This window comes from Panthera onca, chromosome D3 (assembly GCF_046562875.1).
Source record: "Panthera onca isolate mPanOnc1 chromosome D3, mPanOnc1 haplotype 2, whole genome shotgun sequence".
NCBI classification, from domain to species: domain Eukaryota; kingdom Metazoa; phylum Chordata; class Mammalia; order Carnivora; family Felidae; genus Panthera; species Panthera onca.
In genome coordinates, this window is record NC_138350.1 from 29,287,114 (window position 1) to 29,424,305 (window position 137,192).

Below are 137,192 nucleotides of genomic sequence, written 5' to 3' on the forward strand. Positions count from 1 at the left end.
ATAGAGTTGTTAAAACTTACCAACCTCATCTCTCAGATTTGGACCAGTTAATCCAGTGTTTGTTGGTGAGGGGCAGGCCAAACATTGGGGGATGAAACTTGCCCAATGGGAACATCCTGAAAGAGAAAAACAAAACCTAACTTTTGACAAAACTGTTAGAACACTAGCTGAAAACCTCCACTGAGCTTGTACAATAGCCTTGCGTAAGCTTGTTGATTGGAATGAAATTCAGGCTTGCTCACAAAAATTTGATGAACCTGTTTGTGACTATTGTAATCAACATTTGTTTGTTTTCAAAGAATATTCTGGTCTTCCTTTAGATGTTGAGAACACTCGGGTCACCTTAATGCCATGTTTATTAAGGGGCTGAACTGGGATCTTTCTCTTTTAGTTAAAACAACCAGGATGCAATGGGAGACTATGTCCCCTCCAGATATAATCAGTTTGACAAACCAGCTTTCACACCCCAGATGAGACACCTAGAAGAAACACTTCTAAAATTCTTAATTTTCAACTCTCACCAGTGGAGGCCCCCGGACAAAACCAAAGGCCTCATGGTCTGTGCTGTTACTGCAGAGACCCAGGACATGGGGGAAAAGATTGTTACAAAGTGAAGTGTTCCAGATGCCTTCAGCCCCCTAGTCAGCTTCTCCAATGTCCTAATTCCCAAGGATAGGGCTCTGCCCAATCCTCCTTCTTAACTGTCTCAGAGAAACAATGCTCCAGATTGGCAATAAATCTCTCTGTTGTTATTTTAATTTTTTAAGGTTATTTATTTTGAGAGAGAGAGGCAGAGAGGGCAGAGAGAGAGGATCCCAAGCATGCTCCACACTGTCAGCACAGAGCCCGATGCAGGGCTCGATCTCATGAACCATAAGGTCATGACCTGAGCCAAAACCAAGAGTTGGACGCTTAACCGACTGGGCCACCCAAGTGCTCCTCTCTGTCATTGTTGACCCTGGAGCTACACTCTTGGTACTCAACCCCACTGCTGTAAAGCAGCCTCTTCCTCAGAGTACTAAAGCAGCTCAAATACTAGGGGGCTCTAATAAATCTCTAAAGGTTCCTGTCTCAAAACCTATCCCCTTTTGCTAAGGTGCTTTGAGAGATACCCACTCTTTTCTTCTTAGTTCCTCTGCTCGTAATCATTTTGGGGGCTGAGATTTCTTTTTTAGGGAATGGAGGGGACAAGATTTATTAGGAAATATCAAAGGGGAGAACTAGTTCTAGAATTTGACAATGGTAATAAAAAAAGCCAACCAGGTCAATTAAATGACACTTTGACATCCTTCATTTTCTCTATCTTGGATGGCATGATAGCAGAGTCTGGGGACACTGAAAATGTGTCCCTATTGAATCACTTACCATCCCCTTTAAGGGCAAAATCTCCACAGTGAACTTCTTTCAACATTCAAATAGATTCCTGAAACCTCTCCCCCAAATTGGCCAATACCCTATAAATAAAGAACCCTTCAAGGCATCAAGCCCATAACAGAAGATTGTAAGGCTCAGGACCTCATTATCCCCTGTTCTAGTCCCTGAAATACACTTATTTTACCTGTGAGGAAGCCCATTGGTGGAGACAGAGGTTTGTCCAGGGCATCTGAGCAATGAATAACATTGTTATCCCTTAGCACTCTGTCTTCCTAACCCCCCACCTGCTAACTGGCATCTGTTTGCCCTGAAAGCCAATTTTTTCACTGTAATTGATCTGTGCAGTGTGTTTTCAGTAATCCAGTTGATAGAAATAGCCAATATCTTTTTGCTTTCACTTGGGAAGAACGGTAATACACCCAGACAGTGATGCCCCAGGGTTTCACAGAGAATCCTTACTTTTCACAAATCTCAAAAGCTGATTTGGATGACAGAATGTTTTCTGCAGGCTCTACTTTGTTGTAACACACAGATGATTTGCTTCTCTGCTCCCTTTCCCAAACCTCTTCACAGGAAAACAATATCTACCTGTTAAAACTTTTGGCCCTAGAGGGCCATAAAGTCCTCAAAGAAAAATTGCAGTTCACTCCAACTCAGATTTGATACTTAGAGCACCTGATCTTGGAACAAGGACTACATTTGGATCTAGGTAGGCTTTGTGGCAGCCTGAAATCTGAAATTCCCCAAACCTAACACTAAGCGCCAGTTATGAGGTTTTCTTGGACTGCCTGTCTACTGTTGAAATTGGACTCGAAACTTCTCTTTTCTGGCTCAACCTCTAAATGCTTTACTAAGAAATGACAAACCTGGCCTTCTTATTTAGAAAAATTGGGACAACATAGTTTGGGAGACAAAAACCCCCATTCTTGGGCACCCTAATTATTGCCTTCCCTTTTTTTCCTTTTATGTGAGAGGGAAGGGAATACCTTTGGAGTACTTGCCTAAAAACATGGAGACAATCATCAGCCCATAAGGTACCCTAGCCAACAACTGGACCCTGTGGCATGGGGATATCCCCCATTGCCCCAGAGCCATTCCTGCCACTGCCCTTTCGGCTAAGACAACTGAAGAGGTAATTGTGAGGTCCCCTTTAATCATCCCTGTGCCCCATGCAGTAGAAGCCCTCCTAAATTCTTGTCAGTCAATACTCTTCAGCCAGCTGCCTCACTTCCTAGGGGATCCTCTTGCAGCCTGCTCCCCCTAGAACTCCTTCTTGCTGCAGTAACCTTAACCTGGCTATTGTTTCTCCTTCATGGACAAGACCCCTTGTAACAGCTTAACATTGACAGATCACCTTTTGACTCCCCATGACAGTTTGTTAGCAATTCCTTTAAATTTTTTTTACGTTTTTATTTTTTTTTTGAGACAGAGAGAGACAGAGCATGAACAGGGGAGGGTCAGAAAGAGGGAGACACAGAATCCAAAACAGGCTCCAGGCTCTGAGCTGTCAGCACAGAGCCCGATGTGGGGCTCGAACTCACGGACTGTGAGATCATGACCTGAGCCGAAGTCGGACGCCCAACCGACTGAGCCACCCAGGCACCCCTGTTAACAATTCCTTTAACCACTGCATATTTTCCAGGGTTTACCGATGGGTTTCATAGAAGTATGAAAGTATTAATTAATTAATTAATTAATATAAATGAATAAAATAAAGTATGAAAATAGTAAATATTGTGCTGGGTATGCTATTGCAACTCCTTCTGAACTTGACACCACACCTTTACCTTTAGCTACTTCCTCAAGAGGCTGAGATTTACCCCCTTACTCAAGCTTGTATCTTACCAATGGTGAACTGCAAATGTTTATACCCATATTTCGTATGCCTTTTGGGTCACTCATGACTTTGGAATGTTATGGAAACAGCAACGTTATGTAAGGTTTCCTTACCTCTAATGGGGATAAAATCTAAAGTGGCTCCTGTGTCAAAAATTTATTAGATGACATACACATGGCTGGTAGTTCTCGTTATTGTTAACGTACCTGGGCATTCCAGACTGGACTCCCTGGAAGCCAAAGGAAATCACCTTGCTGATATTTCTGGCAAAAATGATGCTGTTAAAAAAACAATGACTAAACCTTTCTCATGGTCCAAAGAGATGTTCTCCCAAATGATCATTTGGAAAAATTGACACCCAACAATTGGCCCCAGAAAAGGAAAAACAATATTGGAAATCTAATAGTTGTTGGTTTGGGGGGCCTGGGTGGCTCAATTGGTTAAGTGTCCAGCTCTTGATTTTGGCTCAGGTCATGCTACCAGGATAGTGGGACTGAGCCCTGCATCAGGCTCCACGCTGAGCATGGAGCTTACTTAAGATTCTCTCTCTCTGGGCCCCTGGGTGGCTCAGTCGGTTAAGTGTCTGACTTTGGCTCAGGTCATGATCTCATGGTTCAGGAGTTTGAGCCCCACATCAGGGGTCTCTGCTAGCAGCATAGAGCCTGCCTCAGATCTTCTGTCTCCCACTCTCTCTGCCCTTCCTGCATGCACATGCACGGTCTCTCTCTCTCAAAAATATATAAACATTAAAAAAAAAAAAAGATTCTCTCCCTTTGCCCCTCTACCCCACTCATGTAGTCTCTCCCTCTCTCTAAAATAATTAATTAATTAATTAATTGTTGTTGGTTTGATAAAAAGAGAGAACTCTGATTTATCAGGATGATAAATAACAATTTGGCCTGTTCAGAAATTCTAGATTTCCCACTACCTACCACTGCACATGCATTAAAACATTGGTGCACTGACAAAATTATGGCATTCGTGAACCAATATTGGTGGGGAAATATTAATAAGGCTGCAAAAAATGTCTACCTCACTTGTCCCAACTGTCCAAAGTACAGTTCAGGGAACCTTGTTTAAATTGTTCCCAGACACTTTAAACTGCCCACTGGATCATTTGAAGTTTGGCAAATAGATTTCATACAGCTTCTCTGGTCTCATGCATATAAATGTGTTTTAGTCATGGTTTGTAGGATTTCTCACTAGGCCAAAGTTTCCCATTGTAGACAGACCATTGCTGCTTCTACAGCTAAAATTCTGTTAGAAAAGATTATCCCTACCTGTGGAACCCCTTTAGAATTTTCATAATAATCAGGGAAACCGTTTTGCTGATTGATTTGCTTCAGCAAGTGTGTTTGGCCAATTATACAACACTTCCATTGTACATATCAACCTCAATCCTCAGGATAGTTGAACACACTAATGGCACTATTAAGACACGACTGGCAAAAGTTGTAGAGACCCTACAAATATATGGCTGAAAGCATTGCCATCAGTCCTTCTACATCTCAGATCTACCCTCTTTGGAATTTGGAGACTCTCACCCTTTGAGAGGGTCACAAGACCTCAAATGCACTTGGCCCCTCCCTCCTTTGACCCACAATTGATAAAGGAGATATATTTCAATATTGTAAAGGTTTAGTTGCTTCTATTAAAAATAACCATGCTTCAGTAGAGCAGTCTTTTCACCGTGTACTCCCAGGAGATTAAGACCTTAAGCATCACGCCTTGCAATCTGGAGATATTGTCTATTGGAAAAGATACCTTCAGAAAGACTCCCTTCAACCTTGCTGGAAAGGTCCTTAAAAGGGGCTGCTAACCAACCCTTGTGCTGCCAAACTCCAGGGAACAGACTCTTGGATTCATGTAACACGTGTAAAGAAAGTACCAAAATCTCACTGGACCTGTACAGCATCTGGTGACCTGGAACTGAAGCAGACGACATCTGACAAGACCACTTTCCCAAGATGTCCAGACAAGACCTGTTAGAAGGCTCAAGATTAACAGAAGATTGTGCTTTTCATCTGGACCCTTGAATAACTCTGGATTCTTACCCAAGTTCATGGTTTCTGAATTTATTAGACTGTACCATGGATAATACATTCAGTTCCATTTTGAGATAACAGTGCTGTTTTAAAATGTCTTTAAGGTTTTGCTGTTTTGCAAAAAGTTCATCAGCTATTGCTTCATGTTTAGACCTGCACTACATTGTCCCCAATGCACTTGGTTAATTCTGTAAGTGTGCTTTTGCAGTATTCATTATTCTGTTTTCATGACTGCTTTAAAGTGGGGAATTCCAGGAGGCATACATGACTCCGGGTTTGCCTCCACAAGGAGAACTTTTCTCCCCTAAGTTAGAATAAGTGCCAAGAAATATTTTCAGTTGGCTGTCTTCATACCTAGGGTTCTGAAACCCTAGGATCATCATGCAATTTGGAATTATCATATTATGTTTCATTTTGTACTTGTTGGCTGTCCAACCTTTATAAAAAGGATGTGTCCAAGAAGGAGATGATCTCCAGTGTTTATGATCTTGATAAATACGGACTATAGCTGGGAAGTGCCTGAGAGTTCTTCTGCTCCACCTCCTTGTTACTTGAACATGACCTCAGTAGATTTCCAATTTGGACAACTTCTCTACATTGTGACACATGACACCCAGGAAAGGTCCTGGCACTGAGGAACAAAAGACCACTGAAAACCTGACTCTCAGGGCACCGGGGTGGCTCAGTCAGTTGAACATCTGACTTCAGCTCAGGTCACTATCTCAGGGCTCTTGGGTTCGAGCCCCATGTTGGGCTTTGCTCTGATGGCATGTAGACTGCTTCAGATTCTCTGTCTCCATCTCTCTCTGCCCCTTCCCTGCTCATGCTCTCTCTATCAAAAATAAACATTTTTTAAAAATTAAAAGAAGACACGGCTCTTGATCAGCAATGCTTTCAGAGAAAGATCTTCATCAAAAGATGAAATGTGAAAATTAATAAAGGGCAAACCTCACTGAGTTGGAGTCGGGAAGCCAGAAGAGGGAAACTCTCATGCCATACCAAGACTCAAAAGTTATCTATTACTTTTGAGTAATTCTTCTACAAAAGAAGAATCCTCAATAGGAAAGAATCAATTACAGGCTCACAGGAAAAGAGGAACATTGCATCTCCTACAAAAAATTGACTACCCCAGCAACTCAGGCAGTGAGAAATGGCCATCACCCAGAACTCTTGCCCTTCTCCAATGGACTTTCATTTGTCTTTTTTTAATAGAAGTTTTATTTCTTTAAAAGTTTATTTATTTTGAGAGAGAGAGACTGGGGAGGGTCAGAGAGATAAGGACAGAGAGAGAGAATCCCAAGCAGGCTCTGCACCATCAGCACAGAGCCCAACACGGGGCTCGAACTCATGAACCGTGAGATCATGACCTGAGCCAAAGTCAAGAGTCAGACACTCAACTGACAGAGCCACCAGGTGCCCCTCCAATGGACTTTCATTTAAAATAGTCCCTCCCAACTTCCTCTCTTTCTTTTCAATAATATAATGTTCCTCTGCTTTGTTTGCTGGACCAGCCAATGATGTTTGCTGTAGCTTACTTGTCACAGATTGCAATTCCCTGCTATGAGTAATCCTATCTTTTGCTGGTAAAATAACGGTGGCTGCCTATTTTTAAGGTCAACAAATTAAAGTAGTAAAAACAGGTTTTATTCAGGAACTATTGGAATAGGAGGAAAGAGACCTCAGTATAGAACCAGGCTCATTTCAAATACAGCATGGGCAAGTGGGGATTTGTTGCCAAGGCAAAGGGCAAGGGGCAGTGGATAGAAGATTACTAAGAGGGGACACCATGGTAAGGGGGATTCTGGCTAACCCGACCTAACAGGATTCTTTATTGAAGACAGGCCAGGGTGATCAGACCTTACCCGGGGGATGGCAGAGGAAGAGGAACCCAATCAGAATTGAGGGTGGGGGGATTCTGGTTAGACGGACTTCAGAGAGTTCTTGCTAAAATCAGATAATAGAAGGAAGTGCACAGATGAGCCTAGGAGAAGGTTCAGGAGCCTGACTGCAGTTCCATCCAGCAAAGAGTCTTTGTCAAGATTCACACACCCATTTGATATCCTGTAACTTAGATACTGAAATAGAAGTTACCCACTATTAATACATCTAGTGTTAGATTGTATGGAAATGGGGGGGGGGCTGTTATTATAAATGCATGTAGATGTAGGGGTGCCTGGCTGGCTCATTTGGTGGAGCATGTGACTCCCGATCTCAGGGTTGTGGGTTTAAGCCCCATATTGGGTGTAGAGAGAAATTAAAAATAAAATTCTAGGGGTATCTGGGTGGCTCAGTTGGTTAAGTGTCTTGATTTCGGCTCAGGTCATGATCTCACAGTTGGGAGATTGAGCCCTGAGTCGGGCTCTGCACTGAACGAGGAGTCTGTTTAAGATTATCTCTCTCCCTCTCCTTCATCCCCTTCCCCACTTGCACCCGTGTTGGGTTCTGTGCTAACAGTGTGAAGCCGGCTTGGGATTCTTTCACTCCCTCTCTCTCTGCCCCTCCCTTGCTCGTGCTCTCTTAATTTCAAATTAAATATTAAAAAAATTGTTTTTAATCTTAAAATAGATATTCATGTAGAAACAAGAAAGACATGGCAGTAAGTACTAACCTACTTACTTGGTTAGAGCTGGTGTTTATTGTTCCCACTGCCCATTCTGTATTCCCTTTGCCCTCAGCAAGCACCTCTGCTGGTCAGGGTTACTTGTCCAGTGGGGTAACCCAAATCTCCATTCTTGAGGGTCTAGGACATGAGCACTCCTGCTTGAAGGAGTCGGGAGTAGTTGGCATTAACTGTCATCATGGGATGAAGGTACCCTGAGGTCCTCAGAGTTCCAGACACATTCCTTCCAGCTCCCAATACCTGACAGTCAGACCAATCACCCGTGCCCAATTGTTCACTGATAGGAGATGCCCACAGTGGCCAAGGGGGTGGCCTCTTGTGTGCCTGGAAGAAGTCTGCTTCTCTTGGGAATGAAAACTTCTCAACTAGTAGAGCCCAAAGTTGGGAGGACATTCTTGCTGGTGGTGTCCCAGGCTGGTGAACCTTGGTGAGGGGGGGTAAGCGGCACCTCAAAGTGGTTTTCTGGTTACATGTTTCTGGTTACTAGCATCACTGTGTTGTATTCCAAGAACATAATTTGTACTTCAGCCCTTTGACATCTGCTGATTCTGTTCTTTATAGCCCAGCATGTATGCACTTTTTGTTCTGTGTGCCTTGGAAAGAATGTGTGTTCTGCACTCAGCATGTGCTGCTCCATGGATGACTAGGAGGTTAACTGTCTTGTTCAAGTCTTCTCTAGCCTTTTCCATTCACAGCACACTTGTTCTGTTAGTTCCTGGCAGGGATGTGTAAAAATCTGGTAGCACCCATGCATCCGGTAGGAGTCCCCAAGCTTGGTTTCCTGTGGAGGTGGAGGTTGGATGCCCAGCAGCTACCTCCCCTCTGGCTTCAGACCCGCAGAATGGCTGAAGCAAAGGTGAGAAGGAGATGCTGGATCTGCTCCTGTGGCGAGGCCAGAGGGGAGGCAGCTGCTGGGCATCCCATAGGCTGGTGTGCACTCCACAGGTAGGTGGGGTCCTGTTTCTCTGATCTCTGCCAGGCAGACTCCCAGCACCCCCTGGTGACCTCTTGCTTCATGTCAGATACTTAGCCCTGGAATGCACTGAGGTCTCAGACAAGGAGAACCCACTGCTGCCCTGGACAGTTCTCTGTCTCTATGGATTGGCTGGTCTCTTTGTCTCCCTCCCTGTCACTCTCCTGCTGCAGGTACTATGGGGAAACAGGCTCCTGCCAGCATTCTCCCCTTCAGTGCCTGAGAACACAAGATGCCAAGGACTTCTGTTGTCATCTTGAAACTGATTCCAGGCTCTCCCTGCTTCACTCTTCTATGAACTAGCCTTCCCTTGAAATTCCGGCTGGGCCCTGGCTCCATCATAGTGGGAAGAAACCAAGGACCAGGTGAGATTCAGTCACTGTGAGAGTCTGAGATTTGGCTGTCCTGGTCAGGGGCTAGGCTGTGGAGGGTGAGGGCTCAGTCAAAACCATAGTTAGGGTGCTTGCAAAGTCATTTTTAGGAGGACTGTAAATATGCCAGGTGTTGAGATGATGTGAAAGTGTCATAGTATGACATAAAGGAGAATAGTCACCCTATCTTGGACCCACTCTATCTTCTCATTCTCCACTAGCCAGAGTGCTGGCCCTGACCCTAAACTTGGTCTTCCTCCCTGGTCCAGCTGCACCTGACACCTAGAATACAGCACAGGGCTGGGGAAGGTTGTGTGGGGGAGGGGAGCCTGGCCTTCTCAGAATAGCTAATCCTGGAGAAGGATGCCCCATCTTCAGCCCATGCTCTTTCCATGGGAGGGAGATGGGTGTACCCTTAGGGACCCTTCCTGCCAGAGGAAGGCATGTTCCAGAACATAGGGGTTCAGTGTGGCTGGAGCATGGAGGGCCTGGGTGAGAAGGAGGGTGTCACATCAGGAAGGGCCTACAGGCTGGCCTCAAAACTTAGGTTGACAGAAACCAACAGGGGTGCTTGAGGAAGGTAGTGACCCCATCAGAGAGTAGAATGCTTACTCTGACTGCCAAGGGGAGAAAACCAGGAGGGGAAGTCTGGCCAGTGGTAGGAGGCCAGGGAGGGGGTGGTGCAGCAGGCCAGCAGTGGATGGCAGCAGCCCAAGGTGGGAGCAAATGACAGGAAGAGGTGGCATCAAGAGATATTAAGGGCAAGACTTGGGGGCGGGGGGGTGGTGGAAATCAGTGAATGAGAAGGCACAGCAGGAAGTGGTTTCTAGCTCTTGGCTTGAAATCAGAGTCTGGAGAAAAGAACAGGTGATAGAGGGTGGAAAAGCATTCTTGACATGCAGAACAGGCAGGAGTAAGTCTCTTGTGCACACAGCACTTGCTCCACAGCGCAGTGTGGGACCCGGTGGCAGGCTCCTCCCCTCCAGAGCTGTCAGATAGAAAGGAAGATGGGCAGAGAGGCCCCTGTTGGAGACCTCCAGGATGGGCTATCAGAAAGGAAAGACCTTGGGCTTTATTTATAAGACCAGATAAAACCTCACTAGCCTCCAAGAAGGCAACTAACTCTACCCCCTTTTCACTCCCACCATGAACCCAGGACAGCTCTTCACTTTTGGGGGTGCCTGTGGTCCTGGGAGACCTATCCAGAACCACACAAGGTGCCACTTCCTTTTCTTGAAGATGAGGCAACATGAAGGCTACATAAGGAGCACATTGTTACTTGGCTGCTTGTGACTCCTTCTCTCATTTCTGGTGTGGACCTGGAAGACCTAAGTGAGGTGCAGGGAGCAGAAAGAGTAGTGCATCCAGTTACCTCTGGGGAGGAGAAGAGTTAGCCTGGCTAAGGGTGGTGGCAAAAGGAAGACACTTCACTTGGGGAGCTCTCGTAAGAGCCTTTCACAGGTTTGCAGGTTGTCACCAGGTGCTCTGGACCTCAGAGGGAGGACACCCCCCAGGGGGGAGGCCACAGACACTGGAGGTCTTCAGCATGTGCCCCCCACCAGCATTCAGAGGACTGTGCAATTGTATGGCCTGTACTGCAGGAGGGATGGTCCATGTCCTGACACCCCAATTCCACACTCACCAGGCAACCTTCTGATGCAGTTTCCTGGGCTATTAGATACTGAAGATGGGGTTCTCCATCCGAAAAGGGCTTCTCTTTTCCTACCCCCAGTAAATCTGTGCATCAACATTCTGGCAAATATATATATCCGCCTTGTGTAATGTTGGCAAATGTCAACTTGCCCCTCAAGGGCTGAGCAACTCAGCAACTTGCCCCTCAAAGGCTGAGCAACTCAGCACACTGAGAGTATATGGTTTTCACTTCGGCTGGTAGTGACTAAACCACTCTTCACCTTGGAGAAGTCCTGGCAACAAGTAACCAAGGCTCCAGCATAACATCCGGAATTGTTCTTCCCTATGGCTGCCAGGTAGATGTGACACTAATTCGCCACACCTTTGGTAAGTCATTGGCCTCAGTTTCCCTACCTGCCAAGAGGAGTGGCCAGAGTGACCATATTCTTGATCCTTTGCAATTATGACAGTGCTTTTCTCCCACCATGGAGAGGGGGAAAGGGAAGGTTGACAGGGAACCCACCTGGGACAGACGGGTGATGGGGATGGAGGTTATGAGATCAAATTACCATACAGGTTCACTCAGGGAGCATGGGACGGATCTGTGATGTCTAATTCTCGCTATATCTGGCAATATTTTCTAAAAAGCAAAGCACCTAGGTTATGTTGAAAGAACTCTGGTAGTAAGAACAGAAAATTAAAGAAATCTTTCAAAACACTAATAGTATAAGAATCTTCTACGCCTCCAGTTTGCCATGAAGGTTTGTATTTCTTACTCCTCTGAGCTCCACAAGGCTGTGAGGTGGCCTCATTCCTCCGTGTTACAGCCAAAAACACTGAAGCCACAGGTAGTTAGAGTGGGTTCAGGACAGAGCCTGGCACTGACGAAGACAGGGAGGAGCAGGTGTGCCCAATGGTGGAGCCTCTAGCCTACCCAGAGATGATACTCCACATATGGTTAATAACTCCTAGAGATAAGAGATTAAAAGACATGGCCTTTCTGGGTTAAATATGTTAATATATGTTAAAATATAAATATGAAGATAATTTATACCTTACTCTAAATGATAATGATATGAGAACTTCTTACATAAAAAGAATTATAGAATCAGAAAACAAAATCCAACACTTTGCTGTTTATAAGCTATACAGCAAAGTACATACACAAATTTTAAAAATAAAATGCTGAGCTAAATAAACTCATGCAAATGCAAAGTGAAAAAAGCCAGGGTCTTCAATTATGATATCTGAAAAAGAGAAATTTCAGCTAGAAGCCTTAAGAAAGGCAAGGAGGGTACTAAAAGGCACAATTTTTCAATATATTACTGTTCAATATATATGTTCCAAATATCATGGTACTTACTTAGTGATACCCTGCCTACTTCTCAAAAAGGATTGGAGAGAACTGTACATCTAATATTACAAGGACATACATAAAATAGAAACAAAGTGAAACAGAAATAGGTAGGGTAAGAAACACATCAGACCATGATTTGACCAGGCCAATGAGTGTTCTTAACTATTTTGGGGTCACAGAGCCTTTCCAAAATGTCGTGAATGCTACAGATACCCCACCCCACCCCAGCCCCAAGCAATTCATTCATGGACATAACCACACAGCTTTGTTTGATCCCTCTACACAACCTCCAAAATATATCTGCATGCTCATGGACTCCTAAGCAATCTGCAGACCCCAGGTTAAGAACTTGTAAAGTAAGCAACAGAGAAGGTGTGAATTTGAATACAGTAATTTAAAAACTGAGTTCACAAATAGAAGTGATAGAGTAAAAATACATTTCTTGAGAGTACACAAATGCTTTATAAAAATGGATCATATATTCAGGCCCAGAGAAGTTCTATGGACACTTAGAAATGTTGACACCACAGTACAGTAAGATGACAGCAATGACCTATGCATTCATTACGTGGAAATATAAAAAATAACACTTGGGCCAAAAGGAGATTCCTAATAACAAAAAATAGCACATGTCAAAGTGACAGAGGACAGAAAAAGCTCTGAGAAAAAAGTTGTAGACCAAAGTAACTACTTTTACTAGAAACATTAAAAATACAATTAACTGTATCTAAATAATTAATCTTAGAAATGTGAAGTATTAAGTCAAAAAAGAGAGAGAGAGAGAGATGGAATACATACAGTTGGACAAAACAATTCGATTAGTAAACAAAACCAAGAGTTGGAGCTTTACAACACTCAACGTCTGTCATAAGAAGAAAAAAAGTAAGACAGCCAAACAAAAATGACAACTAAATTCAAGGGCGATTAAAATATTACCAGGATGTTCTATTACACTGTTCAAGAACCTAAATAAAATGAAGGATTTGAAAACACATAAAACAGTGAAGAAATGTGAAAAGAAAGGACTAGGTTCTGCTCACGCTTTGAAAAGTACCTGGTCTTACCATAGTTCTGTGAGGACCCGTCAACTATTCAGAAAGGGGGTCTCATTCCCCACGTTCCATAAATTGTTGAAAGGAGGGAGGAGAGGGTGGGGGGAGGAGGAGGAGAAAGTGCATATTCCAAAATGCAAGAACCGCATAAAACAGTGGAGAGAAACTGGGAGTGGAGAGAGCGTCTGGGCGGGTGGCCAGGAACTCCCTGTGGTTTGTTCAGAAGGGGCAAACCAGGTTGGCTGAAATGGGGGCTTATGTGCAGAAAAGCCCCTGCAGGTTGGTTTTAAGGAGAGTGGTGACATGTGCAAAGAGATGCTTTAAGAAAATCGATTTGGCTGGGGTGTGCAGAGGCACACGGAAAGAGACAGCAAAGGTAGGACCCAGATGATTGCTCAATAAGGAGAGGCCGAGGCCGGGCCCATGCAAGGCCAAATAGGGATGGCCAAGGAGGTAGATCTAGGGGAGGGGTCTGCTGTCCCACCCACACTGAACAGGCGTCTTGATTCTCTCTGCACTCATGGTAAATGACTGAAGACCCTCAGCACAGGCCACCTGCAGGAGACAGCCAGGGGCCACCCAGTCAAGCTAGTGGTACAGCAGGTTCTAGGTGACCTGACCAACTGGCGGTGCTATGTTTCACACACTCCTTCAAGAAGAGCTGGACGGGAGCAACTGCTGTTCTCCAGGCTGGGACTCCCACTGTGATCCCCCAGCTGGAGACCAGTCCTCTGAAAATTCCTAGCCTGCCAAGTCCCACTTACTAACAACTATGACTTGCTCATTTTTATTCATCAAAACTATACATAACTGCCAAGCCAACCCCTTGATTAGCTGAAATAGCCAGCATTACCATGATGGGGTTATGGGATTCCAGCCATCAACTTTTGGAAAACTTCAAAATAGCTCAGACTGCCTCTGAGGAGCCTGGGGGAAAGTAGCACCAAAGAGATCCCAGTGGCCAAATGAAGGCCTGAGCACCTGGGACACTTACCAACTAGCCAGACATAGCACTGCCTGAGCCCATTCCTGGGGGCTGGGAGGCATGGGGACTGAGACAGAACTGCCACCTTCAAGCTCTGCTCACGGCAAGCAGACCTGACATTTGGGTGATGCTAGGGTTGCACGGATGCCCAGCAGAGGGCTCACACCCTGGCCGGAATGCCCTAATCACTTGGGGAGCTTTAAAAACACACCCCTGTCTGAGCCCCTCCTCTGGGGATACCGACTGAGTTGGTCTTAACAGGACACAGGCGATGGTACTTTTGGAACAATACCCAGGGAGAGGACAGCCCAAAGCATGGGACACAGGCCACACAGACCATGCTGCTGCTAGGGGGAGGTTCAGGATGGCATCTGGGAAGGGTCCCTGTCTGGGACAAGGCCCAGGGTGCAGGCTGGAGGGAGTGAAGGAAAGCCTAAGCTCTGGTTTAATGGGAGGGCCTGCTGTGAGAGCGGCCACCTGGAAAACAGACAGGGTTGCCTTTCAGATCTCTGAGTGGGACAAGGGTCACACTGGGTCTCTACCCACCTTCAACTGCCAGTCACCAAAGCACTTTCATGGGTGGTTTCATGGCGAACAGGAGCCTTGGACCCTCAGAGGTACGTGGCCAGGTCCCACCATCCACATCTCACAGATAGGGAAACCGAGCCTTGGAGCCTCCTCAAGGCCACTGGAATAGGAGGGGCAGAACTGGGACCTCTGAATAGCCCTGCTTCCTATGTCCCCCGGCACTGGAAGCCAGACCAGACACGGGCCCTGCTGACAACCAAGGCATACCATGGTCTTGGGGGCCCTGGGTCTTGTAGAGGGGTTATCACTGGAGGGCACTAACTCCTTGTGCCAGGCTGAGTCCGAGGCAGTGTCAAACATCCTCTGGCCCATGGAATGAAACCTCAACCCTCTTGTGAAAGAGCCACCTGCCAAAGACCAACCTCACTCTAATCCAGAACAGAGATTAAAACACCACACCAGGGGCTTGCCACCCTCTCCCTCAACCCCAGAACGAATCCTTCCAGACCCTCCCTTTCTTCTGTAGCCTGTTTCGGTTGTCCCCACCAATGCCCAAGCCAGGTGAAAGATTCCATTTTGCTGCTAATGTATCTACTTTTGGATTCATCTTCCTTCAGCTGATTTGGACTATAAGCAGAGTTCTGTCTTCTAAAAGTGCCAAACTGCAACCTGATGTTAAAAGAGTTCACCTGACATTCTTGTGTGTTTAACTCAACTTTCTCCCTCTGGCGTTCATTCTTCTGAATTTTGGCAAAGGTGAAGAGACGGCAAAATTCAGTCTCCTGGGCTTGGGAGTCAAACATGAACAATTGAAGGCCAGCTCTCTTTTTTGGGCAGGCCTCCATTTTAGCAGCTTTCCTGTTAGTTTACCCTCCCTTCCACTCCGCAAACCTGCTGAGTGTGGGGCACCCAGCTGGCCAAGAGGGGGCCTTGCTGCTAGTGTGGATGGCCAGGAGCACCTAGTTTGACACATTTCTTTTTGGCCCTGGGATCAGGGGGGTGGGTGGGGTCTCAGAGACAAAGCTATGGGGTGTGGGCTCCATCTGGGAAAGGGTTTCGAGCTTTGGTGTGAGCTCTTCTTTCTAGAGCTTCTCCCCAGCATGGATTTTCTGGTGCCGAATAAGGTGTGAGCTTCCCCTGAAGGACTTGCCGCATTTGTTACACTCATAGGGCTTCTCTCTGGTGTGGGTTTTATAATGTTCGATCAGGGCTGACCTGTGCCGGAAGGCCTTGCCGCACTCGTTGCATGTGTAGGGTTTCTTCCCTGTGTGGATTCTCTGGTGCTGAATCAGTGCCGAGCTGTGGCAGAAGGCCTTCCCGCACTGGCCGCACTCATAGGGCTTCTCCCCGGTGTGGATGCGCTGGTGCTCGATGAGGGATGAGCTCTGGCTGAAGGCCTTACCACACTTATGGCATTTGTAGGGTTTCTCGCCAGTGTGCGTCTTCCGATGCTCAATGAGGTTGGAGCTCTGGCTGAAGGCCTTCCCACACTCTTCACATTTGTAAGGTTTCTTCCCCGTGTGAATCCGCTGGTGCCGAATCAGGTGGGACCTGTGACAGAAGGCTTTCCCGCAGAGCTCACACTCGTGAGGCTTCTTCAGGGTGTGGATTTTGCGGTGCTGGCTCAGGCCGGAACTCTGGTTGAAGGATTTCCCGCATTCCTTACACTGATAAGGTTTCTCACCCGTGTGAATGCGCTCGTGTTTTCGGAGACTTGAGCTCCGGCTGAAATCTTTCCCACATTCCCTACACTCGTATGGTCTCTTCCCAGTGTGGGTTTTCTGGTGTTGCGTGAGGGCTGAACTCTGGCGAAAGGCTTTTCCGCATTCCCGGCATTCATAGGGCTTCTCCCCCGTGTGGATTATCTGATGTCTGAGAAGGTGCGAGCTCTGGCTGAAGGCCTTCCCGCACTCACAACACTCGTAGGGTTTCTCCCCGGTGTGAATCACCAGGTGCCGGAGAAGGTGGGAGCTCTGGCTGAAGGCCTTCCCACATTCCCGACACGCGTAGGGTTTTGCTGGCAGCGCAGTTCTGTGAGGTTCATTAGGTCCTGCATGCACCCTGCTCACCTGTTCACAGTCACGTCTACTGGGTTCTTCTCCACTGTGGATTATCTGACACATACTAAGGTCTGATTTCTGGAGGAAGGTTTGGCCGAAAAGGTCATCGTCCTGGGGTCTGTGTACCAGGGGGGTACTCTGATGCTGAACAGGGCTTGAGCACAGACTAAAATTGCCCTCATAATCGTCATGTTCCTCGTCCTTCTCCCCAAGAGGGATCTCCTTATAAATAACAGCCATTTGCTCTAAGCCTCTTTCCTGAAGAAAAGGGTCCCCCAGGTCCTCCTCTGGGAAAAGTTCTTGCTGCATCTCTAATCCGTCCTCAAACACAAAGGTCTCACCAAGCTTGGCTGCTGGGGGAACCTCCATTGGGAATCTAGTATCACCCCCAATGACTGTATTTCTTAAAAGATGGTCTTCTTAAGGACACGCTTACTGTTCTCGTCACCTGGGAAGAAACCAAGGGACACTGTCAAGTCTGCAAATCTGAAAAGAAACCAAGGGACATTGTCAAGTCTGCAAATCAAGTACCTAGTAAGTGCCTCCTTCTTGTGTCATACTCTATCGTGGACATAACAAAATAAGCAGAAGATACAATTTTGCCCTTGAGATGATCCCCACTGAATTAGCAAACAGTTTGATTTATCAGAAACAACTACAGGGGTGCCTGAGTGGCTCAGTTGTTGAGCGTCCAACTTCGGCTCAGATCATGACCTCACAGTTTGTGAGTTAGAGCCCCGCATCGGGCTTGCTGTTGTCAGCATAGAGCCCACTTTGGGTCCTCTGTCCCTGTCTCTCTCTCTCTCTGCCCCTCCCCCACTCACAATCTCTCTCTCTCTCTCTCTCTCTCTCTCAAAAAAAAAATACAAAATTTAAAAAAACTACAAAAAAGACAGAATCAAGTGCCACACTGTAGTGTCTAGAATCAAAAGGCTGAGGTTGTTCTGAAAGGCGGACTAGAATAGGAAGTAGAGCCATTGTGGAAAAGGGGCAAGATTCTAGCTACTGGAGGATGTTGGGGGTAGGGGATTCTGAGGAAGGGCACAGACTTCCCTCCTACACTAGGTTGGCTGCACCCCCTCCAGCTAGGAGCCTAAGCCACAACACTGGGAGTCAGCCTAGACTTCTCTCTCTCTTACCCCATATGTCTAGTCTGTCCATTTCCTGAAGCTTTATTAAGAGGTCTCTGCCTGTCTGTCAGGTCACAGCTCAGGCCTCAATGCAACTCCCCAGGAGTATTTCATTACTGACCACCTACCTCCAGCTTCTACTCCCTCTCTCTGGTAGTTCTCTACACTGACACCAGTGTCAAATCCCCAAACACTGGCCTGATCGTCCGTCTTGGGATCTTATAGCAGGTCAAATCCTTCACAAAGCCCTTCACACCTGGCCCTTCCAGCACCATCTGTAGCCTCTCCTTCCACATACTCCTAGTTGCTGTTTTCTCCTCCTCCTCTTCTTTTTTTTTTAAATGTTTATTTATCTTTGAGAGACACAGAGAGAGAAACAGAGCGTGAGCGGGGAGGAACAGAGAGAGAGGGAGACACAGAATCTGAAACAGGCCCCAGGCTCTGAGCTGTCAGCACAGAGCCTGATGTGGGGCTCGAACTCATGAGCCGCGAGAACATGACCTGAGCCAAAGTCAGACACTCAACCAACTGAGCCACCCAGGCGCCTGCTGCTTCCTCCTCCTAACTGATCCTGCTCCCTTCTCACACTGCCACTGGCTCATCTTCCCAGACTCAGTCCAAATGTCTTTACTCACCCTACAACTCTCACAATCTCAGCACATCCCCTGAGTGGCCCATGGAACTCAGTGCACGTCTCTCACAACACCCATGGCTGTGGATGGCAAACATCTGCCATCAGGACTCTCGCCACCACTGCCTGAGAGCTCCCTGAGGGCAAGGTACTGTGCTCTTTCATTTTGGAATCGCCAGCGCTCCCAGCACAACAGGACAAGCTCCACACACATTTGTTGAATAAATACATGACTGAATGGAGGGAAAGCCATCTGTTTTTGTGCTAGAACTGATGGTCACACTTTTTGGGGGGAAGGGAGCAAAGAATTCTTTATTTAAATAAATTGTATGGGAGATACCAATAAAGAAAGAAAAACAATGATTCCAATCAACAGGGGTTGTTTCCATAGGGACTGCCCATTCGTCCCCCCCCACCATCCCACTATGGTGGCCTCTGAGGGAACCCCTCAGGATCCCCTTCCGAAATTGCTGTGCAAGCTGAAGGGAAACTCCCCAGGTACCAGGATAATGATAACAGCTCATGTTTACTGAGTATCTACTATGTGCTAGGCACCACTAGATCTTCTACAGGCACATTTGCATTTAACCCTCACCAACTCTATACCCAGGTATTATTAACGGTACACTGAAGCATGGAGAATGAGCTGCTCAAAAGACATGCCATGCTAAATTAATCAGCATAGTCACGATGGAACTCATTTCTATTTGGAAACTTTTGTTTTGTTTTGTTTTAAATGAATTTCCAGGGGGTAAAAAAGCCCCGTGTAAAAAGAAGCATAGAACTGAAGGATTCTCAAAAATTCTTTGACCACTTAACTCTCCTCCCCCTCCTCTTCAGGAACCATAATCTCCAATCCTTCAGGCTCTCTAAATCCACCTCATCAGGTCTAACAACCCAACAATTTCACCCAGGTTCTCCTCTTTTAGTCCACCCTTCCCTGTCTAGCTTAGACTTTATCGTGGATCTAACAACTGTGGACTCTGACCAGCATCACGTTTCTCACCTCCTTGCCCTGCTGTAACCAGTTGCCAACTACCAACCTCCTCCGTCAATTCCTCCTAAGATGTTAAATGTTGCCAAAGAAAATCATACCACTGTGTACTGCACTGAGACAGATTTCAAGTTTCCAGTTTCAGCAGGGTCTTCAGCTGTCGCATCCAATGACCTCCTTATGGCCAATCCCTCTCTTCTCAGACTTCACTTTCCCACCCCTTTTGGCAATGCTCACCAATAGCTCCCTTCTCAAAACCCTTCATTTCAGAAGTTGCAAACTGGCAGCCTAGGGATCCTGCCACAGCCGCTTTTGCTTGGCTCGCAAAGAGTTGAACTTTTCCTTTTTGTTTGACTTAGCTGCCAATACTGAAAACTCAGTAAGTTTCAGGCTTTCTCTTGAAAACCTGGGAGATGTGATAATACAGGTCCACCCCTTCATTAAACCCACCTTGCCTACTACCTGAACACCTCAAGGTTTTGAACCACCCACCCACTCCCACCCCCTGCTTTATTCCCTTCGTTTCTGAAAGTTTTCCCCCTAGTTTTAATGCTTTCTGGTTATTTTTTTCTTGGGTATCTGTGATTGCAACTCTTCCTCCACCCACCTGTTAAATCCTGGTGTTTCTAAAGTTCCCTCCTTAGGGGTTTTCCATTCCCATTACGGACCACCTATACGCTGACGTTCCCACTCTGTTTAGAAAGTTGGCAATCCTTTAACTGTCCTCAACAATGTTTTAAATATTTGGGGGCCGAAGATCCAAAGGTCTGGGACCCCATCATCCCACCTCTCCCGGGGTCTTCTTCGGCTCCTCCTGCATCTGTCACCCTATGCTTCAGGGAGCCCCCAGGGCCTGGGCACTGGGGATACCCTCGGACCGGTCAGGGTTTCCTGGATGGAGGCCCTCGAGCGGCCGCGGACACGCACACGCCACGCAAGCGGCGACGCTGGAGCCCCTACATGCTTCCCGCCGATGGGGGACGCCCACACCCGGGGCCACCGGAGGGGCAGGTGGTCACGCTGGCTGACGCCGAGCCACTCACCTAGGTCGGGGCGGGGCCGCTCACCTGGGCCGGGGCGGGGCCGCGGGCGGGCGGGGCGGGGCCGCACCTGAGCTGCTCCAACCCGCGGCCGACCCGGCCTCGCTCCTTGGCGGCTGCTGACGCGTAGCCCGCGGCGGCCCGAGAGCCCGGAGCCCCGCCCCCACCCGCGGGCACTTCCGGGACCGCTCTAGGCCGCGCGGAGGTCCTCGCGTCTCGGTGGTCCCGCCGCGCCGGTAGTCCTCCGCTTAGCCGCTCTGGCTCGGGGCACAAAGTCTGGGAATGGTCCCGGGTCCGTTCTCAAAGCGCTTCCTGGTCGTGGGGGAAACAGCTGGGTAGGCGTTGGCGGGAGTGAAGAAGAGGAAACTGAGACCGGGAGGGGCAGGCCGGCCTAAAGCCACAGGCCGAGGGCTGAGTTCCGGCTGCACTTGCCCTGGGGGTGGGGGCAAGCCAGAGGACACTGGGGCGGCTGGGGTTTTCGGGAGAAGGAAAGGTGTTCCCAAAGCTGTGGAGCCCGTCACCCCGCACAGGCCCAGGGGGCCTGTTTGATTCACCCTCCCTAAGTAGCCTTGGTCTTGATTGCCCAAGCCGGTACCAATAGAGACTGAGATATGGAGAAGTGGCCCAGTGAGGACCCAGGAGGCTGGCAGGGTGGGCGGGACTCTCTCTGTTCCCTGGAGACCCCCAACTCCAGTACATCTGAGGGATGAATGACCTCCAGACATAAGGCGCCTGTTGGGGGAACCAGGATGGAAGAGGAGTATGTGCCTGAACCCCACCCGCCCAACCCATACCCAGACGCTCAGCTCTGCTTCTGGTAAGAATTGCCCCTCTACCCAGTGCTCCCTGTTGGGCTCAGTTGCTCAGGTAAGGCCTTCCCTGCCTGTGGGAGAGCCTGGAGTGGGGAGAGGGGCATAGCCCCTATCACTGGAGACCAGTGGAACACATGTTCCTGACAGGAGAGATGCTGCCCACCTGTGTTCAGTACCTTCTGACCTGGTCCACAGGTGCCTCTGAGTACCCCCCCCCCCCCCCACACACACACACCCCTGCCTCCCTGCCCGGTCAGGCAGTCAGGGAGTAGGCAGGAGCTCCCCTCCGCCCTCCAAGCTAACAGCCTGGGCTCCATGAGAACCCAGTCCAGTCACCCCTTGAGCGTTGGACCACAACCTGCCATGCGGAACTAGGAGCAGCAAGGGCTGGTTCCTTTTTCTCTTTCTCCAGTTCCTCAGGTAACAGGAAGCCCAGGCCACCAGTCTGAGTCCCCTGGGGGCCAGTGGAGGGGCTGGGCCCGCCTCAAGGGTCTCAGGTGCTTCCTCTTCTGTAACAATCCCCTGTATCCCTACCCCCACACTCCCAGTCACTCTTTCAGCAGGGATCTCATGGTTCTCAGAATAGTTAATTGTTCACGTTTAATATTACTAACCCATCTTACAGAGGAGGAAAATCAAGATTCAGAGAAAGTTAGGGGCCTAAGGTCAGGGTGCAGATGTGAGAGGCAGTCAAGAGGCGCTCATCCCACAGTCTACTCCTAGGATATGTAACCCACAGAGCAGTAATAATCTGCATCATCCTCAGGCTGCACAGGGCTGATGGTCAGAATGCAGGCGTTGTGGGCAGCGTCCGTGGCTGCTGAGAAGCGGTCAGGGATGTCAGGGGGCCGGTGGTAGTCCTCCTCTGAGCGGTAGTAGAGGAGGTGTCGGGGGGCACTGCCTGCCCGTTGCTGATACCAAGACACGCCGTACTCCCCAATGATGGCATGGCGGGGGCTGAGAATGCAGGAGAGTTGGGCCACTTGACCTGGGAAGACAAGCAGTGCATCCGGCTGGGCCAAGCCTGGTTGAAAGACAGAGAGAGAGAGACACCCATGGGCCCAGGCCTGACATGGGCTCCTTTTTTTCCTGCCCCAACCTGGTGAAGGCTCCATGGAGACTGACTCCCAAAAGGCCCATAGCCCAGTGCCATGGATTCGAGGTTGGATGGGGCACAGAGTTGGTGACTGTTAAATCCCCCTTGGTGATATGTTCCCAAGGATCTGTGTTCAGTTGAGCGCCTAGAGTTCAGAGGGTGGGACTGGTGGCCTCTGGGTCCTTCTGCTGCCCACCCCCATTCCTTGCCCTGCAGACCCCTACCCCTCAGTCACACTGGCTCTTCCAAACCCTGGCTATGGATTAACCACCACCAGGAAGCCTCCTGGGCTGTCTCACCCATCGACTCAACCTCAGACAACTGGCTGCTGGGAATCTTCTCAAGGATAGGTTGTCCCTGAGGTCCTGTAGGGTAGCTTCCCCTGTGAAAAACTAAAAAGACCCCAAAGACTCCGAATCCAAAGGGATCCTAACAATCTCGTCATTCACAAATGGGGAAACTGAGGCCCATACAGATATGTGACTTGCCCCAGGTCTAGGGCAGAGCCATCTATAGCCAGTTCTCCCCTCCACCTTAATGCCTTTTCTAGAACCCTCCCACTGCCCACATTGATTTGTTTCCTTGCAGGGGCCTTCTGGAGCCAGTTCCACCCCACCCCACCCCAGGTGAGCCAGGCCTAGGGAGAGCTCACCTGACAGGAGGGCCCCAGTCAGAAGAAGGGCCAGATGCCAGCAGGCCATGGCCAGAGGCAAGGAGGCAGACAGGAGTTGTTCTGTTGGGAGTGTTCCAGGTGCTTCAGAGCACAGGCAGGGGAAGCCCCTGGACCATGACAAGGCATGCAAATCAGTCCATTAACTGGGGGTGGGGACTTGGGGGTATAGTAGCTGGAGCCCAACAGCTGGCCCTATCTTCCCAGATGTCTTTGGGGTCCTGGCCCACAGGGACTTCCGAGGAGCCTGGAAATCTACACATACACCCGTATGTGTGTTATAGCAGGTAGATCCTTTTTTATTGAGGTGTAACTCACATGAGGTAAAGTTCACAGATTTTAAGTGTATGGCTTGATGACTATACCATTCTCCTGTTATTAGACATTTGGGTGCTTTCCAGTCTTTAGCTATTACAACTAAAACCGCTGTGAACATCCCTGTCAATGTCTTTGGTGCACCTGTGCTCTCATTTCTTCTGGTAGACACCTGGGGCTGGAGTTGCCTGGTGATAGGGAACATGTACATTTCGCTTTAGTAGATTACATAAGTGTTCCCCACATGGTTGTATCAATCTGCACTGCCACCAGCAGGTAGGGGAGTTCCAGGGACATCCTTGCCAGCACTTGACATGGTCAGTCCCTTTAATTTGCCAGACAGAGGGGAGCTGACTTCCCAAGTTGGTATTCAAACTTGAATCTCAGAACCTCCTCGTCTTCATGAATTCAGGCAAGTTCCTTGCCCTCTCTGTGGCTCAGTTTCCTCATTAGGAAAATGAAGATGAGCATAGTGCGAGCCCAAAGGTTGGGAAGAAGCAGACGGGATTTATTTGCCGAGTGCTGGGGACAGTGCATCTATTAATCATGCCTTGCATTTTCTGTGTTCTGATGCTTTGACATTTGGGGCCTTGCTGACCTTGGAGGGACTCACTGACCCTCTCAGAGCTAGCCAGTTCCTGAAATAATGCAGGCACTTATCAGATGCAAACCAATCCAGAGCCCACACCCGCAACCACCTCCTCTATGGCTCTCATACCGTGGGGCAATATCATCCTGCCTTAGTCACCCAGGGCCAGGTACCTGACATCCAGGGAAAGTCTCTATGCCCGAAGAGCCCTGAAATTATTCAAACTAGCCAATCTGGAGCCTGCTTACCCTTCCTCCTCTGTTCTTAGCCTCAGAAACCACCAGTAAAGACTCCCCCTCTCCCTCTGCCTGCTGACTTACTGGGTGTTTCCCCATGTGTTCCCCTCTGGTGCGGCATGCCCCCTCCTTTAGAGATCTGCAGGGAACAAACTATCTTCTCAATGGCAACCTCCTGGTCTGCTGGCCTTGCCATACCTAAATAATAAAAGTAATTAGAACAGTGCACTCTTATTAACTCAAAGACTAGAGAGTTCCCTTGGGGGAACTTTACCTCCAATGGGTCCCATCCCATTCCTAACAACTCCTCAGGGCATCTCTAAGACACTCAACATCTGATTCCTCCTTGGTCGCACTGAAGATGAACTCTTGGGACAACCATGATGATGGTTGGAGCTGAGGCTCCCGGGCTTGGAGTGGCCATTCTTCTGGAATCTGGTTGCAGCCACTCCTGAGCTGTGTTCTGCAGGACACAAGTCCCAGAGATAGTGCTGTCCCGAGAAGAAAGTGTCCTGTGTTTAAATAGTTTCGGGGGAAACACTACCTGTTTCTACAGTACTGAATGTGTACTTTCTGCATGCTGAGACCAAGGTAATATGTTTTAAAGGGTGCCTGGCTGGCTCAGTTGGTAGAACATGCAACTCTTGACCTCAGGGTTGTGACTTCAAGCCCTGCATTGGGCGTGGAGCCTACTAAATAAACAAAGTGTTACCACATTTAATCCTCACAAGGACTTTGCTGAGTCATGTTCTTAACCCCCTTTCTAGAGGTGGAAGCACTGAGCTGAGTGCTGAAACAGAGGCAGAGTGTGGTGCTGGGGGAGCCGCATGGAGGATCCAGTCCTCCTCTTGCCTCAGTGGCCCAGAGGGCAGGACAAACAGCCTAATCACTGTGAGGGAAGGGGGGAGAAGGCATTTCTAAAACCTTGGGGAAAAGGGAGCTGGCACAGGATGGGAGCCTGCTCCAGACACCTACCTGGCATCCTGGCTGAAGGGGTCTGGTAGAGGCTTATGGAGAAAGGGCATCAGACAGAAACGAAGAGGTAGAGACAGAGGGAAAGGCGCTAGGGGGAAGAAGGAAAGAAGATGACAGAGAAAATGAGAGAAAAAGTTAAAGGATGGGCACGGATTGGTGCAGAAACACAAAAACCTATCTGCACAAAAATGTCTGTACTGGCTTTATTCCTAATGGCAAAAAACTGGAAACAATCCAAACAATAGGTGAGTGGATCAACAAACTGTGGCACATCTAGACAATGGGACCTTTCTCAGCAATAAGAAGGAATGAGCCATTGATACACACAACAACCTGAGTGAATCTCATGCTAAGCGAAAGAAGCCAGACTCAAAAGGCTCCATGCTCTATGATTTGTTGTATACAATTCTGGAAAAGGCAGGGGCAGAACACAGAGCAGTGGCTGCCAGGGGCCGGCATTGACTACAACGGGGCATAAAGGATTTTGGGGGTGAGGGAAATGATCTGCCTCCCCAGTGTGGTGGTGGCTCTATGCGATTTGTCAGATTTTTGTCACTTTAAGTGAATTTTACTGTAAATCGTATCTCAATAAACTTGATGGAACAAGGAGAGAAGGAAAGAGAGAGGAGGCTGAAGGTGTGGAGGAAAGCAGAGAGGGAAAGGAGAGCAAAGACAGCACAGGGAAGAGGGCCTTGAGAAGGTAGGGGAGAGCAAGGTTGGTGAGGATGCCACGCTTTGGCCATGGCCGCAGCTCATAGTTGGGAGTTTTCCCAGGGACAGGGTCCTCTCCCACTTTCAGCCTGCGAGCTCTGTCTGTACTGGTGGGGAGATGTGGTCTTGGGCCATCCCTGGACTACAAGGCTTGAGCCCGCACTCTAGCCCTGCCTTAGGGAGTGCCCATACTCCAGCCCCAGATCCTGTTACCAGGATACTGTGGGGAAGGCATTTGCTGCCTAGACGACTTGGCAGCTCCCACCGCCATGGAGACCAGATTGGAAGCTGGGAGGGCCTCAGTCTGCTTTCCGGCTGCTCTGACCCAGAAAGCTGCTCTGACCCAGCAAGCGGGAGGAAGAGGAGGCCAGGCGTCCTGAACTAGCTGCAGGGACCCCTCTAGGCTGGTGGAGCCCAGCTCCAAGGGTGGCCAAGCAAGAACCTAAGCCTGGATCCACCCACCCATTCCCAAACACGTATGCATGTTTCCTGGCAGGGCCCCACCCAGAATAGATCTCAGCCCCAGATCCTTCCTTAGTCAGGAAGTCGCAGGTTAGGGGATCGAAGCCCACACATCTGTCTACTCTCCCCTGCAGAGGCATGTTTATCACAGTGATGTTTGGAGGTAAGCAGGATCCCCTGTCCCGAGACAGGTAGGGGGAGAGTACATTCAGAGGCTTGCTTTCCTCCGCCCTAGGGGAGGGTGGGGAGGCAGTGTGAGGAAGGGAGGTGCACTTGGGTAAGGGGATGGGGGGTTTAGGGAAACAGCTCTATGAGAAGACAGAGCAAATTCTTGGAGTCCCTTGAGGGGAAACGCCGGTGGCTGGATTGTGGGAAATTCCAGTGGGCTCCTCTAGGAGAACACCCACCACAACACCACAGGGCATGTTGTTAAATTACACAGTCTCTAATTCAGTCAGTTGTCTTCAAGCTTCAGGGCACATTAGGCACCTAAAGCTCTAGCCACAGTTAAAGATTTCCAGACTTCTGGTGGCAGGTGGGGCTGGGGTAGGAGAATGGGGGGGTCTGGTGCTGGAGAGAAGTCCGGTGTAGAGGCGGCGCTGGAGTGGGAGGGGGGCACCCAATGCAGGAGGCATGAGCTATGTGCCCTGGTCACTGACATCTCAGAAGATGGGTGGAGGAGGGTACAGTCTTAATCTTGGAGACCTGTTCCCTCCTCGGGTTACAGAAGAGATGAAAGCAAGACAGATGGTCCCAACTGGGAGAAACAGAGGGTCCCATTCACTCACCTCTGCCCTGTCCCTACAGCTGGCTGCTGGGAGCTGGTGAACACTTGGTGCAGCCTGGTGATACTCACTGCCCACTTGAGGCAGAGGGGGCAGGTGCCCCCAGATGGTGAGGGGGCATGGAGGGGTGCTGGGGAGAAGGGGCCAAGAGTCCCCAGGCAGAGGTACCAGCCCCTGCCTTGCCTTCCTCCCTGCCCTCCCAGCGGCCATTGCCCTCCTGGCTGAGGATGGGCACCTGGTGAGCCTGGATGAAGGGGCTTCCCAGGCCCCTTCCATGGGCAGCCCCCTGCTGCAGGAGCGTGGGACCTATGTCCTTGTGCAGATCATCAGTAAGTGGGGCCCAAGATTTCCCCTTGGAGTTATGTTGGGATGTGAGAGGGGGACAGCAGTCCAAGACCACCCAAGGCCCGGGCCAGCCCCCCACTTTGGCCAGGACCTAGCCTTGACCCTTCCCATCCAATGCCTTGTTGACCCCAGCCAGGGCCAGCAAATAGGTCGAGTGAGAGGTGAAGGTGGGAACCACCAGGCCAGTCAGGAATCAGTCTTACTCCCTCCACAGAGGGGGATGATGGGGCCCCCACCCGCTATGAGTCCCTACTGGAGAACCTGGATGACCAGTGTCCAGAGCTGGCAGGTGAGTCTCACACTACAGCCCCAGGGGGAGGGTGCGCCTTCTCCCCACCTCCCATAGGTAGGGCTTCTTGGGCCTTCCAGAGGAGCTTCGCTGCCTGTCAGGCCTACAACCCACAAGTGATGGCCGGAGGAGGCGCACGAGCGCTCGGCGTGACCACCAGGAGCAAGGCCCCCTTTCAAAGCCACGAAGGAAGGGCTCCCTGCCATCCAGGACCCGTTAGCTGGGGCCAGGAGCCAGGTAAGGAGGAGACACAGACACCTGGAGGAATGCTCACACCCAGAAGTCCCAGCGAACAGACTTATGTGTGCTGAGAGGTAGACTCCAAACCCCCCTCCCCCAGAAAACCCCACACGCAGAAGTACATACAAGCTAGAACACAGTGCACCAAGAGACATTCCCACCACTCCACTGGAATATAAACGCCCAAGGGCAGGAACATCCTCAGTGCCCCCAGAGATATCGAATAGGGCCTGGCACACAGTAGGTGCTCATCACAGAGCTGGTGAACTCAAGGAAGGCAGTAGCACAGAGCACATGATAGTGAGGTCTGCCCTGGGATCTAAGGGCCTGCTTCTCTGTTTCAGCAGTCCCTGTGACCTGGCACATCACAGCCAAGTGGCTGAGCTGGACTCAGATCCAAGGGGGTTGGCCATGACCTCTGCCATGTGTGATCAGGCCCAAACAGATAGCAGCCCAGTGGCATTCTTCTTGCAGAATCTGGAATTACTGAGAAGCTGCCATCAGCAAGAGGGGCAAGGTCACAGACTGGACGTGAGGCCACCAAGGGGGGGTCCCTAAGATGTGGGTGCAGAGAAGGGGATCCAAAGGTGTGGGGGCAAGCAACCCTGACAGGGGGAGACAACAGGCTTATCCAGGGATTCCAGCACCTAGAGTCAGGTGCCCTTGGGGTCCCTGCTAACGACTCATCCCTATTTGGATTGTCAAGGTCATCAAATTACAACAGGGCTCCTCCCCCTCCCGCACCCAGGATGCTGGCTGGCATGAAGTGAAACATTCCACCCCTCAGTTGGACATCCATCCATGCCCCCTGACCCCACCCCAGCAGATAAACTAAATGAGAGGGCACACAGCAGGCTATGGTCTAAAACTCTTTTAATTGCACATTTGCGTCTCCGGTCATCTGGGGGATGAGAAACCCCCTCCTCACTTCCAACCCAGCTACATGGGTACAATCTGACATAGTGGTCTGGCTGTTGGTGAAGGGGTGAAGGTGGGTGCAGGGTTGGCTCATGGATCTGCACCAGTCTACACCAGTCTCTTCAGGGCAGTGAGCTCAGACCTGTGGAGGGAAGGGTGGCACAGGCTCAGGGTTAGCCTGCAGGTTCAGGAAGAGGGACTGCCCCTCCCACTCCTGCCCCAGTCAGGAGCTGCTCACCGTGGTTGTACTTGCACTGCTTCAGGGCCTCACTGAAGCCCTCACACAGGGACAGGTCACTCTGAGTGGTGGAGCAGTCCAGGAACTGCTTGATCTCGTAGGCGCAGGGCCCCATCTGCAGGGGCTGGGGGCTAGTGTGGATGGGGGCCTAGGGTATGGCACAGGAGGCAGCAATGTCAGCTCCAGGTTGGCACCCAGAAGTGGGTTCCAAAGCTGGGGGCTGCCTGCCCCTCCCCACACCCCCAGCCCAGGTGCCCCTGGGATCCCTGGCAGCCTACCCTGTCTACACTCAGCTGTTCCCTCTGTGAAACAGAAGGAGCCCACAGCCCTGTCAAACCCACTCAGCCGATGCTAGTGCTGTTATAGACGGCATTTCCCAATTGCCTCATAATGGGCTCACTGGGCATGTAGGGCCTGAGAGGTGGGAGAAGGCTCTGGAAAAGCATGGCGTTGTGCTTGTACTCTTGGAGTATAAGCCCCACCCGCACAAATACCAGTAGCTTCCAGCCTCAGCCATACTGATCTTCATGACCCCTGACCCTGACACTAAGCCGCATGTGGCTCAGGACTGGTGGGGCACCCAGTAGGGGATAAGCCAGCAGGAAACAGGCCCAGAGTCGCTGGCTACCCCTTGCCCTTGGGATGCAAGGTCTACAGGGCAGAACCTGGGAACAGGGAGAGCAGGGACTCAGAACTTCAACATCCCCCCCCTCCACTAGGTTGGGTTACCTTGGGCCGGTCTCTGAACCGCTAAGGACTTTGGCTTTTCCATTTTTAAAGTGCTGGTGTATCCCTGGGAGTCTAGGGACCTTGGCCTCAGGGAAGGGACTAGGAGAGCCTGCCTGTGAGTGACAGGAGGCCAACAGCAGAGTGAGGAATAAGACCCTTCTTGGGAAAAGTCCTGGGCCTGAGGCAGCTCTGAACACGCCACGGCACTCCTTCATGGACATTCCAGCAGCTCCTTACTATGTGGCCTTGAGAGAAGCGGGCCTCAGTTTCTCCTGAGCCCGCAGCTCACCTGCTGAGTGGCAGGCTGGGCAGGCTCTGAGCTCCCTCCGCTGAAGGCTCCGGTCAGGGCGCTACCCACGACGTGTCCCACAGCCGAGCCCACAGCCACGCCAGCGGCCGTGGACGCCATCTGCGCCATCAGGCCAGGCTGGCCTGACGGGGTGGGGGCCGGTGCAGCAGCAGAGGGCGGCGGGTGCGCTGGTGGGTGAACTGAGGGCGCGGCGGCGCGGCTGCGTGTGAGGGGAGACGTAGGGTCAATCCCAGCCGGACCCCGGAACTGGGACCCCAAGGGCCTTCGACTCCCGGGCACGAACCCTCCCCTCCTCCCCCCAGAGGGTGGGCGACCACAGTCTTAGACACGTGGTTGCAGCACCCCGCCCCTCCCCCCACCAAGATGGCGTAGCAGTCGCCAAGGTCACACTATCACGCCCTGGTGGGGGAGTGCCCCCGCTTTCCTAGCCCTCTCCCCACCCGGCCCCTGTCCTGCTCACACCTGGCTGGCCGGGCGGCCGCGCTGCGGCTTCCCCGGGGCATGGTGATGACGGTGGGACTTGGCCAAGCGCAGTCAGAGACGACAGTGGCAGCGGTTCTGTCTCGGGACGAATGTGGCGCCGCCAAACTCAGCTGGCGCCAGGGGGCGGGGCCTAGAGGACACGCCCCCAAAGGGAGTAGCCAGGCCTGGGGCCGCTCTCACCTTCGCGCGGGTCTCCGAGACCTGTCCCTTCCAGCATCACCTCGTTTCAGCGTTTCACCTCACTTCTTAGCTGGAAATGTTACCCTGCTTCCTCCTTGCGCCTGTCCCGAGCTGTGTGGGCCCTGGGGACACGGACCAACGCTGCAAAGTGACGAGAGGTTACGACGGGCAAAGTCCCTTCAGAAACTATCGCGGAGCGCTGGGAGTGGAGTTGGTTCATGTCCGAGGGCCAGGGGAGAACTTGACAGGGGGGCGACCGGTTGAAGCCAGCAAGGGGGGGGGGGCACGGGGCGCCAGGCCAGACTCTGGTCCCCCTCCTACGGACTGGGTTTACTGACTACGACTTGGTGTCAGGGTCGCGGGGAAGAAATTCCCGAAGGAAAGCCCAGCGCGACCCATCCCCAGAACTCCGCCAGGGGGCGTCCGGAGCCCTTCTTCGACTCCCTGCCCTAAATGAGTCACAACCCTGGCCAGTCTTGGGCAGCACCCTCTTGGGGTGGGATGAAACACCCCATGCGGCCAAGCACCCTGCCTGACACCCTACCCTGCATCACGGATGCAGCGCCGGACACTGACAGTGTTTAGCGACATACTAGCAGCATTGCCCATTCCAAAGGCCCTCTGGGTTCCAGACCAAGGGAAGGGCCGAGGCGCGGATTTAGGACGCTTCCCAGCCCTTCAGGAGCTTGAGGTTTATAGGTTTTTTTTTTCTGAGTGATTTTGCAGTAATCACATATGACCCTTGGGCGGGAAGGAGCTCTAATTTCTTTACCCTCCCCTATCACTGTCCCGTGTGCCAGTGGGGGGCCCTGTAGCACCGGAATTGTAGGGAAGATGAAATCACCCCAAGTAAAAGTGAGTCACTTTAACGAAACAGATTGCTCACACTCCAGGTAGTAAAGATAGCTGATGCCTTGTCTCTCCTCTCCTGGCCCTCTAGGAGTCTCTGTGGAGCCTTCCTGGAGAGGCTGAGAGGGCTCCCTGGACCCGAACCTGGAGGGAGGGGTTGAGTCAGCCTGATCGCCCTCTTCTCCCTGTTGGCCTCCTTCCCTTCTTACGCCCTGGCTGGGTGCCCGCAGCCTCACCTTGCAGCCTCTCAGGACCCTGCCTGCTAGGATGGGAGCCACTGCTTGGGTTTTGGCTCTGCGGGGTTGGCCATGATGGAGCAGATTGCCTTCGTGAAGTGGTGAGGCACCTGGTCACGAGTAGAGGATCCCTTCCAGCATATGGACATCACCCTCTCCTTTGATTTTCACCTCCTCTCTCTCAGGTCTCAGAAACCTAGCCCCTAGGGCCCTTGTGGAGTGTGTTAGTCTCTTGAGCCACAAGTGTCCCCACTCAGAGACTGGCTCCCTGCCTGCCTCAGTCTACCGATAGCATCCTCCTTCCTGACCCCTCCATTTGCCTGCTGGTATGGGAAAGCCTGATCTTGGGCCCTCAGTTTTCCCATTTATAAATTGTCTACATGTTCTAAGCTGGGGACTGGCTAGCCACCTCCTTATGCCTCAATTTCCCCTGAGACACATCCCTTGTTTCACAGGGGCTGCTATGCCATCTTCCAGACCCATCAGCTAAGGCTCTAAGGAGAACTTGCCCTGGGAACAACCACCTGTCATAGGCTAGCAGTAGGTCAGAGGTTAGGCCACGAGGGAAATCAGCTAGGGAAGCCCCTTCCAAAGGTGGGGTAGGGACCAGGAGGAGTCAAATTCGGCTCCTGTCAGACTCCCCACAGCACAGCGGGGAAAGTGAGGCCTGGAGTAGCACCAGCTGGCCTGGGCGCCCAACACCAGGACTCTTAGACCTCAGGCTCTCCCGATCCTAGGAAGGACTGGGTCTCCGAGCCTCCAGCCCTAGCGGGACCAGCCCTTACCCTCCACCTCCCCCACCCTGGCCGCGGCCTCTGCCGGGAGAGTTTAGAACAAAAGGCGTGTGGGGCGGGGCCGGGGCGGGGCGAAGGCTATAAGGGGCGGTGGCCCGGCGCGGCCCAGCAGGCTCAGCAGCCCCGGGGCGGATGGCTCGGGCCGCCCGGCTCCGCGGCGCGGCCCCGCGCGCTCTCCTGCTCCCGCTACTGCTGTTGTTGCTCCCGCCGCCGCAGCTGCTGGCCCGGGACCCACGGCCCCGGGTGAGTGCCTGGAGCTGGTCGGCCGCTCCTCGCCGAGGGGGTGCCGGGCACGCGGGCTGGGCCCAGTGACCGAGCTGGACCCGGACCCACGGGGGCGCCCGGGTGGCCTGGAGCGGCACGTTACCCGAAACGCTTTCTGGGTCCCTATGGACGTGAAAGATAGTGAACTTCCCGTCCCTGGAGGTGTGCAAGTGGAGCCTGCGCCGGGATTGCTCAGGCTGGTGAGGCGGGACTCTGCGCTAGACGCACGCCCCCTCCCAGCGTGGGGACCTGCTCCTCGGCTCCCCAGCTGCAGAAGCTGGGTTGTTTCCTGGACCAGGTAGCAGAGGGAGTGGTTACAGGGCCTCCTATTCTTCGCGAGGACAAAGCCTCAGGCTGGTGTCAGCCTCCCGGTGTGTGGCCTCGGTGAGCACACCTCCACGGGTGCAGTGAGCTGGAGGATTAAAGAAGAGCTGGGAGGACAGCACTGCCCTGGGGCAAATGGGGTCTGAGCCCAGAAGAGGTGGCTCCAACTGGGAACCTACAAGTGGCAAGTTTGGGAGGTGTGAAGCCAGTGTGAGAGCTGTGGTGTGTGTGTGTGCGCGCACACACACGCGTGTGTTTATGACAGAGAAAGAAAGAAGAACCGAAAGTGGGCGGCTGAGACCCTCAGAAAGGAAGGGGCTGGGAAGAGAAAGGGAAGAGAGAAGACGGTCCATGTGAGAAGGCAGCAGAGTGAGTAGAGGAAGGACAGTCGTGGGGTGTTGTGTGACAGCCTGTGTGTGCCCAGTACCCTCCCCTCCAGCTTGGGGCCTTGAGGGACCAATCACAAGGGTGGCCACGCAGAACCTGGGCAGCTGCAAGCCCACAAGCCCCCTGGATCTCAGCTGAAGCATACAGACCGCCCAGGTAGGGATGGGAGCATTAGGAGGTGTGCCAGGCAGGAGTCGTGAGACCATCTGGAGGAGGGAGATCTGACCAGCCTGGGCCCCTCTCTCCAGTCACACCAGCTCTACCCTGGCCAGCTTGCCCCATCCTGGCTATGGGAGCAAAAGAGGACAGGATGGGTCGGTTAGGGAAAGGAGGTACCTCAGTCCCAAGGCTCTGCCTCTTCCCCAACTCTTCTCACTCCCTTTGAACTTGGGAGAGTCAGAAATCACCCTGGGTAGCCAGTTGACCTCACAGGTTCAGGAATTAGAGAGATCTGGGCTTAAACCTGGTGCCCTAGGTGAGACCTCTTGTGTCTTAGGATCCCACCCCTCAGTCTTGGCGGGTGGGTGGGGGATAACAGGGCACTGAGGATTAAATGAGGTAATGGGAGGAGAGGGCACAACCAGTCACTCTGGAGACACAATGTCACCTCTGGCTGCCACTTTGACACTTGTGCAACGTCAGTTGGGGCCAGGTTTGAGCTGGGCTGTTGTCTGTCACTCTGCAGATATGCAGGGAGCATTTGGGGTCGCCTTCAACGTGTTTATCCCCAGGCTGCCATCACAGGGGCCAGGAAAGCTCTGTAAATATTTATCCATCCCAGTTCACAGCTTTCAGGGTTGATGAAAGCCCTGCAGTCCTGTAGGACAGAGGCTGCGTTTGTTCCTGGAGCCAGCAGGGACTGGGGTGGGGAGAAGATTAGGTTCAATGTGGGGCAGTTGGTGGACCTGCCTATTGCCTGGCTGCACAACTTGGGCAGGTTGCTTGACTTCTCTGAGCCTCAGAGGGGCATGGTGCTGCATAGAATGGTGTAGTGATGCTCCCCATTCTTTCTCACAGCCTAACAAAGTGCCCTCCCATCAGGGTCGCCTCCTACCAACAGCAGAAGGCAGAGCCGTCTTTATTAGTTATCCCCGTTGGACCAATAGCAAACTGAGGCTCAGAGAGGGGCAAAACTAACCTGGCCTTACCCAGCAGTTTCCTGGCTTGGGGTCCTTTATCCAAGGCCTTCCGTTTTCTGGATTGGAAGTTGCCCAGGCACTGACCCCAAGCCTCTATCTAGCTCAGCCAGGAGACTGAGTCAGCTGAGAAGTTCCTTGTATGTTTGAGGCTGTGATTTGGTGCCCCGCAAGAGGAAGGCAGGGTGAGTGAGCTCAGTGCCCACCACAGGGCAGGCCAAGGAAGGCTCCTGGCCTAGGAGGAGGAGGAGGAGGGAAGGCATCGAAAGAAGAAACACTTCTCAGGAACGTGGGTTTTGGAGACAGGCCAAGAGCTGAGGAGGTAGGGGGAGGGGGGCCTTGTGGGTAGAAGAAGCATGGGCCCCAGGTCTAGGTCCAGCTCTCTTCTGACTTACTGTGTGACCCTGGGCAAAGTCCTTGACCTCTCTGGGCTCTCTTTCTTCCTCTGAGAAATGTGGTGGTGTCTGCTACCCAACCCTCCCGTAGATGAGACCAGGCATGGTCTGTGCCCACCACCCCACCTCACAGAATCCCAGCAGCCTTGGGAGAACCAAGCACACCGGTCTTAGGGATCTGAAAGGGGCTCTGGGCCAGGACTTTCAGTTAGGGTGTCTGACCCCAGGCCAGAAAAGGCTCATAAAGATGAAGTGTAGGATGTCAGCAGGGCAGGGAGCATGTGTCCCATCCCAGTAATGGGGAAACTGAGGCCAAGAGCCATTAAATGATGGCTCCAGAAAACAAATACTGGAAAGTACCGCTGGCTGGAGACCTTGATTCTAGGGCCTCCTGCTCACTCACTCTCCAAGACCAATGAATGTGACATGGACAGTGAGCATGAACCTCTGGCTTTCTGGGAGACCCTGCACAAGTCAGTCTTCTCTGGGCCTGCAAGCTACCTTTGCTAGCTGCAATTCCTGTTTATGATGTAGTCTGGGAACTTTGGGGGAGCAGGACACGAGGTGGGTGGTGGAAGCTGTAGCATGTGTGGTGAGAGCAGATTTCCAGGTGTGGGAGGGGAGGACCCACAGGGGCAAGGGGGTGGGCCAGGCAAGAGGCTCTTCTCTGTGCCAGATGCTGCAGTGGGCACCAGGGAGGGAGGTTATTCAGCCCTCTGCTGTAGTACCTTCCCCCTTTGACAGAGAAGTCAAAGCTAAAAAGAGGGCAGGGACTTGGCCAGGGGCACTCTATCCAGGGTGAGCATGGCCTAGAACTGGCCCTTCTGAATCTCAGACTGTGACTCTTGCTGTTGGACTGAGAGTGCCATGATCCAGCGGTCTGGGCAAGGACCTGTCATGCCTCATGGGGGCAGGAGAGGAAGGTATGGTGTGTGTGTCCATTACCTACCCTCCCTCCATGGCTGGCTGGTCCAGGCCTCACTGCAGGGCAGAGGAGATAAGGGATTTCTGCTTACAGGCGTAAATAGAGCTGGTCAGCTGGGCTCTGGGCTACTTGGGGATCCCAGGGGACAACCCAGTCTTACCCTTTCCAGGATTGGGGGAAGGAATCTGTTTATCTAGGAAGTCAAGGGGGCAGTGTGGGGAGGAGAAAGGGCAGGCTCTTATGGCTAGGCACACAGACTTGGGGTCCATATCCTCAATGGGAGACCTCACATATATATCATCCCCACCTTATTGGGGGTGTGGGGGTAGAGGTTCAAAGAGCTGACAGAGTGCCCAGGAAAGTAGCAGGTGCTTAATAATTTCCCATTCCTTCTCTTCTGTCACCAAAGTGAGGGCAGCCTGGATCCCTCCTCCAGGGGAAGGGTGGCTCCAGCCTGAAGAGCACAGCAGAGGTAGCAGGTAGGGAGTGGGTTGTGAGCACAGACAGCCTACCACCAGTCAGCTGTTACCTGGGCTAGTTGCTTAACTTCTCTGGGTTCTGTTTTCTCATCTGAGAAATGGGGGATAATGACAGTAGAGTTAGTGAGAGGTACCATCAGGGGCTAAGAGCATGTCTGTGGAACTGTTGGTAGGGTCCTGGATACAGGTGAACTGCAAGAGTGAGAAGTACTTAACTAGCAGTAAGTCCAATATCAACAGGAACCCACAACCCAGTGAGGCTGGGCTCTGCCAGGTAACTAACCATTCAATAAGCAAGTTCTGAAATCAGAAAGCTGGTCCAGGGTTTTTTCTCATATCTCAGGTAGCTGTGCCCCTGGGTGTTCAGAAGACCCCTTTCTAGTGGGGTGTTCTTAGGGTTGAGTCTGGGTGACTCTGAGAGGTTGAGTTATTAGTGGCCCTGGAATTGAGAGACTAGGGGCACTGGGACAAGGATCAGAGCCCTGGGACGCCTACTGCCTGGGAGAGCTGCCAGAGGCTAAGGGCGAGGGTGGGGCCTGGGTGACCTGGCTCCCACCCCAAATATGGCTGTGGGGGAGGCCCCAACCACCCAGACCAGTCAGCCCCAGACCAGGCAGGCACTTAGTCTCTAGCCAATGGTACAGCTCCATGCCTCTCCAGCTTTGCAAAGTATCCCGAAACTACCTTCTGATTCCTGCCTGGACACCAGATTCCTCACCTGGCTCCGCCATGCCCTTGCTGTGTGATCTTGAAGGGTCTCCCCACCTCTCTGAGCTTGTGCTTTTTTCAAGTGTGAAAACTGTGACCTCTGCCCTGGATGTTGCAGGGGGTGGGAGCTCTGTGTTAGAATCCCCATCTGCGGTGCTGGGGCTCCAGTCTGGCCCCAGGGCTGGGTGGGGCTGGGCATCTGGGAATTGTCTGTCTCCCCCTGCCCAAGCATGGCCCAACACTGGGGAGGTATCATCCCCATTTGTCAGGTGAGCAAACCAAGGCTGTGCCACAGGGCTGCAGACCCACACTGGGGTGTGGCAGTGTTGGGGGCCCTGGGCAGGAGCCTGCTTAGGTAATTGGAGAGGGTAGAGTTGGGGGGCGGAGTGGAGGAAGGAAGAAAAGGAGGCAAAAAAGCTTTGCTGGGGTGGGAGGGGTGGGGACCAGTAGGGGGAGCAGGAGGAGCTTGCTTGGCCTTTCCTTGAAAGCTTTGTGGGATCCATTCCTGGGTGTGTGTGGAGTCAGGGGCTGCATCCCCACCCAGACCTTACTGGCCCAAGTGGCTGGACAGACAGCCCAGGCCCTCCAGGAAGACACAGGAAATCTGAGCCAGTCCATGACAAAGGGCCCTGTTGTGTGATGGCTGGCACACCCCTTCTCTTGCCCTCAGTTTGCCCATCTGCAAGGTGGGCCAGGTTGAGCATGAGTATGCTGATGGGCCATGAGGTCCCAAGGCCTGATCAGGCCTTCACATCCTCTCTCCTGCCCAGGATGCACCCCGCCGCCATGTGAGGAGGGGGCCACAGTCCTGGCATGAAGCTGCTCCCAGCAGCCTGGCACCTGCCCCTACCGCCCAGGAGACTCTCCAGCCAGCAAGCAGCCCCAGACCTCCCCGCTGCGGTGTGCCTGACCCACCCGATGGGCTGAGTGCCCGCAACCGACAAAAGCGGTTTGTGCTATCAGGCGGGCGCTGGGAGAAAACAGACCTCACCTACAGGTAGGGGCCAGTGGCTGTGGGAGCAGGCTCTAGACCTACCTGTGTGTCTGTGTGTGAACTGCCACCCTCACACTTGCTTCTTGAGACACGTGCTAGAGCCAGATCTCTGTGGTTAATAGACCTGTGTGTCCACCGACCCCTGAGCCATCCATGGACCAACTCACTAAACCCCAACTTAGATGCACACGCAGACAACACCCCACCATAGCCATGCCTTCCCACATCAGAGGGGCAGTAGCTCTGTCAACACACAAAAAGTCTCAGCACACACCTGGTGGCTCCATTGACATGTGGGGCGGGGGGCCTTCAGTCACCCAGGCAACCCCTACTGGGGACATAGTAAGCACCAGGCCTGCCCTGGGACTCTGTGGTAAACGAGGGAAACATGGCCGGTCCTCTCGGCATTAACCACATCATTGTTCAGACCTACCATCATAGCTTGGGGTCCATGCCGATGGGAATAGTGGTGAGTGAGCAAGTAATACTGGGAGTGATGTGGAAGGTCAGACTTGTCCTACAGGTGGAGAGCTGGCCTGGGATGGATGGCATGTGACAGATGGTGTGGTGTCACACAGATTGGAGCTCAGAAATATCCTGGGTGGGGAACTGAAAACCAAGACTGGGGTGAAAGGGCAAGGTCTCCACACAGTGAGTGGCACCATCAGGTCTAGAAGGTGGGTCTTGGAGCTCCTGGTCCTGCATTCTTTCCACCAAATGCAGACACCTGTGTGTACCAAAGGCCATACAAACCCACACAGAGATGTTCCCATGTGGACGAGGGACCATAGCTGAGGCCCAGAGCACACTTGGCACGTGTCCCATGTGCATGCATCCCCACTGAGCATCCAGGGGCAACTCCGGGTCCAACAGCCATCAGGGGACTGTCCCAAGCAAGGCCCAGACCCCTCCTCCTTCCCCCAGGATCCTCCGGTTCCCCTGGCAGCTGGTACGGGAGCAGGTGCGGCAGACGGTGGCAGAGGCCCTACAAGTGTGGAGCGAGGTGACGCCACTTACCTTCACCGAGGTCCATGAGGGCCATGCTGACATCATGATTGATTTTACCAGGTGAACCAGTTACCTAAGACTCCTCTGGGAACTAGCCCCACCTGTCAGTAGCCACTGACTCTGCCCACCCACCCATAGGTACTGGCATGGAGACAACCTGCCATTTGATGGACCTGGGGGCATCCTGGCTCATGCCTTTTTTCCCAAGACTCACCGAGAAGGAGATGTCCACTTTGACTATGACGAGACCTGGACTATCGGGAACAACCAGGGTATGGGCTGGGGACCCATTTTCCAGATGGGGCAACTACAGATAGTAGAGAATGGGGATAAGTCCTTGACCTGGGCTCTGGAGTTTGAGTGTTTTCTGGTGGGAGGTTTGGGGATTGCTGGGCTATTCTCCCTTTTTCAGGCACAGACCTTCTGCAGGTGGCAGCCCACGAATTTGGCCATGTGCTGGGGCTGCAGCACACGACAGCTGCTAAGGCACTTATGTCCCCTTTCTACACATTCCGCTACCCATTGAGTCTTAGCCCAGATGACCGCAGGGGCATCCAGCACCTCTACGGCCAACCCCGGCCAGCCCCCACCTCTAGGCCCCCAGCTGTGGGCCCTCAGGCTGGGGTGGACGACAACGAGATTGCCCCGCTGGAGGTGAGGCCCTGCTCCCAGCTCCCTTCACTCTTTGGCCTCTGTGGCTCCAATGTGGGCTCTTGCTCAGCCTTTCTCTCCCACACCAGCCGGAAGTGCCACCAGATGCCTGCGAGATCACCTTTGATGCAGTCTCCACCATCCGTGGCGAGCTCTTCTTCTTCAAAGTGGGCTTTGTGTGGCGGCTGCGTGGGGGCCGGCTGCAGCCTGGCTACCCTGCACTGGCTTCTCGTCACTGGCAGGGACTGCCCAGCCCTGTGGATGCAGCCTTTGAAGATTCCCAGGGCCACATCTGGTTCTTCCAAGGTGAGGGGGACTGGGGTTCATGCTCAGGAGACTTCAGGAGCCAGGAATATCATGGCCCAGGGTAGGGACAGCCAGGCAGACATGATGGGCAGTGTCAAGGGAGAGTATGACTCACTTCTCTGGGCACAGCTGGGAGGCTCCCAGAGGAGGTGGCTCTCAAGATGGGAGCAGGATAGAAGGCATTGCACAGTGGACTGTGCATCTATGCATTCAACCCTCAAAGCCATCCTAGGGGGTATGTGTGATCAGTACGCCTGTTCTAGAGATGAGATCTCTGGGAAGTACAGGTGGTACAGTGACTCATTAAAGGCACAGTTTGGAAAAGGCAGAGCAGGGATATGATCTCATTCTGGCAACCCCAGAGCCCGTGCTGTTAACTTTCAACTGGGAGAGACAAGAGCCTGAAGCATTCTAGGTGGCAGGGACTTCATCAAGAGAGGCCCAAGCCTGCTATGGCAAGGATGGGGCCCAGGGAATGATCTGAAGCACTTGTCACAAGGAACCAAATGCCAGGGGAAGAATCGAGAGCTCAGGAGGTTTCCTTCCTGTTTAGAATAACCTTCCACATGCAGTAGCTCCCAGAGCATGTATCACCCAAACTTGTCCTTACTGGCACTAACTTCCCTCTGGGGATAAGGGTGCTGAGTGGGATTTCTGGCCCGAGTGTTTTATGGACAAGGAAACTGACACCGGGAAAGTCTGGCGGTGGTGTTGGCCAGGTAGGTCCATGGTGGCCAGGTACAGTGGTTGGGCAGCTCCATTGCAGCCTTCCCTCTCTGGCAGGCACTCAGTACTGGGTATACAATGGTGAGAAGCCAGTCCTGGGCCCTTCACCCCTCTCTGAGCTGGGGCTGCAGGGGCCCCCCATCCAGGCTGCCTTGGCCTGGGGCCCTGAGAAGAACAAGATCTACTTCTTCCGAGATGGAGACTACTGGCGCTTCCACCTTAGCACCCGCCGTGTGGACAACCCTGTGCCCCGCCGGGTGACTGACTGGCGAGGAGTGCCCTCTGAGATTGACGCCGCCTTCCAGGATGCTGATGGTGCGTTGAGGGGGGGGAGAGGAGTGGCTGGTACAAGTGGTGTAAGAGCCACATCTCCTACCTGGTGGTAGCTGGGCATTAGCTCCTCATCACGGGTCCTTTGTCCACCCTCCTCCTTGTGCCAGGGCAAGGCCAGGCCCCCATACTGCAGATGGGAATACTGAGGGCTAGAGAGGTGCCAGGACTTGCCCAGGTCTCTCAGTATAGCTGGTAAAATAATAGCTGCTGCACACTGAGGACCGATGATGTTCTAGGCACAGTGCTAAGCTCCTTATGTCTCATGCAGTTCTCAGAACAGCCCTCTGACATAATACTTGTTGTGAACCCAGTTTCCAGAGGGGCAAACAGAAGTTCACGTAATGAGGTCCCTAACTGGACCACTTAGATGGACAGTGGGGAGCCAGACCTCCCACCCAGGCAGTCCCTGCTCCTAACCACTGAACTGGCCTACTATCTTGAAGGACTAGAGTGGGACTTGCAGTCCAGTACTTTTTCCCCCATACCCTGAGGCTTGCTTCTGTGTTCTCCCCCATCAGGACCTACTGGGAGAGTAGTCCTGTGGTAGCTCTGGGGCTCTGGGTCACCTGCATGGCCCACCTTGCCTCAGGATGCTGGTCTATAGTCTGGCTGGCAGGTACAGGAATAGAACTGACATGGGGGTGGGGTGGGGTGGGGTGAGGGGAGGGAGACTTGCTTTCCTGAGAGGTAGGAGTTGAGTTTCTGAGGCTCCAGGCATCTGTCAAGCTGGAATGATAGCCCAGATCAGATCTTGGGACAGGTAGTACTCCAAGGGATTGAAGGTTCCAGAAAAGTCACCCTGGGGCCTGCAGGTTTCAAGAAACACAACAGTGGTCAAGCCCTGAGAATCTGACTTCCTCCTGTGCCTGTCCCTGGGCACACCTTGACTGGCAGGTGCAGGGCCCAGTGTCCACTCACCCAGGTCTGACCCTCCTCTCTCCTCAGGCTATGCCTACTTTCTGCGAGGTCGCCTCTATTGGAAGTTCGACCCTGTGAAGGTGAAGGCCCTGGAGGGCTTTCCCCGCCTCGTGGGCCCTGACTTCTTCGGCTGTACCGAGCCTGCCAACACTTTCCGCTAACTGACTTGGATGCCCTCAGCGCTCCTGACTCCTGCCAGGCCACTGATATTGGATAGAGACCAGTGGCCATCCTTGTGGCTGTGGGTACCAGGCACAGGATGGAGCCTGTGTTTCCTCAGGAGGGTAGGGAGGGGCTGCTGTCACCTTGACAACTGCAGGGAGGGCCACGCAGGTCGTGGTCACCTGCCAGCAACTGCTTTGGACTAGGCGAGAAGACTCTGGCATTACTTGAGGGTGAGGGTGGTCTCAGGCCAGCCCTACCCAACCTGTGCAGGTCACAGTCAAAGCCTTCTGCCCTCAGTTTCTATACTTATCCCTCAGGGTAGCACCTCAGCAGGGCTGGGGGAGCTGAAGCCCTCATTCCCTCCCTGCTGTGAGGTTCCTGCAGGGTGCTGGCATAGGGGGGCCAGGGGCACCACTGCCTTCTACCTTTTCTTGAGAGGTCAGCTCTGGGCAGGTGCTTGGATCTGGCTGCTTTCTAGTTGGTGATCCTAGGGATATGTTCCCCAGGATCCAGGCCAAAAGGTCCAGAGTCAGCTGGGGATGGGAGTGCTTCCTGCTGGAGACCCGGGCCCTTGAAGCCCCAACATACCTCAATCCTGTCTTGGGCTAGATCCTTCCCAGCCCTCATCCCAGCACTGGGATCCTCCAAAATCATGTAAATGTGTGTACAGTGTGTACAAAGCCTTTTTTTTTTTTTTTTTTCTACTGAGTACTGTCATTAAATATGGTTATTTTCTACTTGCCTGCCTGGGTTCTTTCTGTAACTATGAGGCCAGAAGGGGGGAAGAGCTGGGGACCTGGGAGCCAACTCAGCACCTGCTGTGTCCTGGTCACAGCCTACTCCCACCCACCCAAGCTTCTGGTCCTTGGGGCTGGATGCAGTGCCATGGCTCCTCTTGCTCCATTCCTCCATCTAGCCTGGTGGGACTGGAGTGGCTTTGTAATTGATTCCCTGCTTCCCCGCTGGCCCCTCAACATCCTCCACCAAGTGGTGGCCACTTTATCTGGTCATGCCACACCGCAGTTTTGATCCTAAAATACTTTGTTTCTCACTGCTGTCAGGACAGGAACAAAACTCATGGTCACCACAGCTGACCCCACCTAACTCTCAAGGGTCTCCTTGCCCTGCCCCCCAGCCCCATGTGTATCTTCTTCATAGTAGCACCTATCACAGCTGCAATTTTATTAGACTGAACCATATGAAACTGTCAGCAGCGGGCCGTTTTTGATCTGCTGCATTGTGCAACCAAACACGGATGCTTTGATGCTTTCATTATTGTTAGCCCCAGTCCTGGCTGTAAGCTCTGCAGGGCAGGCTTATCTAGTTTTGCTCAGCACCCCACGGCTGCACTTGCTGTAGACACAGAGTGCAGAGTTAAGGAAGAGTGCAGAGAAATGGAGAAGTTTCCCTCCCCTCTAGCTCACCGATGCCCCAGCCAAACCAAATGCCACCTGGGCCTTGGAATCCTGCCAAGCCTGGGGAGCCTTTGCCCATGCCAACCCCTCACCCAGTGTTGCCATTCTGCCCATCTCCACAGCCGCAGGAACACCTGTGGGCCTGGAACCGGGGTATCTGTTCCTAGGATCCCTCTTATCTACTCAACTACACTGCGTGTTTCGGGTGGTGAAACTGAGGCACAGGTAGCTCTGGCCTCCTCTTGGCCTCAGGCCTCGTTTTGCTCCTCCTCCACTGGGCTGAGTTCTAGTCCCAGCTGTGAGGCTGGAAAAATCACCGCTTGAGTCAGGGCCTCTGTTGCTATTTCTGTCCGTGAGAAATTCTTCGGAGTACCTCCACTAGGGAAGCAGTCTGGAAGAAACGGGTCGCGGTTCCTTTAAGCGGCCCGAAGGGGCGCTCTCCGGCCTTTTGTTAGGGAGGCGGTGGCGCGCGCGTCAGCGTCAACGCCCGCGCTTGCGCACTGAGGGCGGCCTGGTCCTTTGCGGCGGCGGCTGAAGAGCCCGGAGGCGGCTCTAGCACCTGATCTGTCCGCCCTTCGCCGCCCGGTCTCGGCTGTTCTCGGCTCGGCAAGGCTCGGCTCCTCCTCAGTCCTCCCGATCCCTTGCAGCTCGGCCTCGGCCGCCCGCCTCCGCCGCCGAAATGATGATGATGGCGCTGAGCAAGACCTTCGGGCAGAAGCCCGTCAAGTTCCAGCTAGAAGACGACGGAGAATTCTACATGATCGGCTCTGAGGTAGCCCGCCGCGCGTCCTCACCCTCCCCAGCCTCGGCCCCGCGGGAGCCTCGGGGCGGGTCTGCTTGCCGGGAGCGCGCGTCTCCATTCATCGCGGCGGGCGGGCGCGTGCGCGCGTTGCGTCAGGGCGGGGTGGGGCCTGTCTGGCTCCGCCCCGCGCACGTCGGCTGTCTGGGATTACTTACTCATTTTGTCTTGGTGGGGGTCGCCCATTGCTGCCAGGGCTTAGGGCACTGCGAGGAGCCACTGGTTCCATCCTGAGTTGGTACAGCTCCAGCCAGCCGCAGAGAAACGGGATGTTTCGGTTAGCCCCTGGGGCGCCTGGAGGAGAGATTTTGGAAGCTTCGCTTGTATCCCTCCTCCACTGCTGCGTTTGGGATCGTGAAATCTCAGATTGAAAACATGGGGTTTACTGATGTCTCATCTCGCAAAGTGTTGGTTGCTGTTACTTACCAATGAGGAAATAGGGAGGAGGATGGATATCCTGTTTTGGGTGGCTAAGGCCCCAGTCCCTGAGCTAGATCAGTTCAGAACCAGTTGACGCTTTGGCTATCTTGAATTTAACTCAGAATTATGAGGAAAGGATTCTAAATATCTTTGATTCTTGACCAGAAGTGACAGCATTTTTATGAGTCAGCTGAACAGCTGATTTTAGGAAAACCCTACACCTCGTCCTTCAAAGGGGAGTTTGTACTAAGTCTACTGTTTTTCCAGGTTGCTTCAAACTACCCCTTTTTGATCCAAAAGCAATCCCCAGCTAGTGTATATTCCTTTTTTTTTTTTTTTTTTAATTGTGGGATATGCAGTTCAGATGTGCAAATACCAAGCTGTAGAGTCTTTCCTGTATAATGAGGTAAGTGCCAATCCTGGAGAGCTAAAGCAGTTTCAGAATGCCCAGCGTTGTCTTTCCTTGTAGTGGTGTTCAGTATCCTATGCCAACGTTTCATTCTTTTTTTTTTTTTAATAGTTTTTTTTCTCCCCTTCACAACTGAACATAGCATGAATGAATGACCCCCTGTGGTTCCTGACTTGTTTTAGTTGGATCAGGTTAGGATACCACTGTTGTCAGTAGTATCAGGACTTTAGTGTTTCCGTTTTTCACCAATTTTTATAAAACAAAAAGGGCAGGATGCAATACGTTTTTCATGTTATGACATAAATGCTGCTCTTCAGATATTACCGGGGAAGTGGAGTCAGTGCCTATCCATGTGCCACAGCTTGGAATCATCCTCATTGACCAGTAGGAAGCTGCCTAAATGTAGGATAGAAGGCACTTGAGGAGTTCCCAAATGATACTGGGCAGATTGTTTAAAGAAGCCTTTAACCGATCTAATGGACAGGAAAAGCAGTCAGTTTGGCTTTGACTTTCAGTGGGTGCTACTTTTGAGAAGGAAGCTTTCATTTCTTAGGTGGAGTATATTGAGAGGGAGCATGTAGCCAGATGGGAAGAAGAGCTGTCTGTATCCTGGTAACTTTTTTCATGTGTGGAAGATGCTTAGACTTGATGGCCTCAAGATCTTCCCCGTAACATGCCTTCGTTTCTAGAAGGCTAATTGCAGTCTTCTCTTTCAGCCCTGTTGAGTAAGAACAATTGTCCTGAGACCCAGTCTATAGAGTCCCACATGGGAGAGGGGAGAGACATCTACTCTCTTGGGCCAGGCTGAACCTCTGGAGGTCTGAGAAGGGTTCAAGATCAGGAGGCTGACTCTTGATAACCAGAAGCTCCTGTGACAGCGTTGGGTGGTGGATGGCCTGCAGGTCCCTTTCCCTTGGAAAACAGGCACCATATTCAGAGAGGTGGGTCAGCCATAGCAACACATCCAGTGCCCCCATGCCACATCTGTGGAGCAGCTTTGGGAAGGCATTGTGTGATTGCAGCAAGTGCGTGTGTCACTCTTCTCCCCCCATCTGCAGGCAGCTGTGTTCACTAAGCCAGAGTCACAGAGCTGAGAGGACCCTAAGAAATCCCCAGGTTCACACCTTCATTTTACATTTGGGAAACAGGTCCAGAGAGGGCATAGGTTGGTTTGGGGGAAACCCAGGAAGGCAAGCTCCAGTCTCCAAAGTTCAGGGGTCTTGGGAAGGATCTAGGCGTCCTGGAGCACTATAGGACCTGCGATAAGTTTATTTATTTGAGAGACAGAGTGTGTGTGAGCAGGGGAGGGGCAGAGAGAGAGAGAGAAGGAGAGAGAGAATCCCAAGCCTGATGTGGGCTCGAACTCAGCAAAGCCTGAGATCGTGACCTGAGCCAAAATCAATAGTTGGACAGTTAACCCACTGAGCCACCCAGGCACCCCTGTGGCCATTCTTCTGTTAGGCTGTTCAGCAGCTCTGGTTGTCGACCATAAAAATCTTTGATTCATGAAAAATGGAGAAACACATTTAATAAACATACTGTGCTGGGTAGGTAAATGGGAAAAATAATAGAAATGGTGCTTCGTGGGGCAAAGTTCAGAATTGCTCAGCATTTGACAGGTGAGTAAGGAGACCCAGAAAAGGGAGGTGATTCCCAGTCACAGGTGGAACCAGCACGTGGCACCCAGTCCACTGGCTGTCCTTTGCCATGTGGTCATTTTGACTCGAGTGGTCATTTTTGCAATGTCAGTGAAATAATTGAGTTTCTTTATAAAAACTTTGAGACTAGGTTTCTTTTCATTAAAGAAGTTATACTTTGAGTATCTGTTATAGATAAACCGAAGCTATTGTTTGAGGCAATAGTGATTTATATAGCAATCTGGTGATTGCCAGTAAGTGTTTTTTAAACTCTCGGAAAATTCTTTTGGTGTTCCTGGTTTGAGTTTGTTACTAAACAAAGCAACAGGGGCCATGGGGGAAATTATCCTACATCTGTCTAAAATTAAAAGACCTTTTTGGTGTTTATGGCATCATAAAAATATCAAAGTCTTGTTCTTAAGATAAAAGAAAGTCAAAGGGGCCTTACATTTCTGGAAAGTGTTCGGGATCCTTAGTTTAAAGTCAGAATCACTTTGAGCGTCTCAGTGAGCTCTGGGGGTCTGCCCCAGAAGCTCCTGGTCAGGCCTTTTGGAACTTAGCCCTGTCGTTAGGATGCAGATGGTACTGCCCCCGCCTAGAGAGGCAGATGTGGGCCAGATGTGCACTGCTATTGAACCCTTGATGTCAGCAGAATGTGTTTCTATGGCTGCAGAAAGCCTGGTGCCTGGAGGCCAGCTTGTGCTCTGTTACTCGGTCGGCAGAGCCTCTGCACCAGGACCCTCCCTTTCTGCATCAAGATGTGACCCTCATAATGAGCCTTCTTGCTTTACCCATAGGTGGGAAACTACCTCCGTATGTTCCGAGGTTCTCTGTACAAGAGATACCCCTCACTCTGGAGGCGACTAGCCACTGTGGAAGAGAGGAAGAAAATAGTTGCATCGTCACATGGTAAAAAAACAAAACCTAACACTAAGGGTGCGTCTTCACGAGGGTTTGTAAACCTGTTTCAAAACCACTCGCTTATGTCATGAAGTTAAAACGTTTTCACTCCAGAGTGTCTTCACTGCAGCCCTGACCTTAGCGTGGCAGGAGCACGTGAGGGGCAGAGTCGCTGCAGAGCACGCTATGCAACTCAGGCGACAAAGCAGCTTCAGGTAGCCAGGGGTCCTTTGTCAGGTATTTTCAGCAGGGCCGGGGGGGGGGGGGGTGTGGGGGGGGGAGCGTGAGGGGGGCAAGTCTGGGACAGTAATGGGTGCTGTGAAGACATGTTGGTCTCAAAACGTTTTAGGAATGCTGTGATGCTCTGCCATCTGCCGTGGGCGTGTCGCCATAGTCACCCTCCATGCAGCCCGAGTGGCGGGTGGTGGCCCCAGCTCCCACTCCCCTCTGGGGCTTTCACCGCTTTGCTTCCCAGAGCACCTCCATCCCGTAGCACTTCGTTCTGGCAGCCAGTGTGCTAGAGCTCATGTGCATGTCCCTGCGTGGTGTGCCTGAGGTGTGTGCCTGGGGCTTGGCGGGTGAGCTGCCTGATGCTAGAGAGCCAAGTGTGCTTTGGCTCTTCAGAAGATGCTCTTCAGATGCTCCGAGGGCTCCATCAGGGGAGTCTCACTGTACGTTTTGGTTCGGATGCTATGCGATGTTTGGCAGGTGGCGAAACTGCTTCGACTCGGCTGTGGCCCCTTACAGAGAGCTGCTCTGGGCCTGGGTGAAGACTCTGCCTGAAGCCTTGTGTGTGTGTGTGTGTGTGTGTGTGTGTGTGTGTGTGTGTACTTCACAGTCTGTCCTGTTTGGTTGTGTCTGTAGGTATTGCTGTGGTCTTGTCCACTGTGGGCAAAGTAGTGGTTCTTTTAATGCAGGAGCCGGGGCCTCTTTTTTTATCTGCTGCTATGACATTGCCACTCACTCGCTTTAAAAAGTCTCCTTTTTATCCTCCCTCTGTCCCCCAGTGGAGCACCAGTCACTAACGCAGTGAGTTCCTAGCTTTGCTTTCCCCTCTGCAAGCCTCAGGTGAAGTCTCAGTGACTCTTCTGCCTTGTGCTTTGGAGATACCTTCCCCATAACCGGTTTGTTTCTCCAGGAGAAGCCAGTCTGGACCTGCAGACAGGTAGCAGCTCTTGACCGAGGTTCCCTAGAAGAGCTGTGGGTCGAGTTGCCTAGAATCTGTCCTGCTTCCCAGATAGCACGTGTTGACTGCACGGTGCCGGGAATTCATGTTGGGTGTGAGGCAGCTCTTTGTAACTCTCTGGGCTCTTGTTTTAAAAGAAAAGTATTTTTCATCTTTCATTCCATCTCTCCACTTTGCTTCGTGTCATGGATTGCAGTTGGTGTCAGACCTCTTCCCACTGGTGGTATCACTCTGGAGCCCCCCCTTTTCCCCGTTGGCCATGCTGCACTGTAGCTGCTGCTGCCCTGTGCCCGGAGCCAGTGCTCCTGGGACAAATCAGTGCAAGTAAATCCCATGGGAGTGTTTTCTCAGTAGGACCTCTAAAGCACTCGGTCCAGATTGCCCTTTTGGAAGAGGCCAGCATTCAGCAGTAGTAAGGTTGACACTCGCTTTTCCCTCCTGCATGTGAGGACCTCGATGTGCTGCATCTGCTGGCTGCTGCTTCTTGCTGCCCCACCAGCAGGGTGACCGCAGCGGTGTCTCTGGTTACAGATCATGGATACACAACCCTGGCCACCAGCGTGACGCTGTTAAAAGCTTCAGAGGTGGAAGAGATTCTGGACGGCAATGATGAGAAGTACAAGGCCGTCTCCATCAGCACGGAACCCCCCACCTACCTCAGGTAATGTACTCCCAGCCAGGGCGTGCTCTCAGGATAACACCCACAGATATTTTTCTCATACCCTAGAACTAGTTGCGGTTAAATTGAACCAAAATACCTTTAAACACTTCACCTGCTGTGCTTACAAATTGTCTTAGCCAGATTGCCAAGTTTCTTGTGTGTCTGTGGAATTTCTAAGACACGAAAGCCAAGTCTTGGGTTCTGGAAAGTCATTAGAAGTGGTTTGAAAGTGGGACTAATCTACCAGAAAAATGAGTGGCCCAGATAAACTCCCAAAAGAAACGAGCAATAGATCTTAGTGTGTGAGCTTAGAACCTTTAAAAAAGAGTATTTACAGTAATAATTAGACAAGTAATTGAGAGGTGATTATGTTGTAGAGTCTGTTCATTCAGATTTATTTTTTAAATTTTTTTCATTTTTTTAAAGTTTATTTATTCTGAGAGAGAGCGAGGGCACACGTTTGAGCAGGGGAGGGGCAGAAAGAGGAAGAGAGAGAGAATCTCAAGCAGGCGCTGCACTGTCAGCACGGAGCCTGATGTGGGACTCGAACCTATGAACTGTGAGATCATGACCTGAGCTGAAACCCAAGAGTCAGACGCTCAACTGACTGAGTCACCCATGTGCCCCTTTTCGTCATTTTCATAGGTAGTTTTCTTTGGTTTTGATTCATTCAGATTTATAAGAAAAACCTGGATACCCCAATAGCTAAATAGGTAAAGGGTGGGCCATCCTGGAAGCATAAGGAGTAAACAAATAAGGAGATGATGTTTGTCCTCGTGTAACATTAAGAATTCAAAGTAAAACAGATAAGCAACTATCGACATAAAGAGTTGGGGAAGATACAATAGAGCTGGCACGCAAGCACCCTGCACAGGCTTTGGTACACGGGCATGGTCATGACATCAAACCTGTTTTCATTGTCTGACCCATTAATTTCACCCCTAAGAATCTGTCCCAGACAAATAACTTCAAAGAACACCACCACCAACAGAAACTATTATATGGTAGGAGGTAGCATTGTGAGTAATAATGGACAGTATGGAGCCACTTGAGTGTTCAGCCTTAGGGAGAGGCTGACTGAGTGAAGATACAGCCAGCTGAATAGACTAAGGTATTACAGAGTAGGACATAGACCAGGATAGACTAGATCTTGGAAGCAGGTAGACTGGATAGATAGGTAATTGTTTATGTCATAACTAAGTAGACTCTGTGGCAGCCAGAAATGTGGTTCGCCTGAGTGATGTGCAGAATATCTAGAATGAGTGCATTTACATGCACAAAACCCCGGGGGCACTGAGGAGGAGGGAGAGGAGGGTTATTGTTTCGAGTGATGTGGCTATGGAAAAATCATTTCTTTCCAGATTTTCTTTCAACTTTACTATTGAATTGTTTTCATAATCCTCCCCACAACCCCCATGTAAAGGTGGCCCACATCCAACTTGGCCAGTGTTATAGATGTGTGCTCTGCAGATTCCTCTTTCCCCAAGGGATGCGGTAAGAACATAAGGATGGCTAGACTTTCCTAGGGAAGTGGCAGAAGGAAGTGATGTACATATGGCTGGGGCTTTCAAGTCTGCACATGTCAGCCAGGAACCTTTTATGGGGCAATAAACACTTCTTGATGATCGTGTCATATGAAGAACAGCTGACGCAGGAGAGTACTGTTACCCCAGAGGTCAAAACTACATTGACAGTTGGGCATTGAGGTTCGCGAGAAGCTGCTTTCATGGGCTCTGTGCTCAGGAAGCGCCTTCCCACTGCCCAGTCAGCCCCACAGGAGGACCAGCACCTCCCCTCCTCATCACTGGACAGGCTAGGCAGAGGCTGGATGTCCCCCTCCCTTGGGCAGACCTACTTGTAGCAGAAGAAAGGTTGAATTATGTGACCCAGATTCTCGGATTTGGTGTATGACATACTCACTGTGTCTGACAGAACTTGCACTCTACTTGAGATAGTTACCTGACAGAGGTTGGGCAGAATAGCCCAGGCCTGGTTATGAACTAGATCACTACAGAGATAGGGCAGGAGTTTTTAGGGTGGAGGGGGAGCCTCAGTGCCAGCTTTAGGAGGCTCAGAAAAGAGGTGGCAGTCTAGACCTTAGGTTCCCAGATACGGGCCCAGCTACATTGGCATCACACATGGAAGTTGTAAAGAACCCATATTCCTGGGCTCAGAAAAGAGGTGGTGGTCTAGATCTGAGGCTCAGAAAAGAGGTGGTGGTCTAGACCTGAGGTTCCCAAATATGGGCCCAGCTACACTGGTATCACACATGGAAGTTATAAAGAACCCATTTTCCTGGGTCCTCTCCAGAGACAGGAGTCCCTTGGTCTAGGTGGAGCTCAGAGCTTTCCTACTTGAAATTTCGCACTCTGAGGGAGTCTGCAGCCAGGATTCAAAACCACTGGCCCAGTAGCTCTAAGCCCTGCCCAGATTAGTTCCAAGTTCCTCCTTTTCCCAGGCCTCTGGTATTGGTAAAGCTGGTCATAAGATCTGAGCAAGACTTGGGTACAGGAGACTTGATTGAGTCCCAGCATTTACAGTTTGGTACTGTAAATCTCTCCCTGCCCCCACCCTCAGTCAAGGGGTGCTCTGGGACCACAGCATCTGAGGTGCAAGTGGTCACAGCTTTAATTTTTTTTTTTTTTTAATGTTTATTTATCTTAGAGAGCGAGTGAGTGGGGGAGGGCAAAGAGAGAAGGAGACACAGAATCTGAAGCAGGCTCTAAGCTCTGAGCTGTCAGCACAGACACAGGGCTTGAACTCATGGACTGCGAGATCATGACCTGAGCCAAAGTTGGACACTCAACTGACAGCCACCCAGGCACCCCAGTGGTTCCAGCTTTAGAAGAGAAAAGAGTCAAAGAGCCTGGGGCCTGGGCAGGTCATGGCCACTGCTTCTGGTCCTCACCACCACATGGAGAGAATGACTGCAAGCCACATCTCCTCATCCCTTCTGTGAGGACAGTGAGGGAAGGGAAATTGAGTGGTTGCTGTCACATCCTTTAAACTGTAGCAAACAGTTATGGAAGGAGATGTGGTACAGGTGTTGGGGATGTAAAAGTGAATGACACACAGCTGCTGCCCTTACAATGCTCAGACTTGTTAGGGAAGGCAGCGTCCGAGGATGATAAAATGATGTGCAGAGCATAGTGGGAACCCGAGCGCTTGCCTTTCAAAGCCAGCACTGGAGCTTCAGATTAAAAAAGCCTTTTGGGGGGTGCCTGGGTGGCTTGGTCAGGAGAGCATGTGACTCTTGATCTCAGGCTTGTAAGTTCGAGCCCCATGTTGGGTGCAGAGATTACTCAAAAATAGAAATCTTTAAAATAAAAAAGCCTTTTGGTATTTTCCTAGTAGTAAAAGCAACCTGTAATTTGGACAGAAGAGTGAACCCTTGATGGTATGTGGGTTACTTAAACTACTTTGAGCCTCACTTTCTAGAAAGTTTTTACTAACCCAGCTTCTCATACCCTACTGGTCTGGACCCCTGCAAGGCAGAAGCATTATTGAAGTGTTATACTCTGGCTGGCCCATATATCTAAAAGAATGGTCTGATCTTGTCTCTCCCTTCTTCAAAGTCCTTGGGGACTCCCAGCTGCCTGCTGAGTACAGTCATTTCTCATGGAGCACACCTGCCCCTAATCGGGACCCTCTCCATGTCCACCTCTCCAGCCCTAGTTGAGGCAACAATCTATCCGTGCTTCCTCTCTTCTGCCGGCCATGCACTTCCTGAAACACCCTCCCCATTCCAGTTGTTCCCCTACCCCCATCCCTAGTGAGCCCCAACTCCATGCTTAAGGCTCTACTCCAGGGTCTGCTCCTCTGGGAAGCTGCTTCCTTGTGCACATTCTCCGCAAGAAGGGAGAGTGCATTCATGGAGTCATGCCTGGCACATAGCATGTTACACTGTGACTTGTGCACTGGGCTGGGGGCTGCTCTGCTGTGTTGGGGTCCCCTCTGTACCCTTCCCCTAGCCTGGGTGCCTGTGAATGGGTGCCAGTGGGCGCCTGAGGAGTAGACACGTACAGAGTCTAGGGTGCGTAGTGCTCACCACCGGCGGGGGTGCAGTGGGCATCCATTGACCATGACTTAGAGCCTGATGGCCAGTATCGGGCTCCTAGACTGAGCAGGGGCATTTCTCACGTCTCTCCAGGGAACAGAAAGCCAAGAGGAACAGCCAATGGGTGCCCACCCTGCCCAATAGCTCCCACCATCTGGATGCTGTGCCCTGCTCCACGACCATCAACAGGAACCGCATGGGCCGGGACAAGAAGAGAACCTTCCCTCTGTGGTGAGCACGCCTCACCCTCCACTGATTCTGCCTCAGTCCTCAAACATGTTTTAGCCTCTTCCTCTCCTCTGCCTTGACCTTGTGTTTCCTAAAACACGCTGCCTTCTTGAAACTGTTCCCCCTTGGCTTCTAGGACAGCTGGTTTCTGGCTTGCTTCAGTTCCGAGCTCTGCCTGCTTTAGTGTCCCTGCTGTCTCCTGTTTCCCAGTGTCTCCAGTGCTCCTGGAAGCACTGGAGATCTTATCTTGTGGTTTCAAACGCCATCCCACTGAGACCCCACCGTTAGTTCCCTGTGGCTGCTGGAGCAGATCACCACAAATGGGGGGCTTAAAACAACACAAATCTATTTCTCACCGTTCTGGGACCAGGAGTTTCCGTGCAGCAAAATCAAGGTGTTGGCCAGACCCCACTCCCTCTGGAGGCTCTCGTGGTGGGGCGGCGGGACAAGCTGTTCCCACCTCTTCTGGCTTCTGGTGGCTGCCGGCATTCTGTGGCTTGTGGCTGCATTACCAGCATGTGCCTCAGTGGCCACACGGGCTCCTCCTGTGTGTGTGAAACTGCCCTTCTCTTAAAGGACGCTTGTGTTGTGGTTTAGGGCTACTTGCATAATCTCCTCCTAAGATCCCTAATTACATCTGCAAAGTTCCCTCCCTCCCTTTTGCCATATAATGGTCACAGGCTCCAGGGATTAGGACTAGATATCTTTTGGGGGGCATTTTTCAAGTTCCCACCCCACTATCATCTCTGCAGCCTAGCCTCACCCCTACACGCTGTCCTCAGGTATCTCACACACTGCTTACAGATTCCTCCATCCTGGGACATAGTAATCCCATCCTTCCTGCGCTCAGGCCAAAACCCCATGACTCTTCCTCCTTCTCCAGCCACAGAACTGGTCTCAGCAAATTCCTACCTTCTCAGCCTTCCACGTGTCCAGAGTTGGACCACCCTTGGCCAGCTCCTCCTAAGATGTGGGCCCCCTCACCCAGGGCAGATGGCTCCTCTCCTGGATGCAGGTCTTCCAGATACCCCGTCACATGCCCACCAGGGCTGGAGTCCGTGTAGTGGCCCCTCCCCTCTGGCCTAATCCCCTGCCACTGTCACTCTGCATCAGTCATGTGAACCTCTTCTCTGCTTTCAGAGCCACCCAGAACACCCAGAAGCTTCTGCCTTTATAGTTCCCTCTGCCGAGAGCTCACTCCTTACCAACATCCGCATGACTGACCCCTTTTCGCTCTTCCCTCCCTTCCTTCCCTTCCTTCCCTTCCTTCCCTTCCCTTCCTTCCCTTCCTTCCCTTCCTTCCCTTCCTTCCCTTCCTTCCCATCCCTGGCTGACTGTCACTTCTCAGAGCTGCCTCCCCTTTGGTAGAATGGCTGCTCCTGTCTCTGGCACTCCTGTCCCTTTCCCTGTCCATGTTTCCTAGAGCATTGGTGTCTGGCATGCAGTGTGCTTTCCTTGTTTGTCATCTGTGTCCCTCCCAAGAGTAATTCTCAGCCTGCTTTATTCCACTGACACCTTTAGGGTCCCCTTGCCCTCCAACGTTCCCTCCATCTCTTCCCCGGCGTCTTCCTTCTTTGTCTTCCTAAAATACAGATATGACCACGGGACTGCCTTGCCCTGGGTTCTCCTGGGGCTCCCTCATGGGAGAGGCTGGATCCTGTAGCCCAAGATGGAGAAGTGTGGGCACTGGGACACCCATGCTACTCCCCGCCCCCGCAGTCTGCACCCCATCTTCTGTGCTCTGGCTGTGCTTCCTCAATAGTTCCTCACCTCTCCTGCACCCCTTGGCTTTTGCTCAAGTATTTCCTCTTCTGGAGATACCTTTTCTTTCCTAGTTACCAGTGAAAGTTCTACCTGCTTTGGGGCTTAAATCTTCCTCTTAGGGTATGTCTAGGTCATATCCCACTGCCTAAGGCTGCAACTCCCTCTCCCTTCCCTGTGTGTCCTTGAAGTATGGAGCACTGCCTCTGTGACCCCAGGACCCCTGCTTGCCTCATCTCTGCTGTCTCAGCCCTTAGCTGACAAGTCCCCATAAAAAGTGGGCTTTTCCCCTTCGGCCAGGTTTGCAGTGACAGGCGGTGCAGGGAGGGAAGCCCTGAGCATGGAGACCCATGGCACTCCTGGCTGACTGTGCTGCCTCTTCACTTCCAGCTTTGATGACCACGACCCAGCTGTGATCCATGAGAATGCCTCCCAGCCTGAAGTGCTGGTCCCTATCCGGCTGGACATGGAGATCGACGGGCAGAAGCTGCGAGATGCCTTTACTTGGAACATGAATGGTACGTGGGAAGCTGGGCTCTGCATGGCCCAGGCCCGGCTGCTGTGTGAACAGACCTTTTTCTTGCCTGTTGCCTGCTGTGCTGGATCCTGGACTCTAGGTTCAAATCCTGCTTCTGCCACCGTTTCCTGTGGGCTGAGCCCGTGAACCTCAGGTTCCTCCCTCCCCCAGTGAGATTGGGGGGTCAGGGGTCAGCCGTGATGCAGGCTGTCGGTCCACAGAGCTCGATAATGACCTTGATGCTGCTCAGACCGGTTCTGCTGCCTGACCGCCTGCACACCACCCTTCAGCCCTGCCCACCCCTCTGGCCTCTCACGGTACCGCGTGTGCAGGCTTGTCCCTTGTCATCCCCATGAGGTCTGCCCTCACTCTCTGCTCTTCCTCTTTTTGTCCTCGCTCTGTAAGTCCCAGGTCAGATGGTTGCTCTTCCCTGGTTCCCAGAGTCTGAGCGTGACTCTGCAAATGAACCAGAGAAAGCACAGGAGACGTTCACCATAACACTTAGTTCTTATCCCATCTAGGAAAGAGGACTGTATGAGTGTTTATTGTTTCTTTTTTGTTTTCTTGAATCTTTCAGGCTTTTTACAACACATTATTTATATTCAGACCAAAACCAAATAACAACACCCCAAAGAGTATCATTTTTAAGTGAAGAAAAGTTTAGAATTCCCAGAACCTCACTGCTCCTAATAGTTTTTTTGCCAGTCACTTCCACATGCAGATGTATTTAACAGAGTTGTAATTGTAGTGCAAATACAGTTTTTCTTCACTTGTAAGTGTCTTCCTGTTTTCCTTGGTTTTCATAATTGGTGCACAATTTTCTGTTGAGTTGTGGTGCCTTAGTTTACTAGAACTCCTTCTGCTATTAGATGTTTCCATGGCAGAAAACATAACGACTTACAGCTTGTTTCTCCCACAGGGGATTTCCTCAGGGAGGAACGTGTGTGGTTGTTGATACGTGGTTGCCTTAAGCTTTCTGGAAGGATTAGGCTACTTCCTTTGGTCATCTCCTGGCACTTGGTGTGCCAGGCCTGAGTCCAAGGGCCTCTGCCGAGCCCTGGGAATGAGGCCTGAGAGCCGAGTGTCTGTCCTCCAGGGTTGACAGGTTAGCTGGCGAGAGAGGATGTGGCCAAAGGGAGATGTGGTGAGGGGTTTCCAGGAGGTTGTATTGAGTGTAGATAGGGCAGGTGTGGTGGTGATACTCCCAACTCGGGCACAGGACAGCTCATGAGTGCCAGGCCATGGCCAGTGCTGTACATCCCCTATTATACCACTCTGTGCTTAATCTCAGCAGGCCTGTGTTATAGTTAATTCATCTCTCTCTCTCTCTCTCTCTCTCTCTCTCTCTCTCTCTCTCTCCATTTCAACCCCTTAGGTCAGGGATCTTGTTTTTTATTGCTGCTTTTCTTAAGGCATTTGGCACAGAACCTGGCCATAGATCATAACATAGGAATTCAGTTGTTCAGATTGACTCATGTGTATTACCTTGTTACTTTCCTTTCAATAACACATAAAAAGCCCCAACTATTTATTTAAACTTCCACCCTATTCCAGAAGGAGTAAGGCATCTTACATGAGAACTCTTGGTACAAAAGAATAAAGCAAATGCAAAAGGTGTGGTTAGGAAGAATTGGGTGAAGGGGAAAATGGAACAAGAAGATACAAAATGAAGTGAGTGCTCTGGTTCATACTCACAGTTCAGTGGGCATATGTTGCTAGGGGAGGGCATGATGCTCGGCCCTTTAGAACCAGGCAGAGACAGGATGATCAGTTCTGCAGTTCTCAGCGTGGTCAAGGTGAGCAGCCGCTGGTGGCTCAGAAGCAGCATAATCACACATAGCATTTGAATTAGAGAGAAGCTTTCCCCCTGACCCTCAAGAAGTGGACACAGTATAATGCAGTGAAGACCTGCATCTGTCCAGGAACTCTGCCATGAGCTTCTCCAAGCTGTTCCCCAAAGGAGACCTTACATAACATTCCATATCCCAGTAAGTGTAATTTGGTCCAGACACTTGGAGAACCAAAATAATTTTGTTCTGTGAACTCTTCCTTAGTGGTATTTATGTGATTCTTGGGGTGCCTGGGTGGCTCAGTTGGTTAAGCATCCAGCTCTTGATTTTGGCTCAGGTCATGATCTCATGGGTTCATGCATTTGAGCCCCACATTGGGCTCCACGCTGACAGTGTGGAGCCAGCTTGAGATTCTCTCTTTCCCTCTCTCTCTGTCCCTCCCATGCTTGTGGGTGCTCGCTCTCTCTCTCTCTCTCTCTCTCTCTCTCTCAAAATAAATAAACTTTACGGGCTGTGATTCTTAACTGGTGGTTAGGAAGCCACACCCCTGGCATGGTAGTTAAAAGCACATGTTCAAAATTGCTGGTGATTTTCATAGTCCTACCTAATTTACTTTGAAATTTCAAGTAACCTTAAAGGTGAGTGTGAGACTCTTTATCACAAAGGGTCCTAAAAATGTTGAGCAGCATGAACGAACTACATGTCCTTCAGAACCAGGACATTCTTCATAACCAGGATTTGTCTCCAACCAGCTTTTGGTAGGTATCAGTTAACAGTGAGTTCAAGGTTATCTTCTCTTAGAAGGACATGAAAGAGAGTTTATCTGAGTTGCTGGTGAATTATAGCATCATTTGTCTCAATAGCTAGCCTCCTTGGGGTGTGTTAAAATTCTCCAGGAAGAACGAGCTGCTGAACAAGGACACATCGATGCCAGCTTGGCCCCAATGGGGGCAAGGGAATCCCAGAGCAGGGCCAGGAACTGCATCAGGAAAAGGGGTGGAATCTGCTCCTGCACACAGGCCAAGGGTGATCAGGGCCCTGCTGGTTAACACTACAGGGCATGGCTACAGGAAGCAGGTTCTAGAGATATATATCCACATGTTCACTTTGGATGCTTAAAAACCCCAAATGACAGATGCAAGAAGCTGAGTGGATCTCAGCAGTATAAACCCAAAGAAGTCCATGCCAAGATGAATCCTAGTTAAACTTCCAAAAACTAACACAAAAGATCTTGAGAGCTGAGAAAAATAACACCTGACTTCTAGAGAAAGACCTGGAATAACTGCTGATTTCTCATCCGAAACCATGGAGGCTGGAGGACATGGCACATGGTTTTTCAAGCACTGAAAAAAAAGAACTGCCAATCTCGAATCTTACACCCAGTAAAAATATCCTTCAGAAATGAAGGGGAAATCCTCAGATGATGGAATACTGTCACCTGTAGACCTAACCTAAAAGAAGGGAGATGATAAAAGAAGAAACTTTGGAACATCAGGAAGAAAGAATATGATAAACAAAACTATATGGGTAAATACAATAAGCTTTCTTTCTCCTTTTAAGTTTTCTAAATTATGCTCAGCAGTTGAAGCAAACCTGATAATGCTGTCTGATGTGGTTTTAAATGTATGCAGAGGAAATATCTTACTATGTTTGAGAAGTCAGCTTTCTGTACTTCACTTGAATTGGTGAAAATATATATACATGGACCTGAATGAAAGTATCACATACCAAAAATTTTAAGATATAGTTAAAGTAGTGCAGTTTGTAGTATCAATTTGTAAAGTAGGGTAATTTGTAGCATCAGTGTTTATATTAGAAAAGTAGAAAAGTCTCAAGTCTGTAATCTAAGCTCCCACCTCAAGAATTGAGAAAAAAAGCAAAATGAAGCCAAGCAGAAGGCAGGACATAATAGAGCAGAAGTCAGTGAAATTGAAACTAGAAAATGATGGAGAAAATTAATGAAAACACAGCTGATACTTTGAAAAGATCAGTAAGGGGGTGCCTGGCTGGCTTAGTTGGTGGAGCATGTGACTCTTGATATCAGGGTTGTGGATTTGAGCTCCATGTTGGGTGTAGAGATTACTTAAAAGTAAAAAAGAAAGATCAGTAAAATTGATAAACCTAGCAAGATTGACAACAAAAGACAAACAAAAATGATCAAATTCAGTAACGAAATGGGCTATCACTACAGACCCTGCAGATATTGAAAGGGAGTATTACAAAAGCTCTACCCACATAAATTTGAGAATTTAGACAAAGTGGATCAATTTCTTGTAAAAAACAAGCTACCACAATTCACTCAATATCAAATAGATAGTTTGAGTTGTCCTATCACTACTAAGAAATATGATTCATAGTTTAAAACCTCCCCAAAAGGAAATCTCCAGGCACAGGTGGTGTCTCTGGAGAATTTTACCAAACATTTAAAAAAGAATTAGTATATTGGGGCGCCTGGGTGGCTCAGTTGGTTGAGCGGCCGACTTCGGCTCAGGTCATGATCTCACGGTCCGTGAGTTCAAGCCCCGCGTCGGGCTCTGTGCTGACAGCTTGGAGCCTGGAGCCTATTTCGGATTCTGTGTCTCCCTCTCTCTGACCCTCCCCCACTCATGCTCTGTCTCTCTCTGTCTCAAAAATAAATAAACGTTAAAAAAAAATTAAAAAAAAAAAAAAAGAATTAATATAAATTCTCTTGCAGTCTTCTCCAGAAAATACAAGAGGGAACACTTCCCAGTAACATTTTACAAAGCTAGAATTACCTTGATCTCAAAACTAAAGACAGTACAGAAAAGGTAAACTATAGACCAATATCCCAAATGATTATAGACACAAAAGTCCTTAATAAAACGTTAGCAAACAGAACTAGATATAAAAAGAATTATACACCACGACCCAAGTGGGGTTTGTTATTCCAGGGATGGATATCTAGTTCAATATTTGAAGATTGATCAATGTAATCCACTATATTAACAGACTAAAGAAGACAAGACAGATATCAATTGATGCAGAAAAAGCATTTAACAGAGGCACCTGGCTGGCTCAGTCATTAGAGCATACAACTCTTTTTTGTTTGTTTTTTAATTTTTTTTTTTAATCTTTATTTGCTTTTGAGAGAGTGTGAGCAGGGGAGGAACAGAGAGACAGGGAGACACAGAATCTGAAGCAGGCTCCAGGCTCTGAGCTGTCCGCAGAAAGCCCGATGTGGGGCTCGAACTCACGAACCGTAAGATCATGACCTGAGCTGAAGTTGGACGCTTAACTGACTTAGCCACCCAGGTGCCCCTAGAGAATACAGCTCTTGATGTCAGGGTTGTGAGTTCAAGTGCCGCATTGGGTAGAGAGCCTACCTAATTAAAAAAAAAAAAAAAAAAAAGGCACTTAAAACATTTATTCTTGGTTAAAAACTCTTAAGAAAAATGGGAATCGAGGGAAACTGCTTCAACTTAATAAAGAGCATCTGAAAAATATCCTATGTCTAACATTTATTTAATGGTGAGAGACTGAATGTTTTCTGCCTATGATAAGGCAAAGATACCTGCTCTTATCACTCTTGTTCAGCTTAGTGTTGGAAATATTAGCCAGAGCAGTAGGGCAAGAAAATTAAATAAAAAACATACAGATCAGAAAGAAATTAAACTGTCCCTATTTGTAGATGACATGACTGTCTGCATAGAAAATCTCAAGAGATCTACAAAAAACCCTGCTAGCACTAAGAGTTCAGCAGGGTCACAGGATACAAGATAAACATGCAAAAATCAATTGTATTTCTATGTACTGTTGGTGAACACATGGACATTCAGAAATACATTACCATTTACAATCACTCAATAAGAAAAGGAATACTTTGGTGTAAATCTGACAAACATGTTCAGGACTTATATGCCCAAAACTACAAAATACCAATAAAAGTAATTAAAGATCTCAATACCATGTTCATGGATTAGAATACTCAAGATGTCAATTGATATACAAGTTTAATGCAATTCCTGTGAATATTTCAGCAAGGCTTTTTGTACATATAGACAAAATTACCTAAAATTTATATGGAGGGGCACCTGGGTGCCTTAGTCAGTTAAGCATCAGACTCTTGATTTTGGCTCAGGTCCTGATCTCTCAGTTGGTGCATTCAACCCCACATCTGGTTCTGCATGGACAGTGCAGAGCCTGCTTGGGATTCTCTCTCCTTCCCTGCCCCTGCCCTACTTGTGCTCTTGCTCTCAAAATAAACTTAAAAAATATTTTAAAAAATAACATTTATATAGAAAGGCAAAGGAACTAGAATAACTAAAGCAATTTTGAAAAAGAAGGACAAAGGAGGAATCACCCTCCCCAATCTTGTCTTCATATGTAGCTACAGTAATCAAGGCTGCATATTAATCCACAGTTCTCTCAAAATAAAAAGTTTAATATAAGAAAATGCTTTGCACAGTGTACTCGTAGGGTGCTTCATAGGACACTTCAGCTTCATGCTGCGCTCTCCAAAATTATACTTGGCTTGCTGTATGAGTTATTGATCATAGGCTGGTTGAGTGTTCTGGGTCTGTCCTGATGGTATTGTTAGGATGGCTGGTCTCTAGCCCTTCTGGGCCAGTGAGGAAATATGGGGTCAGTTGTTGAGCAGACCTGGTTCTTGATGACAAAATCATGCTATGTGCTAATGAAGTGATTCATCCTTGGCCACTGCCTTGTCTGGCTCATCCCAGAAGTGGTGCATGGTCATTAGAGTTTGGGTTACAACAACAGGGCAGAACAGAGAGAAAACATTTGACCACATGGGACCTTCTTGTAATCTGGCCAGTTGCAGATGGTCCCTACAAGTTCACACCTGGTGTGGCTACATTTCCAGGAGGCAGGGTCCATTACACACCTGCATGTCTGTTATGTGTGTGTTGCCTGGAGAGTCAGAAACAGAGGAAGGGTCTGTGAAAAGCCACAGAGCAGCCTAATATCTCTGAGGGATTTTTTTATTGGTGAGGAAGTGGCAGATGGTTGTGTGCCCGTGGGACACTGACTTTAAAGTGATTTATCTGGAAGGAAGCTGTTATTTTTCTCGGGCTTCCATAACAAAGTACCAGACTGGATGGCTTAAACAACAGAAATCCATTTCCTCTTAGTTTTGGTGTCTAGAAGTTCCAGACCAAGGTGTCAGAGGATGTGTGTGTGGATGAGGGCCAGGAGGGGGTGGTGCTCATCCTGTGCTTCCTCCTGCAACCCCATGTTGGGGAGGGCCACCCTCAGTTGTCATTCTCTTCATCCTCAACTTTGTCAGGGAGGTCTAGCAGAGGAGGAAGGGGATGGGAGGTTGGGGCCAAACATGGTGAGGTCAGGTCCTGCAATCAGTTAGCAATTCCTGTCCTTTCTCCTGATTTCAGAGAAGCTGATGACTCCTGAGATGTTTTCAGAAATCCTCTGTGATGACCTGGATTTGAACCCTCTGACATTTGTGCCAGCCATCGCCTCTGCCATCAGGCAGCAGATAGAGTCCTACCCCACAGACAGCATCTTGGAGGACCAGTCAGACCAGCGTGTCATCATCAAGGTAGGCAGCTCCTGGGTGGGCCATAGGGTGCTGAGAGTACACTGAGGCCTTAGTCAAAGCCTGTCTTTGGGGTCCATGCTGTGGGATCAGACTTCTGGAAAACCATCTTTTGGGTAGCTCGTGGCTCTTTACCCCAGGAAAAGTATGGGCTGATTTCTTGGAGGAAGGTCTCATATTCTGCATGTCTCCAGGGCACCACCAGGCATTGAACAGAGCCCAGGTGGTGCTCCAGAGGAGATTATGCCAGCTGCCAGGCAGAGCAGGGAAGCCCATAGTGAGAGGAACAGTGGTGCCACACTCTTCCTGTGGACTGGCTGGGCCAAGCACACCTCATACCATGTAGTAACCTGCCTCAGGGCTGGGGGGAGATGCTGCCTTGCCTGTTGTGTTACAGGTGAAGAGGTTGCCACATGGAGAGGTGAGGTCACCTGCCCCCAACTGCCCAGCTGAGAAGTGAGTGCTGAGATTTGGGCCCAGGCCTGCCTGCCTCAGAGCCTGCTTGGTGTGAAGTGGTATCTCATTGTGGGTTTGATTTGCATTTCCCTGTTGATTAGTGACGTTGATTAGTATCTTTCAGGTGCCTGTTGGTCAGTTGTAGATCTTTGGAGAAATGTGTGTTCAAGTTCTTTGCCTTTTTTCAATCAGATTTTTTGTTCTTTTGTTGTTGAGTTTTATGAGTTCTTTGTATATTCTAGTTATCAATCCCTTATTATACAGGTGATTTGCAAATATTTTCTCCCATTCTTTGCGTTTTTACTCATTTGATAGCGTCCTTTGCTGCATAAAAGTTTTCATTTTGATAAAGTCTGCTTTGTCTTTTCGTTTGTGCCCTTGGTCTCCTATCTAAGAACTCATTGCCAAATCCAATGGCATGAAGCTTTTTTCCTGTTTTAATAGTTTTATAGTTTTATCTCTTATATTTGGGTCTTTCATCCATTTTGAGTTAGGCAAGGGTCCAACTTCATTCTTCTGTGTGTGTGGATAGCCTGTTTTCTAGCACCATCTGTGGAAAGGACTATCCTTTCTACATTGAATGGTCTTAGTACCCTTGTTGAAAATTATATGCCTGTATTTTTGAGTTTATTTCTGAGCTTTCTATTCTATTGGTCTATATGTCTTTTTATGTCAGTACCACACTGTGTTGATTACTGTAGCTTTGCAAAAAGTTCTGAAATGGTTCGAACCCACGAACCATGAGATCATGACCTGAGTCAAGTCAGACACTTAACCGACTGAGCCACCCAGGCACCCCTTTCAAGATTGTTTTGACTGTTCAGATTCTATTTAAGTTTAGGATAGATTTTTATTCTGTTTCTGCAAGAAACATTGTTGAGATTTTGATAAGGATTACAATGAATTTGTAAATTTTTTTGGATAGTCTTGGCATCTAAATTATACTTAGTCTTGGGGCACCTGGGTGGCTCAGTCAGTTAAGTGTCTGACTCTTGATTTCGGCTCAGTCATGATCTCATAGTTGGTGAGTTTGAGCCACATCTTGGGCTTCATGCTAACAGTGTAGACAGAGCCTGCTTGGGATTCTATCTCTCTTTCCCTCTCTCTCTTTCCCTCTCTCTCTGCCCCTCCCCCGTGCTGTCACTCTCTCTCTTCTCTCAAAATAAATAAACAAACTTAAAAAGGTAATACTACATAATAATAATAATACAATATAATAATTAATATTTTGTAGTATTATTTCTTTAATTTCTTTGAGCAGTGTTTTATAGTTTTCATTGTACAAATTTTTCACCTCTTTGGTTAATTTGTAAGTATTTTATTCTTTTTAATGCTATTATAAATTAAATTTTTAAAAAATTAAAAAAAATTTTTTTTAATCTTTATTTATTTTTGAGAGAGAGACGGAGTGTGAGCAGGGGAGGAGCAGAGAGAGAGGGAGACACAGCATCCAAAGCAGGCTCCAGGCCCTGAGCTGTCAGCACAGAGCCCGATGCAGGGCTTGAACTCATGAACCGTGAGATCATGACCTGAGCTGAAGTCAGACGCTGAACCGACTGAGCCACCCAGGCGCCCCTTAAAAATTATTTTGTTTATTTATGTTGGTTTTTTTTGAGAGAGAGAGAGAGAGCATGTGCACACATGCACAAGCCGGGGAGGGGCGGGGAGAAGGAGAGACAGAATCCCAAGTAGGCTCCGCACTGTCAGTGCAGAGCCCAATTTGGGGCTTGAACTCAGGAACCATGAGATCATGACCTAAGCCAAGATCAAGGGCCAGACGCTTAACCGACTGCACCACCCAGGCGCCCCAAATGAAATTGTTTTCTTAAATTTTTTTTCACATTTTTTATTGTGTATAGAAACGCAGCTGATTGTGTGTTGACTTTGTATCTTGCTGCTCTGCTGAACTTATTCGTTCTAACAGTTTTTTTGTGTAATCTTCAGGGTTTTCTATGTATAAGGTTATATCATCTGTGAGTAGAGATAACTTTACTTTTTCTTTTCCAATTTGGATACCTTTTATTTCTTTTTCTTACCTAATTCCTCTGGCTAGAAATTCCAGTACTGTGTTGAATAGAAGTGGCAAGAGCAGGCATCCTTGGCTAGTTCCTGATTTTAGAGGAAAATGTTTCAGCTTTCACTATTGAGTATAATGTTCACTGTTAGTTTTTTATATATGGATTTATTAGGTTGAAGTAGTTTCTTTCTTTTTGTCGTTGTTGACTGTTTTTATCACAAAAGGATGTTGAATTTTGCCAAATGCTTTTTCTGCGTTGAGATGATGATGTGATTTTTGTTTTTCAATCTGTTAATATGGTTTATTACATTGATAAATTTTTGTATTGAACTATCTTTGCATTGCTAAAATAAATCCCACTTGGTCATGGTATATAATTCTTTTAATATGCCACTGAATTCAGTTTGCTAGTGTTTTGAAGATTTTTACATCAGTGTTCATAAGGAATATTGGTCTATAGTTTTCCTTTTTTTGTAGTATTTGGCTTTGATACCAGGGCGGTGAATTATGAAGTGTTCCCTCCTCTTCAGTTTTTTGGCAGAGTTCGAAAAGGATTGGTGTTAGTTCTTCTCTTGGTGCTTGGTAGAATTCACCAGTGAAGCCATCAGGTCCAGGACTTTTCTTTGTGGGGAAGATTTTGTTTATTCATTCAGTCTCCTTACTAGTTAATTTCGTTCATTCGTTCGTTCGTTCGTTCGTTCCTTCCTTCCTTCCTTCCTCCCTTCCTGCCTTCCTCCCTTCCTTTTCCTTCCTTCCTTCCTTTGTTCCGTGGAGCTTGAACTTGTGACCTGAAGATCAAGAGTCTCATGCTGTACTGACTGAGCCAGCCAGGTGCCCCACTAGTTAATTTCTTTTGAGAGAAATACAAATCTGTTTTTCTTAACCCATTTTAGTTTCATATTATGGCCAACTAACAGGAAAAGGGCATGGGGCATCTGGGTGGCTCAGTCAGCTGAATGTCTGACTTCAGCTCAGGTCATGATCTTGGTGTTTGTGAGTTCTAGCCCTGCATAGGGCTCGATGCTGTCAGCTTGGAGCCCATTTCAGATCCTCTGTCCACCTGCCCCCTGTGCTCTGCCCCTTCCCTGCTTGCATGCCTATGCTCGCTCTCTCTCTCTCTCTCTCTCTCTCTCTCTCTCAAAAATAAACATTAAACAAAAAAAGATAAAAGGCATAATTGAGAAAGAAGGGGAACTTCATAGGAGAGAAATGGAGGGCAATGGGAGCCTTACCTGCTTTCTCATGCATAGCCTGTCCCCTCTAAAGGATGGCCCTGAGAACTCTGCTCTGTGCTGTGTCTTTGTCCTGTTAACTGTGGTGGGGATGTGGCCTTATGGGGTTAGCCACACCCACCAACATGCTTCCAAATGGATGGGGTTGGCCACAGGCAGGGTCCTCATGAGACTGACCAGTTAGCATCCCTGACATTTTTCTCAGAATTTTTCTTTTTCTTTCTTTCTTTCTTTCTTTCTTTCTTTCTTTCTTTCTTTCTTTCTTTTCTTTTCTTTCTTTCTTTTCTTTCTTTCTTTCTTTCTTTCTTTCTTTCTTTTCTTTTCTTTTCTTTCTTTTCTTTCTTTCTTTCTTTCTTTCTTCCTTTCTTTCCTGTCCTTTCCTTTTTCCTTTCCTTTTTCCTTTCCTTTTTCCTTTCCTTTCCTTTCCTTTTTCCTTTCCTTTCCTTTCCATTCCATTCCATTCCATTCCATTCCATTCCATTCCATTCCATTCTGACAGGGCTTCTGAGCAGCCATACAGAAAGTGGTCAGGCAGTTGAAAACCTGTCTGGGGTTGCCACCATCTCTCCTGACCAGAGGCTTTCTTGGTGACTAGACACTTGTCAGCTGTTGGCCCCTTTAAGCCCTCCATCCCATCTGTAATCCCCACTGTGGGACGGTGTCAGCTGGTAGGTAGGCTTTGGGAGACCACCCCCAGGTTGGGTTCCCTGCCCGGTTCTGGCGTGAGGTCTCGCTGGCACCGAAGTCTGACACGGCTGGCCCAGGGAAGCTTTGCTGCCGTGGGACAGTGGTGTGTTTATCAGGCCAGAGCCCTCATGGGCATTGTGACCTAGGGGACAGCACCCATCTTGTAAGTGAGGAAACTGAAGGTCACACCCAAGGTTTTGGTCAAGAGGACTCAAGGAGAGTTGGGTACTTCTTTGAGGATATTCTTCCTTGTATGGCTCCTGGGACACGGTGGAGGACAGGAATCTTTGCCATGATGGCATCTGAGGAGTGTCTGTCTTCACAGAGCTGTGCCTTAGCATGGAGTGGCCACTTAATAGATGTTCTTGGGGTCTCTGGGACCATAGCTCAGATCTGGCTGCCTTTACAGGGGCACCTGGCCTGGGTTGACTCTCTTCAGCTTCAGGGGTTTGGGGAGGACTCAGTGCTTCTCCTAAGTCTAGCTGTCAGGCTCTATGGGGCTGGCAGACTTCTGTGAAGGTGTGTGTGGTGATACGGGTTGCGGCTGGGGAGCCTGGCCCCTGTGCTGCATGCCTACTCAGGAGTCCTGGCCCTGTCTCATCTCTGCACCTCCTCAGGGTCCAGCCACTCCTGTCCTCACCACCCCACCATCCCTACAGCTAGATGGCTACCTCCAGTAAGGGTCCCAGTGGCAGCCAGTGTCTCTTCTGTGCTCCAAACAGGGCTTCCAGATCCCTCTCTGGAAGCTGGAGGCCTTAGGACGGCCTCAGGCCCAACTTTGCTCAGGACCCTTCTCTCCGAGGAGCCACATGGCCTTCTCTCTCTGCCCATTCAGTTCTTCCTAAAATGCTGCCTCCCCGGGAGGCCTTCTTGGGCCTCCTGGCTAACGTGGCCACCTCTGTACTTTCTGTTCCTCCCTTCATTTTCTTCTTAGGACTTGGTGACGTATGACATATACCATGCATTCACATATTTAACTTGCTTAGGTGTCTCTCCCCAGCTGGAACATCCTCCACGAAGATGGTTTTTTGTCTGTCATACCCACCATTGCATTCCCTGTGCCTCTCCGTGATAAGCACACAATCTGTATTTTTTTAATAGACGCAAGCATTAATGACCAGTTGGCAGGGGACAGGCAACCCAGTCCACATGGTGGCTAAGATATGGCACCAGGCATGCCAGGTATGGCACCTGGGGCAGGGTTTGCCGGGCCTGGGTGTGGATGGCTACACCTGTTGGTCCTGTTTGTTTCTTTTTGATGTTTTTCTGTGGGCTGACTGCTGCATCATGTCTTTCTGGTCCTAGCGTGCCCTTGGGGCTCAGTGGGCATTCGTTTCCTGTGAGGGGAAGGGACAGCTCTTCCAGCTCCATTCTGTAAACCATCATTCATTGCCCAGTGTGAGCAGAACACAGAAATGGGAAAGGACCCAGGCTCATTGGCAGTGAGTGGAAGGTGGTATACAGGGTCCAAAGGTGCAGAGCTTCATGAATGGGGACAGGGAGTGGGGTCCCATGCTTCTTTGAAGGCAGTGGAAAGGCCCCAGTGGCTGTGAGCCCTGAGCAGTGGCCACCCTGATTTTTGTCTTGAAGAGCTGAGCACTCAGGGACAGTAGGGTGAATGAGCAGTACTGTGGCCTGGAGTACTACTGAGCAGTAGAATGAGCAGTACTGCTCACCTAGAGAGCAGTGAGGGGTGGTCCCAGTAGGAGGAGTCTCGTGGATACAGTGCCCCAGGACACAGCCAGACCCTCAAGAGTCCTTCCTGTGTGTCTCAGTGATGCCCAGTTTCAGAGCAGGCCTGCTCATCTGTGGGGTGAGGAGTAAAGATGGTGATTCTGAGTGCAGGTGTAAGTGGGGAGCCCTGGGGCACAGGCTAGGTTCTGTCTTGGTCTGGGTGCTGCACAGGCGGGGCCTGGACCCTCTTCTGGCTGTAGTTTACATGTCAGCAGGATATCTGCTGGGTGCGTGGTGGGCAGAGTTGGCTGTGGGCCTCTGCTGCCCACCCAGGCTTTGCCTGCACCTTGTGGGCTATTCAGGTGGAGTGTGCATCTAATGTGAGATGGGTAGCTGTGCCAGGCCTTGAGCCAGAGCCCCTTGTGGCAGGAGGCCACCCAGGAGGTGCGTGGTGTCATCTCCAATTTCTGGATGGGGACCTGTGGCCAGAAGGACAAGGCCAGCCCCAGTTCTCAGCTAGTAAGTTGTGGGCAGGGTCCAGCCCGGCCTGGTGGCTCCCTAGTAGGCTGTCTCATCTCCTTGAGGCCTCTCCAGGTAGGGTACGGTTCTGACTCCTTTAACTTGTGTTCTTTGGTTCTTGTCCCAGCTGAATATCCATGTGGGAAACATTTCGCTGGTGGACCAGTTTGAGTGGGACATGTCAGAGAAGGAGAACTCACCAGAGAAATTTGCCCTGAAGCTGTGCTCAGAGCTGGGGCTGGGTGGGGAGTTTGTCACCACCATCGCGTACAGCATTCGGGGACAGCTGAGCTGGCATCAGAAGACCTATGCCTTCAGGTAGGATCCCAGACAAGCCCCGCCCTCCTTTGTAAACCTGTTTTGGGGAAAAGACGTCTCCCTGTGTGTGGTTATGCCTTCGGGTCTGTCTGGAGCCCAGAAAAACGGTCTGGCCATGGGCAGCCGCAGCCAGCTCAGTGGCAACTTGTTGTCTTGTTCCTCCCTCCTCCTGTGTCTCAGTGGTAGGACTCCCCACCCTTATCATGGTGGGGGTGACTCTGAGGAGGTGGTTTATCTGCCCCCTCCGTCCTCCAGCACCCCCACCCCCTGCCTGGGACCATCCTCTGTTGCCGAAAGCCCCTCCACACCTCCACCCTGCCGCCACCTCTGTATTCTCCCAGACTTTTCCCTCTCTCAGGGTTGGGTCACCCACCCCAGGGTTTGTCATCTGATGGACTTGCCTTCTGTCTCAAACAAGAGCTGCTCCAAACAGCCCTCCCCAGCTTGTAAGAGTCAGGAGACCTCCAGCAGTTTTCTTTTTTACTGTTGCATCTTGCCAGTCAGAGACTTGTTGGTGAGCACCCATTTGGACTGGACCCCTGTATAGGGTGCCGCAGAAGATAAAGAGCCACATCCAGGCTGCCTGTGAAGGTGGGAGTATAAACAGAACATTCCAGACCGGTATCCTGTGGGTGGACCAGGGGACAGGGGCTCCCAGAGAGGCAGACATGGCCTTCCTATTGGTGGTGGCCCCACAGTGCAAAGTGTGGGCCTAGTAGGAGGTGGGGGGCGGTGGACGTGAACTGATAGTAGAGCTTGCCCGCCTCAGGACTGTTCCACCATAACTGGCCCTGTTCCCTGTGCTCCTTTTCCTCTTGGGAAAGTACAGTCTGGGGGTGGCGCTGAGTATCCCTGCATCAAAACAGGATGTTAGGATTTATTCCGGTCATCAAACTGTCATCGTCTACATTTGGCGATCGTTACTCAAGGACCGCAGCTTAAAATGGCACATGAGGAGCAAGTACGAAGGTCTTTTTGCAAAGATAGGACAGTTAATGGAGCTCGTGAGTATGTTTGTGTCTCAGCTGGTTTTCCCAGAAATCCCAGGAGACTGCTTTCTTGCTGCTTCCTGTAAATCTGAGCAAGAGAGAAGGAATGACCGTACACCCTCAGGGCTTGAGGTCCCGGCCCTGGGAAACCACTGGGTTCTGTGGGGATCCAAGCACCGCCTGCTCCAGGCATCTGGTCTGAGATGTCACATATGTCACCTTCCCGGAACCTCCCAGTGGCCCTACCAACCGGGTAGTCCTGCTTCACAGACAGAGCCCAGGCCCTGGGAGGAGGTGTCAGTGAGCTGTGATGTAGTGTCTGGGTCCTTGAGAGCCCTGCTGGAGGTGTGGCCGTGCGCGTCCATTCATGCTGTACTTGAGCCAAGGCCGACAGGTCTGAAGACCTGCCTGGGGTGGCCCCGCTCCCTGGAATGCTCCTGGAGGTGGGAAGTGGTGATGTTGTACAGGTCATGAGAGTGAGTACCCCAGGTACCTGAGCCCTCAGATGCTGGTTGAGCCTGAATCCATGTTCTGACTGGCAGATGGTGTGTGTGGAGTAGGGAGTATTCCTGCTGCAGGACCCTGAGGGTGTTGGCCATGTGGCAGCATCCCTCCTGCTCTGACCCCTGGGTGACCCGAGTGTCCTCCTAAAACTCTTGTCAAGCTTCAGGCTGTACCCCCTGGGAACTCTGGTGGTGGCAGATCGGGACTTATAGCAGATCCCCTCCACCCCATCTCAGGAGCCAGTTAATGAATTCCGTTTGGTGGACAGGGAGCATCACAGACCTCTATCCTGCTGCAGTCTGTAGTGCTGAGTGTGCAGGTTTCATGTCCTTGGGATTGAAGGCAGGGCGGCTTACTGGGGACCAGGGTGGGCACACATCCCCTCCACAGCAGCCCAGGCCAGCCAGGTTGGAGGGGCACAGCCTGCCTGGGATCTGGGAGGCAGCCCAGTGCCTCTTTTGCATCGGGACAGCTGCTTGTGTTTTCCCAGCTGACCAGGCCTCTTGAGCTCCTCAGGCTAGGTCTGGCCCATTGTGTGTGCTGTGTGTGGTCTGGGCAGCTGGATGCTGTGGATAGAGCTTGCAAGACCGGAAGGGGAGGTTAGGGTCAGAGGCTGGCTTATTGTGGACTCCATCATTCAGGGGACAGAACTATGGCCTTCTAAGGCAAGCAGGGAAGGGGATTGGAACTTATGTCTCCTGACCCTGACCCACATTCTTACCATAGCACCACACCATCCCTTGGGAGCTCTCTTAACTCTCCCTGGGGAGACCAGTGTCAGCCCTTCTCTCTGGGTTGCTGCCTGGGGGAGGTAGAGTGGGCTGCCATGTCCCCACAGCCAGGGGCCACTTGGTCCATGGAGAGCCAGACCAGGGGCCCCCACCTGATCTCTACTGCACACAAGACTTGACACCTGCTGAGTCACATGACTCCTTAAAAGGGACTTTAAATTTTGGGCCTCTGTCATCCCATGTTGTAGATGCTCTGAATCCCTGCAGGCCAGTCCTGTCTGTCTCCCCCTCACCAGACCTAGCCCAGTGTCTGGCTGCAGTGCTTGGTGATGGTGGTGTTGTGTCCATGGTGGAGCAGGGCGTGCTGCTGGTCACAGGACATTTGTGGGGGGTGGGGGTGGGGGCAGAATGCCCACAAACTAGTCAGGGGAGTGAAGGCAGGCTGCTTCCTTTCAGCAGTGGGACGGGCAGGCCTGACGTGGACAAGCCTGGGGGGACACGCATGTGACAAACAGATTGGGGGCCCCAAGCTTCTAGAGGACAGAGCTGCCCCAGAGTGACAGTGAGTGACAGGAGGGGGACAGAGCTCTGCCAGGGGAAGGGCCTGGGCTGAGCAAAACATGTGGGAGTGTCAGACATTGACCCAAACCTGTGAGCTGCTACCTGGTTGGAAAGTTGCATCAGTAGACTTACTGGCACCTCCTGCAGGCCAGCCCTGTGCCTGAGGCTGGGGACACAGAGAAGAAACATCTAGCAGAGTGCACTGGAGGCTGCAGGCGCGAGGAGGGGAGCCGCGGGTAGGAGGCATAGAACCTGGGGTGAGGTGGCCGGGCAGGGTGCTGACTGGGAGGAAGCTGGAGATGGGCAGAGGGTCAGAGAGCCTGGTGGCTGGGATAGGTGGGGGACAGGGAGACAGTGTCACTGGCACATATCAGGGTTGGGAGACACCAGGGTCATTTTGGACTGGTTGACCATGAGCCACAGAGGTTACTCCTGGAACTCTGCCCTCTTGACGGCAGCAGGGTTTGCTTGCTTGCTTGTCTGTTTTTATAACAGCTGCATTGAGCTATAATGCAAATACTGTACAGTTCACCCATCTAGAGTGTGCCGTTCCTTGGTTTTCAGCATCCACAGAGTGGTGCCATCACATCATCACAATTTTACAACATTTCCATCACCCCAAAGGAAGCCTCACACCCTTTAGCAGCTGCTGCTGTGCCCCTCAAGTCTCCCAGCCCTGGGCAACTACTAATCTACTTGCTATCAACTTGCCTGTTGTGGATACTCTGTATAAATCGAATCATGTAATACATGCTCTTTTGTGGCTCATTTCTTAGTATCATTATTTCTGTGTGGCAGCCTGTATAGGAGCTTCATTCCTGTTTATGGCGGAGTACAGTGCCGTCATACACATGTGCTATATTGTGTTTACCCAGTCATCGGTTGACAGACAGTCGGGTGGTTGACACTTCTGGGCGGTGGAGAGTGGCACTGCTGTGAGCATTCATGTCCCAAGTGTTTGTTTAAACATCCATTTTCAGTTCTCTTAGGTAGATCGTAGGAGAGGAATTGCTGGATCACGTGGTAGCTGTGTGTAGCATTTTGAGTTCCTGCCAGACTGCTTTCCAAAGCAGCCTACCATTTTACTTTTGCACCAGTAGAGTCAGGCTTCTTTCTCGTTTCTCCACATCCTCGCCAACATTTGTTACCTTTTTTTTTTTAATTTTTTTAAATGTTTATTTACTTTTGAGAGAGAGAGAGCGTGCGCACGCAAGCAGGGGAGGGGCAGAGAGAGGGAGACACAGAATCCAAAGCAGAGCTGTCAGCACAGAGCCTGATGTGGGGCTCAAACCCATGAAGCATGAGATCATGACCTGAGCTGAAGTTGGACGCTTAACCGACTGAACCACCCAGGCACCCCTGTTAACCTGACTTTTTGATTCTCGCCATCCTAGTGGGGGAGGGGGAGGGAGTGGCATCTCATTGTGGTCGTGATTTGCATTTCCCCACTGACAAATGATGATGAAGCATCTTCTCAGGTGCCATTGGGCATTTGTATATCATCTTTAGAAAAATAGCTGCTCAGGTCCCTCAGTTTTTAATTGGGCTATTTGTATTTTTATTATTGAGTTGTAAGTGTTCTTTACATATTGTAGGTACAAGTTCCTTATCAGAGGTACAGTTTACAAATACTTTCTACCACGTTGTAGCTTGTCTTTTCACTTTCATGACAGTGTCCCTTGAAGCACAGAAGCTTTAAATTTTGGTGTAGTCCACTTTATTTTTTCTTCGGTTGCCCGTGCTTTTAAAAAAAAATTTTTTTTTTAAGATTTTATTTTTAAGTCATCTCTACACCCAGGGTGGGGCTCGAACTCAACAACCCTGACATCAAGAGTCCTATGCTGTCCCAACTGAGCCAGCCAGGCACCCCTTGCCTGTGCTTTTTAATATGATACCTACAGAACCTCTGCCTAATCCAAGGTCATCTTGTCCCAGTGCCCATTTGTTGGAAAGACTGGTCTTTCCCCATTGTATGGACTTTGGTACCCTTGTCAAAAGCCAGTTGGCCATAAAGAGGAGGGTGCTGTTGAGTTCTCTCTCCCCCTCCTCCCAGTGGAGTGGCCATGGGCGGGTAGGTCATTTCCCTTGAAGGCTCTGTCCTTCTCATTTGTAAAGTGGGTAGAGCAGTGGTTCTTGGCTGGCATTTTGTATCATGTGAGGGCATAAAAGTGAGCCCATACTGAGATACCCTACAAGCTACGGCCCTGGGCCCTCGGACATCTCCGCCACAGCCCTCCCCTGCCTAGGCTCTGTGTCCCCACCTGGACTCTGCAGGGTGGTAGGAACATCTGGGATCACAGGGAGCCTTGAAGTCCATGATGCAGAATCCTGTCAAAGGAGGGGGAGGCAAGGTGACCCCTGCCTGTGTGTTTGTCCCAAACCCGAGAGCCCTGCTGGCTCTCGGCCCATTCTTACATGGTTGGATTGAGCAGTTCTTATTTTAGGACAAACCCACTGGAGTGGAATCTTCCCAGAGCCAAGGGAAGGTAAACAAAGGGGCCTCCAGGACCTACTCACAAGCCCTTGTTTAAATTAAGAGGAAAACATGTTTTGCTTCCCTCAGCGTGGGCTTGGCGCCTTTCATGCCTGCCCTCCCAAGGAAGGTGGCTGGGAGCCCTTGAGGTGAGGAATGATGTTTGGGTCTGTGGCTGGGTGGTTCAGGATTGCCAAACCACCACACTGGCTGGAGAAGAGCTCTCAGGAGCTGCTGAGGAGGGTTGGCCCCAGGGTACCACGGGTGGGGGCTGGTGCTGCTCTTGTCACTAGCCTCTGAGTCACCAGCACAAGCTTGGGCTTTGGGGACCTAGCTCAGCAGGAAGAAGTGAGCCCTGCTTCTGCAGGGGAGCCAGGGGCAGTTCTGGGTTGTGGTGACAGCCTTAGTGCATGCACCAGGCTGGGCCCTGTCTGCTCCCGGTCCTTGAGAATCAGGATGAGGACACTAGCACACAAGGGAAGCCAGAACAAGCCCTCAGCTGCTGTGTGCCAGCTGGCAGTGTGAGGGGCACAGCCTCTTGTCAGGCCTGGGTGGACATCCCTCTCTAGCTGGCCACTCACACAACCTTGGGCACAAGTTCCAGGGAGACTGCGTGACAAGGCTCCTGGCACCTAGGGAGCCCCCTCAGTGGACATATGTTGGCTGTTTTAAATAATAGTAATCCTCTGAAGAGCTCTCACAGCCCTGTAATTGTTCCTATTTTCCAAATGAGGTACCAGAAGCAAGGCCACAGATCAGGGGTCCATCCACTTTTATTCTGTCAGTGTCCTACCCTGCCTCCCCTGGGCCCTGCCTGCCTTCAGTCTTCTCAGAGGGAACTGTGCTGTGCAGGGCTCCAGGCTGAGGTGGGCAGACACTTGATAGGGCTGCAGTGGAGCAGGGCCAGCCTTCTGGGGGTGCTGGGCCTCAAGAGACAGGTGCAGGCCGCCCGGCTGGAGGAGAGAGAAAGGGCCTGGTGAGGAAGGGGAAGGGGGTGGAAGAGATTCACTGTTAGGGCCACAGTCTGAGACTTATCTCCTGGGCCAGGAGTTTGAGCGGTCAGCTCTGAAGCATCCTTGCCTCTTCAGCCTCCTGTCACACAGGCTTGGAAATCAAGGCCCAGAGAGGCAGCACCTCAGCTGTGTCCTCCCTTCTCTTGTGCTTCTGCGTGTGTCTCCCTCACCCTTACTGCTGTGTGTCCTTGGCAAGAGGATGCATAGGTGCATAGGTGGCCTTTGGGGTGGTCACTGAGGGGCCATGGAGTGTAGTGGTCAGGGGACAAGGGTTCCAGGCCCAGCTATCTGGATTTAGTTGGGTCAGTAAAGTGCACTGAGGGGCAAATGTATGGAATATTCAGGAGCAGGCTGGCCCAGTGGCCTTCATTGATGAGGCATCAAGGCCGGTGGATCCAAGCCCCGGGCACTGAGCGGGGCAGACTGCCCTCCCCTACCTTCCCAGCAATACTGTCATACAGAACCACCTCTGCAGGGAACCCCCACTCCTTTACAGACCAGACACACCTAGGCGACAGCAAAGGGCCTGTTTGAGCGTGCTTTGAAGAGAAGCTATTGTTATGGGGGACCTGGCGTCTCCAGTGATTCTGCCTTGAGGTTCGGATGGTGGGTGTTGACCACACCACTCTTGTTCTGAGGAGCTGGGCATGAAATGGCCCAGCAGGGAGGAGACAGAAGAGGAAGCAGGAAAGGCTTGGGCCTTCCTTGCTATGCCCTGGCTCCGGTGTTCTGGCAGGGGGGTGGACACTGGTCTCTGGGGGCCTTTCTGGTTGCTGCTCTGTGAACTAACAGTCACAACCCCCATTCCTCACCCCCGGCCCACAGTGAAAACCCCCTACCCACGGTGGAGATTGCCATCCGGAACACAGGCGATGCTGACCAATGGTGCCCACTGCTGGAGACTCTGACAGACGCTGAGATGGAAAAGAAGATCCGAGACCAGGACAGGAACACAAGGTACCCCTCCCCCTTTAGGCCCCTGGCAGCATGCTCTGCACACAGCCACTGTCTTGCAGGCAGGGGAGGGACCCTGGTTCTGAGAAGGTACCTGCATGGCCAGAGGCAGGCCCTGGGTGATGAGTCCCAATCTATCTAGACCCCAGGTGGGTTTTCCTTCAGGGAACAAAAGTTAAGCCCTCAGGTTGGATCTGACCACAGCCCAGACCTATGTGTCTAGAACCCTGGAGACATAGGCAAGACATGAGCAGGCAGGAGAGAGGGCATTGTCAGGGCATCAAGCAGTGAACAGGCTCTGGCCGAGGGAGGGGCTGGGGATCCACCTTTTGTATCCTGTTTCCGTCCCCGCTCCCTTGGCTGTGCTAGAGATCCCTAGGGGAGGGCAGCCACCCAGGGCTGGAAGCTGGCTCCGGGTCATCACCTCCTCTCCTCCTGCAGGCGTATGAGGCGTCTTGCCAACACTGCCCCAGCTTGGTAACCAGCCCGTCTGCGCATGGCTCCCACGGAGCATTGAGAAGATCGGACCGCCTCTCCTTCATCTTCTGGCAAGGAGGGAGGCAAAGGGGCAGGCCGGGGCCATCCTGAGGAACATGGGGTGTGGGGAGGGCTTCTGGTCACCCTCCCCTGGGCACATTCCATTTGTTGAGCCCAGTCCCCATCCAAGTCTCTGGTCAGAAAGAGGCCTCGTTTTGGGTTATGTTTTGTTTTTGTATAGGAGCCCCAGGCAGGGCTAGCAACACTTTTTAAATAAAAGACAACAGGTCATGTTCCATTTTTTCAAGGTGGTAGCATAAAAATAAGAAAGGGGACGAGGAGCAGGACTTGGCTGGGCTGGTGTGGGACCAAGGCTGGCATGCCAGGCCTCTCAGCCTTCTCTGCCTCAGAGTCCCAGGTGGGCAGGTTGGGGCTAAGTTTCTATCCAAGGCCAACCATAGCACAGTCTTGCTTTTCCTCAGGCCCTCCAGCTGATGGACATGACAAGTGAGGTCATGAGGCTCAGGGTAGGGGGGCCCACTTACCTTTCAGTGACGGCCCCACCCCACCCCCTTTGCTTGGCCTTGTGAAGGAGCTACAGGCTTTCCTGCCATCCTTGGGCTCTGCACGTCTGGGCTATTGTGCCACCCCTGGCCAGGAGCATTGCTTCTCTGGAGTCCCTTACAGCAGCCCCGTCTTTTGTGGTTGCTGCAGGGGCATTACCAGCTTGGGTGCCCAAGGGCCCATGCCTGGCTGTTCAGGCTCCAGCGGGCGTGCAACGCTCTTGCCACACCTTGCAGCGGTGCATGTGCAACAGGTGGTTGGGGCCCAGCTCTGCCCCCAGCTGGTGACTCCACCCAGGCCAGCTCCTCTCTCCCAGGTCGGTTATGAGAAGTAAGGCACATGGAGCAGCATGCCTGCCCAGTGCTGGCCGTGGGTGCTGTGTGTTGAGAAGGAGGCAAGCTCTGGGCCTCTTCTCAGATCCGCCTCCAGTGAGCTGTGTGTCCCCTCTGCATTCTTGTCTAATGTGGAAGTGTCCTCACTCTACAGAAGGGACGTGGGCTCCATGAGGGTGGCATATGTGGGTCTCCTCACTGAGCGAGTGCTGCTTGATGACTTGGGTGCACAGCTACATTCTTAACGAAGGTAATGGACCCAGATCTAAGCACTGGGCTGCCTCCTTCACTTGCTGGCAGGTCTTCCCTGCCATGTCAGGGCTACTCTGCCCTCCAGCAGCATGGCAGGAGTGTGATGGCACCTGGCTCCCAACTTGACCCCCACACTGGGCAAGGGCAGAGCTCTGAGTAGGAATTGAGGTCTTGACTGCCAGGATGTAGGGGTAGATGCGCCTAGCCCTCTGGACTTGGGGTCCTGTGATCATGTCCTGGGACGTGACGGCTCCTGGCTCCCGGGGAGTTTGTACTCAAGCCCCCTGCCCTTCATCCAGGAGTGGAACTTGCTGGAGCCCCACAGCAAGGGGACACCTGGGCTTCACTGGAAGGCCTTGAACAAAGAGCAGGATTCCAGGCCCAGGCTCCACTGGCCTTGGAAATAAGTGGGCTCCATTGCTAAAGGGTTTGCTTGGTCCATGAGGCCCTACAACTAGAGGGCAGCCCAGGGGCTGAGCCCTCACTCCGAGCATTGCCAGCCCATGCTGCTACACTGCTACTCCGCAAGATTTCATTACCAAATTAAGGTTAGACTCCCATGGTGAATATTTGTGTCACCCACGAACATGATGACCTATGGCTGGAGGAGCCCCTATTGCTGCCAATCATCCAGGAATAAATTGTAATTTGGACTGGTCTAGGGTGATGAGGAAAGTTGGCCAGGTTGCCTGATGGCTGCTTTACCAAAGAGAAAAGTGAGCTGTGCGATCAGATAAGGTTTCCATGGTCCTTAGCTAAAAACATCAGGGAGAGAACGTTGCAAGGCTCTGCTATGGTGAAAATTTCTCAAAGCTTTGGGGTTGCAGAAAGGGCAGAGGACCCAGTCCTGGCCCTCCTCTGCACCTGACCTCATGGAGCCTTGGGCAAGTCCATTAACTGCTCAGCTGGAAAGTGGGCAAAGGTCCACTTGGTTGCTGATGAGGGACAGTGAGGCATCAGCCTGAGGGCACCATGGGCAGGAGCCCCTACAGACTGGGCTTGGCACAACAGGGACATCCCAGTCCTGGCCCCAGCCAGTGAGATCTGACCAGCTCCCTTGCTGCCTGGCAGGGAGCAGAGATCTGGTGCAGGTGGGATTTGCCCAAGGCTCCAGCAAGGCACTGGCAAAGCTAGAGTGAAAACCCGGAGTGTGCCATCTGCTAGTTCACTGCTGCTAGGCAACTATGGGCAGGTTCTTGACCCACTCTGGGCCTCCCTTCTGGTCTGAGAGGGCAGGCCAGGCTTAGTGGCTCTACATCAGGGCCAGCAGCATGGAAAGGTGTGGCCAGCTGAGGCAGGGAGCCAGTGCTGTGGACGAAGAGGTGCAGGTCATCCTGTTTATTTGGGTGGGCCCTGGGCACAGGCCCAGTCTGCAGGACAGGTTGCTCTCCTGAAAGCGGGAGTTAGGGGTGGGAGGGAGGTCTGTCAGAGACCAGGAAAACAGGCTTCTTGGGCTGGCCCTGGCCCTGGGTAGGGTCATTGCTGCAGGGGTCCTGGCTGCTCCTCCGGGAGGGGCAGGTAATTGGGGTCCTCCTCTCGGGCATCCAGTAGCAGCTTCCTGTAGGGAGGGGCCCACACTGAGCTGAGGCCAGCAGGGGTCCCCAGTGGGGTCAGGAGCCATCTTGAGGGAGTGTAGGGGGATAACTGTCATCTCTAGCACTTACAGGAAATTGGGGGTCAGCAGCAACCTCTTGCCTCCAGGCTGGTTGGGGAAAACATCCTCTAGGAAGTAGTAAATGTGGCCCACAGCAATCCCTGTAGGAGAGCAAAGGACTGCTGAGGCCACCCTCCACAGTCCCGAGTCTGGAGCCAGCACAACCTGCTCCCTGACTCCACGCACAGCTCTGGAGGCCAGCCAGGCCAAGTAACCTCAGGCCTCAGAACACGAGTACACAACATCTTGCACAGACTGCCAGCCCAGGGTGGGGCCAGGGTTGACCCTGAAGGATTGGCTTACCTGGCCCAGAAGTGGGCAAGACTTGGAGAGGGGATGGGCTGAGAACATGGGAGGAACAGGAGCGAAGGTTGGAATCTTGACTTACCCAACCCCACCCTGGTCAGGACCCCTACAAGCATCAGTAGTACATCAGGCCTAAAGATGTGAAGCAGGTATCTGGCTGGCTTATTCAAGGGGCCAGAAGAACAGAGGAGCTGGCAGGGCAGGAAGTGGGAGTGGGAGGACAGGTGAGAGGTCCATTCCAGGTGGGTGCTGTGCTCTGGCACAGCAACCAGCCTGGGAGCCCTCCCAAAGGTCATCAGGTACCAGACAGCCTGTTTCTGGGGGGTTGGGGCTGATGCGCAGGCAGGCTCACCCAGCAGGTCGACAAGGATTGAGTTGCCCAGCAGCAGTGAGAAACCCATGAGTGCCCAGGGCAGGAATGGTGCCTGGAAGGTGAGGAGGCCAAAGAAGTTGACCCTCACTCGGGGGTTGCGGCGGCTCCAGACATACACCAGCATGACAGTGAGGGCCTGGCCCAAGAAGAACAGGCTGCCCAGGAGCCCCAGCAGCTGAGCCAGAGTCAAGGTGCTGGGAGGCCTTCTTCTCGTGCAGGCCTCAGAGACCCTGCCCAGGACCCCTCTGACTGCCTAAACCCCTGGACTCCTCCCCAGTTTTCCTTCCCTCCTCACTTCTAGTGATGGACCCTTCAATCAAAGCCACACTCTGGCCTTCAGGCCAACGTGATCTGCTTTGCTTCACCTGGCCCCAGCCTCCAAACACTGCCCTTCATTGCCCCAGTTTCTTCTGGCTACTGGCATTCGGGGCTCAGCCCCCAAGCACCCTACCTGGCTCTCCACATCACCCTGTGATACTTTGCGTACAGCACTGAAGAGCTAGTAGTCCGGAGCTGAGCAGATGATGTACGCTAGATTCACCCTAAACTGGAGTGAACGACTCTGTCCCCCTCGGGCCCAGGCGCTCATGTCGGGCCCCAGGGCCTACACAGGCTGGACCCAGAGGCGCAGCGCCTAAGGTTTCAGAGCCTGGGAAGGATACGGTCATGACGACGCCCCCGAAGAGAAACATGAAGACGAAGTCGGCCGTGCGGCCACGGAAGGAGCCCTCCTCCAGCATGCGGCAGTAGCGAAACCTGCGGCGTCCGTAAAGGAAATGCCACCGGGAGGAGCCTTGATTTCCCTGCTCCTGACCATTCCGGGCCTCCCCCAGCCCCGCTGGGCCGCTCCCCAGCCTGGCGGGCCGCCCACCACCCTACGCCTACGTCCGCTCGGCGCAGGATACACGAAGAGCATGTTGAAGAAGAAGCTGAATCCCAGGGGCCCAAAGAAGAGGAAGTTGGTGACGAGCCTCCAGACCTACGGGGATAGGGGGTAGGTGGGCGGTCAGGCGCGGGGCAGGCAGGGCCCGGCTGTCAGGTGCAAGGGGCGGGTGGCCTCACCTGAAACTTCCGGAACACGAGGTGCGGGTTGAAATAGAGCTGGAAGGGGCTGAGGAGCTCCAGTTGCTGCGGAACCAGGGGCGCGTCAGGTGCGACCCCGGGGAATCTAGCGGTAACCATGGCTACACCCCTCCCGGGCTGCAGCCAGGGAACCGATCCCACCCGCCCGGCCAGCTTACCACAGCAGCGGTGGTAAGGACACAGGCCGCGGTGTAGGTCCGCGTCACCGCTGGCACCTGCAGGAACTCGGCCGCCAGTCCCTGCCACGCCATTGAACCTTCTTTGACACTCGTGGCCCAACCTGCTGCGCGCTCTTTAACCCGCCTCCCAATCCCGCCTCACTCCCCGACTTTGGCCAATCCATGTCGGGGAGCGCAGTGCGCCCAGAGTAGGGGGCGGGTCCCTGGGCTCAGTAACCAATAGGAGGAGGAAGCTGGAAGACGAGGGCGGGATAGGAGAGTGGGCGGGTCGGAACTCGGGACCAATGAGCAGGCCCCACGGTTGAGCACGTGGCGGTTGTTGTGGTGGCTGTAGTAGCGGCGCGGGAGAACGTGTAGCCAATGAGGAACTGGTCGCTTGGCGTCAATCTAAGGAGAACCAATAGCAAGGACGTATTGGGGGCGGGACTGAAATTACTCCGCGAGTGGAAAAAAGACAGGAGCAAGAAACAGCGAGACCGGAAGGGGCGGGATCACGCTGGAGCGTGGGCAAGCCGGGATTAATACGTGTCTGGTCCCCGGGCTCTATGAGTACACCTAGGGCTGGGGGAGACTCGGTCCTGTCTATCTCCCCCATTGAGAGCCAGAGACAGTGCCACCTAGCCTACAACAAAGGAGGTGCTCAGCACCACGTCCACTCTCCGACCCCGCCTCAGTCCATTGGACCCCACGCCGACTCCTGTGGGAGGTCTCCCCCAGGGACGCTAGGGTGCCCACGCGGGCCAGAACGAGTGGACAAGCTGGAGAGGGCCTCATCATTTTGATGGAAAAGAGGAACTCCGTTTATGCACTAATTAAGTCAACTGTTTACTGAACACCGACTATGTGCCAGGTGCTTTTCTGAATTCAGGAGATACAGCAGCCAATAAAGGATGCTATCCCTTATGGTGTAGCCGAGAAGACAGGCAGGCATAGACCTGTGCGAATATGAGAGCTAGTGTTCACAGGACCAGGAAATGACGCAAATAACGCCAAGAGTGGAGGGTCGGGCAGTAAGCCGGGGAAGTCTCTGTGAGGAAGTGACACTTGATTGTCACTTAAAAAAGGTCCCTGTGGCTTCTGCAAGCACAACAGACTGTCAGAGGAATCTGTGAGCAGGGGGAGGCTGCAAGGCACAGTAGTGGCTTGGGCAGCATGGAGCCTGGAGTGTGGGGTTGGGGTGAGAGGTGGTTTTGTCTACGGATTGGACAGAGCTGTGAGGGAGGAATCAACGGTGGTTTAGAGGTCTGTGCCACCAGGCAGATGGATGGTGGTGGCCTTTACAGATATGAAGAACACTTGGGGAAAAGGTGGGCAGATGGAGTACTGTTCTGGCCTTGTTGAGTTTAGGGTATTTGTGTGATATCTGCCTGGAGAAATCCAAGTATGGTGTTCGGGAAGAGGTTGGGCAGGCAGTCCAATTGTGGATGCCAGTCAACCGTAGACCTGTGGCATTTGTAGCTTTGGGCCTGCGTAAAGCGTCCAAGGGGCAAGGCTAAATGGAGAAGAGAAGAGGCGAGGCCTGGGCAGCTCAGCCTTCAACAATCAGAGAAGGCAGACCTGGTCAGGGAGGCCAGGGGAAGCTGGGAGGGGGCTTCCAGGAGTTGAGCCAGAAAAGGGCATCAGGAGCAAGACAGAAGCTCACAGAGACATGGCCTGGGAACAGACAGTGGGTTGCAGCCCTGCCAATGTCTCTGTAATCAGGATAATAGAAGGTAGGAGGGAGAGGAAGGTGCCCAGACAGATGTGCCCTTACCAATATGGGAGCTCAGGTGTGGACGTAAGTGTGGAAGATGAGGAATGCCCTGGACAGGGCCCTGAGGTCCCCCAGAGGAGACTGGAAAGGGGGATAACCAGTTGATAAAGTTATTTCAGGTGGATCCCAAGAAAATGAGGGCGCTCAGAGGGATTCCCTAGTGAGTAGCTAGTAGCTACTAGCTCCCTAGTGGAGCTGCTGGGAGGGGAGGGAGAGGCTGGGAGCACCCAAGGGGGATAAGCATTTGGCTTAGGGGTGAGAATAGGTCTGGCCTGATACAGCAGGAATTGGACCAAGGTGCTGAGAGGTTGGTGGTGGGAACAGCCCCCCTTGGGCAGCCTCCATTTTCCAGCAAAACAGGCCAAGGTCACGTCTGGTCTGCGGTGGGCCCAGCAGAGTAGACTCCAACCTGGTGGAGGGTTAGGGGGGAGGTGTGGCAGCTGGTGGGAATGCAGGACCTCAAATGCCAGGGCTGGCGCCTGCCAGGCACAAAAGAGCCATCCAGGGAGGTCAGGTTTCATGTCAGCATGGGGAAGGGGAGGTGTTCCTGCCTCCAGGCACTTAGCAGGGGCCCTCCACTCAGGGTCAGGCCGAGGCTAATAGGAGGTGCTATCAATTGCGGAGCGGAGGGTGGAGGAGGGGAGGGGTGTCTGTCTCCCCTCTGATTGGGGCTGATAAGGCAGGCGCCTGGTTTGGGGACCAGAAGCACATTCCCGGGAGGCTGGGAGCCCAGGGTAGGTGGGGGTTGCCAGCTGGAGGGACAGTCACAGGAACAGTGGCTGGACTTTACTGCAGATGCTCCCTCCTCAGAACCCTGGGGAAACTGAGGCCCAGTAGGAGGCACAGCAGGGCCTGGGGCAGACCTTCATCACCAGTCCAGGCTTTTCCTGTCCAGTCTCAGGTCCAGGGCAGGCCCATTTCTCCTCTGACTCAGGTGCCTGCAGACAGTTATTTTTGGAGAGAAGTCCTGAGCATCACATGGTCCCAGGGGCCTAAAGATGTAGGCAGGCTGTGTGCTGGATGCCAACGTCTATTTAGCTTCCTGTCCCAAGCAGTAGGGCCAGCTGGGCCCACCCTCTCTTCTGGGCAAAAGATGTAGCTGAAGGAGGGCCTGTGGTCCCTGGGCAAGGTGACAGTGAACGCTGCTCCTCAAGTTGTCTCTCTGGCCTTGCAACCCTGCCTGCTGCAGAGCAAGGAACTCCAGCATCTCCAGATCTGGGGGCACCCAGGGGACCCCAAAATCTCCTGTCTAGGCTCTTAGTGCCCACAAACAGGACAGTACCCCCTTCATGCCCACCAAGCCTGCCTTCCTCCTTACAGGCCTCACATGCTAGGAGGCCCCATCATCAGCCCCAGTGACAATCCAGCAACCTGGGGTCATCCAAGCCCCACCTTCCCCAGCCCACTTGGAACTTGAGGCTCCCATGGAATTCTCCAGTCCCCCCGCCTTTTTTTAATGTTTATTTCTGGAGAGGGGACAAAGAGGGGTGGGACAGAGGATCTGAAGCAGGCTCTGTGCTGATAGCAGCAAGCGTGATGTGGGGCTCGAACTGACAAACCGTGAGATTGTGACCTGAGCTGGTTGGATGCTCAACGGACTGAGCCACCCAGACATCCCATCCAGTCCCTTTTCATCTCTGCAACACACCTCACCACCACTCTGCTGCCACCTCTTATTTGGGCTTCGGCTTCTCTCTTCCAAGGACTGCCTCAGATCTCTGGTTCATCCATTCATTCATTTTCCTCCCTACCAGCTTAGATGAAGGTGGTAGAAATGCTCCCTACTCCAGGAAGCCCTCCCTGAGGGGACCAGAGCTCACCTACCTAGGCTCACCTAAGGCCCCATATACCTAATTTTTAAATGTAGTTTATTCCTTTTTTTTTTTTTTTTTTTTTTAATTTTTTCCCAACGTTTTTTATTTATTTTTGGGACAGAGAGAGACAGAGCATGAACGGGGGAGGGGCAGAGAGAGAGGGAGACACAGAATCGGAAACAGGCTCCAGGCTCCGAGCCATCAGCCCAGAGCCTGACGCGGGGCTCGAACTCACGGACCGCGAGATCGTGACCTGGCTGAAGTCGGACGCTTAACCGACTGCGCCACCCAGGCGCCCCAAATGTAGTTTATTCCAAAGCCAACACTTGCCTGTGGTAACAAACCCAAAGAATGAGAAACAAGGTGTTTGTGTACATGTTGGAGGCAGCTGTGTTTTCCTTTTGACAATACAAGGCCTCCCCATAGTGACCCTGAGCCTCCTCTGTTGGGGGCTTTTGCTCGGGGTCTGTGAGCTCAGTTCCCACCCACTTCCAGAACATGGACCCCAAACTGCAGTGGGAAGGCCTCTACCACAGCCCCAGCCAGCCCTTCCCAGGAACAGCTGTGTCCCCGATGGCCCTTCCTGTCTGGGTCATGGAGTATTTTTAGCACTGAGTCTAGAACCTACTTGGCAGCAGCTGCTCATGGCTGGAGTGCAAGAATGACAGACTGTCCAGGTGGGCTGTGTCAGGCTTGGGCCTGGTCCTCTGAGCTTGATAGCAGATTCCAGACTCTCCAGGAATTAGCAGGTCTCTGGGGTGGGGAGGGGGGATAGGGAAGGACAAGGAGGTCTGGGACAGAGGATGAGTAGCATTAGCCATGCCCCAAGGGGAAACAGCCTGTACAAAGGTCCTGAGGTGCCATGGTGGGGGTACAGAGAGAAGCAGAAAACATGGCAAGGAGGAGCTGTGTGCAGTTGGAGGCTTAGCAGGGCTGTGTAGGCTGTGGTCTTTGTCCCAAGGCAATGAGGAGCCCTCAGAGAGTTTTCAGCATGGTGGTGAGGTTACAATCGGATGACAGCTCTCTGGAGGAAGGAGACAGGAATAGAAGCAGTCATCTGAGTGGAGGAGGATGGCAGTGGCGGGGATGTGACGGAGTGAGTGGGTCAAGGAGGTAGAAGCCACAAGCCTTAGCGATTGGGAGAAGGGTGAGATGCAGGGGAGAGCCAGGTTTCTGAGGGAGACCGCCCGCTGGTTTGGGACAGGTTGAATTTGGGGTGCTGTGAGCCATGACCGCCTCAGGGAAGCCCTGTCCAGGCCACCCAACTTGGTGCTCCCAGCACTTTGCCACCTATGGTGCTCCTCATGCCCACAGACATGCTGCACTACGCTCTCTGTCCCTGGTGTCTGCTCTGGCACCAGTCACCAGAAGTCCTTGGTGATCTTTGAGCCTCAAGAAGGTGGAAACCTTCTCTCCAGGGCTGGATCTGCAGCCTTGGGGCTGGCACTGAGACCGCCCCCCCCCCCCCCCCCGGGCCTCTGCATCCCTGTCTGTGAAATAGGCTGGTCTTCCATACCTGAGAAATATATTTTGGTCATCTGAATAACCAAATCTATTTCTTATAAACCACAATATCACAGGTGTCCGGGTGGCTCAGCTGGCTAAGCATTCAACTCTTGATTTAGGCTCAGGTCCTGATCTCACTGTCGTGAGATGGAGCCCTGCATCGGGCTCTGCACAAAGCCTGCTTGGGATTCTCTCTCTCCCTTTATCTCTCTTTCTAACCCTCCCCTGCTCATGCTATCTCTGTTTCTCTCTCTCTGTCTGTCTCTCTCAATAAATAAATAAACATTAAAAATAATGGGGCACCAGGGTGGCTCAGTCAGTTAAGTGTCTGACTTTGGCTCAGGTCATGATCTCACGGTTCGTGAGTTCGAGTCCTGCATGGGGCTCTCTGCTGTCAGCAGAAAGCCTGCTTCGGATCCTCTGTCCCACTCCCACCTCTCTGCTCCTCCCTTGCTTATTCTCTCTCTCTCTCTCTCTCTCTCTCTCTCTCTCAAAATAGATAAACTTTTTTAAAAAAATTCAAAGGAGATTAGATTTAAAAAAATCACGATATTGCACCTCCACCTTGCAAACTAGATTACTATTACAGAGTGAAGTAACTCACTCAGAGATGCTCAGAGAGATTGAGTAACCTACTTGAGGGCACTCAGCTAGAGAGGTACCAAGACACTAAGGTACTGGTGCTAGCCTGGCCACCAGGAAGGGTGATGGAAGGGGCTGCTGGGGAAGCGGTGAGCTGCCCCCACCCTATTGTTGGGGCACGGGGGGCTGTCACTACAAGGAATGAGGGGCATCACCTGCAGGTGCCTGTGGCAGGGGCCACCAACCAGCCAGTGTCGTGCAGCCTCAGACACTTCTCCAGCCATAGTTTGGAGGCAAAAGCTCTTTGCTGCCTCTGGGCTTCTGGAAGTGTCTCCATAATGAGACTCTCCTCCTTCAGTGATGCCCCCCCAGGCAGCTTGGGTGCCTGGCTCTTTGCCTGGGCCTCAGTTTCACTGTCTCTGACCCTCAATGGCTGAATGAGCTGGGCCCTTCCCAGCCTCAGCTGCCAGGCCAGCCTGAGCTTGTGCCCAGCTGTCTTGATCCTCAGCAATTGCCCTTAATTCCCACTTCCTTCTGTGGCCACTACAGGAATGTCAAAGCTACCTCCGGCCAGCCATTCAGAGTCCCAGAGCGTCTGGCCAGGCCTTCCTTTCCCCTGGCCTCAGCTATTTTCAGGCTCAGCGCTGTGGGCAGTGTTTTGGGGGAAGCAGATTATCTGCTTGGCAGAGTCAGCCAAATGGCAGGGCCAGGGATGCCAGGTCACAGAGACAGGAGAACCTCAAGACATGGTAAAAAACAAAAACAAAAACAAAAAACACCCTGACTCTACAGCCACTTTGGGAGCCCCTGCCCAGGACCAGTGGCTCAGAGCTCTGGGCAGGTGGAAGTAGAGGCTCAAAGGGCTACGGTTTGGCCACGTCCCACCTGGCTTGCCCCCACCGATATCCCTGCCAAACATCCCTGCTCACACACATCCAGGGCAGGTGCTCCCCATGACAGGTGCTGGCCCAGCCTCAGGGAGGGAATGCTCATAACAGCAGTCAGGGACAAAAGCCACGTGTCTGTCCCCCCCTGTCTACGCCACCAGAACTCCCTGCCTCCTTGCTCTTTGCTTACAAGAGCTATGGGGGCGGTGGGGGGGGGGGGGGCTTTAACAAAACAAATGCAAAGCTAAAATTGCAAGATTCAGTACAAAAGGGCACATTTACTTAGAGAACTCAAACAATAAATTCATAAAACTGACAAATACCACCCAACATCATGAACTCCAGACAGAAAATCCTCCCCTCCCCGCCCCGGGTCGGAAGCCTGTGGCTAGGTGATGTGTTGGTCCCAGGTCAGGCAGCGGTGGGTAAAGAAGCATTAGCCAGGCCCCTGCATGTCCCCTCTGCGCAGCTGAGGTTGGGGGAGGGCTCAGGTGAAGGGGTAAGGGTGGACCCAGGAAGGGATGAGCTGCCTGTTCAGTTCCCACATCCCCACACTGTGGCAGGTGGCCAGGCCACAGGGGATTGGAGCACTTTGGCGCCCTCCCCTCTCCCTCTTCCATGGACCCTAATGGGAGGGGTCATCTCTTCACCAAGAAATTCAGGCATGGGTTCTTCAGACTCTAGCCTGACCACCACCCCCACCCCCCCACCCTCCACCTCCCATCCCTCCCCTCCAGATGTGGGCACAGCTATATTTTTAGAACAGCCAGCCACAAGGACATTCTTTCCTTCTAACTAAGATGGCTTCAGATTTCCTAGCCGCAATCAGTCTCATTGTTCAGTCCTCAAATATCAAAGGGTGTGTTGCATCCACTCGACTCCTGGAACAGAATGCTATGGGCACCAGTAACAGTTGCAACAAAGTTTATTACAATGAGAGGCAAGGCCGACCGATCGGGACCAACACTCTTGACAAGAGTGTGGCTTCGAACAGCTGGGGTACAGAGTTTTTAAAGCCGATCACATCGTTTTATCATTATCTGGGAACAGAACAGAGAAACAGTTCCCAGATGAGTTAGAAACAGTTGCCAGATGAGTCAGAAACAGTTATCGAATGAGGTGATTATTTTAGACTTTCTGCCGCTAAGTTGCAACCAGTGGATCTCCTTGACCTTGTCTCTGATGCTCTTTTTTGAGGTTTTGTTTCCTTCATTGGTAAAGCCTGATTCACAAGAGTATGAAGTATGACTTACAAGAGTAAAAGCAAGGTTGTTATCTTTTGACCTTCAGTGTCAGAACAAAGTTGTTATCTTTTAAGCTAAGCGTTAGCCCTACAGTACAATTTAACCCTTACAGGTGGCCATGAGAGACAGCTGGCTGTAGCCTTTCCTTCCTTATTTCCTTCCTAAGTTTGTTCGTTCGTTCGTTCGTTCGTTCCTTCCTTCCTTTCTTTCTTCCCTTCCTTCCTTCTTTCTTTCTTTTCTTTCTTTCTTTCTTTCTTTCTTTCTTTCTTTCTTTCTTTCCTTCTTTCTTTCCTTCTTTCTCTTTTTCTCTTTCTTTCTTCTTCCTTTTCTTTCTTCCTTTCATTCTTTCTTTTTCTCTCTCTCTCCTTCCTCCCTCCCTTCCCTCTTTCCTTCCTTCCTTCCTTTTTTTGAACCATTAAATGAGAAATAAGACCCAGAACTGGAGGGAATGCCAGCTCTGAGGAGGAAGGTGAAGCAGGATTTGGGGTAGGGCCTGCAGGAGCTATCCCAGAACATTGCCCCTGCTGGGGATGCCCGAGGAGGCTGCAGCCTGCTGTGTTCAAACACCGAAGTGTAGGTCTGTCTGGGACAAGTGTAGAGATCAAGAGAGGGCCCTTAGGATACCCAGTGCAGGGAGGGTCAACATACACACATGAGGGCCTGAGGATACAATGCCTATGAGGTGGGCAGGTCAGTTGTTATGATGTCCCCCTTTTTCAGGTAAGCAAACAGAGGCTCATAGCAGCATGCTGTGCTTGGTGGTGGCTCACTGTCACCCTAGCAGCCTGGTGTCCAAGGTCAAGAGGCCTCCTGACCTCTGCTGCCTTGGAAGGCTTCTGGTGTGGGGCAGAGATGTCAGTCCAAGTGGGAAGAACAGGAGGAAAGACTGTAAGGAGGAGGGACCTTTGAGTGGCCTGAACCAAGGGGGCCTACAGGCTGCTCCCACTCGGCAGCACTTCCTAGAAACCTGACAGAGGAGGAAATGGAGGCTCAGAGAGGCTAAGAGGCAGGCCCAGAGAGGGTCAGCCCTAAGTCAGGTGCTAGGTACCTCAGCCTGATGGAGTTGTCCTCCCACCACACACCTCCAGTGATGGACTGGCCTTCTGGCCTGAGCCCTGGATGAGAGGCCCAGGAGACCTGGGGTCCAGCTTGAGCCCTGGTCCCCGGGGAAAGGCACTAGCTGACACCACTGTCCTACCCCTCATGGAGCAGGGAGGGGAGGCTCACCACCAGGCAAGAGTTTCCACCTGGCCCACCTGGTGTGCCACAGTCTGAGTCTGGGTGAGCAGGACAGAGGCAGTGAAATCACCCTGGGGTGGGTGGAGGAGGGAGGCGTCTGGCCTGGGAGGGCCAGGGTTTGTGGGGGCAGCTCCCTCCCCTGAAGTGCCACCGCACCAGGGAGAGCACTGACACAGGCCTCTTTGTTTCCCAGCCACAGGGGAGTGCTCGGCGATGGCCGAGCTCCGCAGTGCAGGCTCCTGCACAGCCTGGGCTTTGTCGCCCTCTCGTGGCCAGAGCGGGTCTCGGCGGCGGCGTCGGGGAAATCTCGGAAACCCAGCGGGACCGGGTAGACAGAATGGGTCCCCGGAGGGTGTGGAGGCCGAATCCCTGGGATGCCCCTCGCTCCATTGCTGGGACCCCAGGTCCGGATAACAGGCAGAGGCATTTTCTGGGGCGGCCCGGGTCGGAGGGGCGGCTGTGCCGCTCCTGCAGGGGTAAAGACCAGCAGAGCCAGCTGGCTTAGGTTGGGGCGCGGACCCCCATGGGAGTCGTCGCCAGCTGGCTTTTCTGTATTGATTACTTTTAGTGCGAGCAGCACTCCTCCATGCTTCCTGCTGAGTACCAGGGGCAGATCCCCTCCCTCTCTGGGCCTCAGTTTCCCTATCTGCAGCGTGAAAGGCCCTAGCTTGTAGGAGGGGCCGTGGGGGTGTGGACTCGCACCACGGGGGAGGAAGAGTCACCGGCTACTAGTCACTACTAGTCACTGGCTGCTGTGTTCTCCTGCAGCTGGTCGCTGTGGGCAGGTCACCCCTCCTTCCCTGTCCTTCACTTCTACCTTCTCGGGAAACAGACTAGGTGAGAATCAAATGCAGAAAGCCAAGGGCTGGAAGAGTCCAGGGGTGTTCTTTCCACACTCTCCTCAACTCATCTGAGTTTGGGGCGCTACGGGGGTTAGGCTGGGGCGGGGCGGTATGAGGAGGGGCGCATCTGTCAGGAGATCTGAGGAAGACCAGCTCCAACTTTTACTTCCCACGGGGTTGTTGCAGTCCCATGCTTGACCTTGTGGACTCTCAGGGACTCCTCTGTAAGGAAGGCTGAAGCCACTCACAATGGGTTGCTAAGAGGATTAGTAATTAGCATGGGGCCACCAACTATTCAAAACTTCACCTTGATACTCAAGGTTAAACTCCCAGTTAATGTTTGCTGAGGAGAAACTTCAAGCTTCCTGGCTTGAGGACAATAATTAATGGCTGGGGAACCCAGGCACCTGGGGGCTGAGTGAAGTGAAGTGTCCAGGTGTCATTTCAGGGAGGAGGGAGGGGCACCCGAGTGTGATCACAGCAGTGGCCCTGGGCACAGAATGATAAACCTAGTTCTGAATTTGGTATTTAGCCCCTGCACACCCTTGAGCTTTTACTACATAAGCATGCATCCCTATGTAAGACATAAGGTATGTTTTTGTTTATGCCCAAACTTAAAATAAAGGCTTTATAGTCTAGGGGTGCCTGGCTCAGTTGGTTGAGCATTGGGACTATTGAGTTTGGCTCAGGTCATGATTACAGGGTCATGGAATCGAGCCCCGTGACGGGCTCAGTGCTGAGTGTGGAGCCTGCTTGGGATTCTTTCTCTCTCTTTCTCTCCCCCTCTCCCTTGCTGATGGACTCTCTCTCTCTCTGAAATAAAACTATAAGAAAGAAAGGGAGGGAGGGAGGGAGGGAGGGAGGAAGGAAGGAAGGAAGGAAGGAAAAGAAAGAAAAAACAGAGGAAGAAAGAAAAAGAGAAAAGAAAAAAGAAAGAAAAAGGAAGAAAGGAAGAAAGAAAGAAAGGCTTTATATTCTATACAATTTTCTGCAACTTTATTCAGGCGGTGTTAGCCACTCACTGAACTTTATGTTAATGCTGTTCCTCTAGTTTGTCACTTTCCACTGATGAAGTCATTCTGGTGTAAACCACAATTTATTTCTCTGTTTTCCTGATGATTGACATTGGGTTGTTAAGTTTTCCATTATTAAAAACAATGCTGTATTTGTGAACAGATGTTCTTTTTTTTTCTTTCTTTTTTTTTTTTTTTAGTGTTTATTCATTTTTGAGAGAGAGAGAGAGAGAGAGAGAGAGAGAGAGAGAGAACGTACAGGGGAGGGGCAGAGAGAGGGAGACAGAGAAACCAAAGCAGGATCCAGGTTCTGAGCTGTCAGTGCAGAGCCTGATGCAGCGCTCAAACTCACCAACTGTGTGACCATGACCTGAGCTGAAGTTGGACCTTAACTGACTGAGCCACCCAGGTGCCCCCAGAAGTTCTTGAGCATGGGATTAAGGGTTCCTCTGACGCAAGCCCAGGAGTAGAACTGCAGGAATTGCTGTGTTGCTGGGTGTTTGTAACTCCCATTTGGATATGCCCAAATTGTTCTCCTCATTTACATTTCCATCAGCAGTGAGCGGTCCAGCAGATTCTTGCCACTTTGGTATTGTCAGAATTTAGTTGCCTGTCTGTTGTTTGAAACAATACTCTTTTGTGGATCCAGCTTGCATTTCCTGATTGCTGACACAGGCCAGCATCTTTTCATGGTTTTTTTTTTTTTTTTTTTTTTTTTTTTGCCACTTCAGTTTCCTATTCTATAAATTCCCTGTTCATAGACGTTGCCATTTTCTTGCTTTTATTGATATATAGGACTTCTTTAGATATTCTGAATACTATTACTTTTTTGGTCATATTCTTGTGGACCCCTTCTCCAACTTGGTAGCTTTTAGTCTCACCTTTTTATGGTATCTTTTAACATAGATTTTTAATCTTAGAATTTCATTATTTATTTGTTTGGGCGGCTTGAACTCATGAAATCAAGAGTCGCATGCTCTGACACTGAGCCCTCCAGGTGCCACTAGTTTTTTTATTTTTAATGATGTTAAATCCTCCTAAGAAACCTGTATGTTTTATCCTTATTTATCCTAAGGTTATTGTAGAGGCCACTTTTAGGCAACCAACTTGAGCAGGGGAAGGAAACCTGAGTAAGGTAGAAGGTTCCACAGTGACCTCCTACCCGCTGACTGAACACAAACAGGCCCATTAAGTGACCCACATCAAAATATCCATAAGTCCTAGCTGAACAATGGGTTACTTAAACCCAGGCACAGGTACCAAAAATTGAGAATTCCATAGCTTCCATACCTCCCCCCCAACCCCCGCGCCCTTAACTACAGCCCTACCCTGTGCACCCCACCTCTTGGCAGACAGCCTCTCCTTTGCTAAAGGCCTGTGGTCCCTTGCAGCATATTAGCTAAACTTCTATTCCTTTGTTCTGCCTTGGGTGAATTCTTTCACCACCTGGGCCCCTGGCCTCCACCCGATTGGGTCACTGCACAATTACAAAAATATTCACTTTCTTCTAAAATGGTTAAAGTTTGCTTTCAAATTAGGTTTGTAAGCACTCAGAATGATTTGTTATGTATAGGGTTAGAGGTCCAATTTCATTTTTCCCCATATAATCAACTGTTCCAGGACTATTAGTCCATTGTTTCCCCACTGATTGAGGGGAAGAATAGTTTTTTTTTTTGAAAAAAATAAATCTAAATAAAATATTAGCAACAGAAACCAACAACGTGTTAATAACAATTACAACACTACGAGCAAGTTGTGTTTATCCCAAGAAATCAAGGATGAATTACCTTTAGAAACTTTATTGATGTAACTGAGCTCATAAACAGAGCAAAGCAGAAAACCTGTATGATCTCAACAGACACAGAAAAAGCATACAACTGCTAGTATTTTATTTATTGTGTTTTTCCTTAAAAAACGCATGGTGTTTTTAGAAATTTTTTAAAAGTTCAGAGCCGCCCAAACCAAACAAAAACCAGGCAGGAGCAGGAGAGATACTGCAGTCTCCATTCCGGTGTAAGTCCTATCACAGCCTTTGCTCTGATGGCTTCCTAAGGCCACTTTCAGGTATGTGTTTCTATGACCACAAATAGCATCTTTGGCAAGTCGGGTTTCGGTTTGGCCTTTATCCAACTCCTGGATTCCATGCAGGGCCTGAGAAGCCCTGAGAAATAAAAGATTAATCAGGCCCGGTGGACCCTGTGGTTCTCCACCTCCAAAAGGGCCAGCCTCTCACGCAATCAACCCGAGACCGGTTCTCTTCTCACCCCGAATCACTGACTCTGCCAAGATTGACAGATGAGATCGCTCCAGAGACTGGTTGGGTCTGCCCTTCGGTCCCTCCTAATTCTGCCCCTCCTCTAGGGAAAGGGTGGGGACGTCGGTGTGGAATCAAAGATTGTGCCTGGCGACACGGGCCTCCCCGGGACTGGGGTCTCCCCGGCCCTGGTGGTAGGCAGGGGGGCCCGAAAGGGGCAAAAGGAAGGAGGGCCCCGGTGGGTGGGCAGGGGGCCCTGAAATGGGTAAAAGGAAGCGTGACAGAGGGGCCAAGCGGGCCAGCGGCGAAGGTCGGAGCGGGAACGAGGCAGGAACCGGCAGAGATTCACTCCGCGGGAGGCCGCGGGCGAGAGGAGGAGAGGCCAGGGCTAGGATCGCGAGAGAATCTGGAGCGCTCCGGTGACCTCGGACCAGAGCTCCCTTCCGGTTTGTGGAGATGTGCCCCAGGCTTGGCCGACCAAGGAGTGTGTGGCTTTTCCGCCTCAAAACTACGGAAAGGGAGGGATGGAGTATGAACCGGAGCGGCGCTTACGGCCTCAGAGCCAGGTGACCTGCAGGCAACACCTCACACTCCTTAACCTCCCTGTGCGCCTACGCATGTGTCTCGGGCGCGCGCCTCGGACAGAGGTACGCTTTGCGCAAGCCTTCCGCTTACCAGGGCGCCCTCAACGCCCACTGCGCTTGCGCATCCGCTTCTGCCTCGAAGATAGCACACGCTGCTTCAACGCCTACGGCGCATGCGCCATGGCTTTGTGCTCTCCTGAGAGCCTGCTGAAATGACTGCACCGCCCTCCTCTCGGCGGGCATGCGCTTCCACTCCGCTCGCCTGTGGCAGCGGCGGTCCTGAGCCGAGAAGCTGGCTAGCTCAGGCCCCTGTTGCTGCGAATGCTGGAGAGATGTGTACGTGCTTGATGCCCGCCTGAGATTGGGAAAGATCTCAATTCCGAACCACGCCCGGCCCAGGTATTTCTGACCAGGGATTGCAGACCTGCGTGAATGCACAGACGCAGCCACTCTGGAAGGCTTAACGGAGGTGTCGGTGTACAAAAATAGCTGGTGCTTATTTGTCAGTGGAGTTAGGTGCTGGGCTCAGACGAACAGGAGGTCGCTCGCAGGGATGGCCTGGGGGTCAGTGCAAGGTTGCATGGGGTCATGTGTCTACAGGACCTGTGGCCCTGCAGGATCCCACCCTAGCAGCCCTCCCCATGCCCGTGCTGTTCTGGAGTCCTTGGGCGGGTCAGCTCTTGAGTATTGCAGTCCTGGCCGCTTTGCCGGCTTCTGCGACTGTTTACCATTCTTGCCTCATTCCCCAGCCTTCACATGCTCCATGCTCCCTCTAAACCCTGTCCTGATGTCCTTCACAGAGAAATGGGAGCAGCCAGAAGAGAATGACCATAGCATTCAACCTCCCATCTCTGAGTGCCTCTTCCCCTTCCGCAAATCCCCTCACTCCTCTGCCAGCCTGCGCTGATTTCCTTCAGATATCTGCATGGCACATTCCCCTGTCTCTTTCAAGTCTTTGTGCAGATGTCACCTTCTCAGGGCCTATTTCCTGACCACCCTCTCCAAACACTCCCTCTCACCCTTCCTTGCTTCATGCCTCCATCACACCAGCTGACAGACTATGTATTTTCCTTGTTCATTTGGTTATTGCCCATCTTCCCCAGCTGCAAGGACAGCTCTGTGAGGTCACAGATTTTTGTCTCCTGTTCTGCTGGTTATATCCATAGCACCTAGAACAGTTGATTTATTGCCCACAGTAGGGAGGCAAGAGATGTTTGTTCACTGAATTGATAATCACCACCATAGCTAATGTCGGAATGTTTTTCATGATCAGGCACAGGACTAGGCAATCTCCATGCATGATCTCAGTGAATTAAATAATTTCCTGCTATCTTGGAGACCTGCCAGCATATCCTGCCTGCCACATGGACTCAATTGTTATCAGGCTCTGTGTCTCATTTATTTATTTGTTTGTTTATTTAATTTTAGAGAGAGAGCGTGAGCCAGGGAGAGGGGCAGAGGGAAGGAAAGAGAGAGAGAGAGAGAGAGAGAGAGAGAGAGAGAGAGAATCCCAAGTAGGCTCCACACCCAGCACAGAACCTGGTACAGGGCTTGATCCCACAGCCCTGAGATCACAACCTGAGCTGAAATCAAGAGTTGCATGCTCAACAAATTGAGCCACCCAGGTGCCCCCGCCCAACCTCTTTTTTTTTTTTTTTTTTTTTTTTTTTTAAGTAATCTCTGCACTCAACATGGGGATCAAACCCATGACCCCAAGATCAAGAGTCACATACTCTTCTGACTGAGCCAGCCAGGGGCTCCAGGCTCTGGGTCTCTTGCCGCTTTCTGCAGATCTTCTGTCTCAGTGGAACGCTCACCTCCATGCAGCCCACATGGAGCTTTATTGTGACTCCAGTGAGACCAGAGCCCTGGGTCCTTACCTGGTTTCCTCCTGTGGCTTCCAGCTTGGAAGGAAGTTACTTAGGACTTATTATAGGAACTTTTGGCAGGCCCTGTGATGGACCTGTCTCCAGAACTGTGGTGAGATCCTTGGCAGGATCCTGCCCCCCAGAGCCTCTTTCTCAGCCTGCCCAGTGCCAGCACAATATCTCACCAAATGGAGAATGCACATCAGTCTTTTGCCCAGCTGTATCTGCCCCCCCAGCATAATTTCTAGCTGGGACAGGCACTTGGTATTTGACAAAATGAATAAATAGTCTTCAGGTTCAGGAAATTCTTCATAAAATCTTCAGCTAAACATCCTTCCACTATGAACTTGTGTGTAAGTATTTTAAAAACCATAAATTTGACTCGTAGGACTTCAGGTTTGCAGGATGATTTGCTAGAACAAGAAAGGCAGTATGATCGTTACTGGGAAAAGACCAACACTTTCATTTTTGTGTAGTCAGCTACTTCATGAACACCCAGGAAAGTATCTGAGAGGAGCAATTCAATGCTCTGCCTTTGGGTCAGTGGAGAACATTCAGCATATATTGAATTTTCAAAAAATTTAACAAGCATGTTATTTTGTAATTAAAAATTATAACAGGGAAAATATTAAGATTATGAGTCCCTAAAAAATATACTGACCTAGTGTGATGGGACCTTAGGGCACTGAGTTCTTGTGGCTGGGTACTTTGGAGAGTTCTCTCTCCATCTCTAAGGGTATTGCACAGGGATGAAAACTGTTCTTTATTGTACCAAGTATGTGTGGCGCACATATACCCTGGCTGTCCCCCAACCTGGAGGTAGGCATTGTCATCTCCAGGTCCAGCAAAGAAGTGACTTAGGACAAGGGAGTAAGGGCAGAACTGGCATTGGGACCCAAGCACTGTCACTGGCTGCAGCCACTCTCTGCTTCTTCCTGTGCCTCCCAAGTCCCCACATGTGTAGGCCCATGTGACCCCTTCTGTTAGCTTTATTGTGGAACTGGCTGGCAGGTAAGAGAAGAAGGCCCAGCCACTCTGTTGGAGAATGTTTTGCTGGGGCTCAGGGGCTCCAGTCCTGTTTGGTGCAGAGCTCACATCCTGGGGCCCCAGATCAGGGCACTGTGCTCCTGAACCACAGCAGGCCTGCCCAGGGACAGCCTGGCAGGGAGGACCAGAGAAATGTTGTCCATTTGGGGAAAATGCTCATGGGGGAGAGGGTGGAGGGTGAGGTGCCAGCAGGGACTTGGACTCAGAACAGAAGGCTGGGCTTCCTGTGCTGCCTGCCAGCAATGTGACCTAGGTAACTCCTCTCCTCCTCTGTGCCTCAGTTGCCTCATTTGTAAAGTGGAAGCATTGCTGCCTGGTTCAAATAGATTGCAATGGTGTGATTGGTAGGTTCCAGTCCTGGGAGGAGATGGAGGCTGCCAAAGGTCACTCTGTGTCCTCCCCTCTCTCCTCAGATTCAGGGCAGTGTCCTGCTCCTGACCATCTGTGCGGCTGGCATTGGTGGGACTTTTCAATTTGGCTACAACCTCTCCATCATCAGTGCCCCGACGTTGGTATGTATCCTCTGTGCTCACCGTCACCGTCCCAGTGGGTGCTGGGTGAGGGCTAACAGCTGCCCACTGTGGGGCTTCGGGCCAGCATCCACTTGGTGGCACTTTCTCCCATGTGTCTACTTTCACTGGGATGTCCCATTGGTCCTGTGGATTCAAATTCAAACCCAGCTCTACATCCTCTCTTGAACCTGCACGTCCTCCTGGGTCCCTGATGTCAGCAGATAACTCTACTGTCTGCCCAGTGACTGGGGGTCAGCCTTGACTCTGGCCCCCTCCCCCTCAAACACTGAGTCCTTGCTCATTACCTCTAGCTAGCCATTTTTCCCCGTGTCTCTGCCATGACTCCAGTTCAGATCCCATCTTTCCTGCCTGGATTGCTGGCTTAGCCTCCTCATTGGCATCTCTGCCTTCAGCCTCTCAAGTTTGATCAAGCCACTTCCCTGCCCAGAAACATTCTGTGCCTATAGGAATCAGTACAGACTCATCCACCTGAAGTTCAAGGCCTCCTTGATCAGAACCTGCCCGCCTGTCTTCCACCTTTATTCCCTGAACCCCACTAGCAAAGCAGGTTAAATGCAGTTCCTCAAATGCACACAGCCCTCTCTTTAAGCCTCCTTTGTTTGGGAAGCCCTCTCCACTGCATCTGCAGAAGCCCCACAAGAACCATCCAAACATCCTGCCTTCCTTCAATAGTCTCTGGCTGGAAGTCACCCCTCCATCCCCAGCCCTTTGTGCTGACTGTCACCACTCAGGTTGCATGTCGGCTGTTTGCAACCTCCTGCTGGTTTGCTCTGAGTGTCTGAATCATCTTTGTGCCCCCAGCACCTGATGCTGACCTGACCCATGTTGATGTTCAGTGGTGCCCATGGAAAAGGTGAATCTTCCAGCCCATTGATAAAAACTGGCCTGTAACTTAAATCAGAAGGGTGAGTGTCCTGTCCCATAGCTGGGAAGGTTGTGGGGCTGCACACTGTAGGTGCAGGGGAAAGAGCTGCAGGAAGCAGGTCCCAGGACAGAAGTGCAGCTGTCTTCTCCCTGCCTGTCCTGTTCCCTCTACCCTCTCCATTCAGTGACAAGAGGGCAACTGTACCAGACTGACTTCCTGCCAGTTGGAAACCCCCAAAGGAAAGTCCTCCCTAGTAGTTCCAGCTGAAAGGTCTGGGAAGAGTCCGATTTGCTGATTTGGATCATATTCAGGCCAGCCAATCATGTGATCAAGAGGTGGAGCCCTCCCATTGGCCAGTCTGAGTCAGGTGACCACCTTTGGACAGGAGAGGCTGTAACTGGGGATGGGAGAGAAGTCCCCAAAGGAAGAGAAGATAGCCTAGCAGAAGCCAGGGTGGGACCACATTCTGGGCAGAAACAGTGATAGCAGCCCAATGCCTTAAAGAAAGGATGAAATGCAGGGCTTAGAAAGGGAGGTCTGAGCTAGCTGTATTTGCTTGTTTATTTGTTTATTCAACACACATGTGAGTGCCCACGTCGCAGCACACTTACAGGCTGGAGAAAGATCCACCTGCAACAGGCACTCTTGGGCTTTATCTCCCATGGGCCATCCCCAGCCTCCCAAAATAGGACTTTCTTGGCCTCAGAGGCTCCTCCTAATCCCCTGGATGGTCATTCTTGAGGAGTTTCCGCCAAGGGGCAGGAAGGCTTGCCCTGGTCCTAGCTCCCCTGTACAGTCTTTCCCCCAGAGGGAGCTGGCGGGTGCTAGGCTTGACAGCCATTACCCTGAGCTGGCCTGAGCAGAGGAGAGCTGGCCCGGCCCTTAAACTCACTGTCCTCCTCAGGTCCTCCCTCACATCCTGTTGGGAGGCCTGAGATCAGCCAGACACTGACATTTCATCTCTAAGCAAGTGAAGTATGCCCGGGTCTTGCCCAAGTGCAATCCTTCCTAACCATTTGGCCTCCATTCACTTCCCTGAAACTGCAGGTCTGGGGGTGGGGCCCTGGGGTGTCCTAACTACCTGGCTTCAGCCCTGACCTGTGGCTGAGGCCGTGGGCAAGTCCTTCCACTTCCCCAGGCCTAGTGCCAGTCTAAACAGTGAACACAGTAATGTGTATCTAACAGAGTACTTCTAAAGGCTATGAAAATTGGGGTCCCAAGTAAATGAGTGGCACACTCCAGATAAACCAAGCAGGTTTAGATACCACAAGGGATGATTTACAAAGGTTGAGTGGGGCAGAGAGAACACACAAGACCAGGGAGAGCCCAGTAATGCCAGAGTCATTACTACTCCTAGACTCATGGAAGGAGTCTGGAAACTGGAAAGAAAGAGCCATATGGAGTAGGACCCCTTGAGAGGAGCAGTGACCTTTGGTTGAGTGTCACAGCCAGCCTGGGGTGACCTGGGAACAAACACCCCTTCTGCCTCTCTCTGATGCCCTGCTGGTGCTCACCATTGGCCAAGTCCAAGTCCAACAGAAAGCCAGTCAGCAAGGAGCCCACTGATGCAGGTGGATTCTTGTACCAAAAGCAGGAGGACAAGGGGTGAAGTGGACTCTGAAGGGCAAACAGAGACTGTTCCTGCCCCCTGGCTGGGGAGCAGTATTGCTCAGGGACTTGGTGCCTGCTCTGCAGAGGCAGAGCCCTGTGGAGGGGAAGGCCTATTGTATCCAGCCTGTCCCTGGGAAGTTGACCGGTATCTCTGTCCACAGCCCATCCAGGAATTCATCAATGAGACATGGCAGGTGCATACTAGCCAGCCGCTGCCCGACCACCTAGTTCTGCTTGTGTGGTCCCTCATCGTGTCTCTGTACCCCCTGGGGGGCCTCTTTGGAGCACTGCTTGCTGGGCCCCTGGCCATCATATTGGGAAGGTAAGGGCTTTCTGGGTACACCCCAAATGCCCTTTGATGATTGGTACCCCAGTCTGTAAGCTGAGGAATGTGGGAGAAGGAAGATGCCCTGTAGGCCCAGGCCTAGGTCAGCTCCCCAGCCTCCTACCCTACCTGTAGTTTCACCACAAGAGTCACATTTCCAAGTGGATTTGTTAGAGGGAAGAGCCCTGTGTCCTGAGGGAGGGAGGACTCCTTGTTTCCAGTTCCATTTCTCCAGCAAGTGATATTGGACCGTAAACAAGTATTTCCTCTTCAGGCCTCATTCCCCTCTCCGTATCCAACTGATGCAGTCTTGGGGTGCAAACAAGACAGGCTCATAATGAATGAATAAATTAATGGAAGAAAGAAAGAAAGAAAGAAAGAAAGAAAGAAAGAAAGAAAGAAAAGAAAGAAAGAAAGAAAAAGAAAGAAAGAAAGAAAGAAAGAAAGAAAAAGAAAGAAAGAAAAAAGAGGTGCCTGGCTGACTCAGTTGGTAGAGCATGCGACTCTTAATCTCAGGGTTGTGAGTTTGAGCCCCACATTGGGTGTGGAGCCTACTTAAAAAATTTTGTTTAGGGCTCCCTGGGTGGCTCAGTCAGTTAGAGTCTGACTTCAGCTCAGGTCATGATCTCACGGTTTGTGAGTTTGAGCCCTATATCAGGCTTCTCTGCCATCAGTGCAGAGCCCTCTTTGGATCCTCTGTCTCCCTCTCTCTGCCCCTTCCCTGCTTGCACTTTCTCATTCTCTCCCTCTCACTCAAAAATAAATAAACATTAAAAAAAATTTTTTTAAGTTTTTATTTATTTAAGCAATCTTTATACCCAGTGTGGGGCTTGACCTCATGACCCTGAGATCAAGAGTTACACGCTTTTCTGACTGAGCCAGCCAGGTGCCCCTCGAATAAAAAAATTTTTAGAGGGAGACAAACCATAAGAGACTCTTAAATACAAAGAACAAACTGAGCATTGCTGGAGGGTAGGGTAGGGGGATGGGCTAAATGGGTGATGGGCATTAAGGAGGACACTTGTTGGGATGAGCACTGGGTGTTATACATAAGTGATGAATCACTAAATTCTACTCCTGAAACCATTATTTTTATTTTATTAATCTTTTTTTAATTTTTATTCATTTTAGAGGGAGAGAGAGAGAGAACATGAGCAGGGAAGGGGCAGAGGGAGAGGGAGACATAGAATCCGAAGCAGGCTCCAGGCTCTGAGCTGTCAGTACAAAGCCGGATGTGGGGCTTGAACTCACAAACAGCGAGATCATGACCTGAGCTGAAGTCGGATGCTTAACCGACTGAGCCACCAGGCGCCTCTCCTGAAACCATTATTTACACTATATAACTATATATTAACTACATATATAACTGTATATATTAACTATATATATAGTTATTAACTATTATATATATATTAACTGTATGTATAATATATATACTAACTATATATATAACTATATATATTAACTATATAACTATATATTAACTAACTTGGATTTAAATAAAATAAAAATAAATAAATGAAAATTTTTAGAAGTCTACTTGAGAGAGAGAGAGAGAGAGACAGGCTTGGACTGACTTGATGAAAAATTGAAATAACTGGAAAGATACTGGAGTAGCTCACAGAATGAAAGGAAACACTCAGAAGCCAGGTCTTAAGAAGAACAGGACCTGAGATGGTGCTGAGATCTCAACAGCCAGAGCATTGGACCATCCTTCTGGGAAAGATGCCTTCAGTGCATTAGCTCCAACGACATACACATTCTGTCTTCACTGTCTTCATTCAAGATTCAAATCCAGAAAGACAGATTATTATTGACCCACTGTGGGTCACGTATCTACACCAGTGAAGCAGTGGGAGAGAAGCATTGTGGGGCAGAAAAAAACAAATGGCTACCAGAGTCCACCAGTTTGCTGGCCACCCCGCGTGTGTAGACCCCTTTGTCCCGTGTATTCAGCTCCATGTGTGCCCTCCTAATGTTCCTCACTCATCTCATCATGTACACCAGCAAATGTATTCACCTCTCCCTGAGTGAGACCACTTAGAGCCTTGTCTTGTCACACCACAAGGGCCAGTATCAGGAAAGCATTCTTTCTGAGTCCAGGATTTCCACGTAATGACCATTCTGCCAGCCCTGCCATTACTTCTCAATGTTCTGCAATCTACACAATTAATGGCAAATTAACCTGTCATCAAGATATCCCACAGAAGGAGGAAAGGATAAAGAGTAGGGGAAACACTTATTAAGGAACAAAAAAGTAGTGGGTGAATTTATTTTGAAGCACATGATGCAGAAAGCCTGGTAGTGCAGGTAGAGTTCTACTCTGTGGTTTTGGAACTGGTTCCAGGCTTTGCTTGCATTGGCGACTTCATCCTCCAGTTTTCTACTCTTGTCTTGAGCCAGTACTTCCACTGGTTGAGCTCTTTGCCTGTCAGGGTGACCCAAATCTTTATTCTTGAGTGGGCTTGGTGGTCCTAACAGCGTGGAATGTCCAGCAGGTTATTACCCTAAGAGCTCATCTGCTTCTGGATGGTGGGACTCACAAGGCAGTAATGAGTTCCATGGCACCAGCCCTTCTTCTTTCATTGATGTAACTACCTTTCTTGGATGCAGATTACATCCATGTTTGTGTATTTAACAGGTATATCTGTTAGGATGCCTTCAACTGCAAGTAACAAAATCAGGACTTAGTTGGCTGAAACAATAGGAGGTCCTTTGTCTCACACAAGAAGTGTATAGGTGGGTGACTTCAGGGCTACCTCAGTGCCCTGGATGTGCTCCTCTGAGAGCACTTTGTCTGCCGGCTCCACTGTGTGTTGGCTTTGTCCTCGGGCTTACAGCTAGAAAACTACAAGTGCCTCACTCAGAGGCAACATTATCTAGCAGAAAGGGGATTTCTGCCTAGCTGATGTTTGTTTTATTTTTTTATTTTTTTTTAACATTTATTTTATTTTTGAGACAGAGACAGAGCATGAATGGGGGAGGGTCAGAGGGAGGGGGACACAGAATCTAAAACAGGCTCCAGGCTCTGAGCTGTCAGCACAGAGCCCGATGCAGGGCTTGAACTCACGGACCGTGAGATCATGACCTGAGCTGAAGTCGGCCGCTTAACCGACTGAGCCACCCAGGCGCCCCTGCCTAGCTGATGTTTTAAATCCAGAAGAGAAAAAGCTTTTCTTTTTTTTTAAAAAATTTTTAAGTGTTTTTATTTTTGAGAGAGAGAGAGAGAGAGGGAGAGAGAGAGAGAGAAAGGGAGAGAGAGAGAGAGAGAGCACGAGCAGGGGAAGGACAGAGAGAGAGGGAGACACAGAATCCAAAGCAGGTTCCAGGCTCCAAGCTGGCAGCACAGAGCCTGACATGGGGCTTGAGCTCACGAGCCGTGAGATCATGACCTGAGCCAAAGTCAGATGCTTAACTGACTGAGTCACCCAGGTGCCCCAGAAAAAACTTTTCAAAAAAGATGCCATGTCTCATTGCCCAGTACCAGGCCACTAGCACAGAGAACAAGATCACCAAGGCTAGGTTAGATTGTTGGGTTTACACCTGAACCTTAAAGGGAAGGGGCACATTCCCAAACAAATTTAGGCTCTTCCTGCAAAATAGAAGAAATTAGCTATTATCTGATTATTGTTGCCCAAATATCTAATGATACTTGGTACAGTGTCCTTATGTGATGGCACTGGCAGAAGCTTGAAGGGAAGGAATTAAAAATTCAAATTCAGCACACGTACCTGTTTCAGTTATAAAAACTTGCTGTCCCATCCCCAGGGCAAGGATCCAGTGCAGTTCATCTTCCACCCAGTGGCAGACTGAAGTCCTGACATGTGTTGCCATTTCTGGGAGTCAGGGTTGGGTGTGTAGGGTGGCAAGGTGGTTAGTCTGGAGATAGGAGACCCCTATCATTGAGTCCATATGCATTTTCCTTTTTTTTTTTTAAGTTTATTCATTTATTTTGAGAGAGAGAAAGAGAGAGAGAGAATGAGCAGTGGAGGGGCAGAGAGAGAGAAAGGGAGAGAGAGAATCCCAAGCAGGCTTCATGCTCTCTGTGCAGAGCCTGACACGGGGCTTGAATCCATGAAACGTGAGATCATAACCTGAGCCGAAATCGAGAGTTGGATGCTTAACCAACTCAGCCACCTAGGTGTCCACCATGTGCATTTTCTATCCTTGTGACTCTACCTGATTTATGAGGCAATGGAGTGACCACTGGGTGGGCTGAGGAAGGCTGCTGCATGCTATCCCAGAGGGGTTCATTCTGTCTGCTTGGTTTTTAAGAGCCTTTTCTTCAGTGGAAGGGAGATTCTGGTGAGTGGAAACAGGGACATGTATAGGTTCAAGTTTTGGGCTAATTCTGAGAGATCCATCTGTTTAACCTTCCGACACCTTCTTGAAACCAGTCCTCAAATCCTGCTTCATCTAAGACTTTGACTATCTGACCAAATCCTTTGGAAAAGGGGACAAAATTCCGTGCTCAAGATTCTGTCTACAGGAAGGGCTTCACTTTTCCAGTATCTTTTAGGGCCACATCTGAGAGTGCTTTAATGCCATAGCCCTACATTTCTGGCTAGAACTAATGCACAGAGCCATCTACAAACCAGGGTTAAGCTTTGTTTTGTTTGTTTCAAACTGAAGACAAGAGGGGCACCTGGGTGACTCAGTCAGTGGAGCGTTTGACTGTTGAAATTGGCTCAGGTCATGATCTCATGGTAGGGGAATCAAACCCCATGTCGGGCTCCACTGAACGTGGAGCCTGCTTGAGATTCTCTATCCCCCTCTCTCTGCCCCTACCCTGCTCTCTCTCTCAAAAATAAATAAACTTTATTTTTGTGTGTGTGTGTGTGTCCCAATAAAACTTTATTTGGAAAAACGGGGCAAGCTGGATTTGATCCATTGGCTGTAGCTTGCCACCCTCTATTTTTGGGGATAGAAATATTTATTTATTTATTTATTTATTTACTTATTTATTTATTTATTGATTGATTTATTTTAATTTATTTTTTTTTCAATATATGAAGTTTATTGTCAAATTGGTTTCCATACAACACCCAGTGCTCATCCCAAAAGGTGCCCTCCTCAATACCCATCACCCACCCTCCCCTCCCTCCCACCCCCCATCAACCCTTAGTTTGTTCTCAGTTTTTTTTTTTTTCAACGTTTTTTATTTATTTTTGGGACAGAGAGAGACAGAGCATGAACGGGGGAGGGGCAGAGAGAGAGAGGGAGACACAGAATCGGAAACAGGCTCCAGGCTCCGAGCCATCAGCCCAGAGCCTGACGCGGGGCTCGAACTCACAGACCGCGAGATCGTGACCTGGCTGAAGTCGGACACTCAACCGACTGCGCCACCCAGGCGCCCCTGTTCTCAGTTTTTAAGAGTCTCTTATGCTTTGGCTCTCTTCCACTCTAACCTCTTTTTTTTTTTTCCTTCCCCTCCCCCAGGGGTTTCTGTTAAGTTGGGGATAGAAATATTTCAAGTTCTTTCTTCTCTGAAGTGGTTTTTTTTTTTAATATGAAATTTATTGTCAAATTGGTTTCCATACAACACCCAGTGCTCATCCCAACAGGTGCCTTCCTCAATACCCATCACCCACCCTCCCCTCCCTCCCACTCCCCATCAACCCTCAGTTTGTTCTCAGTTTTTAAGAGTCTCTTATGGTTTGGCTCCCTCCCTCTCTAACTTTTTTTTTCTTCCTTCCCCTCCCCCATGGTCTTCTGTTAAGTTTCTCAGGATCCACATAAAAGAAAAATAAATAAACTTTAAAACAAAAAAAACTGAAGAAAAGAAAGAGGCCCTGGTGTGTCTTGGGAGAAGGGTGGCAGTGTGGTCGTGTAGGTATGCTGACATGAGTAACCTGCTCATCAGAACCTTTGGGGCCACATGGGGCATCACTTAAATAGCAATTGAATGCTACTGGGCACACTCAACCTTAGCATAGGTATGTCATAGGACACCCAGTGCATGATGGGTACATGGCCACTAGGGGTCCTACAGCCTTGTGTTTATTCCCCGCTAAGGCCTACTGACAAGGCCAGAGTTATTTCTAATTAAGAGGATGGTAATTCACTGAAGTAGAGTGGCTGTACCCCAAAACTCTAGGTCTTGCATTGTGATTGTTCTTTTAGACAACTGCCACAGTCACTTGGAGCATTACAGGGTCTCCTAGGTCTAAAGGGGCAAGTGGCAGAGCTCTTTGCACTTAGTTTGGACTCCCTAGAGAATATTCTTCTTGCTTAGCTCTGCTGGAAGCTGCTAGGTTTTCAAATCAACTGATATATGTGCTAAATCACAACAGCCTGTGTGGTGCAGGCTCCCTCCAAAATGGGAAGAAATCCTCTGAGATTTGCCCATCCTTAGAGGGAGGGCAGAGAGTTCTCATGCACTTTGGAGGAAATATAATGACATATCTTAGCCTGTTGAACCTCAGCAGTTCATTGATGCAGCGGCCCCTTCGTTTTTCAGTTTCTACTCTTTGTCATGCTTGTACCTTACAAGACCTCTAGTGTACTATTATAGTGCCTTTCTCCATGTCCTTTCGGTATAAAGTCATCAAAGAAGTGGGCCAGCAGGGTGCCCTGTGGGATGTGTAGCTCCCGGTGGAAGGGATTCTGGCCCAGAGCTGGAGAGCTGCTCTAGCCTCAGGCAGGTCAGCAAAGGTATATTACTGCCCCTACTAGGTGAAAGCTGCATGTTTCTGGTGCTGTCTGTGTATTGAAATGGAGCAAAATGCATTTACCAAGTAAATACCCCACAGTTGAAGTACTTTATTAATTCACACCACCGAAGAAGCCACCATATATGGTTTTCTTTTCTTTTCTTTTTTTTCATATATGGTTTTCAACTGGAGTTATTGCTGGATCAGGTTTGTTATAATGGATGTCATTCTCCATTCTCTTGACTCAGCAGATCTATGCTTTAACATTCACATTTTGTCACCAGTGTGCTGTTGACTTTGGGCAGAATACTGGCCTCCACTAGGTTCCAGTTTCCCTGTTGGTATAGTAAGCTGTATGATCTACAGTGAGCTCAAGTCACTGTGTGACAGCACTTCCATGCTCAATATCAGGAGTCTCAGAGCCGATGCCTCCTCACTGACATTTCTGTTGCCTGCTCCCTGGTTTGCAGTCTGTCCCACTGAGTGAGGCCTGGGCCATCAAGCCATCCTAAAAGTTCTGAGAAGTGACTCTATAATACACGGAAGAAAATGTGAGGGGACTGTACTTGGCTTTCCATGCATCCCTTCCCTTACTCTGAAAGTCCCTGCTCTTCTTCTCTATGGTTTAATTGTGTCTAAGAAATCAGATGTTAGGCCCCTCATTTTACAAAGGAGTAGGAAGAAAGCAATGCTTAATCTGAAGAGATAAAGCTGTAAGATGCAAATTTTGCACACTGTGGTGCAGGCAGAAAGGAGAGGGACTTCAGGTATCTTGGGAAATGGGTGTGACAATATGCCCCAGGTAGTCTGTAGGCACAATGGCTAATGGACATTTCCCCCTTCATGTAGCTTAGACTCCTTGACACGGCTCACACATATTCACACACAGGTCTGATCAGGGCTGGCTGGGGCTGCAAAGAGGGATCCCCAGGGAGAGTTCCGCTAGACTGAACATGAGCCTCTCTTACCTGTATTCTACTTTCCCCCCAGGAAGAAGTCCCTCCTGGTGAATAATATCTTTGTGGTGGCCACAGCGACCCTGTTTGGCTTCAGCCACAGACCAGGCTCCTTTGAGATGGTCATGCTGGGAAGGCTGCCCTTGGGAGTCAGTGCAGGTATGGGGGGAGGGCAGCCCATCCTACCTCTCTCTTCCTGCTCATTTGTGTATTCCATTTATTCATTCATCTGTTCTCTTTATTTCTTTCATCCATTCATGTATTCTCTTTCTTAACATTTTTTTTAACTGTTTATTTATTTTTGAGAGAGAGAGAAACAGAGAGACAGAGCGCAAGCAGGGGAGGAGCAGAGAGAGAGGGAGACACCAAATCCGAAGCAGGCTCCAGGCTCTGAGCTGTCAGTACAGAGCCCAATGTGGGGCTCAAACTCATGAGCTATGAGATCATGACCTGAGTCGAAGTTAGATGCTTAACTGACTGAGCCACCCAGGCACCCCATTCACATTTTTCATTCATGCCCACCTCTTCTTTTGCAAAATGATTAAATATGGTTTCTCTTAAAAAGGCTCATATAACTAGACACTTAAAGTGGATATAGAAACATGAAAAAGTTTCTAAAACTCACACAGGGTGTGAGTACAAACATACCCAAACCTGTGCTGACAGAGTTTCCATATTTGAGCCATACTCTAAGCCATGAGCTTCCTGGCAGCCAAGGTACAAAGGATGCATTCTTGGATTTTCATTACAGAGGCAGAGTAGGCTGTTAGGGACTCCTCAGTTTCTGGGGTTTGTCATGTGAGGAAGCAGAGTTTTGAGCACATCCACCTGGGTGTTTAGGGATACCCATCAACAAATCCCCTCTTGACTCAATACTGTTTATATGGCCAGGTGTCTATGTCTATATTAGTTATCTATTCCTATGAAAGAAAATACTCCGAAACTTACTAGTTGTGCACACATCTAGGTGTGAGCATGAATGTCCAGCCCATGTACCTAGGGGAAAGCGTCCCCAAGGAGCTCCGAGGAGCTGTGGCCATGACCTCAGTCATCTTCACTGCCCTAGGGATTGTGATAGGCCAGGTGGTTGGACTCAGGTAAGCAACCTGCCTCCATGTGCACTGAGTGGTTTGAGGGGTGCCAGTAAAAGCCCTTCGCCTAACTTTCTCCTCTATCCATTAAGTATTAAGGCATTGCTTCTTTGTATTAAGAAATCTTTGTATTGAAATCCTGTCTACACCCATCTGGCCAATACATAAAACGGGTGTTAGTCAACCACACTAAAGTGTAAATCACCATTTTGCATCCTCTCCAGATCAGGGAGCAAAGAACAGATCTTAAAAAGGGAGAGGGTGAAGATTTGGGCTTTTAAAGGGGAACGTGTCCTAGTCATCCCAGAAGAGAGGGGAGAGGGCAGATCCCAGAGCCCTGGGAAGAGGAGTTGCTACAGATAAGGTGGAGCCAACACCTGGAGGGAGGGATCTTGGTGTCCAGACCCAGAACTGGTTTGAGGAAACAGAGAGCAATGCAGATCCTCTGCCTTCAGGAGGGCAGACAGGGGCCAGGTGGGTGGGTCAGGGGAGTAAGGGGCAAGTGGGCAGGGCTCTGGCAAGAAAGTACCTGGCCCAGCCTCTCTTTTGCCTCCCCAGGGAACTCCTGGGGGACCCACAGGCCTGGCACCTGCTGCTGGCCAGCTGCCTGGTGCTTGGGGTTCTCCAGCTTGCCTTCCTCCCTCTGCTCCCTGAGAGCCCACGCTACCTCCTCATTGACTGTGGAGACATGGAGGCCTGCCTGGCAGGTGAGTCCTTGTGTTCCCAGACCACCCTTGACAAATGGGCACATCTGTCCAGAGCATGTGAGTCTCCATTGCTTGGGTTTCATTTATCAGGAGAAAGCTGTCCCTCCTTTTTTGACAACCCATCTCTTCAAAACTATTTACCAAGGGGTTGCCCTGAGTGCCAAGGCAGTGGGATAGAGCAGACCTGAACCCTGCCATCCAGGAACTGTAGGATGGTGCCAATAAAGACTCCCCCCCCCCCCCCCCCCGCCGCCATATATGTAAGATGAAACATGTTAAGACCTCACAAACCCAAGGCCAACTGGGTGCTTATGGGCTTATTCATTAGCTATGGCCATGATAGTGATGCCCAAGGAACAATACCAAATCTCTGGCTTAAAACAATAATCATTTACTGCATCCTCCACCCACTTACTTGCTGGGCTGGCTGCATGACTGCTGATCTCAGCTGGGCCAGCTCATGGTGTCTGGGAATCAGCTGGAGGTCAGCCAGTCCAGGCTGGTCTGGGCTGGAGTAGTTTAGCTCTGCTGCACATGACTTTCCTCTCACTCTTAGTACCAACAAGCTAGCCCAGGAATGTTCTTATTATAGCGACAGCAGAGGCACAAGAAAGCAGATCCAATTGCACAAACACTTTTCAAACCCATGGTCCACCCCACCTCCCCCATGCGCATTAACATCCCATTGGCCAAAGAGAGTCCTGTCCCTGAACCCAAAGTCAAGGGATGGGAAAATCAATGGCATATCCTCTCCCATGGCAAGGGGTATAGATTTGGAGAAGGGTGAAGACCAGGGCCCACTCAGGCACCCTCTCAGCTTGCTGTTGTGGCCACAGCTATTATTGATATCCCTCCCCTGTGCAAAACATGCTCAATGTCATCCAGGACCCCACAGTCTCACCCAATCATGGTGTCAGTCTTGAAGTCCAGGATCTTAAGATCACATCAAATCTATATGTGCCTTCTCTTGATCCAGACACCTAGGCACTAAAAACACAAGTCTGCCTCTCTGAACTCAGCACACAATGTGAAAGTAGGACAGTGTAACCAGAACTAACCCTCATTCCAAAGACAAGGAGTCAAGGAAGCAGGACGCAGTCACCAATCCTTAATGCCGATGCGCTCTTAAGAAAACGCTGCCAGATCTCCCTGCCTTGGGGGTAGGGAATGTTTCATGATCAAGTCCTGGCTCTGGCCCCTAGGAGGGGCTCCCCAGGTCATGGTTTCCCCAGGTTCTTGCTTCTTCCCTCTGAGATATACTTCCTAGTCACCTTCTGAAGAGGGCATTGCAAATGTACCCACAGAAAGTTGGGCACATTCAAATTGTCTTGGTCCCTTTCTCTCCAGGCTGGCAGAGCTTTTGTCAATATAATTTTCTTGAAACCGATGTGATTTTTCTATGTATTTGATCGATGTGCCAAAAGCCATACCCACAAGTCTTTCTGAGGCATGCTTCTCTCTTGAGACTGACTTACTGGAATTTGGGGCATGTTGGGAGGCTGGGGACCAACATCCTTAAGCCTTCTAAATGCCTCTTTTTCCATTGCAGTGAGTCACTGCATTAAGCCACACCCTTAATTTGATTGTTGCCCTGCGTCCATGACTCACTGGCAGTGCTCTGGATTTGATCTTTGCTTTCAGGCTGTAACTTAATGTGAGCCTCTTTTTGCTAACTGGAGAGGCTGGAGATAAGCAACAGGTTTATTTTGTTTGTTTTTTTATTAAACCAACCTAGTGAGTTCTGGAACTAAATCTTTTTCCCTCTGAAGGTTTTTTGAGCTCATGTTTCAATATAGTAAGCTTAGAATACTCAGCTAACAGCAACCAGTTCATGCTTTCAACATATAGAGGTTTCTTCACTCCAGTCCAGAAGTTCATTAGGTCTGTTTGTTTGTGTTTCTGTATTTTCTTCCACACTACTGCCCTGAATACCCATTTTTCCAACCTCCTCACCATCTTCTGCCTGGTCTTGGAATCAATGCCATAGATCACAGGTCTAGTATGGTAGCACCTACTCCTGGTACCAGTTAATTCATTAGTTTTGTATTGCTGCCTAATAATCACATCTCATGGCAAACCAAAGAAGCAATTACTTAGCTCAAGTGTCTGTGAGTTCTCTGGGGTTGGCTGATCTAGACTGTGCCTAGCTGGTGGCTCTGCTGGTCTTGGTCACTCATGCAGGTCGTCTGGGCACTGGCAAAGTTAGGAGAGTCTCAGCTGGGTCATTTCTGCTCCTCCTGGGACCAGTGGGCTAGCCCCATCTCATGTCTTTATGGTGATGGAAGAAAAGCAAGTAGAAATGAGCAAGGTCTCTTAAGGCTTGGGCAGAAATTTGCATATCCTCCTTACAACCTCATTCTATTGGCCAGAGTGAGTCACATGGCACAGCGCAGTGCCAAGGAGCAGGATGCATACTTGCCCCTTTTGTGGGGGCAGCTACAAAAATCACCTAGCAGAGAGCATAGATACAGGGAAGGGTGGAGAACTGGGGACATTGGATAATGGTCATCTGCCACAATTGTGTCCCCTCTGATGTATCCACAGAACCCCCAGCTCCTAAAACCTTTTCTGGTTCTTGGTGCCCTGAAATGACAGGGACAGGAAGATCATCCCCATCTGATCAGGGGGACCCAGAGAGAGAGTGAACGGAGCTGGGGTGGGAGCTCACTGCAGGGCACCAAGCAGAGGTTGGGGGAAATGAGGCCCAGCGCCCTCTGCCCTTGCATCCTGCTCTAGCGCTGCAGCGGCTGCGGGGCACCACGGAGGTGGCGGAGGAGTTGGCTGAGCTGGAAGAGGAGCGTATCTTCTGCCAGGGCCGGCGCGCCCTGCGCCCATGGGAGTTGTTCCAGGATCGCGGGCTGTGGAGACAGGTGACAAGCCTCATGGTCCTGGGCAGTGCCTTGGAGCTTTGCGGAACCAACTCGGTGAGGCTCCCCGCTGCGTCCTTCAACTGGTTGGGGGTGGGAGGGCTGCAGACCACAGGCAGCTGGCAGCCCACCCCTCTGCCCCCCTGTCCAGGTGTATGCCTACGCCTCCTCCATGTTCCGGGAGGCCGGGATCCCCGAGAGGAAAGTCCAGTATGCTATCGTGGGGACTGGGAGCTGCGAGCTGCTCGCGGCCTGTATCAGTGTGAGTTTATCTGAGTTTGTCGTGGGCTCGGGTTGACCCTCCACCAGCCCTGTGGGGGTGGGGGTGCGTCAGGTTCTGACACCTGGAGGAGTGTCTTCTATCAAGTCCTCTACCTTGGGCCCTTTTCCACTCCAGTTCACTATGCTCAAATGGGGTGAGTCAGCAGCATTTGAAGTTTATTTATTTATTTATATTGAGAGAGAGAGAGAGCACGAATAAGGGAGGGGCAGAGAGAGAGAGAGGAGAGAGAGAGGGTGGGAGAGAATCCCAAGCATCACAGAGCTGTCAGCACAGAGCTCAATGTGGGGCTGGAACCTGCAAACCTTGAGATCATGACCTGAGCCCAAACCAAGAGTCGGTGCTTAACTCACTCAGGCCCCCCCTAATAATGTCTTAATCTCCTGAAGCAGTCAACTGCTCCTAATTGCTTCCTCACACACACCTGGAGCTGCCCACTGCTGGCCTTTAAACCAAAGGAAGCATGCTTCCAGCGCACAGGTCAGTTACTGAGGGCTCCTTTCCTTTGCAGTGTGCAGTGATCGAGATGGTGGGCCGCCGGAAGCTGCTGATAGCGGGGTATGGTCTGATGGCCTGCTGTGGAAGTATCTTTACAGTGGCCCTGTGCCTGCAGGTAGTGGGGCTGGGCATGAGGGTTGTGGCTTGGGGCAGCCTGGTCTCCACCTCACTCCACCCCCTCTGCCCCTTTGCTGCAGGGCTCCCTCCCTTGGATGCCCTACCTGGCCATGTTCTGCATCTTTGCCCTCATCCTCAGCTTTGGCATTGGCCCTGGTGAGTGGGCCCAAGGAGCTCTGCACTTTGGGCTTTGCCGAAGGAACACGAATGTCTTCACGAATGACAAGTGGCTATAAATGCAAAGTCACCCGCATGCCCTGCCACCCAGCCCCCCTATACTGGGGCTTCTGGGAGGGAATGGCTGGAGAAGAGGACAAGGGGCCCCCACTCCTATGTCGGGGACAAGGTGGCAGCCCTGGCTGGCAGCCCCTGTCCCTGCTCTTCCTTCTAGCCGGAGTGACAGGGATTCTGGCCATGGAGCTCTTTGACCAGAAGGCCCGCCCTGCTGCCTCTATGGTCTGCGGGGTGCTCATGTGGACCATGCTCTTCCTGGTCGGGCTGGGGTTTCCCTTCATCATGGTAGGCACCCTCCCCACCCTTCCCTTGCCTTAGGTTTTCCCCTGTGTCTTCAGGAGAGCCCCAGTGGGAAGTCTCCATCCTGGGAGCCTGAGGCTGGAGGGGATGGGACTCAAAAAGAGGGACAAATCCCTCATCATGACCTGTCATGTGGCCTTATGTCTGATCCTGAACAGGGCACACACCAGGTCTCAGAGACTCTTTTCACTCACAGGAAGGCTTGTGCCACTTTCTTTATGTGCCTTTCCTGGGTGTTTGTGTCTGTGGGACCATCTGTACTGGCTTCTTCCTCCCCAAGACCAAAGGCAAGACCTTCCTGGAGATCTCTGAGGAACTTCACAGACTCAACTTCCCTAGGCAGAGCCAGGGCCCTGAGTGGCTGGGCCCGGAAGTCATCCAGGCCACAGAGCTGTAGTTCTGTAGGTGTGGTGGGCCCCAGATCCAGCGGCAGCTCTCTTCTTTGCTTCCTGCCCAGGGTCCCAGCCCTCTGCGTTCCCTCCTTCCTGCATTCATTTGTTTAATGAGTGCCCATGTAGCACCTACTGCATGCAGGCTTGGTGCTAGGTGCTTAGCAATCCGTGGTGAGCCAGAGAGATGGGATCAGGACCTACTGGTGCTCCCCATCTAGAGGCAGTTAACTAACAGGCAACCAATCAAAACATTATTGCAAACTTGGAGAAATGCAGTAGGAGAAAATACAGATTATGAAGTGAGTGCATACTAGGGAGCCTGGCCTATCTGAGGAGGGTGGTCAGAAAAGAATTTTCTGGGGGTACTTGGCTGACTTGGTCAGTAGAGCATGCAATTCTTGATTTTGGGGTTGGAAGTTTGAGCCCCATGTCAGGTGTAGAGATTACTTAAAAATAAAATCTAAAAAAAAAAAATTTTTTTTTCTGAGTAACTGATTTTTTATTTATAATTTTTTTTAAATTTTTTTTTTTAACGTTTATTTATTTTTGAGACAGAGAGAGACAGAGCATGAACGGGGGATGGTCAGAGAGAGAGGGAGACGCAGAATCCGAAACAGGCTCCAGGCTCTGAGCTGTCAGCACAGAGCCCGACGCGGGGCTCGAACCCACGGACCGTGAGATCATGACCTGAGCCGAAGTCAGACGCTTAACCGACCGAGCCACCCAGGTGCCCCGGAACTGATTTTTTTTTAAAAAAAATCAATGTTGACGGGGCACCTGGGTGGCTCCATCAGTTAAGCATCCGACTTCGGCTCAGGTCATGATCTCACGTTTTGTGGGTTTGAGCCTCGTGTTGGGCTCTGTGCTGACAGCTCAGAGCCTGGAGCCTGCTTCGGATTCTGTGTCTCCCAGTCTCTCTGCCCTTCCCCCACTCATGCTCTGTCTCTGTCTCTCAAAAATGAATACATGTTAAAAAAAATCAACCTTGAGGTGTAATTTACATGCAGTAAAATGAATCTATATTGAGTATACACTTAATGAGTTTTGGCAGATGTATGTGCCCAAGAAACCACCACCACAATCAAAGTAGAACATTTACATCATCCCAAAGTCTCCCTCATGCCCCTTTGCAACTAGTAAGCCATCCCACCTGCAGGCCCAGGCCATGATAGGTCACATTGCCTTTTTTGGAGTTTGATATAATTCCACACCATATGTATGCATTTGTGTCCGGTTTTGCTCCAAATAAAGTTTTGGGGATTCACACATGTTGTCACATCATTAGTATATATTCTTTTGTGTTGCTGAGCAATATTCTACTGTATGGATGTATCATAATTTGTTTACCATTTACCTGTCAATGGACATTTTGGGTTGTTTTTGATTCTTGGCCATTCATGAATAAAACTTCTATTAACATTCCTGCACAAGTTGTGTAGACAAATGTTTTCATTTATTTTGGGTAAGTGAATTACTGAGTTTAGTAGCAAATGTATGTTTAGGGGCCCCTGGCTGGCTCAGTCGTTACAGCATGATCTCAGGGTTGTGAGTTTGAGCCCCATATTGGGTGTAGAGGTTACTTAAAAAAAAAAAACCAGAGTAAATGTATGTTTAATTATGGGAGGAAAACAAACAAAACAAAAACTATAGAAGAAATTGTCCAAAGTGACTGTATTGTTTTACATCCCCACTAGTGATGTAGAAGAGTTGTGGATGCTCCAGACCCTCACCAACACTTGGTATTGTCTGTCTTCTTAATTTAGCCATGCTGCTGGTGGTACAATAGTGTCTCCTTGTGGTTTAATGGTGGCATTTCCCTGATGACTAATGATTATAATGCTCATCATAATAATGTTGAGTACCTTTTCATGTACTCAATATAGCCATTCATGTATCTTCCCTTGTGAAGAATCTGTTCAAATCTTTTGTCCACTATTAACAACAACAACAACAACAACAACAACAACAACAACAAAACAAAGTTAGGGGCATCTGGATGGCTCAGTCGGTTGAGCATCTGACTCATGATCCCAGGGTGGTGGGATACAGCCCTGAGTCAGGCTCTTTGCTGAGCGTGGAGTGTGCTTAGAATTCGCTCTCTCCCCCCCTCTGTCTCTACCCCTCATCCACTCGTTCTCTTTCTCTCTCTTTAAAAAAAAAAAAGTTAAAATTTATCAAAACTTATGCATGCAAACACTTAAAGACCATACATGGTGCCATTTGCAGTAGAGAGATATGTAAATAAACATAAAGGTGAGGTATTAAATCATAACTGCATAACATTAACTGTATCACTGTAATGAAAAAAACCTAAAAAATAAAAAGAGCACAACCTCTTTATCTCCTCTTGAGGTACAAATGTCCAGTGTGTATGAAGATGAGCCCAGTACTGGAGATGGTGTTTAGCTCTCCTATTTGTTCCACTAAATTCCAAGGGAGGTGGCGGCTAAATAGGATCTAGACTGTTTCCATCTGTTAGTATTCAGCTTATCAAATCTACAGCCTAGTACTCCTTGAGCAGGACTGCCCCAATAAGGCTGGATGTGTAACAGTCAAAGACGGAGGTGGGAAATATGGAGGATTCAACGTGTACATGCAGTTTAGGCCAATGTCCCCATATGCTCTTTAAAATTCCACTATTTGAAGGCACCCGGGTGGCTCAGTTGGTTAAAAATCCAACTCTTGGTTTCTGCTCAGGTCATGATCTCACGGTTTGTCAGATCACACCCGTGTCAGGCTCTGCACCGAGAGCATGGAGACTGCTTGGGATTCTCTCTCTCTCTCTCTCTCTCTCTCTCTCTCTCTGCCCCTCCTCTTGCTCACCCTCTCTCTCTCTCTCAAAATAAATAAACTTTTAAAAAAATATATAAAAAAAAAAATAGGGGCACCTGGGTGGCTCAGTTGATTAAGCCACTGAGTCTGGGTTTCGGCTCAGGTCATGATCTCACAGTTTGTGAGTTGGAACCCCATGTCTGACTGCGCTATCAGTGCAGAGGCTGCTTGGGATTTTCTATCCCTTTCTGCCCCTCCCCCCTGCTCGTGCTCTCTCTCTCAAAATAAATAAATAAAAAATAAATAAAATAAAATAATAAAATAGAATAAAATTCCATTACTTGGTCAGAGGGGGGAGTGGTTTCAGGGTGATGACCCATCTTTGCTCCACCGCTCCTCTGATTTTGCTGTGTTGCTGTTGAAGGAGAGTAGGTTCGGATCATCCAGTACTTGTACCTTTCGGTCTTGGGCCTTTCAGAGTTCACCACAGACATAGGTAACCTCACAGCATCAAGCCCATTTACCATCCCCTCACACCAGTGTCCACCCCACCTAGTGACGGGTCCTCTGGTAACTTTAATACATGTGGGCTGACCACAGCAACCAGGATTCTTTAAGATATGGAGGGCAGGGGCAGTTGGGTGGCGCAGGGGGTTAAGTGTCCAACTTCGGCTCAGGTCATGGTCTCATGGTTCGTGAGTTCCAACCCCACATCGGGCTCTCTGCTGTCAGCGCAGTCTGCTTCGGATCCTCTGTTCCCTTCTCTCCACCACTCCCCTGCTCACGCTCTCTCTCAAAAATAAATAAACATTAAAATTATTAATTAAAAAAAAAAGAAAGAAATGGTGGGCAACTATTTCAGGGTTTAGTTTCCATTTGAAGATGTTCTTCATTCCTGCCTCTAGGTGACAGCTTCTTAGAAATGTCATTGTCATCTCACCTGCCCTGCTCTGGATCTTTTCTAACTTTCCTTCTTGTCTCAGCAATTTCTCCTCCTCGGCCAATTTCTTGGTCTCAGGGGATGCACTTACCGCCAGACCTGGAGACAGTAGTCAATTCCTGCCCAAAGATTTCTTCACCAAGTCCAGGTCACTAGTACTCCAAGTCCTCCCACTGACTGTGAGGATTAGCTCCAGGGTGTTCTCTCTACCAGCTCGTAGATGCAGTGTCACCAGTGCAGGCACAGCTTCCGGCCCTCTCCCTCCTGTGGCACCTTCCACCAGCACTCCATGATGACGGTGTTCTGTGACAGAGGCTGAAGTCACACTCCTGCTGGCGGTTGCTCCCTACTGCCCCTTCACAGCAGAGCTCTCCCTGAGGCTGCCACCATGTTCCCAGAGCAGAGGGAAAGCCTGTCCACTGATTTTTTAATAAAGGTTTTATTTTATTATTTTTTAAAGTTCATTTATTTATTTTGAGAGAGGGAGGGAGAGAATGCAAGTAGGAGGGGGGCAGAGAGAGAGGGAGACACAGAATCCCACACTGACAGAATGGAGCTCCATGCGGGGCCCCATGTGGGGCTTGATGGGGGGCTTGAACTCACCAACTGTGAGATCATGACCTGAACCCAAGTCAGACGCTTACTGGGCTGAGCCACCCAGGTGTCCCAAAGACTTTATTGTTTTTAGGGGGTGCCTGGCTGGCACAGTCAGTAGAGCATGTAACTCTTAATCTTGGGGCTGTGGGTTTGAGCCCCACACTGGGTATGGAAATTACTTACTTTTTTTTTTTAAATATTAAAAAATACTAGAGGCACCTCTCTCTCAACAATAAATAAACTTAAAACATCTTTAAAAAGATTTTAAAAAATAGTTTATTTTTCTTAGAGAAGTTTTCATTTCACAGCGAAATTTAGAGAAAAATATAGACACTTCCCAAATACTCCCTACCCCCACATATGCATAGCCTCATTTATTATCAACATCCCCCACCAGAGTGATACATGTGTTATAATCCATGAACCTATGTGGACACATCATTAGCACCCAGCAGCCATGTTGTGTGCTACATTTTATGGGTTTGGACAAATGTATAGTGACACACACCCATCACTGTAGTATATACAGAGTATTTTCACCATCCTAAAAGTGCTCTTCTCTACCTAGTCATCCCTCCCTTTCCTCTGATCCTTAGCAACCAATGAGGGAGGTTTTACTGTCTTCATAATTTTACCTTTTCCAGAACGTCCTGTAGTTGGAACTGCACAGTATGTAGCCTTTTCAGATTGGCTTCTTTCACTTAGTAATATGCATTTAAGTTTCCCCCAAGTCTTTGCGTGGCTTTATAGCCCATTTGTTTTCAGCACAGAATAATATTTCATTGTCTGGATGAACCACAGTCTATTTATCCATTCACCTCCCGAAGGATATCTTGGTGGCTTCTAAGTTTTGGTAATTATGAATAAAGCTAGTATACACATCCACGTGCAGGTTTTTGTGTCAAAATACATTTTCAACCCTTTTGGGCAAATACCAAGAAGCATGATTGCTCAACGACAGGATAAGAGTATGCTTTGTTTTAGGGGCGCCTGGGTGGCTCAGTCGGTTAAGCATCCGACTTCAGCTCAGGTCATGATCTCGTGGTCCGTGAGTTCGAGCCCCGCGTCAGGCTCTGTGCTGACAGCTCAGAGCCTGGAGCCTGTTTCAGATTCTGTGTTTCCCTCTCTCTCTGACCCTCCCCCGTTCATGCTGTCTCTCCCTGTCTCAAAAACAAAATAAACGTTAAAAAAATTAAAAAAAAAAAAAGAGTATGCTTTGTTTTGTAAGAAACTGCCAAACTATCTTCCGAATTGCCTGTAGCATTTTGCGTTCTCAGTAGCAGTGAATGAGTGTTTCTATTGCTCTACATCCTCTCCAGCATTTGGTGTTGTCAGTGTTTTGGATGTTGGCAACTTAACAACTGCTAGTGATATCTCATTGTTGTTTTATTTTATTTTATTTTTTAATGTTCATTTATTTTTGAGAGACAGAGAGAGACAGAGCGCGAGCAGGAGAGGGGCAGAGGGAGAGGGAGACATGGAATCTGAAGCAGGTTCCAGGCCCTGAGCTGCCAGCACAGAGCCCGACTCAGGGCTCAAACCCACAAACTGTGAGATCATGACCTGAGCCGAAGTCGGATGTTCAACTGACTGAGCCACCCAGACTCCCCATATGTCATTGTTGTTTTAATTTGCATTTCTTGGATGACATGTGATGTGGAGCATCTCTTCATATGCTTATTTGACATGTGTAGATTTTCTGGTGAGGTGTCTGTTAAGGTCTTTTGCCCATTTTATTTATTTATTTAAAAAAAAATTTTTTTTAACATTTATTTATTTTTGAGACAGAGAGAGAGAGCATGAACAGGGGAGGGTCATAGGAAGAGGGAGACATAGAATCTGAAACAGGCTCCAGGCTCTGAGCCGTCAGCACAGAGCCCGACGCGGGGCTCGAACTCACGGACCGCGAGATCGTGACCTGAGCCGAAGTCGGACGCCCAACCGACTGAGCCACCCAGGCGCCCCTATTTTGCCCATTTTAAAAATCAAGTTGTTCATTTTCTTATTACTGAGTTTTAAGAGTTCTGTGTATATTTTGGTTAACAGCCCTTTATCAAATATGTCTTTTGCAAATATTTCCTCCCAGTCTGTGGCTTGTTTTTTCATTCTCTTGACAGTGTCTTTCACAGAGCAGAAATTTTTACTTTTAAGGAAGTCCAGCTTATCAGTTCTTTCTTCCATGGATCGTGCCTTTGGTGTCATATCTGAAGAGGCATCACCAAACCCATGGTTGATCATCTAGATTTTCCCCTAGTGTTCACCATTTTTTATTGGGTTGTTTGCATTAGTTTTGAGTTGAGGACATTCTTCATACATTCTAGATGCAATTACTTTATCAGATATATGTATTGCCAATATTTTCTTGCAGTCTATAACTTACCTTTTTAATGATATTTTTAATAAAATTTTTATGTTTATTTTTTTTTTTCAGAGAGAGAGAGAGAGAGAGAGAGAGAGAGCGAGCGCCGGGAGGAGCAGAGAGAGAAATCCCAAGCAGGCTCTGCACTGATAGCACAGATAGGCCGCACTGATAGTCAGAACTCATGAACCGCCAGATCAGGACCCACGCTGAAACCACAAGTTAGACGCCCAACCGGCTGAGCCACCCAGGCACCCCACATTTTTAATTTCTTAATAGTGCCTAGGAGCAGAAATTTTTATTTTGATAAAGTCCAATTTATCAGTTTTATCTCATATGATTAATGCAGTTTGTGTCCTAAGACGTCTTTGTCTATCATTGCAAAGATTTTCCTCTAAATGTTTGGTAGTTTTAACTTTTACTTTTATATTTATGTTGATCTTTTTTTTTAACAGTTAAAAAATTTTTTTTAATGTTTATCTATTTTTGAGGGAGTAGGGAGGGGCAGAGAGAGGGGGGAAACAGGGAATCCCAAAGCAAGATCCATGCTGTCAGTGCAAAGCCCCACGCTGGGCTGGAACCCACTAACTGAACCATGAGATCATGACCTGAGCCAAAGTTGGACACTCAAGCAACTGAGCCACCTAGGCGCCCCATTGATGATCAATTTTGAGTTAATTTTTGTTTATGGTATGAGATAAGGGTTGAATCTGTGGCCTCAGCTATCTTCCCAACCCTGGGGATCCTGATGGGAGGGGTCAGACTTGGGCAACTTAGATGCCAACCTGCATGGAGGGTTTGGGGACACCAGTAAGTCTTTCTGTCCTCAAATGATTTTTCAAATCCCGTGGCCTGAAATCTGCCAGTTTGGGCCAAGGCTATTACTAGCCTTCCCATTTGAGTGTGAACTGCCTGGTGAGACTCCATAGGGCAGGGGGCAGAGCGAAGGCTGCACAGGGTAGGGGGTGATGGTGATGGAAGGATTGTGGGAGGGTGTCAGCCTCAGAGCCTTGTTTTTCTCAAGACAGGGAGGGGCAGGGCCTAGGCCCCTGGGTAAAGAGTGAGGGCATTATGAGACAGGAGAAACTTCCTGCTCCTCTTCTGGGCTGACATCCTGATTAGGAAGAAGCACAGGACAATGCAGACCTTCTGTAGGCCTGCAGGCAAGAGAACAAGGGGTAAGGGAAGGGTTCTAGCAAGGATGCATCTGACCTGGACTCTCCTCTGCCTCCCCAGGGAGCTCCTGGGAAACCCACGCAGGCCTGGGCCTTGCTGCCTGCCAGCTGCCTGGTGCCTGGGCTGCTCCAGCTTGTCTCCCTGCCCCTGTTCCCTGAGAGCCTGTGCTACCTCCTCCCTGACTGCAGAGACAGGGAGGCCTGCCTGGTGGGTGAGTCCCTGACCTTGGGCCCTCAGACTACCCTTGATGGAGGGGTCCCACCAGCCAGCCCCTTCACATCCCTATCTACTGATATCTATCAGTCCCCCAGCCCCCCTGAAATGCTCTTCTCCATAGACAAAAGCCCCCCAGCTCTGACTCACCTGCCCAGACCCCAGACAGTGTGGCTTCTCCCATCTTCCAGAGCACCAGGTTAGCTCCCTCTCCTGACTCACACACCTTCTCCCTGGCTTGCTAGTTACCCGGGTTTTGAGTCTCAGCTTCCGGGGCCCAGCCTCTCCCTGCTGGGCCAGCAAACCTGGCTACCAGTTCTCATGCCCTGATCTCAAGGGTCAGGGCCGCATGGCTTCCAAAGGGCTGCAGTTGATTCTCCTGCCTTCGCCCTCATCCACCCCTCCCCAGACCCTGACACTCGGTTCCCTCTTATTGGGACACAGGTTGTCCTCTCCATGCCTCAGCTGAATCATCCATTGATTACATTGATTCCTTCAATTTATCCAGTTTATTGTCTTAGGGCCTGTTGTATCCCGAGGTGTCCACCACTGTCCCTGTCCTCAGGCTGCACCAGGGTTGGGAGGAAGCGGTGACCTTCACCTTGAAGAAAGTCAAACAGTCTCACAACCACAGCATCAACAACACCATTCTGAGCCAACATCTATGGAGGCTTTTCCACTTATTGAGACTATTTTGAGTGCTTCACAAGCATTGGCACCTCTAACCTGAGCAAATGCCCCCAGAAATAAGTGCTTTTATTATCCCTGTTTTACACAGGAGCAGGAGAGGCACATGAAGGCAGTGGCTTATCCAAGGAGCAAGGTCACACCACCAGGTGGTAGGCCAGGACTGAACCTGGGTGGTCATGACCACTGCAGTACACTGCCTCCAGACCCTGGCTCTTCTGCTATCTGATCCCATTCTGTGGGGGAGGTCCAAAGGCCATCTGAAGCATCCACGGTGACACTATGGGTTAGTGGTGGACCTGGGGCTTGAGCCAGTGCTGAGGGTAGATCCAGGGCTGGTGGCAGGGCATGGAGGCCAAGGCCAAAGGGCCACAGCTAAGGCTTTGCAGAGACAGGAGGGAAGAGAGTCCACAGTTTGGCCCTTCCTACAGACCTTGCAGGAGATCAGAGTCCCTGTGCTGCTGGTTCCCTGGCTCCATTCTACAGGCAGCAGGAAATCAAAGGTTAGGGAGAACCAGACACTCAAAGAAGGACAAGGATGCTGAGGGGGAGCCCAGGTCTCATCCCTGTGGCTCCAGCAGTGGAGCCACATTCCAGGGGTGGATGCCAACTTTTTGTGCATGTGTGCACACACACACACATACTCGGCTTTCTTTGGAGGCAGACCATGAAAATGTGTCCATGGTGTCCCAGGGTGATGAGGCCTAGGGATGGGTAGGTTTCCAGCTAGAGGTGTCAGGAAGACTTCATGAGGGCCATAGATGCTACTGAATGGAGATGGGAAAGCCCTGGACAGAGCTGATGTGTGGGCAGGGAAGCCTAGCATCCATGGGGCAGAAGAGCTCTAAGGTGAAGTGGGGGGGGGGGGCCTGAAGGCCAGGTGGGGAATTTATCCTGTAATTATAGGGAGCCAGACCCTCCCATGGTCTCTTCCCATGACACTCCAATGACCAGTGACCTCATACTCTCTAAGGTGCCCTGCCACCAGGGTGCATGCTTATGTGTCCTCTGGGAAATAAGGATTTCCAAGAAGTCCAGGACACTACCTTTGGGACAGGCTGCTGTGAGCTCTCGTGGATGTGAGTCTGAGCGGGACTATGCAGCACCAGGAGCAGAACAGTGCCTGGGGGCCTTCTGAGCAGCCTGGCCTTGGCTTCGACAGGATCCTGTGAGGACAGGGGTGAGTTGGGACAGGACTTGGACACCAGGGAAGGAGAGCACAGTCACCCTCTTGGCTTGCATGTCCACCATTGGGGTTGAGGTCTATTAGCTCATTTCCTGCTCCAGGACACTTGGGTACAATATGGTAAGTTCAGGCATTCACTGAGCACCTACTATAAGCCAGGGACTTTGCCCTTTGTCCTTTTAGCCCCTTTAATCTTCACACAAGCCTATGGGAAAGGAGTCACCACCTCACCCCCCATTCTGACACTGAGGCTCAGAGAGTTGAAGTGACTTCACCCAGATCACCTTCTCTGGACCGTGTCTCAGGGTACTGTGGGGAGAACTGGCTGTGATTGCTGGCTCCCCACCACACCTAGACCCTTTCTTTGCCATGTGGTGGTCTCCTGGCAGACACCCCCCTCTGCAATCCCGTACCTTCAGGTACAGCTGACCCCCATGTGTCTTCCCACTGTGACCAGAAGCAGGAATGAGGTGGGGAGGAATCATCTTCGCGTGTCTTTGTTCACTGAATGTGTTCACCACATGTGAACCACAATGTGTTCAGTGAACAAGGCATGGGACTGATGAGTTCAGGGACTGTTGAGGGCTCAGGGCTGGCTGGGTTTTTGCTGTAGGGGTGACGAGCCTTGCGTGACCAGGAGAGAGATGCTGAGGGAAATGAGGCTTGTGGGAGGCTGTGGAAGGGTGGACTGCCCCGGGACATGGGCTGCTGGCAGGGGAGAGGCAGCAAGGGGAAGAGCAGGTAGCCCCACAGTGGGGTGCCAGTAGGCCTCTGTCCTCCCTATGCCCTCTTTCCAGCTCAGGTAACTCAGATCCTGCCCACAGAAATGCTCCCTGCTTTTAGAGTCTGCTGAGTGCTTGCGTGGGCCATATTCCCCCTTACCCAGCTGGCATGTCCCTACATTGGGAGGTTTTCTTCCCTGCTGCTTTGTGCCTGGCAGTCCTTACCCACCAGACGGTTCTAGGTCGTTTTCCTGTAAGCATCTTCGCCGTAAGCAATTCACCACATAACTAATTGGCTGTGAAACAATTTTGCTGTAAAAGATACAAAAAAAAAAAAAAAAACTGGTTGGGCTCTTCGGTTTCATCAACTGGTTGATGGTTTGGTTTTGTTTCTCCATTGACACAGTGTTCCCATTTGTGTATTATATGAATCTTAGCCTTCATAATGGTCTATACAGGGGTGCAGAGTATTGACTGCATTTCCCATAGAACTATGGAAGGTCTATGAATGGACATGTGACAAAATACCAAGAACAAATAACAATGTAGAAGTTTTTCACAAAGAAAAAAACCCACTAAAACTGAACTAAAATAAAAATAGAACTATCCAGTAGTCACACTATTGGATACTTACCCCCCAAATACAAAAACATTCATTCAAAGGGACACATACACCCCTATGTTTATAGCAGCATTATCTACAATACCAAATTATGGAAGCAGCCCAAGTGTCCATCGATTGATTAATGGATAATGGATAAAGATGTGATATACACCCTATGTATATGTATATACGATCTCATGGTTCTTCAAGCCCTGCATAGGGCTCTCTGCTGTCAGTGCAGAACCTGCCACTGATCCTGTCTCCCTCTCTCTCCACCCCTCCCCACTCATGCTCTCTCCTTGTCTCTCAAAACTACACCTGTAAAAGCAAACAAACAGGGGCGCCTGGGTGGCTCAGTCAGTTGCATATCTGACTTGGCTCAGATCATGATCTCCCAGTTCGTGGGTTCGAGCCCCTCATCCAGGTCTGTGCTGATAGCTTGGAGCCTGGAACCTGTTTCAGATTCTGTATCTCTCTTTCTTCTGCCTCTCCCCAGCTCATTCTCTGTCTCTCTCTCAGAAATAAATAAACATTAAAAAATTTAAAAAAAGTAAAAACAAAATAAAAACAAACAAAAAAATGCATCCTAGTGTTTAGAAACAGGTATCTCTCTTAATGAAGGAAGAAAGTTTAGCGAAAAAAGAAAAACTGTGATGCCTCATGAGATGAATAAAAAAAATGTGCAATACTATGAATGAAAGATCTTGAAAGCATACATAGATACAATCCACAAAATAAAATCAGTTATTTGCATAGAATCTACACACGTTTTAAATGTATTCAAATATATTAGGGGCACCTGGGTGGCTCAGTTGGTTGCACGTCCAACTCCAGCGCAGGTCACGATCTCACGGTTTGTGAGTTCAAGCCCCGTATAGGGCTCTTTGCTGTCCGCTCAGAGCCCACTTCAGATCCTCTGTCCCCATCTTTGCCCCTCCTGCACGTGCATACTCTCTCTCTCTCTGTCTCTCAAAAATGAGTAAACATTAAAAAAAAATAAATGTATCCAAAAATTTTGTATTTCTCAGCCAGGTAGTTTTATTATTCAGTTTTCATGTTTCATTAATTATGTCCTTTTTAATGAATGTCCCTCTTTTATTTTTCTTGATTTTATCTTTTATGGCGACACTGCCTTGTGACCAGTCAGTGATGTGGCAAAAACGTTTGCCATGAAAATGCCTGCAGCAAAAACACTTGCAGTAGGAATGCCTGGACATGGCACTCAGGAAGTCCTCTGCAGGAGCCAGGACTTGCACTGGGGCTGCAAATGACACAAACCCTGATAAGCAGTGCTTTGAGCAGAGAGGGGTTTATTTTTCAGAGCCCCAGGCTCCTCTGGGCTGCCACTCCTGGCTCTTTGGCCTGTGTTTTTCCAGCTCATGGTTGCCTAACGGTTGCTGCATATCTTGGGGGTCCAAGTTTGGGGAGCGGGCAGGAAGAAGAGGGAAGGGTGGCACCTCCGTTAGCAAATCACCTGCTTCCCCATAAACCCCACACATGGCATGAGCTTCACGTGGCCATGCCTGGTTGTCAGGGGCTCTGGGGCAGCGAGTATTCTAATCAAACAGAACTGGGATTCGGTCAGTGAAGAGGAAAGGGGAGATGATCCCAGGCGGCTCAGCAGCCTGCCAACACCTCCCAGTGCATGTGTCCCTGCTGTTCAGCAGATAATTATCAAGCCCCTATCAATGCCAAGTGTATTACCTTTCTATTGCTTCTAGAACAAATCAACACACATTTGTCAGCTTAAAACAACATAGATTTATTATCTCACACTTTCTGTGGGTCAGAAGTCCAGCATCAAGTGACTGGGTCTTTTGCTTAGGGTCTTGTACGGCCAAAGTCAAGGTGTCCCTAGGTCAACTAGAGAAGAACCCACTTCTCCAAGTCCATTCAGGTTGTTAGCAGAATCCAGTTCCTTGTGGTTGTATGACTGAGGCTCCTAGCCTCCTTCATCTTCAGAGCCAGTAATGGCGCATCAAGTCCTTCTCCTGCTTTTGAGTCTGACTTCCCCTTCTGCCGCATCTCACTGAGTCTAGCTGGAAAAAATTCTCTGCTTTTAAGGGCTTGTGTGATTACATTGGGCCGACCCAGATAATCCATAGTGACCCCCCCAATTTGAAGGTCTGCAATTCTAATCACATCTGTGTGGTGCCTTCTGCCGTGTAACATAACATTCACAGATTCCAGGGATTAGATCATGGACATCTTTGGAGGCCCTCTGCCTACCACTGAGGTAATAATGGGTCAAGGAGGTGGGCAAACAGCGATGGCCAAAAAGAGACAGTCCAGTCCCCTCTCTCATGGAGCTTACCACCTAGCAAGGAAACATTAACGCACAAATAGGAATAAGGTTATGGCCTCAAAGGAAGGAGAGGTGCTGGGCATGTTACAGGACCACATTAAAGCCAGGGGTTCTGGGGCTTTCCCAAGGAACTGAGGTAGATGAGGTAAAGTGCATGCAGACCATATTTCAGGACCAATGCCAGAGCCAAGAGTCAGGAGCATGGTCCCTAAGGACAGTGCACAGTCTCAGGGACCAAGGGGGAGGGGTGCAAAATGTGGGGCAGGGCATTGTGACATGCCAGGGCATTGTGACAGTACTACCTCTAATATCAGCGGGGACTATCACCAGTATTTAGGCCGCTTGGTCCTCAGAACACTCCTCTGTAAGGTGGACACTACTATCTTCAAATTACAGGTGGGGGAAAAACTGAATCTCAGAGAGGGGGTGAGTCAAGTGTCCAAGCTAGTAAGGGGTGGGCCTGTGAATGATATCACCTCCCCAGATGCCCTTCTAGAAAGATGGCACGGACTGCTACTGGGAAAGGGAAGGGTAATTAGTAAATAGGCTGTCCTGATTAGGGAAGACTGCCCTATGCTACAGTAAACCTCAAAATCGCAGTGGCTCACCTACAGGGGCATTGCTGGTGTTTGCTGCTGTGGATCCATCTTGTCACACTTCCACCATCTCAGAGAACCGGGTGCAGGTGCAGGCTCTTGAATATTCTTCCTGGAGTCACTTACATAATTTCTGTTTGCATTTCATTGGGCAAGGTAAGTCATATGGCCAGGTCCGCTGGCAGGGGGCAGGGAAATAGACTCCTCTCCCAGGAAGAACAGTCCACCATGGCGTTATCACAGGGTCCATGCTAGGCCAAAGGTGAAGCCAGCTAACTTAAACTAAGGTGGTGGTGGTGGTGATGGGCTGGGTGGAGAGAGGGAAGGATAAGGGCGACAGTGGAGGGAAGTACATTTCACTGGCAGGCCAACAGGTGTGGGAGGAATAGTCACGCACTTGGATTTGGACACAGGAAGCAGAAGGTGCTGAATTGGCTACTGAGCTTGGAAGGGGGCGGGGGAGCTGTCGACATGGCGTGGAGTGCATCAGTCCATCAGCGGTAAGGAGGCCTGGGCATAGGGTGTGAGAGTGAGGAAGCAGCCTGGGGCCTAGGTGGAGGAACAAACACTTGCAGGGTATTGCACAACTGGGCCATGGGACCTACTTGAGTGGATACTGGCTGGTCCCACAGGCACAAGTGTCCTTGCTTGCTGTAGCATATCAAGGCCAGTGTGTGCTGTGCCACCTTAACTGGATAGCACCTGCCAGATGCCAAAGACAGGACCTTCCTGGAGAGCTCTGAGGACTTGGCCAAACACAATGTGCCCCTTAGAGCACCTGAGAGAGATCTGTTCCCCAGCACAGCACCCTGACCAGAGGGGGCTCTTCAGAGTGGAAGTGGGGTGGCCACGTAGCCACAAGCCCTTCTTCCCAGGGATGGCAAGGCCTGCAGGCCTGGTCAGGGTCCCAATCCAGCCACTGCCCTATCCTCTTCCTGCCGTGTCATGACTGTCTTCATTCACCCATTCGTTCATTCAACCAGTATTCAGTCTGGGTCTCTTGTATGCTTGCTACCCACTAGATGCCCCCTGAGCTTACCATTGGTGGAAGGGATGGGAAGAATTCACCAAGACTCTCAGGGAGGGCATTCCTAGAGGACCTAACTATGGTGGGGCTTCCCCCGAGGAGCTAAAGTTCCCAGACCTGCAGAGAAGTTGTCCAGGGGAGCAGGGGCTCCGAGACAGAGCTGTTGACTGCCTTTGGTCTATGGAGCCCTGCCTGAGCCTCATCTCTTATTCCCTGCCCCTCCCCCTGGCACCTCCCAGCATGCTCACTTACGTTAAAGAGCAAGGGTGCAGGGAAGGCACCTGGATGCTGCCCCTGACTCTACTCTGGCTGCCCCCTTCTACCTGCAGCAATGCCTACCTCTCCCCATCACTCTCACACAGACACACACACACACACACACACAGGCCCAGGACTACAGCCTTGGGGAACATGTAGCCCTGGAGACTCAGGGCACACAAAGGTTCGGTGCGTGTGGTGGAATGGACTGGGACTTCATCTACTTTGCTGGCTGTGAGCTCCTGGAGGGTGGCAAGGGGCCACGTGCTCAGTTAACTGCTGCATCTCGAACTCCTGGCACACACACGTCGCTGAATAAACGTCAGTAACTAAAGTAAAGGACTAGCGAAGAAACGAAGGATAGGAAGATTTCTGGCCGCCGCGTGAAGAACGGCTTTGAGAGGGTGAGTGGGTCCAGGAAGCCAGCAACCCAAGTTCCGCCAAGACAGGGTCTCCGCCAGCCTGGACTTCACCAGTCAGGAGAGAGCTGTGGCCGCACAGGGGCGGGGCCTCCGCTTCCGATGACGTCACCAGCCGGGAGGGCCCCACAGCGGCACGGAGGCGGGGCGTCCGCCGGCGGTGGCGTCACAGGAGGCGGGGCCTCAGCTTCCTGTTGGGCTGCACCAGGCGGCGGTCACGTAGCTCAGGTTACCGTGCTGCAGCCTTTCGCGCGTTGGTGGGTTCCTGTGCACCCGTCCCCGCCGTTCTTTCGCCAGCATGCCGATGTTCGTGGTGAACACCAATGTCCCCCGCGCTTCCGTGCCGGACGGGCTCCTTTCCGAGCTCACTCAGCAGCTGGCGCAGGCCACCGGCAAGCCGGCCCAGGTTTGCCAGGAGAGAACAGGGAGAAGGGGTGCGGGCCGGACGAGGTGGTCCCGGGCTTGGGGGCGAGGAGGGGGCGACTCCAGGCCGAGGCTCTGGGCAGGGAAGGGATGGAATGGGTGGCCGCCCGGGCCCAGGCGAGGGCTCGCGGGCCGGCTGACCGCACCCCGTCTCTCCATAGTACATCGCGGTGCACGTGGTCCCTGACCAGCTCATGGTCTTCGGCGGCTCCAGCGAGCCGTGCGCGCTCTGCAGCCTGCACAGCATCGGCAAGATCGGCGGCGCGCAGAACCGTTCCTACAGCAAGCTGCTGTGTGGCCTGCTGGCCGAGCGCCTGCGCGTCAGCCCTGATAGGTGCGTGGGGCTCTGGAGGCGCGGAGGGGCGGTGGGGGCGCCGAGGGGTGCAGCCCAAGGCCCGTGACAACGCAGCCCGCTGAATCTGGCTTCCACGCCCCGCAGGATCTACATCAACTACTACGACATGAACGCGGCCAACGTGGGCTGGAACAACTCCACCTTCGCTTGAGGGCCGCGCCGGCCCTACCCGCCTGCACCAAGGCCCTGCTGCCCGCAGTATTGTGCCCGCTTCGCCCGCAGCGACCCCCACCTCCAGGTCCGGAGAAATAAACGGTTTGGAGGCTGCTGCTGCTTCGGGCTTCCTTGGCTTGAGGAGGAGTGGGTGCAGGGCCGGGACAGTGACTGGGGAACAGAGGGCGGGAGTCCTTTTGCCTAGCCTTGTCTGCCCTGTGCCCCCAGCAGAAGCCTCAGCCTTGATTGGCATCCTGCCCGGGGCCACAGACCCAGGAATCCGACTCAAATCGGAGCCTCCCATTCAACGCCGTTTGCAGCTTGGCCCTCCCAGGGCAGGTTCACGATTGTGCCCTTGGCGGGAACCCAGAGTTGAATCCATTCTCACATGCGGGGGCGGGGCCACCACGTAGGCTAGGGCTGGCTGGGCTCAGGCTGGCTGGGGTCGGGTCAGGGGGAGAAGGGGAGGGAGAGATTGGGATCAAAATCTGATTTGCTTTAGAGGTTGGAGAGTCAGCTGGGTCTGGGCTTTTCTCCCAGCCCTACCTTCCTCCATCTACCAGATGGGCAAAGGGTATCCTGGGAAAAGGAAGCCTTCACTTCCCTGTTCCCCAGGATCAAACCCTGCCCTAGTGCCCTAGTTTCTTGACCTGGAAAGTCCTGTTGTTCTGGAACTTTTGGACAGTTTTCAGGTGGGAGTGGGGAGGTGCACAAGAGGCAGAGTTTTTGGTTATATTGCCCTGACGTCCCTCAAATCTGTGTCTGGCCTCTGCTCTCCTTAGGCACCCAGGTCTCCACCACAACAGTTTCTGGACACAACACAGGGCCTGTAGTTTTGAAGCCATTCATGTTTTATGGAATAGTGCCTCTGGAAAGCCTTCAGGTGTTTAGTGCACCCTGCAGGGACACTGAAGGTCCTGGCCCTCGGGGCACTGTCAACAATAAAATCAGTATCAAGGCCCAGTGTGCTGGAGTCTAACTGATCCAAGGCCTCTCCGGTCAAGTGCAGGGGCTCCCTTGTGGAGATGATAAGACAGTGGGCAATTTCTGCACCCATATTGGGCCATAGGGGCCTCAGCTGCCATGTTGCTTGCTCAGAGCAGGTGCCTTTGGGCTAGAATGCCTTTCTAGCCCATGGTGTGAGAGGCTCCATAGCCCCTACAGCATCTCCATCTAAGTGAGACCCAGCCACTAGCACTAGGAATTCCTATGCCTGGAACTGGCCCTAGTCAGCCAGGGCCAGCACTTGTGTGTTGACTAAAGCAAAGGGCCAGCCCGTACTGCCTGACCTGTGGGAGAAGTCAAGTGCATTTTACCTGCTTGCACAGGGAGGGGGCTCCACTGGATGCCTGATGGCTCTGTGCCTTTGAGACCCCATTGCTCTTGCTCAGTCTCTCTAGGCAAGATCATCTTAGATGGAAGATTTTTTGTTTCTTTAAACATGTAATTTAAGTGAATTTGCTTTTGAAAGCTGAGGGCCTATAGGGAACAGCATTGTCACCCGGACCAAGCCTTTGGAGGGAGTGAGGAACAATCCTGCCTTTGAGCCACAGGTAGTGACAAGGGCTGTGTGTGTACAGAGGGGGGTCTGCTGTGTCCATGAGCTCCTTCCCTGAGATAGCTGTCAGTGGTCCAGCCAATGTGGTACCTCTGTGGTGTCACCATGAACACCTGGCAGGCAGGGGCAGGAAACTCCTGGTTCCCAGCCCAGGCTTAAAGCCGAGGACAAGTCCCATGTGCCCTCTGATTGTGGCAAATGCAGAACAACCCAGGCCCTAAGGCTATGGAGTGCAGTCAGCTGGCACTTTCCGCGTGGATCTGCATCCTCCCTTCCTCTCCCATCACAGAATTGTTGGCCTCTTGTCCTCTGGGGCAGCCCACCCTTGCTTGCCATCTTGCTAATCAAGATACCTGAGGACTGCTTTGCATCTTAGTCTAGGTCCTGGGGTAGGGGCGGGTACTGTTCCCTTCAGCCCTAGACAGCAAGGATTTACTTCCAGAAGTACAGGAGTGATGGTTGGGGTCACATTTTGAAAGAGGAAGTAATCAGCTCAAAGGGAAGCTGGAAGGGTGTTGCCCATCTTGGTGGGAGTGAGATGCTCCTCTTCCACAAAAATCTCTTGAGTGTTTTGCTCCAGCTCCCTCAATGAAAGGGCGTGGAACCCCACATCTGTGTCCGTCCTGGGAGTGGGGATGGTGGCATGGCTCCAGCTAAAGCCAGAAGGTCTCATCTGCCTCCTTTATGACCTGGGGCCTCCCTCATGGATCTGAGCAACTACTGCTCCCACCCCGGCCCTGGCTTTTGTCACGACCCCTCAGCTCCTGTGTGACCCCCGTCCCTGAGTTCCCAGCACAGAATATCTCTTCTGCTTCTGGGTGTGCTCAGATCTGCTCTTAGAGTCTAGCTCTCAGATCCCACACCATACATGGTCAGGAGAGGGCAAGGGCACAGGTCTCCACGAGCATCTAGTCCACCTCCCTCATTTCACAGATGAGGACAGACCCTAGCTTCCTTGGGTGTGCCAGTGCTGGGCCGGTCATCTCCCAGGAGTCAGCCACACGTTCACTCCCAGTTAGGGCTTACCTTGTGGCTTCACATGACAATGGGGGTCTCCCAAGACCAGAGAGGGAGACAAGATAGGCTGGGCTCCTGCTGTGTCTAGGGAGGCTGGAGGCCCCACAGGAGAACAGAGTATGACCTGCACCGCCCGCCCCCCCTTCCCCCCCCCCCCCCCCCCAAGAAACCTGGAAGTGTCAGGCTCTGAGGCCAGCTGGGGGATCAAGATGGTGGCTCCTCGGAAAAGGGGAGTGTCTGTGAGTCAGGGATCCACTTCCAAGTCCCCTGGAACGTGTAATGCCCTGTACACCAAGGAGGCCTGCTGCTGTATCTCACTCAAGCCGCATCCTGTCCCCCCACCCCCACCCCCACCCCCAAGTGCTGCCGTGGTCAGCCGCATTTAGCCCAAAACAAGGGCTCCACTGCCCATTGAGCAGCCTGTCCCTTCCTCAAACCCTACAAACCCTAGTGGCTGCCCCAGGGAGCCTTGAAAAAAAGCTGCAGAAACTC

The 137,192-nt window shown here is 50.8% G+C and overlaps 9 protein-coding genes and 2 long non-coding RNA genes across 16 annotated transcripts; 5 read left to right on the plus strand and 6 right to left on the minus strand.

Annotated features, from left to right (window-relative positions):
- Window positions 1-12,882: 12,882 nt before the first annotated feature.
- ZNF70 (zinc finger protein 70) lies at window positions 12,883-20,750 on the minus strand. Of its 2 annotated transcripts, none has more exons than XM_060613110.3 (2): window positions 20,633-20,750; window positions 12,883-17,282 (listed from the first exon to the last, which is right to left on the minus strand). In XM_060613110.3, the coding sequence occupies exon 2, from the start codon at window positions 17,201-17,203 to the stop codon at window positions 15,857-15,859; it is 1,347 nt and encodes a 448-aa protein (XP_060469093.3). In that variant the 5' UTR covers window positions 17,204-17,282; window positions 20,633-20,750; the 3' UTR covers window positions 12,883-15,856. The 2 variants fall into 2 exon arrangements, with proteins under 2 accessions (XP_060469093.3, XP_060469094.3); XM_060613111.3 differs by lacking the exon at window positions 20,633-20,750 and adding an exon at window positions 20,377-20,614.
- Window positions 20,751-21,078: 328 nt separating this feature from the next.
- On the plus strand, window positions 21,079-29,123 carry CD3H22orf15 (chromosome D3 C22orf15 homolog). The gene is given in 6 exon segments (XM_078435477.2): window positions 21,079-26,658; window positions 27,303-27,389; window positions 27,484-27,613; window positions 27,823-27,914; window positions 28,590-28,651; window positions 28,653-29,123. Coding segments are annotated over 6 exon segments (456 nt in total). The 5' UTR covers window positions 21,079-26,633; the 3' UTR covers window positions 28,713-29,123.
- VPREB3 (V-set pre-B cell surrogate light chain 3) lies at window positions 22,161-23,286 on the minus strand. Its single transcript, XM_060613124.2, has 2 exons — window positions 23,190-23,286; window positions 22,161-22,465 (listed from the first exon to the last, which is right to left on the minus strand). The coding sequence occupies exons 1-2, from the start codon at window positions 23,236-23,238 to the stop codon at window positions 22,161-22,163; spliced, it is 354 nt and encodes a 117-aa protein (XP_060469107.1). The 5' UTR covers window positions 23,239-23,286.
- On the minus strand, window positions 29,011-30,956 carry CHCHD10 (coiled-coil-helix-coiled-coil-helix domain containing 10). Its single transcript, XM_060613122.3, has 4 exons — window positions 30,812-30,956; window positions 30,329-30,548; window positions 29,311-29,458; window positions 29,011-29,214 (listed from the first exon to the last, which is right to left on the minus strand). The coding sequence occupies exons 1-4, from the start codon at window positions 30,850-30,852 to the stop codon at window positions 29,195-29,197; spliced, it is 429 nt and encodes a 142-aa protein (XP_060469105.1). The 5' UTR covers window positions 30,853-30,956; the 3' UTR covers window positions 29,011-29,194.
- Window positions 30,957-31,006: 50 nt separating this feature from the next.
- On the minus strand, window positions 31,007-42,495 carry LOC144613855 (uncharacterized). 2 transcript variants are annotated; one of them, XR_013551304.2, is made up of 5 exons: window positions 41,571-42,495; window positions 39,726-39,818; window positions 32,098-32,207; window positions 31,899-32,005; window positions 31,007-31,153 (listed from the first exon to the last, which is right to left on the minus strand). It is a non-coding gene; the product is annotated as an uncharacterized LOC144613855 (long non-coding RNA). The 2 variants fall into 2 exon arrangements; XR_013551303.2 differs by lacking the exon at window positions 32,098-32,207.
- MMP11 (matrix metallopeptidase 11) lies at window positions 32,973-43,347 on the plus strand. Its single transcript, XM_060613109.3, has 8 exons — window positions 32,973-33,134; window positions 38,280-38,506; window positions 39,428-39,571; window positions 39,650-39,783; window positions 39,924-40,165; window positions 40,252-40,468; window positions 41,252-41,509; window positions 42,473-43,347. Exons 1-8 carry the CDS (start codon window positions 33,024-33,026, stop codon window positions 42,604-42,606), a joined length of 1,467 nt encoding a protein of 488 aa, XP_060469092.3. The 5' UTR covers window positions 32,973-33,023; the 3' UTR covers window positions 42,607-43,347.
- A 1,184-nt stretch (window positions 43,348-44,531) lies between these two features.
- SMARCB1 (SWI/SNF related BAF chromatin remodeling complex subunit B1) lies at window positions 44,532-78,835 on the plus strand. Of its 3 annotated transcripts, none has more exons than XM_060613112.2 (9): window positions 44,532-44,797; window positions 48,088-48,226; window positions 49,908-50,037; window positions 54,188-54,325; window positions 56,474-56,601; window positions 63,760-63,926; window positions 70,636-70,826; window positions 77,923-78,054; window positions 78,493-78,835. In XM_060613112.2, the coding sequence occupies exons 1-9, from the start codon at window positions 44,705-44,707 to the stop codon at window positions 78,530-78,532; spliced, it is 1,158 nt and encodes a 385-aa protein (XP_060469095.1). In that variant the 5' UTR covers window positions 44,532-44,704; the 3' UTR covers window positions 78,533-78,835. The 3 variants fall into 3 exon arrangements, with proteins under 3 accessions (XP_060469095.1, XP_060469097.1, XP_078291602.1); XM_060613114.2 differs by having other exon boundaries at window positions 48,088-48,199; XM_078435476.1 differs by lacking the exon at window positions 44,532-44,797 and adding an exon at window positions 45,594-45,650.
- Window positions 76,840-83,442, minus strand: DERL3 (derlin 3). 2 transcript variants are annotated; one of them, XM_060613120.3, is made up of 7 exons: window positions 83,251-83,442; window positions 83,072-83,137; window positions 82,915-82,988; window positions 82,672-82,765; window positions 81,989-82,184; window positions 81,341-81,431; window positions 76,840-77,037 (listed from the first exon to the last, which is right to left on the minus strand). In XM_060613120.3, the coding sequence occupies exons 1-7, from the start codon at window positions 83,341-83,343 to the stop codon at window positions 76,914-76,916; spliced, it is 738 nt and encodes a 245-aa protein (XP_060469103.1). In that variant the 5' UTR covers window positions 83,344-83,442; the 3' UTR covers window positions 76,840-76,913. The 2 variants fall into 2 exon arrangements, with proteins under 2 accessions (XP_060469103.1, XP_060469104.1); XM_060613121.3 differs by lacking the exon at window positions 76,840-77,037 and adding an exon at window positions 81,000-81,234 and having other exon boundaries at window positions 83,251-83,436.
- Window positions 83,443-96,929: 13,487 nt separating this feature from the next.
- Window positions 96,930-118,763, plus strand: SLC2A11 (solute carrier family 2 member 11). The gene is given in 12 exon segments (XM_078435313.2): window positions 96,930-97,160; window positions 100,318-100,416; window positions 103,075-103,235; window positions 110,882-111,006; window positions 111,815-111,944; window positions 112,497-112,645; window positions 115,382-115,668; window positions 115,670-115,774; window positions 116,304-116,405; window positions 116,488-116,563; window positions 116,799-116,926; window positions 117,138-118,763. Coding segments are annotated over 12 exon segments (1,794 nt in total). The 3' UTR covers window positions 117,339-118,763.
- Window positions 118,764-130,326: 11,563 nt separating this feature from the next.
- LOC132665712 (uncharacterized) lies at window positions 130,327-133,264 on the minus strand. The gene is made up of 2 exons (XR_009604221.3): window positions 131,503-133,264; window positions 130,327-130,628 (listed from the first exon to the last, which is right to left on the minus strand). It is a non-coding gene; the product is annotated as an uncharacterized LOC132665712 (long non-coding RNA).
- Window positions 133,265-133,488: 224 nt separating this feature from the next.
- On the plus strand, window positions 133,489-134,239 carry MIF (macrophage migration inhibitory factor). The gene is made up of 3 exons (XM_060613126.2): window positions 133,489-133,600; window positions 133,779-133,951; window positions 134,057-134,239. The coding sequence occupies exons 1-3, from the start codon at window positions 133,493-133,495 to the stop codon at window positions 134,121-134,123; spliced, it is 348 nt and encodes a 115-aa protein (XP_060469109.1). The 5' UTR covers window positions 133,489-133,492; the 3' UTR covers window positions 134,124-134,239.
- The last annotated feature ends 2,953 nt before the right edge of the window (window positions 134,240-137,192 follow it).

Excerpts from the sequence above, each read along its gene's own strand:
- ZNF70 (XM_060613110.3), bottom strand. The coding sequence starts at position 17,203 with ATGGAGGTTCCCCCAGCAGCCAAGCTTGGTGAGACCTTTGTGTTTGAG.
- VPREB3 (XM_060613124.2), bottom strand. The coding sequence starts at position 23,238 with ATGGCCTGCTGGCATCTGGCCCTTCTTCTGACTGGGGCCCTCCTGTCA. Across the intron at positions 22,466-23,189 it reads GACTGGGGCCCTCCTGTCAG|GCTTGGCCCAGCCGGATGCA; the intron begins GTGAGCTCTCCC and ends TCTTTCAACCAG.
- CHCHD10 (XM_060613122.3), bottom strand. The coding sequence starts at position 30,852 with ATGCCCCGGGGAAGCCGCAGCGCGGCCGCCCGGCCAGCCAG. Across the intron at positions 29,459-30,328 it reads CCCAGCCTGCCACTCAGCAG|GCCCCCATCCACACTAGCCC; the intron begins GTGAGCTGCGGG and ends GCCATACCCTAG. Across the intron at positions 29,215-29,310 it reads GCAGTGCAAGTACAACCACG|GTCTGAGCTCACTGCCCTGA; the intron begins GTGAGCAGCTCC and ends TTCCCTCCACAG.
- MMP11 (XM_060613109.3), top strand. The coding sequence starts at position 33,024 with ATGGCTCGGGCCGCCCGGCTCCGCGGCGCGGCCCCGCGCGCTCTCCTG. Across the intron at positions 38,507-39,427 it reads AAAACAGACCTCACCTACAG|GATCCTCCGGTTCCCCTGGC; the intron begins GTAGGGGCCAGT and ends TCCTTCCCCCAG. Across the intron at positions 41,510-42,472 it reads CGCCTTCCAGGATGCTGATG|GCTATGCCTACTTTCTGCGA; the intron begins GTGCGTTGAGGG and ends CTCTCTCCTCAG.
- SMARCB1 (XM_060613112.2), top strand. The coding sequence starts at position 44,705 with ATGATGATGATGGCGCTGAGCAAGACCTTCGGGCAGAAGCCCGTCAAG. Across the intron at positions 50,038-54,187 it reads GAACCCCCCACCTACCTCAG|GGAACAGAAAGCCAAGAGGA; the intron begins GTAATGTACTCC and ends ACGTCTCTCCAG. Across the intron at positions 78,055-78,492 it reads GACCAGGACAGGAACACAAG|GCGTATGAGGCGTCTTGCCA; the intron begins GTACCCCTCCCC and ends CTCCTCCTGCAG.
- DERL3 (XM_060613120.3), bottom strand. The coding sequence starts at position 83,343 with ATGGCGTGGCAGGGACTGGCGGCCGAGTTCCTGCAGGTGCCAGCGGTG. Across the intron at positions 82,766-82,914 it reads TTCTTCAACATGCTCTTCGT|GTTTCGCTACTGCCGCATGC; the intron begins GTATCCTGCGCC and ends CGGACGCCGCAG. Across the intron at positions 82,185-82,671 it reads TCGGGGGCGTCGTCATGACC|CTGCTGGGGCTCCTGGGCAG; the intron begins GTATCCTTCCCA and ends ACTCTGGCTCAG.
- MIF (XM_060613126.2), top strand. The coding sequence starts at position 133,493 with ATGCCGATGTTCGTGGTGAACACCAATGTCCCCCGCGCTTCCGTGCCG. Across the intron at positions 133,601-133,778 it reads CCACCGGCAAGCCGGCCCAG|TACATCGCGGTGCACGTGGT; the intron begins GTTTGCCAGGAG and ends GTCTCTCCATAG. Across the intron at positions 133,952-134,056 it reads CTGCGCGTCAGCCCTGATAG|GATCTACATCAACTACTACG; the intron begins GTGCGTGGGGCT and ends CACGCCCCGCAG.